Genomic DNA, 128,314 nt, shown 5'->3' on the forward strand with positions numbered 1-128,314 from the left:
TTAGTTGACATTAATTTATGTTTATAATTTTGGCCATTGTTCCCCACTACTAACTTCTCACGCTTTTTGATTTGAGAGGTCATGCGAGGTGGTGGGACAGATACTGACTTAAGAACTTGGACACAGAGTTTGAATCTTGTTTTTACAACAATCCAACCATAATGATGGATTTACTTGTCTGTCTTTTCTCACCACTTGGACAGGGATCATGTTTTCTTTGCCTTCTTATTCTTTCCACCTGGCATATAACTCGTTCTCAACTAATGTTTACTTAATGAAGCTTGAATGAATTTCTAATCTTGGGCAGCTCACAGTCTTCCTGGATTTCAGATTTCTCATTTGTAAAATAGATCAGTTGCTCTCTAGCATTATTTCCAGGTCTGACATTCTGCGATTATATGATCTGTGTATACTGAAGCCAACAACCCTAAGTAAACTCTCTTGTTTGGGGCATTGAGAAATGGCATTGCATTATTTGCTTTATTATGAGTGGCTTCTTCATCTCTGAGCCATTCTTACTGAAAACAGTTTCAAAGAGCCTGCACAATTGCTGTATATTTAGTGTGGAATAACTTGGAGAACTGCCCATTCGATATTTACTTTTATAGTTTGAGGCAGATCTCTCTGCTCCATGGGGACTGCTGAGATATTTCACGTAGCTTCTTAAAGACATCTTCCATCTTGAGGAGTTTGATACTTAACTGATTAGACTGACTTGGCTGCATTTCAGCCTGTTTGTCAGTCCACTAATAAGAGTTCAGATTCCAGGGCATCCATCTGCCCATAACATACTACAGTTTTTCTTTACCCCTTTAGAGAAATTTGCATGGAGAATCATAGAAACATAAGGGCTGCAATCATGATATCAACAGTGTAGATGTAGTGTGGGAAGGACCTAAGGTTTGTTGGAAGGGCTTCAATAAATGCCTGAGTGGGGTGTAGTGGGGGAAACATCTAACTAGACAGGATTCTGAATTCTCCTCATTCCAGCTTCAACCATGTCAACTATGAGCAAACCTACTTTTGTCCTTTTTACATGCTGATCTTCTAAATACATTTATTTCAAAACAATTTCTGTAGCTAAATAGAAGTTTGACCTCTCAATGTAGTCTACTTGGTCATTTATGATCAAGAGGCTGAAGAGGATAAGGGATTTTCTCTTGAGAGAGGTAACTGAAAGATTCACACTCACTACGAATTTTCAAAACAAGGATGTTCAGGAAAAGAAATGTCAGAGATCTGGAGGTACAGGCAGAAAAGCCTGCAGTAAGAGAATGCGTAACTTTTCTAAGTTACAAAGCACTGATGCATACACATCATTAGATCTCCACAACAGATTTCAGAGCAAACACTGCAGGTGTTTGTTTATTTTTTTCTTTGTTTGGACTGCACTGGGTCTTCATTGTGTGTGTGGGCTTTCTCTAGTTGTAGCAAGGTGGGTTTACCCTCTAGCTGGATTCGTGGGCTTCTTGTTGGATGGGTCTCTTGCTGTGGACCATGAGCTCTAGGTGCCTGAGTCTCAGTTGTTGTGGTACACGGACTTAGTTGCCCCAGGCATGTGGAAACTTCCTGGATCAGGGATGGAAGCCATGTCCCCTGCATTGGCAGGTGGATTCTCAACCACTGGACCACCAGGAAAGTCCAGGGCGGGTGTTAGTAACCCCAATTTATGGATGAGGAACCTGACACTGGGCAAGCTCAAGTGGCAGGCACAAGGCCGTCAAGTGTGTGTGGGAGCCTGGCCTGGGCCTCACGTCTTCTGACCTTGAACCCAGAGCTCTTTGTATTACACCACACTGCTGACTAAAGACAGACAGATGACAAACAAGGGTGTCAACATATCTGGGAGACATGAGTTGGTCGTGGGTAGAGGATTCACACACATTCTGGTGCCTCAGGATATGATTTGGCAACCATGTACTTTTCCCCAGTCAAGCTGACGTTGCTCACAGTCTGAATCATGCGCATTGCTACGGTTGGGGGAACATCTGAGCATACTTCTCCATGTGCTATTTTACAACATCCATTTGCTAATAAGAAGACAAAATCATCCTAGTATATCATGAGGAAACCTGCCTTTTGGTTTTGTCAGGCTTCTGTTCCTGCTGCTTAAAAATCTTTTTGGTATTTATCAGAATTTTCTTGGCCAAAATGTTTATGTGCACTTAATTAGGTTTTATATTAAAGTCTAATTTTTTTAATGTCATTTTCTTTTCTCCTCCCATCTCCTACTCTTATCTACCTCCCTAAAAATTATTCACTATTCAAAATGTAAAATATCTTTTCAAGGATAAAAAAGAAAATGTAAAAAAATGAATTTATAACCTTACAACATAGGATTCAATATATAGTAATAAATTGAAAGAGTTTAGAGATTAGATTATAAAAATGAGAGAACATTTGAAAAGAAAAACTAGGCTTTTAGGAGGAACAACTGTGTGGTTCTTTTCAATGCTATGTACAAACCAGGTTGAAGTTTGAGATTAAAAGTCACATTTATCTGTAGGGAAAGATTTTAAGCCCTTTAAAGGTGTAAATAAACTGTGTAAAGAGCTGGGAAACCATTTAAACTAATTTTATAGAACAAAACAGAATATTTAATTAGGTCATCTTAGGATAATATAAGCATATTATTTGAGAAATTGCTACTGTGTTCATAAGCTAGGGTTAATTGATAAATTGCATCTTAAAGTTGTTTAGGTGTCTTTGACTTCTGTGAGCCAGATGGAAATAGGATAATTATTTTGAGTGGGGAGTAGAAAAAGAAAATGATCATGGAGATGAGGTCAAATCTTTCCCTTTTCTTTGTCTAAGAGAGAAAAATACATGAGGTCTTCTACAACAGACCCTTCAGTATAGCAGATCCTCCTGTCTCTTAAGATTAAGTACAGATGAGGAAGACAGAAGTAACAACTTCTTAAATGAGATATAAATTCATTTCTCTCCTACATGAATGAAGTCTGGAAATAAATAGTCCAGGTTTGGTAAAGTAGATCTACAATTGTCAAAGCCACAGATTCTTTTCACCCTCTTGCTCTGCCACCCACAGCACAGGGCTTCTACCTGATGATACAGAATCGTTGCTGGAGCTCCAGCCATCCCAGTTTGTTTTCAGCCCAAATGAAGGAGCTAGAGATGAAGAAGAAGCCTGCATGATTTCCCATTATTAAGGAGTCTTCTGGGAAATTCCAAAGAACAATTCTACTAACATTTCATTGATTAGAATTTAGTTTTATAGACATACCTACAACCAGAGATGGTTTTTTGCTTTTTTTTTTTGGAGTGGCTATAAACCCAACCTAAACCAAGTTCCCATCACCAAGTAAAGAAGGAGTGGATATCTGGGATTATGTCTGACACAAGTCTTTTTTTTTTTTTCCATTACCATTTTGGTTAGTCAGTCACTTGAGCTTATGCTGCTGGAGTTTGCTTGAAATCCCTTGTTTTCCCAGTCTGGACTAAAGTATAAATAAATAGCTTATTTATTTTTTTCCTCCTACAACTTGCTAGGAAATGCATTTTAAGACATTGTTCAGTACTAGATGCAGGTTGCTCCTTGTGGAACTCCAGAAGAACTGAAACTCAGAATAAAACTGTAGAATCATCACTATACTCCTAAATATATGAACATAAATTTAAATGTTATTTAAAGTGATAGGCATACAAATAACCATATTTCAAGCTGGTATGAACCTGTGTGTACCATTAGATTTTTCTGAGAAAAATAGCCACATGCAGTTCAAATCTAAATAAGGAAAACATCTCTAAACATCCTGTAGCTTGATTTCTAGCAAGGATCCTGGGAATGTTAGTGGACACCAGAAAGAATTTGAATGTTCCTAGTCTTAACTTCAAGAAGAGTCATGGCAATCAAGGCCTGTATACCCTGGGTTAAAGATGTCAAAACAACAATTAAGGGTAGAGATGACTGAACTTAAAAAAAAAAAAATCACTATTTAATCGTGTAAAATTTTGTTACGGGGATCAGAGGTATCACTGCAGTTATCTCAGTGAATCTATTTTTGACTATCAATTCACAAAATACTGTTTGTTAATTTCCCTAACCTGTTTTTGGCTCCAAATTAATCATCACTGGTTTGCTAAACATATATATGTATGTATACATATATATGCAGATATAGATATATATATATAATTGAAGTTGATTTAAAATGTATTGGTTTCCAGTGTACAGCAAAGTTATTCAGTTACACATATGTATGTTTTTTCATATTTTTCCATTATAACTTATTATAAGATATTGAATTCATTTCCTTGTGGATCTTTTTTATTTTATATATAGTAGTTTATATCTGCTAATCCCAAACTCCTACTTTGTCCCTCCCTGCCCCCTTCTCTAAAACTGTTTGCCTTTCCCCTTTGATAACCATAGATTTGTTTCCTATGTCTGAGTCTGTTTTGTAAATATGTTTATTTGTACCATCTTTTAGATTCCACATATAAGTGATATCACATGATATTTATCTTCCTCTAGTTTGACAAACATGTACTGAGTGTCAACTGTGTTCCAGGCATTGTGCTAAGAGCTGAATAAAACAATCTCTGCGCTCAAGGAGTTCAGTTTGGTGATGACAAGTTGCTTATAATTTTCATCCTTAACGAATGAATAATAGTAACATTGTATTCTGTGAACCTGGAATCTGGGATTAAGAGATATGGTTGATTCACCAAGAACAAAGTGAAAAACGTACAGGCTTAAGATGCAGAAGACATCTATTTGAAGTTCACAGTCACTACCTGTGCCCTTGTTTTTTAGTATATGTGCTGCCAAAGCGAGCACTACCTGTGCCCTTAAGCAGATTAGTTGTTGTTTGTTGTGTCCAACTCTGCGACCCTATGGACTGCAGCATGCCAGGCCTCCCTGTCCATCATCAACTCCCAGCTTACTCAAGCTCATGTCCACTGAGTTGGTGATGCCATCCAACCATCTCATCCTCTGTCATCCCCTTCTCCTCCCACCTTCAATCTTTCCCAGCATCAGGGTCTTTTCCAATGAGTCAGTTCTTTGATGGCCAAATTACTGGAGTTTCAGCTTCAGCACCAGCCCTTCCAATGAATATTCAGGACTGATTTCCTTTAGGATGGACTGGTTTGATCTCCTTGCAGTCCAAGGGACTCTCGAGAGTCTTCTCCAAGCATCAATTCTTTGGCACTCAGCTTTCTTCACAGTCCAACTCTCAGACCCATACATGACCACTGGAAAAACCATAGCTTTGACTAGACAGACCTTTTTGGCCAAGTAATGTCTCTGCTTTTTAATATGCTGTCTAGGTTGGTCATAACTTTTCTTCCAAGGAGCAAGCGTCTTTTAATTTCATGGCTACAGTCACCATCTGCAGTGATTTTGGAGCCCCCGAAAATAAGGTCTGTCACTGTTTCCCCATCTATTTGCCATGTGTAAACAGTTGCCAGCATGGAGCAAATTCTAGTTTTTCTATTTGAAGCTCTCTGGAACTTTTTTATCTCAAGTATTCTTTTTATCAAAGTAGAGTTGATTTACAGTGTTGTGCCAATCTCGGCTGCACAGTAAAGTGACTCTGTTATACACATATGTTCTTTTTTAAAAAAATTATTTTCCATTGTGGTTTATCACAGGATAGTGAACATAGCTCCCTGTGCGATACAGCAGGACCTTGTTGTTTCTCCATCTTATATATAGTAGTTTACATCTGCTAATCCCAAACTCCCAGTCCTTACCTCTCCCATCCCCCCTCCCTTGGCAACCCCAAGTCTGTTCTCTAAGTCCGTAAATCTGTTTCTATTTTGTAGATAGGTTCATTTGTGCCATATTTTAGAATCCACATGTAAGTGATATCATATGACATTTGTGATATGACTTACTTCAGTTAGTATGGTAATCTCTAGGCCCGTCCACGTTGCTGCAAATGGCATTATTTCATTCTTTTTATGGCTGAGTAGTATTCCATTGTATTTATGAACCACATCTTCTTTTACATTGTTTCCATATCTTGGCTATTGTGAATAGTGCTACTATGAACAGAGGGATGCATATATCTTTTTGAATTATAGTTTTGTATGGGTATATGCCCAGGAGTGAGATTGCTGGATCATATGGTAATTCTATTTTTAGTTTTCTGAGGAATTTCCACATTGTTTTTCATAACGGCTGCATTTTCTTCAATAATTTTGATCTATGGTTCGTTGAATCCATGGATATATAACCCGCTGATAAAGGGGGCCGAATGTGTGTATAAACTGCAAACTGATTACCAGAATAATTTGGTTAATATCCATTAAATAACAGCTACAATTTGTTCCTCCTTGTGGTAAAAACTTTTAAGATCTATTTTCTTAGCAACTTTCAAATACACAGGATTTTTTATTTAGCATTTTTAACTATAACTGTCATGTTGTACATTATATCCCCAGAACATATTTATCTTTTAACAGGAATTTTTCTCTCTTTGTCCATCTTCATCCAAAAATAATTGCAATTTTTCATTTTTTTATATTTATATTTTTTTGATGGACAATATGTTCAAAATTTGGACAGTTTGAATAGAATCGTATTTTGGCTTTTAAATTTTAGAGCATTAGAAGAGTTCAACTTCAGGCCAAGATAGAAATAGAAAATATAAAAGTAAAATTCAGAAAAGAAAAAAGAAAATTTGTCAAGGTAGAAGTATAGGATTTTTTTTTTCCCTCTAAAAGTCTGAGAACTTAATATGTGACTTTTAAGCATGTAGATACAGGATGTGTAGGTCTCTATGTACTATCTGGTCCCACCTTCACATACATTAGGGGTGTGCCTTTCAGGCAGAGTCCATACACAGCAAGCTCCCTTTGGCCTAACTGGTATTTTCAGTTCAGTTTAGTCGCTCAGTTGTGCCTGATTCTTTGTGACCCCATGAACCGCAGCACGCCAGGCCTCCTTGTCCATCACCAACTCCCAGAGTTTATCCAAACTCATGTCCACTGAGTCAGTGATGCCATCCAACCATCTCATCCTCTGTCATCCCCTTCTCCTCCTGCCCTCAATCTTTCCCAGCATCAGGGTCTTTTCAAATGAGTCAGCTCTTTGCATCATGTGGCCAGAGTATTGGAGTTTCAGCTTCACCATCAGTCCTTCCAATGATAATTGGTATTTTAGCCTGTCTAAAATAATATAATTAAATCAGTAGCCTAACAAGTAGAGAAGAGTCACAAATTAAGAAACTGGGAAAGCAAGTTAACAGCAAAAAGTTTAGCACATTTCTGAAATATGAATAGCTTAAAGAAGATTACACAAGGGATTTAGGTGCTTTAAGTACTATACAGTTTTCATGCGGAAAATAGTCCATGTAGAAAATCTCTGTACTGTGTTCTGAAATAAAGAAGAATTTCTGAGACAAAATGCTCTCCAAGAAGAAAACCATAGTAAGGGGTTTTTTCTTGAAGAAGTGTTCCTATTGATTTGGGCAATCAGTAAAAGTGTAATAACGCTCTTGTAATGTCCCCCAACATGGCTGGCCAACATTGAGGGTTTCTTAATAATAATAATAAATATAAATTATAATAATAAAATTAATTGAAGAGGTAAATAATGTATATCTGGAAAAATTAGAGAATAGGGAAGAATTTTGAACTGTGAGGTCCAAACAAGCATTACGGAGGATCAGAGTAGGGAAAGACTGGTGTTATCTTGAGTCACCCAGCAGGGGGACTTCACAGAGGGACGCTGGGGCGAGACCAATAAGATGATCCCTGGAATGGAGTTAGGGCCTTACAGGTCCAGGGAAACCACATGAGCTGTAAAGAGTAATTTAATACAAACAAAATGCCATCCCTCTAACTCCTTCCTCTCCCATAGTAAGGCTATAAAGGCTCCTAGTGTTGTCTAGTTTTTTTTTTTTTTTTGATCAATGGGGGAACTGTGACATGTATGTGTATGTGCGTGTGTGTGTGTGTGTGTGTATGAAACTCATTAATAGTCCTCTTTCCTTCACCTGAGTGTGGAATCAGCTGACAGAACAAATAACTAGAGGTTAAAATAGCAGCTGTATTAGTGGTGGTTGTTGTTCAGTCGCTGAGTCAAGTCCAACTCTTTGTGACCCCAAGGACTACAGTATGCCAGGCTTCCCTGTCCATCAACCTTAGAGCTTGCTCAAACTCAGGTCCGTGATGCCATCCAACCATCTCATCCTCTGTAGCCCCCTTCTACTTCTGCCCTCAATCTTTCCCAGCATCAGGTTTTTTTTTGCAGTGAGTTGGCTTTTTTTATTACTGGTAAAAAGCTAAATTGGAAGACAGAGCTTTGTTATGTGGCTACACTTCATTGCCTAATTGGGTAGACTTACTCATTTAGACATGGGTTCACTGGAGACTCATGCCTCCCTAAGCAGGTCCCGGCCCCTTACCGTTTAGCAGAGACAGACCAGACAGACACAAGGTCTCTGCATGCAGGCAGCTCCAACCCGGTGAAGCCTACACATGGGGCTAGAGGTAGAGTGAGTTGACCGAGGCACCTAGGGTGCAAAACTCAAGGAGGCCCTCACTCTCAGCTCATTACCATGTCTGTCTCCTGACCCTGAAGTGCGGGCCTTCTTCACTTCTGTGCCTCAGGTGCCTCCCTGGCCTCCCACTATCCTGGCTCCACCGGCACGTCCATTTGTTTTTCCTGAACTCACCAATCAGGTGAGTACATCCTTCCTCTTGCCCTACAGAGAGTGACTGCAGAGGGAAACAGCGGCCAGAGGTGTGACCTAGCAGAGATGTTCACACATGAAAAGAGGCTAGGGGAAAGGAGTCTCCCCTAAAAATGATCACAGAGGGACTTCCTTTGCAGCCCAGTGGTTAGGACCTCATGCTTCCCCTGTAGGGGCCATGGGTTCCATCCCTGGTTGGGGACCTAAGATCCCACAGGCCACACAGCACAGTGCAGCCAAAAAAAGAAAAGAAAAAAAAAGGATCATAGAAATTAGAAGTAAGGGATTTTTGCCAAGGCTATACAACCAGTGATGACCAGAACACAGGATTCCTGATTCCTGTTTGTAAAAAAAAAAAAAAAAATTATATTATGCAGCTTTGAGTGATTAAACCCATTCACCAGAGCACTCAATTAACCAGGCCTTCTATAATGGCATGCATGCTCAGCTGCATCTCACTCTCTGTGACCCCATGGACTGTAGCCCACCAGGCTCCTCTGTCCATGGAATTCCCCAGGCAAGAATCCTGGAGTGGGTTGCCATGCCCTCCTCCAGGGGATCTTCCTGACCCAGGGATTGAACCCATGTTTCCTGCATCTCCTGTCTTGGCAGGTGGGTTCTTTACCACTGTGATCCCTGTTATTGTTATTTTGTTTTTATGACTCCTTTGGCAACTTAAGCAAATTATATATTGAATTATATGTAAACTCACACAGGGCATAGTAGGTTGGATGGTGGCCCCCCTGTAGATATGTCCACATCTCTAACATGAGAAGGTCACCTTATCTGGGGGGAAGAAAAGAAAAAAAAGGTCTTTGCACATGTAATTATATTGAGGATCCAAACACGAGATCCTCCTTGATCATCTGTGCGTGCGTGCTAAGTCGCTTCAGTCGTGTCCAATTTTGTGCGACCCTATGGACTGTAACCTGCCCTACCCCTCTGTCCATGGGGATTCACCGGGTAGGCGCTAAGCCCAAGTGTCCTTTTAAGAGCCATGCAAAGGGAAGACACGTGGAGAAGAGGAGAAGGTCATGTGAAAGTGGAGACAGAGAAGGAAGGAAACGCAGCCACAAGCCAGGGAACACGCGGAGCCACCAGACACTGGAGGAGGCAAGGAAGGATTCTCCCCGAGGCGCTCGGGAGGGAGTGGGGCCCTGCCAGCGCCTAGATATTGGACTTCTGGCCCCAAGAACTGTGAGAGAATAAATGTGTGTTGTTTTTAAGCCACCAAATTTGGGTTAATTTACTACAGCAACCCAGGGAAACAAACCTAGGGCACAGACATATTTGAAAAGCCCCGTATTAATCATTTTCCCAAAACTTCACGGCTTAAGCCAGCATCTCACACAGTTTCTGTGCATCAGGAATTTGGGAACAGCCTGGCTGGGTCGTTCTGGCTCAGGATCTGTCCTGGGGCTGCAATCAAGATGCTGGTCAGAGCATCTGAAGACTTGGCTGGGGTGCTGGATGATCAGCTTCCAAGATGGTCCCCTCGCAAGGCTGGCAAGTGAGTGCACGCTGGTGGCGAGAGGCCTGCATTTTTCGCCACGTGGAGCTCTCCGTTAGACGGAGTGTTCTCGTGACACGGTGACAGACTTCTGCCAGAGTGAGTGAGCCAACAGAGAGCAACGTGGAAGCTGCAATGCTTTTTATGCTCAAGTCTGAGAAGACACACGCCATCATTTCCTCAAGGTTCTGTTGATTACACAGGCCATTCCTGCTCACTGTGAGAGGGGGCGAGATGCCAGCCTGAACACCAGGAGATGAGGATCGCTGAAATCCCTCATGGATGCTGGCTAGCACAGGTCTCAAGTTTTTCGGGGTATTTTTGTTGCTGTTTTTTATTTGTATCCAATTCTTTTGTACTGCAGCACTCCAGGCTTTCCTGTCCTTCATTATCTCTCAGAGTTGGCTCAGACTCATGTCCATTGAATCGGTGATGCCATCCAACCATCTCATCGTCTGTCACTCCCTTTTCTTCCTGCCCCTAATCTTTCCCAGCATCAGGGTTTTTCCAATGTGTTGGCTCTTCACATCAGGTGGCCAAAGGATTGGAGGGTCAGCTTCAGCATCAGTCCTTTTAAAGGGTATTCAGAGTTGATTTCCTTTAAGATTGACTGGCTTGATCTCCTTGCTGTCCAAGGGATTCTAAAGAGTCTTATTCAGCACCACAATTTGAAAGCATCAATTTTTTGGCGCTCAGCCTGCTTTATGGTCTGGTTCTCACATCTGCAGGGACTTCTCTGCTGACTTGGATGGTAAAGAGTCTGCCTGCAATTCGGGAGAACTGGGTTCAATCCCTGGGCCAGGAAGTTCTCACTTCTATATGTGACTACTGGAAAAACCATAGCTTTGACTATATGGACATTTGTGGGCAAAGTGATGTCTTTGCTTTTAATAGGCTAGCTATTATTTAACGGCTAGCACAATGGTATTCAGGAACCAGGATATTTCCTCCATAGCCACTTAAATTATCTATATTTAATCCATAATGCTGAACTATTTAAAATATTTTTTAGAGTGACGGAGTTGAGTTATACAAGTTACTCACTTATTCAGTTTAACTTACTTTTATATTTTAGGTTGAACCATACGAAATTAGTGATTTTTGTGGGTAAATAATTACCCAACATCAGTAATTTCGTGTTTTTAACATACTGCTTATAAAGATAGGACTATGAACTGACACTTTAGATCAGTTTTTAAGCAGTTATAAAAACACTTTTCTTCCAAATCATTACTTAACCATATGTTTAAATGAACTAGAATAAACTATTCTGAAAGTACTCTGGTTATTTGAAATATTACTGTAGCTTTGATGTCCCCATTATAGTTTTCTGTCCATGAGCCAAAGGGTCTGTGAGGGCACTGTACCATTGTGACTTCATGAAGAGTAATTTAACATCCCTGGGACCAATTTTCATCCTCCAAGAAAGAAGGCATTTGACTGGATGACATCTAGGCTGACTTTCTGTGCAGAAATGTTAAATAAATGTTTATATGCCATGTTGGAGCCACTACTGGTTCCTTCTTTAAACTCAAAGTAGGACAAATTGCATATTTAATAGAGTTGTAGGAAAGTCTTTAACTATATATGTTTATTCATCAATATAGAGGATTAATAGTTAAACTCAAGGTCCTTCATTTTTAGTAGCCCAGAGACTTCCTCCCTCCTTTGTTCTCTAGAAAGCATAGACCGCCCTTCAGTAAATCAATTTTCTTAATTTGACTTGCTATATTTGACAACATTTCTTGGGTTCACATATTTTCTCTGTGCCAAGTACTGCATTTTTCATTTCCCACAGAATCAGGACAAACTGAACATCCCCTGCCGCGTCCAGGGCAGATCTGGCTAGATGTCAACTATGTTAATTGGTATAGAGAAAACAGCAGCCCTACTTTTATCTGATTAAAAATCCCCACAAACATTCTCCTCCAAAGTAAAGCTATGTCAGTACAAAGTGATTTAATTACAATATAAAGTTTGGCAGATGCATCCTCCTGTCTTCATTTTACTGGCGCATGCAGAAATGCTGCTGTTTCCTGGAATCTTTCAGTATCTCAAATTTTAATCCTACTTTTGGAGGTTTGGAACTTGGTACTCAAAGTTTTCTGTGGCCTGCCAATTGGAGTAAACTATCTTTGCTTCCCAGAGATATTTTTAAACAAAAGATTTATAGAGCAAGCTATAGATCTTCATTTAAAAGGGAGTTTAAAATATTTTATTATACTTTTTAAAAGTCTCCATGTTAAAAATTGCCCCAGGATGAGAGGATTATGTAATATAATTGCTTTAGTTAATTGGGGTGTGGGAGGTGTGGGTGTAACAGAATAAAAGGTAATGAACTTTGATAAATTTATATGAGCAATAACAAAGTACCAGAGAAAATTTAATTTTATCGGAGGGTGGCTTTATATTCAGTGCTCCTTCAAAATTGCATGCTATCTCTTTACTGCTGGAATTCCCCAGGACACCCTGTCTCACTCCTGGGAGCTTATGCTCAGGGTGACTTCAAGTACTCTGTAATTGTACCTGGGTGACTTAAAAAAAAAAAAGTTATTTAGTTATTTGACTGCTCTGGGTCCTAGTTGCAGCACTTGGGATCTTCTGGTGTGCGAACTCTAAGTTTGGGCATGCGGGACCTAATTTCCTGGTCACAGCTGGAACTGGGCCCCCTGTATTAGGAAGGTGACATCTGAGCCACTGGACCACCAGGGAAGTCCCTGATTAACTTTGTTTTTAGAGAGTAGAGCGTCGATGGTGACAGAGCCAGGCCAACAGCGGACCTTTGCTATGACTAGGAAAGTTGGAGGTCCTGGATCGTTCAGTTTCCAGTCTTGTATCTAGACAGCCTCAGGATGGGGAAGCCCAGGAAAGGGGGTATGTTTAAATAAACAGAGAGGTTTGCCTAGACAGGTTCTCTTACTTGCAACTGTTTGAATTTGTTAAAAAAAAAAACAAAAACAAACCCATATTTTGGAAGCCTCATTTTCTTAGAGGTTGAAGTGCTCCAAAGGGATTCCTAAGAAGAGAACTGCCTGGTTGGTGAGTGCAGATACTGGGCTGACAATAGAACTTTGCTTTGTACTTCAGCATTAAGATCTAGAATGATTGATTTCTTGGAAATTTTGAATTGATTTTCTTGTGCTTCCATGTGGAGGAGACAGGGATCCTGATCTCAACAAGGAAAGAGAGCTCCATTCAATTGTGCCCATGGTTTGAAGGACACAGACTTTGATTTCGCATTTCCCCTCCCCTAGCCCCTGGTGGGCACTAATCTGCTTTCTATCTCAGTGTGTTTACTGACTCCAGATAAATGGAATCATAAAAGATGAGACCTTTTGTGACTGACTTCTTTCACTTAGTGTGTTTTTAAGATTCATCATATCGTAGTGTATTTCAGAACTTAATTCCTCTTTATGGTTAATTAATATTCCATTATACAGACATACTGGGAGCTTCCCTGGGGCCTCAGGTGGTAAAGGATCTGCCTTCAGTGCAGGAGACCTGGGTTCAACCCCTGGGTCGGGCAGATCCCCTGGAGAAGGAAATGGCAACCCACTCCAGTATTTTTGCCTGAAAAACTCCATGGACAGAGGAGCCTGGCGGGCTATAGTCTGTGAAGTCACAAAGAGTCAGACATGACTGAGCGATTAACACTGTGATTGTACCAACCACAGTACTTGTCCACTCATATCATTTGGGCCTGTATCTCCAGCTTACACATTAATATCCTTGGTATACTTGGGAGTGTCTCATGAGCATATTCGAAACGCTGAATGCCGTTCAGGATGTGGAATAGCAGGAACGCTCATTCATTGCTAATAGGAATGCAAAATGGTACAGCCACTCTGGGAGATAGTTCTGCAGTTTCTTACAAAACGAAAAATACTAATGCCATGTGATCCAGCAGTTGTGCTCCTTGATATTTACCCAAATGAACTGAAAACTTGTGTCTACACAAAAACTTCTATACAGACATTTATAGAGCTTTGTTTATAATTACCCAAACTGGAATCCACCAAGATGTCTTTCAGTAGGTGAATGGAAAAATACACTTAGTTCATCTAGACCATGGGATATTACTCAGCACTAAAAACAAAGGAGCCATCAAACCACAAAAAGACATAGAGGAACCTTAAATGCCTATTATTAAGTGGAAGAAGCAAATCTGAAAAGGTGACACTGTATGATTCCAACTACATGACATTCTAGAAAAGGCAAAACTATAGATAAAAAGATAACCTCTGGTTGACAGAGTTTAAGGAAGAGGAAGGGGTCAAAAGGGAGAACACAAAAATGTTTAGGGCAGAAACTGCTTATCATGATACTACAACGGTGGACAACTGTTATCATCATTTGTCCAAACCTATAGAATGCACACCACCAGGAGTGAACCTTAATGTAAACTTCAGACTTTGGATAATACTAATGTGTCGGTATAGGTTCATTGATTGTCACAAAATTAATAGTGGATGTTAATAAGTGGGAGAACAGGAGTATACATGTGTGAGAACAGGAGTATATGTGAATTCTCTGTTTCTCCACTCCATTTTCTTTTATTTATTTGGCTGCGCTAGGTCTTAGTTGTGGCACATGGGATTTTTTTTTTTACCTGTAGCCTGTAAACTCTTAGCTGTGGCATGTGGAATCTAGTTCCCTGACCAAGAATGGAAACCAAGGCCCCTGCATTGGGAACATAGAGTCTTAGCCACTGGACGACCTGGGAAGTCCCTCCATTTCATTTTGCTGTGAAACTAAAACTGCTCTTAAAATATGTTTTATTAATTAAAAAACAGTTATATTCAAATTGAATGCATTTCTCTCCCTGCCAACTTCCTCTTCCTCCAACATCATCCTTTTCAGTAAATGGAGTCATGATGTATCCAGCTAAACCGCATCAGAAAACAAGGTCTCAACCTTTACTTTGGGTCCTCTCATGTATTTCATGCAACCTATTGATCAGATTTTATGCATTTTATTAATGCTTCCTATCTCTAGGATCTATCCTTCTTCCCCTCTCTAATGCCTCTTCTACAACGCCCTTTACCCACTGACCAGTTTTGCCTTGCTCTACCCTTGGGTTAAGAATTAGGAACAAGTACAACTATTTTCACAAGATTTTTGTTTTCTCAATCAGGCCCAATGCAGACCATAAAATGTAAAACTTAGCTGTTCAGAACTTTTTTGATGACTTCTCTCATAATGAGGCTTTCATTAAATTAAAAACCAAAGCATCACACAGGTAGAGAATGAGAAAGTAGATGGAATAATGGTTTATGGGCCTGGGACATCTTTTAATGTATCTGTTGAGTTTAAAAAATGAAAGGGACACAGAGGTCAATTAGATGTTGATGCCATTCTGGACTTAGAATTTGTCAAAGCATTCTCATTGCCTTCAGGACAATATCCAGATTCCTAAGCACAGCATACAAGGTGTTTCATGACAGGGCTACTGTCTTCATTTCAGCTTCATTTTCCCCTATTCTTCATTCACCTAAGTTGCTCAGGTCAAAATTTAGAAGTCATCCTAGTATAATCTTTTCCCCTAGAGTCGCTGTCCTTAGATTCTCTCCCCACTATTTGATCCACAGCAAATTCTGTTGATCCTACATTAAAAATATACCTAAATCTATCTACAGTTCATTTCTGTGCCTTCCACTCTAATCTAAGTCACTGTCACTGATGATTCTTCTTGTCTGTAGCAATTCCTTCCTAACCACTTTCCTTCCTTCTATCTTGCTCAAAATTCCATTCTCCAAACAGCAAGATTAGACATCAATATATATTTTGAGATCATGTTATTCTTCTGTTCAAAACATCTGATGACTTTTCATCTCACTTAGAATAAAATCCAAATTCCTGCCAAAGCTCTGTATTAGCTTCCTATTGCTGCTTTAACAAAATTACCACAAACTTAGTGACTTACATAACAGAAATTTATTACGTTGTCTTATTTTAGACCTTATTCAATCCATTGTCTTATTTTATTTATTTGTTCATTTATTTATTTTTTAGGCTGCTTCAAGTAGCATGTGGGATTTTAGTTCTCAGACTGGGAACCAAACCCATGTCCCCTGCAGTGGAAGCAGAGTTCCAGCCACTGAACCACCAGGGAATTCCCTGTTGTCTTATTTTAGACCTGTAACTTCCAGAATTCACTTCAAGCTGTCAATAGGGGTGGTTCACTACAGACGTGCTAGAGAGAACCCATTCCTACTTTCTTCCAGTTTCTGGAATTCCTTGGCTTGTGATCACATCACTCCAAATTCTGTTTGTGTTGTCACATAGCCTTCATCTCCTTCTGACTTCCTGCTTCCCTCTATAAGGATGCTGTGATTACCTCAGGCCCCATCCTTAACTTATTCATATCTGCTATGTCCTTTTTTACCATGTAAGATAACAAATTCACAGGTTCTGGGAATGAGGACATAGACATCTTTGTCAGGGGAGGGGGTATGACTTAGTCTGCCACATTCTATACAGAAACCATGAGAAAAACTGTTCATCAATAAAATCTGGATTTGTTAAATTTGCTGTTAGTGGGCAGCACCACAGTAATAGAGTTCCAATAACATCTCAAAAGGGGTGATAAGGGAAAGATATTTACAGAATTGGAGAGGAGGCTGGTATTAATCATAGGGTGTCTTGGTGGTGGATATTAGTGGCCTGGGCAGGAATTGGTTAGAATTTGTAAGCTAACTGAATTACTAGAATCTATGAATCTGTGCAGAGTTACAGTCAAACTGGTTCATATGTGGTCTTATATTGTAACAACAGCCTAAACAAGCTGGTGTTAGTAAGAGCTTAAATAGCTTTTGTTGCATATCATGGAATGGTACAGTGGATCATTTCAGTTTGCACTTCATTTCACTTTGCATATAATGATCATTCTTGCCTCATTTCTCAGTCCTCCTATTTTTTGATCAGTTTTCACCCTAAACTGGGAGAAAGCCTTTTATTTGTCTGGAGATGGGATCAATGCAGATCTGCATTGCTATTTTATAAGTTGCAATTATGTACTGAATTTTTCACCAGTCATATTGACCTCTACAAGCATCAGAATTTCTTGTCTTTTTGCTGGTTGATCATTTGTAAATGATCAATGTAAATCCTAATGCAGCAATGGGAGTGCAGCAGCATTTAAGACACTGAAGATCATGTATCTGGTAACTGCAATGCAGACAGACACTAAGACAAAGATTGTTAGAGTTTGAAAGGCGTTTCAAATCCGTATTCTTAGATTTTAATGTGACATAATCTATTTGGATGTGCGCTAAGTCGCATCAGTCATGTCCGACTCTGAGACCCCATGGACTGTAACCTCACAGGCTCCTCTGTCCATGGGATTCTCCAGGCAATAATACTGAAGCGGGTTGCCATGCCCTCCTCCCAACCCAGGGATCGAATCTTCATCTCTTATGTCTCCTGCATTGGCAGACGGGCTCTTTACCACTAACGCCACCTGGGAAGCCAATCTATTTGGCTTCCTTACATAAGGAAGGAAGATCTATTTGGATCTTCCTTACATAATCAAGTTTCTTTTTTCTTTTAATATGCGTAGGGTTTATTCAACCTTACCAGTATATTAGGAATGTAAGTCTTAGGAATATCAGGAGTCAAGGCCACAGATGTCCATTAACTGTCTAGGACCTTAATCTAGACGTTGGGGGAGAAAATAGCTGACAGGATAAACATTCAAAGCCAAGGGGATACACGCACAAATAATAATATGGTGACCAATGGGGTCTTGTTCCAGTTGTCTTGGTTGGAAAGAGCCAACTTCATGCAATTATCAGGTTGTTCCAAGGATCTAGCCTTGTCTACTGTCATGGGATAGCTACCTCCAGATGTTACCTAGACTCCTCAACATACCTAATGAAGCCCTTCATAGTCTAGTCATATCTCTGAGATCATTTCCTAAGTCTTTTTTCTCTTCTTCACTCTTACCTCGGGGGCCACACGGGCCTTACTGTTCCACAAACAAGTTAATCTGGTTCCTGTCTGAGGGCCATTGTCGTCACTGCTCCCTGCACACAAAGTGATCTGCCCAATATTTGCAGTGCTGATCCCATAGTTCACTCAAGTCACGTGTCACCATCTTAGAAAGACTTCCCCTTGTCATCTAGCTTAAGCTCCTCTTCACCCGTCCTTCTTGATTCATTTATCTTGCTTAATTTTTCCTCATAGCATTCTTCTCTCCCTGTATCTGTCTCATATTTATGTTTGTTATATGTCCCACTTGAATACACACACAGTCAAGAAGGCAGAAAGAACACTTTTCCATTTGTTCACTGATGTGTTTTCAGGGCCTAGAACACTATTCAGCATATATATGTGCTCAGTAACTACTTGCCGATTGAATGAATAAAAACCTCACATACATTTAATGTTTAGGCCATATATAACAATTCGTAATCCCCAAATGGCCCCTTCTTTTGCATTTGTGGTTTTCCTCTGCCTGGAATAACATTTCCTTTATTCCCTCACAGTTTCTAATCACCTTCAAGACTCTCTTTACATGTCACTGCCTCTGATAAACCTTTATTGATCCCACCAGGAAGAACTAGGTGTCATCTTTCTTTGTTCTTATAGTACTGTTGGCATACTTCTATCATACTACTTAATACAGTTAGTTGACCCTTGAAGAAGGCAAGAGTTACCCTCTGCCCGCCACCCCACTGCCAAGCTGAAAATCCAAGTATAACTTTATAGTCAAACCTCTGCACTGTAGATTCAACCCACCAAAGATCACATAGCACTGTAGGTGTATTTATCAAAAAACATCTAGGTATAAGTGGCCTTGTGAAGTTGAAATCCATGTTGTTCAAGGGCCAGTTGTATGTTACATTAACATTGTGTCTAATCTATGTCTGTATCCTGAGACTCTAGTAGAGGGCTTTGCCCATAGTAAATTCTAAGTAAATGTTTATTGAATGAGTTTATTCTCTGAGTGACAATTGTGTGTCAAGCACTGTACGAGTTTTTTATGTACATTATTTCACTTATTTTTAAAAATCTTTATTGGTGTATAGTTTATTTACAATGTTGTGTTAGTTTCAGGTGTATAGCAAAGTGCATCTGTTATACATATATCCACTTTATAAAGATTCTTTTTCTGTTTGGCTATTACACAGTATTGAGTAGAGTTCCCTGTGCTATACAGTATGTCCTTATTAGTTATGTTTTTTACATAGAAGTGTGTACATGTCAATCCCAATCTTCCAATTCATCCCTCCCTATCCCTTACCCACTGGAACCACAAATTTATTTTCTACATGTGTAACTCTATTTCTGTTTCGTAGATAAGTTCATTTATACCTACATGCAGTGGAATATTACTCCACCATAAAAAGGATGAAATAATGCTATTTAGTGCAACATGAATGGACCGAGAGATTGTCATACTGAGTGAAGTCAGTCAGACACAGACAAATATGATATCGCTTATGTGTGGAATCTAAAAAAGACTACAAATGTACATTATTTTAATCCTGACAAGAAATCTGTAAGCTATCTGCTATGATTCCTGTTTTATATATGAGGAAACTGAATAACTTGCCCAAGTTTTGAACTTAAGTGTGTCTGACTCCAAATCTGATATTTCTACCATTGCCTCAAATGAATGAATAAATCTCCTTAATTTTATTGATACTGGTCAAAATTCAATATCCTAATTTTATCATTAACACTGAAACACTGATCTTTTAGTTCAGTGTTGCATGCTCTAATACAATTTTACTTTATTCAGCCTCTTTAGATTACAGAGAAGAATGGGCCCCAGGTACCTTAACAGCTCAAGTATCCTGTTTTTATTCTGCTTCATGATTGCAGAGTTTTTGATGATGATTCAGGATAAAGGTTTGGTTAGTCTTCCCTTTTAACAGAAGGATTATATTTAATAGCTAGTCCACATGTCATTTTGAAGATGTATAAAAGGCCCCAATACACTATAATTCATATTGAGATTATAGAATTAACATACCTGGAAGAAAGGAGAATGTGGCAGGGGTGAGTTAAAGATATAGTAAAAGACTCTCAGATATATGGAGGAACCCTGGTGGTCACCCTTATTACTGTCTTTTCTGCATGCTATGTGAAGCAGTGTGTACTAAAATTTTAATAAAAACTTTAGAAGCACATAAAATACTATCATGAGAAGCTCAAGCAGTGAGATGCCAGGCTCTAAAGTAAGACAGACCTGATATTTAACCCTTGCTCTCCCACCTAATAAACGTGAGAAAGTGAAAGTTGCTCAGTTGTGTCCAACTCTTTGCCAACTTTTGGACTATACAGTCCACGGAATTCTCCAGTCCAGAATACTGGAGTGGGTAGTCTTTCTCTTCTCCAGGGATCTTCCCAATCCAGGGATTGAACCCAGGTCTCCCACATTGCATGTGGATTCTTCACCAGCTGAACCACAAGGGTGCTTAACTTTTCCTAAGCCTCAATTTGTTTATCAGTAAAATGGAGAGAAAAGAAGAGTATTTGGTAGGTTGGTTAATTACTACCATAATTTTGTTGTTGTTGTTGTTCAGTTGCCCAACTGTGTCCGACTCTTTGCAACCCCATGAACTGCAGCACGCCAGGTTTCCCTGTCCCTCAACTTTCCCAGATTTTGCCCAAGTTCATGTTCACTGCATCAGTGACGCCATTCAACCATCTCATCCTCTGATGCCCTTTCTCCTTCTGCCCTCAATCTTTCCCAGCATCAGGGGCTTTTCCAATGAGTCATCTGTTAGCATCAGATGACCAGAACAGTGGAGCTTCAGCTTCAGCATCAGTCCTTCCAGTGAATATTCAGGGATGATCTCCCTTAAGACTGACTGGTTTGATCTCCTTGCTATCTAAGGGACTACTATAAAACACAGCATCAAAATTTTAGAGGCTTGATTTAATAAAGCAAGTAAAATCCAACACAGGTGTTCCTGCTCATGCAGTTCTCTGGGGCAGGTTCCTCCAAAGATTAACTCAGGGCCCTAGGCTTCTATTTTTCCATTTTGACTTCCTCTAGATTCTTTGACATCTTCATTCCGCTGGTAGGTAAATAAAGAGAATATGATGCACTTGCAGGAAGTTTTGGAGGTTTTGTGGGCTGAACCATAAATGGCTTTCATTGTTTCTGTCCACACTCCATCGTGTATCAGGTCAGTCACATGACAAAGTCACATGACAAAGGAGGCTGGGAATCATAGTACGTGTGCTCAGGAGAAAAGGAAATAGACTTTGGGGAATTCAAAGGTGTCTCTGCTACTTTCAGTCATGAGATTGTTTCAGGGTTTCACTGAGAAAATAAATGTAATGTGCTTAGCACAGGCTAAGGAATCAACGAAGTAGCATGTAACTATTATTATCACAAGGATGTCGGCTGAGAGCCTGAGTAAGGAAGTCAGGTTGGAAGTGAAGTCCTTGCTTGGAGGTTCTAGCCAGAGAACTCAGCCACATTCAAAGAAAAGTCCTTACTTTTTTGCAAGGTTATATAAGATTATAATCTTTAACTGATTCAGCAGCATTAGGAAGAATAAACATAAAAAGGTGAGGGGTAAAGAGGTTGCCAAGGTGTTCCTGTCAGTTTAGCTAACAGAATGTCAAAAGATTATAATTTAGTTTACCGTTAATGTCTAAGAAGAGCGGGAACAAAGAACTGGTATATTCTTTGGATTTGTGCATGGGCTTAACTGAAATAATAAAGGGTAAAAATTATGGTTAATTCTCTCTTCCATATTCTTTTTCTCCTTCACTTTCTTACTTTCAAAGTTACAGACCTCATAAAGATTCTTTAGGTACAGTGTATTTTCTTCTCCCCACTTATTTTTCTCCTCTGTTGTTATCTAAAATAGTGTAAGAATCCTGAGAACAGAGACCACGTTTGCCTCGCACATTATTATATCTTAGCATCTAGCAATGCCTAGCACAGAGTAGGCCAGCAAGTATTTGTTGAATGAACTTTATATGGTAGTAACTTCAGTCTTGGTGAAAGGATCTAGATAAAGTAATGGAAACACGATGAGGTTTTTTGTTGTTGTTGTTGGAATATAGCTGCTTTACAAGGTTGTGTGAGTTTCTACTACTACAGCAAAGTGAATCAGCTATACAGATACATATATCCAATCTTTTTTAGATTTCCTTCCCATTTAGGCCATCACAGAGCACTGAGCAGAATTCCCTGTGCTATACATTAGGCTTTCAATAGGAATCTTTTTTTTTTTTTTTTTAGGAATCTATTTTATACATAGTAGTGTGTATATAAGACAATGAGTTTTTAAATCTTGCTTCTAACACATTGAGTATTTGTGGAATTCTGAGACTTCTAAGACTCTTTTTAAGCAATAGAGTAAAATTGCATAAACATTTACACTCTAAGACTTTTTCTCTCCTTGTATTAAGTGGCACAAAACTTTTTTAGAGTTATAGTTATTGTTGTTGTTGATTTGCTCGGTTGTGTCCAACTCTTTGCGACCCCATGGACTGGGTGGCCTGCCAGGCTCCTCTGTCCATTGGGTTTTCCAGGCAAGAATAGTGGAGTGGGGAGCCATTTCCTTCCTTTGGGATCTTCCTGGACCAGGGATTGAACTTGAGTCTTCTGAATTGGCAGGCAGATTCTTTCCCAATGAGTCACCAGGGAAACCCAGAGTTATAGTAATGAAAGTTAAATGAAAAAATTCATGTAGTGTTCCTAGCACACAAAAAGCATTAAAAAAACTGTTGCTCCTTCCTCTGTCCCTCATACCTCTCTACAACATACTTTATAATTTAGGGAACCTTAGGAAATATCATGCTCTATTCAAATTCTTCCTTTCTACTGTTTTTGGTTCTGTTCATTTATAATGAAAGCACATAAACTTTCAAGTTGATGATCAAAGTTGAGAGTTATTAGTTCCCAAAGAATTGACAGGTTCACTGTTAGAACCATGTACAACACCCACAACAGTGCCTTACACACAGCAGCTGTTCCATACATATTTTTTGAAAGAGTCAATGAATTAATACAGTACTGAAATATGAATGATGCTCCATATGGATAATGATAGGATGGACTATATTTACCTGCAGCCCATAATACATAATTATTATCCATAACCTGACAATTATGCTCTAAGTGTGAAAAAATGGGCAGATTTTATTAAATGAGAGGTTTGGAGTGGTGTTTCCCAATGGGCGACTTCAGAATGGTTTCATTCATTCATTCAACCAGCATTTGACTATGTCTATTATGTGTCGGGCTTCCCAGTTGGCCCAGTGGTAAAGAATTGGGCTGCCAATGCAGGAGGCACAACAGATGTGGGTTCAATTCCCCTGGGTCAGGAAGATCTCCTGGAGGAGGAAATGGCAATCACCTCCAGTGTTCTTATCTAGAAAATCCCGTGGACAGAGGAGCCAGGAGAGCTACAGTCCATGGCATTGCAAAAGGAGTCATAAATGACTGAGTGAGTTAAACAAGCCTAAAAACAAACCTATTATGCATCGTCCACATTGCTATAAAGAAGCTATCTCTGCCAGCACCCCCTGCTAGTACAATCAGTGCTCAGTTGCTCAGTGGCTAGGGCAATAAAAATTAAAATAATTCAATAGCAGAAGGATGTACAGAATACTACACGAGCAACAAAAGGAAACTGCTGACTGCCTGGCATACCCAAGTATGACCAGTAGTGTGATACTGGCTGGAGTGGATGTGGAGGCCTGGGAAGACATGAGGCTCAATGAGCAGCAGAGTTAGGTAGGGGCTACTGATCATGAGGGGCTTCCCTGGCGGCTCAGAGGTTAAAGTGTCTGTCCACAATGTGGGAGGCCTGGGTTCGATCCCTGGGTTGGGAAGATCCCCTGGAGAAGGAACTGGCAACCCACTCCAGTATTCTTGCCTGGAGAGTCTCATGGACAGAGGAGCCTGGTGGGCTACAGTCCACAGGGTCACAAAGAGTCGGACACGACTGAGTGACTTCGTTTTCTTTACTGATCATGAAGGGCCTGTATGCCAGGCTGAGAGCCCTGAATTTTATCCTCTAGAGTAGTGACAAGGATTTTACAGAAGGGTTTTCATGCAAAGAAAAGACAATCAGATTTTAGGTTCAGAATGATCTGGACTGGAGAGCTGAGGTATGAGAGAGAGAAATCAGCTAAAACAGTCTACATGGGAAAGAGATCATAGTCTGGAACTAAGGCAATAGAAGTGGTGTAGGAGACAGATGAGTTAGAGGGAATGGAAGTAGAACAGGCTAGATGAGAAATAAGAGAGAAGAGAGCTGAGAATGAATCACAGTTTTCTGGCTTGGACTTTAGGGCAGGTGGTGAGGCCATTAACAGAAACAAGGAATACAGGAGATCACTATGGATTCAGGCTGTAAAATGGGCAAGGGCAAGAGAAGTTCAGTTCTGGCCATAGTGGGTTTGAGGCATCTGTGGGACTTCAGGGAGAGTTATTTCTTGACTAGACCAAGGAAAGTGGAACATACAGAAAAGCATATAAGAAAGAGTAGGTCAACAATTCCTATTCTTAGAGCACTTCTCCACCATCTACCTTGCTTCATATAGTTTACTCCACAATTATACATCTCGCCAATGATCACTAATTATTTACATATTTGGATACTTCTAAAATATATCCTTGAAAAAGAGTATGGTGATATTTCTAATAGAAGCTAGTTTATTAGTAAAGTGAACATGTCCACAGTTATTTGAATAAAGGTGCTTTGTAAGAATCTCTTTGGTAGAAGTAACAGTGAAATACTTTGCTAGAATGTTACTCATGGCATGCAAAACATACATGTCGCCTTCTTTGTGTTTAGGAATAACTTTTAGATTTTCCCTAAAGATGAAATATTTATCTACTGATTTAGCTCCTGTTGACCTCACCATGGGTGTACCAGCACAGAGGCCACCCAGTAACTTATTAAGTAGAACCCAGAGAAGAATAGCAAGGATGTCTTGAAAATTGGGTAACTCCATGGCCCAAAGGACACAGGGCAGCAAACTGGGCATCAAACCACAGGCGGATTGCAGATGCACTGAAGGAAGTCATTACAGTTTTGAGAAATTTGGTCTGGCTTGACAAAGATGAAGCCTGCTGGTTTAAGCACTTTATGTTCTTGGCAAAAGCATAGTGCTGCAGAATTTCACCAGCCATCATGAAAAAAAAAAAAAAAAGAGGGGAAAGGGAATGAGAAAAGACCACAAAATTCATGACACACAAAATATTAACTATCTATTAGCTTTGCATCTTTTGAGAGTCACCAGACTGAAGCACAGTATTTCGGACTTGGTTGGCAGATGGTGTACACAGACTTTGAGTATGTTAGCATTTTATATGAAACTGGCAAGACTACATAGGACTACCATGGTAAATTAACATTCATAGAGGTTTAAAAATTTATCTTTAGTGTTGCAAGTGGGGCCCTAATAACATTTTAAGACTTTGTTAAGAGATCTGGATCTCATGTAACAGATTCACAGGACATAATAACTCTTCTAAATGCCCACAGGATGGTTTCAGTGTCTTCTTTCCCTGAAAATCTGGTTTATGCAAGAGAAAAGAGGCCAAAGAGAACAAAGACTAAACCAGGGGGAGATGCCAGGTGGTGATGTCTGGGTTCTCTGAATGGGACGTCTCCATTCACCACCCTCTCACTTCCTTCTATGGTCTGGACCTTTAATCACCACAGCAGTCAGCCCTTGTAGGGTCAAGCTAATCTCTGGTGACATCATCCTACTACTTCCCTTTTGAAATTCCAGTGAAGCTATGTGTTTCCTGTCGTATTTGACGCCCCAAGAGAACCCTGGTCCATTAGTATTCAAATATATACTGGCGTCAACGCGTCGCCTTTTCAGAGAAGCGATAAACAAAAACAGGTGGTATTTCCAAGCTTCTCAAGAAAAAGGGTGGGGGAAAGAAAACAAACAAACAAACCCCAACCCTCCTGGGTCAGGAAGCAGGGAGAGCTTCAACACCCACTGGAGGGAGAGGCCTGAGAATGGGTCGACGGAAGCCTTGCCCTTAAAGCCAGGAGGATGGCTTAGGAGGGGCGGCGGGGGGCATCACTGAACACTCCGTTCTTGATTCTACAATGAAAAAAAGCCCCGGGAGCTCCGACACCTCAGGGAGGGGCTGAGGAAGCGGCCGCACCTCCTCTTTGTCACACCGTCGCTTCCGACCAAAGGCTGGGACACCCCGGAGGCGGCCGAGGGGCGCAGCCGCACGCCCCGCCCCCTCTCCGTGAGCCCGCCCCTCTCTGTGAGCCCGCCCCTCATGTGACCCCGCCCCCTCTCTATGACCCCCGCGAGCCCTGCCTCGGGCGACCTGTTGGCAGGGAGCATCACGTGACGCGGCGGGCCGCGCACTCCCGCCTCCCCCCCTCTCCCGCGGGCGGGCCTCCTGTTGCGCCCGCCCGGCGGGTTCCACCACGTAACGCGCGGGCGCCGCCCCGCTCTGCCCTCGCCGAGCGAGGGAGGGCGGGTGCCAAAAAGGACGGAGAAGGGAGAAAGGGGGCGGGAGGAGGAGGAGAACGAGGCGGAGGAGGAGGAGGAGGAGGGGCGGCGCCCGCGTCACGTGACCCGGGGCAGCCCGGAAAGCTCCGAGGAGGAGCCTGGCGCCGCCATTTTCCTGCAGCCGCCTGTGCCTCTCGCCCTGCCGGGCTTCAGCTGACCAGGGGAGGGCTGGGCTGAAACTGAGGCGGGGGCCGGCGGAGTAGCCGACGCCGTGCCTGACCTCGCGGCGGACCGGAGCCGGCTCTTTCCGGTCCGGGTGGCGGCGCGCGGCCCTGAGCCCCGCCCCGGGCCGGCAGGCGGAGGAGGAGGGGGGCTGGTGCGGGGTTAAGGGGGTGCGGCGGGGGCGGGGGGCGGCGGGGGGCCCTCCGGCGCTTGGGGGTCCCAGTTCCCCGCCGGTTGCCGAGCGGGAGGGCTGGCGGAGGAGCCGCAGAGATGTCCGGCCAGAGCCTGACGGATCGGATCACCGCCGCCCAGCACAGTGTCACCGGGTCCGCCGTGTCCAAGACAGTATGCAAGGCCACGACCCACGAGATCATGGGGCCCAAGAAGAAGCACCTGGACTGTGAGTGGCGGCCCCCGCGCGTCTTACGCTGCCTCTTCCTTCAGCTGTGGTCTCCTCGGGGCCCGGCGGGTCTTGGCTTCCCCCCCGCAGCCGTGTTCTCTGTCTCTTGCCTCCATCACACCTGCCCTCGCGGTTTCCGTTCCCGGTCTGGAGCGTCCCTGACGAGCCCGTCGCCTTCCGCGTCCCCGGGGGCCCCGCCGCAGCCGGCCGGCCGCCCCCCACCTCGCCTCTCGCCGCCCGGCCGCCTCCGGTCCTGGCGCAGCCCTCTGTCCTCTCTCCGCACCCAGCCGCCCGCTCCCCGGCGTCTCCCCGCCGCCGCCGCCGGCTCCCGGCCTCAGCGCCCCATTGTTTCCCGCAGCAGCCGCCTCGGGGTTTCCGTGAGCGCCCGGACCCCTCCGTTTCTCCGCAGCCCCAGAGGGCAGCCTCCCCCCGAAGGGACAGCCCCTACTCTCTGCTCCGCCAGCCTCTCCCGTCCCTTCCCTGCCCCCCGCTTTCTCATCCACCTTTCCTTCCTTTCTCGGGTTACCTTTCTTCGCCTCCGTAGCTTCAGTTAAGTTCCCTTCGTCTCATTGTAAATACTATAACTCAGTCCCCGACTCCCCCCCCCCCCCCCCCCATCCCCTGGACTATTTTTCTTAGGATCGTGAAAGTAAAGGGCTTCCCTTGGTGTGGGGACAGCTTTGTGGGAAATTCGGGATTTTTAATCACCCCTGGTGGAATTTAGTCACTGTTTTCTTGCTTCGGACTGGAATAAGTTGTGAATGTCAGGCGCACCCCCCCCCCCCCCCCCCGTTTTTTTGGTTTGTTTTTTTTTTTTGTCTGATGGGGATACGGGAAAATGTTTGCTGCTTTTGGTGTCAGTTCTAGTAGAGCTATTAAACCTGGCGGTTTCAGTTTAGAAGCTTTAGTGAAGGGTAGACTGTTGGAATTCAAAGTGAATTAGTAATCAAACCCACAAATAACACACATCTTTTAAAAAACTGGTGAAAAGGTGTTTGGTGATGCTTGAGTTTGGACTCCGTTTTATTTTATGCTGGTTGTTTTTTGGGAGATTAGCTTTTCTTACACGGCATAACATTACACCATTCACTGACATATACAGTTACTCCAGATAGCTCCTCCCAACTTTTTCCAAACCTGGAAGCCACCTGTAATATCCTTTTTTATTCCACTCCTTTACCTCAAGGTACAAAGATCAGTGGATTACTCAATCTTTGACACGGTGGAGCTTTGACCTGAAACTTTAAGGGTTGAAGGGGGGAAAGGCATAGTTAAGAAGTAAGTTCCTTTTTTTTTTTTATTTTTTAATGGCTATTGGACAAGAAGCCTGACTGACTTTTCTCCTTCATGGAAGTTACTTTGCTTTACTGTTTGAAGCAAGAGTGAGCATGTCCTGAAAGATAATTCACTGACGGGAGTCCTGTTTTGATTTCTCGCTTGGACTTTGGCCCTAAGGTTTGCGCTTTTATTAAAAAAAAAAAAAAAAGCACAAAATGTGAATTCTTTCAAGACGCTTTGCTCGTGAAGTACTGTTAGAACAAGTTATTGCTACAGACAGACCCATTATTCATTGTGACTTGTTCCTTCCTTGAGGAAAAGTTTAAAAAAACATTATTACTGCTCGGTGGTTCTTTCTGATGTGCGGTTCTTGCAGGTTGCTTGTTAAACCATCAATCCTCGACTGTTTTAAGGAATTCAGAATGTGTTTGAATGGTGACACTTTTATAAACGGAAAATTCTTTAAAATGCATTATGAAGCCTAAGTGCTTTTTTGATTATCTGATACTTGCAATAGACATTTTTACTGTTTACTTCTCTTCAAATAACTGCTTGGATTTCTCTATTCAATCTATGGTTGCCCTAACAGTTCTTTAGTGAGGTTGGTTTCTGTTGCTTGTTTTCCGTGTTGAAGAAACTACTTGTGACTTTGTGAACTGTTACCCTCTTCTCTCATTTCAAAATGATAAATTATAACAAGAATAGATACCGCTTTTAAAAGTTCTTTTAAAGGTTTTTGTCTTATTTCAAATGTTGCAGTTCTAACACATTGTGGGAAAGGTCAGAAAATAGGCTAGGTAAATTTAGGAGAGTGAGACTTGCTTGTGGTTTTATGAATGTTAAATGTTAGCCTTTTCTCTTATAATGGAAGCTACTGCAGAATCGAACTGGGATTACGTTTGGTATGGGTAATCTCAAGTTTGTAGTTCTTTTTCTCTACCAGTGCTGTGTTTATACATTCCTACTTCTTTAGAACTTGAATATTGCTGGTAATGTTTGATTTTTTTTTCTTTTAAATCTGTGTAGATAAGGTGCCACTACTCATTTCTATCAAGTGAAGTTTTAAAAATACACTAATACTGTCTTCCCTATATTGTTTAAAACACCTATATAACCAGTTCCATTAATAAAATACACTAAAGTCTGACCAATGAGTGGCTTTTCTAAATACCCTCTTGCCTTACACACTTTAGCATACTTTGAGAAAATCCAAAAGGCTTTTGACATCATGGACTCCCCCACCCCCCGACTTTGAACTTTTTAGTTTGATTGGAGTATAGCTGATTAACATACATAATTAAAAATTATGGTAGTTTCAGGTGAACAGCAAAGGGACTCAGCCATATGACACCATGGACTTTAGGGCTTTAATGCAGATATAATTTTTCCTCTTTAAGGAATTTTTCTAGTGAAGGTTTAGTTTTGTTGTTAAACCTTTTAATATCCTGAGAAACTTGCCTAATTAGTTGAGCCTAATGAAAATGGTTTCATTTTTTAAATGTTAGTAGTTAATAAAAATATGCTTAGGACTTGTTTTTTTTTTTTGCTCCAAGCCTTTAGAGTGTGGAGGTGGTTTCTGTGCACCTTGCCAAGGTCTGTCCATATTAGGAAGTGATTATTGTAATCCATGAATTATGGCTTAATTCATACTGCATTGTATATATATTTAAGAAAGAGCTTTTGCTTTGCTAATATGGGTCAATTGATAATAATGTTAACTAGTGTCCACAGTGGGAAAAGAGTTGTCAAACCTCTGAAACACATTTTTAAAAATAAACATGATTTACATTTAATTCCAGGCCTCTAATGTCCACAATCAAGGTAGGAGAATAACAGCCCTTGTACTACCTGAAGGACTTCTGTTTGCCAGGCACTTAGCATCTAATTTATCCTCTCTTTTAGCTGTGGGGTAGGCAAGTCATATGCATAGAAGGTTGTCTCTAACTCCATTTAAAGAGATGGATGCAGAATGCTGAAAACATGGATGATTGAAGTACACAGAACAGTTTTATAATTTCTTAAAAACATTCTCATCCGATTTCACAGCCCTCACTCTGCTTTTGACAAGAACATTTTTCTTTTTTCTATACTAGTTTTCTTTCCTTGGGCATTTATGTTATGACATGTTTCACTGAAATGAAATACTATGTTAACAGATCTAATGTCTTCACTTTTACATCCATGTTTTTCCCAGTTAATTTCAAGAGGCATTTCATCTTAGCCACCATCTGCCTTACATTCTGCACAACAAAATCAAAATCACGTTCTTATTAAGTATTCATTTTAAGCATATCTCTAAGGTAGATACAGTGTGGGTATTTGTGGGTTGTGTACTGGATTTAGACTCAGCCTAATTTTAATTGTGAAATTTGTGCATGTTTTTAAAGTAAGAATTTGTGAATGCTTCAGAGTTATAGAAGATGTAATTTGTACTTGGGTTAGTGGTTTTTTTAACACTGAAAAATGCATATAAAATATTGACATGCAGCTGAAATAATGATCTTTTATAGCAAATTATTGATTTTTAATGTCTTAATGATACACAGTGGGTGCTTAGTTTTTGTATTATCAAGAAGATGTCTGGCAACTAGGATCTGATCTGCAAGAAAGTTCGTGTGAAGAAGGTAGTAAGTGGAAGATCTACCCTTGATGGCTCTTGTTTAGAACTGAGGTAGCTGAGGCTTTCCAAATGGACAGTTATTTTGTAGTTATGTTTGGGCTTACTGTTCTTTCCCATAAGAATTCCCATAAGAATTATGGTTTATATTTTCATTTTCATTATTTGACTTATTCTGTCCCTTACTCCTCTAATAGTTCTGAAATACAAAAAGTGATGATCAAGTCATCAAAGTGATAATAGTAAGATTTGACTATTTCTGTCAAATCCAGGAGGTGTACAGTAGAACTCTACAGATATGTTTTTTCCTCCTTGATGTATTTAGTTATATTTCTGGATAGTATGTATTTTAAAAGAGAAACCTAGAAAAAGATCTAACCTCTAGCCATTTCAGTACCTGCCTTATTTGCAATTAGCAAATTAATTATAAAATATCTTTGTAAAATAATTAGGCATCACTGGACTTGTTATTTTAAGAAATAGTATTTAGATTTTAGTCATCTATTTTTTTATTCATGTACCAGTGCTTTTTATGTTTGTATATTTTGTATACCTGAATAATTTCTAAGATGTCTTAGAATTAATTTTGATTCATTTGATTTTCTCGCCTTTGATTTGTAGAGTATTTGTATTTAATTAGATGTGGTTTTTTTTTTTAGGTTTTTAAAGCTCTTCTACTTAATCCTTTAGTTTTTTGGCTGTGCTGAAGGCTTGTGAGATCTTAGTTTCTCAACCAGGTATTGAACCTGTACTCGCTACAGTTGAAGTGTGGGGTCCTAACCATTGGATAGCCAGAGAATTCCCTAGATGTTTTAAAAATACATTAATTGTTTAATATAATTTATTTGAAATAGAATTGCTTTCATTTAAATAAAATAGTTTATTTTGACTCTGATTATCATTTAGAATACTTAATATGAAAGTTCACTGTTGTAATACATGGAAATCTCTTTTTTCTGGTTTTTTTTTTTTTTTTTTTCCAGTTTCAAAGTGCCTAGTTCCATGATTTCTCCCTTAAAATCAAAGAAGTAAGAAAAATAAACTTAAAGATTTCTTGGCCAGAGGTTACAGCCCTACCAAGGAGAAGTAGGGTTAGATTTTCAAAGTAAAGGCTTACTTTATTTGCTCTTCCTGTTCTTTTGGTGGCTGAAGTGGCATTTCCGTTACTTTGTGTTCTGTCTCAGTATGTTCCCTGTTGAATGGCTTTATACATTTCTCTAAAGAATTGAAGTTTTGGATTTGACCTTTTAGAATTTTGTATATTCATTGTATATATATACACACGGTTCTTTTCAAGGAGAATTGTTTGTGGGCAGTTAGAATTTACTAATGATGTTCCTTGAAAAGGGTATTTTGATGAACCTAAACCTTTGTGTGGAAACATGAGGTTCAGAATTGTACTTTGCGGGACTGTAAGAATGCCAAGGATGTTTCAGGTTGCGTTAGAATGTAGTAGCAGTACTCATAGCGAGCCGTGTGCTCTGTGCTTAGGCCTGGATTGTGTTTATGTCTGTTTAACAAGTGTTTATTTGTGCTTACTTTGTGCTGGGCACTCACATTACTCAACACTTTGTATTTATTAACTTGTTTATTCCTTTCAACAACTTTGTGAGAGAGATTTTTGTTATTCTTACCATTTTGCTGAAGAGGAGCTAAGACATTGAGTTTAGTAATTTGCCCAAGTTTGCATAGCCAAGAAAAGAACTGGGATTTGAACCTAGGTAGTCTGGCATCAGGTCTGGGTTTCACCTTAGTGTGACTTTTTATGTAATGCTTTTCTATTCCAGGAAATGAATAAGCCATATTTATTTACTCAAGGCAGTGTTTCTCTTTTTCCTGGCCGCGCATGTGGGATCTTAGTTTCCCAACCAGGGATCAAACCCACGTCCCCTAATGTGGAATCACAGAGTCTTAACCACTGGACTGCCAGGGAAGTCCCTTGCAGTGTGTTTTGAAATGTGGTCCTCTGCCTCCTGGGAGTCCCCAAGACCTTTGCAGCATATTTGTGAGGTCAAAACTGTATTCATATGCTGAGACATTGTTTAGCTTTCCCATTTTCATTCTTCCACTATTGTACAGTGGAGTTTTCCAGAGGCTGTGTGATGTTGCAACAAGTTGAATGTAGTAGCAGATAGAAGAATACATCTGTTTTTTATTAAGCCAAATAGTAAAGAGTTTTGGAAAAAATATGAAACAGTGCCACTGTTCTAAATTTCGGTTTTGGAAAATAGTTATTTTTTATGAAAAATACTAACATGATGAGTTTTACTATTTTAAAATGAGTTAATCTTTAAACATTTCTTAGTTTTAATTTCTAACCTTCACAGTAAATATCAGAAAAACCACATAAAAGCTCTTTGGATTCCTTAATTTTTAAGATTGTAAATGTTCTGAGACTGAAAAAAAAAAGCAACTTGAAGGAAGAGTGTCTGTTAAGATGGGAGGAAAAGAAACTGAGAAACTAGATTTAAATGGTCCTTGCCATTCTCAGAGTAATTTTGCATTTGATTTGATGGGTAACAGTGACCCAGTCATTGTAAGCCTGAGCAAGAGATGTGACATAATCCTTTGATTATGTCATACTGTTGAGTAGAGTGGAAAGAATGTGGTATATGACTTGCAAAGGAGACTGCACTGGGGCAAAGAGAGTTTCTAACAGTAATAATGTAATTTTTCCTAAAAGGCCTTGATAAAGTCCATCCTTAGTTGACACTCTCAATCCTTTTTCTTCACTTTTTGGTTTTGTTGTATTTTGTTCTAAATATAGCTAAGCTGTGTCTTTTTCAGCTAAGCAGGTTAGGTACCAGTTGTGCCAAAGTAAGTTCTTGACTCCCAAACTGTTAGCGGTCCTTTGCAGATACCATTCCTTGGACACAGAATTATCTTTGCCCTCTGTGTCAAAACAGATCCATCCTTCCTCTTTAACCCTCTTTAAACTAACTTGCTTTTGTTAAAGTTCACGTTTAAAATCACCTCTTTCATTAGGACACTACTGAACAACTGCCCCTGGTTATTCTGATTCTCTGTATATTTTGGGTTCATGCGTGTTTTAATTGTGAATAGAAACTGTTCTTTTTTGTACTGTTGTTTTGTTCTGTTTTGTACTTGTTGTATATCTCTTCTCACACTACCTAATCTGTGGTGCTTTGGGTACCCATTAAATACTGAATGATCGCACGTAATCTCCTGTCACAGCTCAGGCTATTGAATGAACAACTTATGGACATAACGTCGAGGTCTATTCCAGTAGATATTTTAGTAATGTTTTTATGGGCATTATCTTAGTTCCAATGAATGGTAATCACTTGGTTACAAAATTATATATAAAGTCGTTCAGTAGCATTGATTAAAAAACATAACAAATTGCTGTATTTCATGGGATCCATGAGGAATTGAGGTTTAGTTTTGTTTCAGTATTTTGAGATTTTCCCAAAGTGGTGGTATAGCAAAGAAAAAAATTTCATGGTTACAGCTACTCAGTTTGAAAACTATTTTAAAATGCATGATTTTGAGGATGTGGTCTTAAAGGAAGAAATTAATTTTAAGAATTAAGCAGGAGACCAGAGTTATATTTGAAATGTATCAGAGTTGCTTCCTTGTACAGCTCCAGGAGGTGCTGATCACATTGTAATCTATGTGGAGGCTGCTCCCCGTATATAACTGTATAGTAGCTTCACTTTACATATAAGAAAGGTTGAAGTACACACTTAATGAATAATGTCAGAATGCAGAAGAGATGACTGTTTTAGAATGAGGCTTTAGGAGATAAGCAAAGGTTGGAGTGGTAATAGTGATGGCTGTGATAATAAGACCACTAGATCATCAATCAGTTGATTCCAGGAGCTGGTACGAATTCCTGAAAGTATTCTCTGAATGCTTGGAATTCCAGGAGTGATTTCTGAAATGGTGCTTGTATTTATAGTCATAAACTTGGTACTTGAAAGCTTGCTAGGGGCCCTGATTTACTCAAGGGAAATTTTTTCCAAGTAGTGGTTGAAGAAACTTAGACATGCTTTCCAAACTTCTATCCTCACTGAAAGGGAGCAGGTGTACTTTATAAGTGACTTCATAGGGTCTACTTAGTTGCTGTATTTTAATGTATGGTGGTGGTTTAGTCACTCAGTGCTGTCCAACTCTCGTAACCACATGGACTGTAGCCTGCCAGGCTCCTCTGTCCGTGGGATTTTCCAGGCAAGAATACTTAGAGTGGGCTGCCATTCCCTTCTCCAAAGCATCATCCCAGTCCAGGGATTGAACCTGAATTTCCTGCATTGGCAGGAGGATTGTTTACCACTGAGCCACCAGGGAAGCCCCATTTTAATATATTGGTTCAGCCAGCAAGATCAGCCTACCCAGTACATTTTTCTGCTAATTATAGCTCTTTATAGGTCTCCTCATGTGATTTATAAGCTCTAAGAAAAAGCATCATGGTGTGTGTGTATTAAGATTTTTATATGCTGATAATGGAGTTTGTTATCTTGTGGAAGCTTCAGAAATACAGAAATAACATTTTAAATACATCTTGTATGTAAAAATCTTACTTTAGTTCATGTGTATACCAAAAGTAATTATAGTGATATTCACACTGGAAAGGGTTTGCAGACCTTTTTGTTGCATTTGGAACAGTTGTTTACAGAAATTTGATTTCATGCATGGTATTGAACAATTTGAAAGTTTGTCATTTAACTAATACAGAGCTATTGTGAAAAGGGGGATTGTGAGGCAAAGTGATTTTTTTATGCAAAATTTTTTGGGGGTGCTGCAGCTTATGGCATGTATTTTAGTTTTCCAACCAGGGGTTGAATCTGCTCCCCCTGCAGTGGAAGTTGGGAGTCTTAACCACTAGACTGCCAGGGAAGTCTCTTGTATGCAATTTTTAAATTGAGATGTAGTTCGCATAACGTCAGATATATTGACAATGTTGTGTATGACCTTTACCACTATCTAATTCCAGAACATTTTCTACCACCCCAAAAAGAAAATAGCCATCTGTTCACAGTCACTCCCTAATCTCGCCACCCTCTTTCACTGGCAACCAGTAATCTACTTTCTATCTATGGATTTTCCTAATCTGGACATTTCATATAAAGAGAATCATACAATTCTTGGCCTTTCATGTCTGGTTTCTTTCATTTAGCATAAAACTTTCCAGGTTTGTGGATATTGTAGCATGTAACAATACTTCGTTCTTTCTATAACCCCTAGTAATATTCCCTTTATGGATAGACCACATTTTATTCTTTCGTCCATTGATGGACATTTGGGTTGTTTACCCCTTTAAATCCACCAAGAATAGTATTGCTATGAACATCTGCATAAAAATGCTTGTGTTGACATGTGTTTTCAGTTCTCTTGGGTATGTACCAAAAGAGGAATTTCTGGTAGTTAAATGTTTAACTTTTTGAGGGTTTACCAGGTTGTTTTCCACAGCGGCTCTACCATTTTATATTCCCAACAGCAATGTATAAAGGTTTCAGTTTCTCCATATGCTTTCTAACACTTATTATTTTCAGGGTATTTAAAATTTTATTAAATTTTTTTCACTGCAATCCTAGTTAAATATATACGTGTGTGTGTGTATAATGATTTTTCTTGAAGTGAAGTGAAAGTTGCTCAGTCATATCCGACTCTTTGCGACCCCATGGGCTATACAGTCTTGGAATTCTCCAGGCCAGAATACTGGAGTGGGCAGCCTTTCCTTCTCCAGGGGATCTTCCCAACCCAGGGATTGAGCCCAGGTCTCCTGCATTGGAGGCAGATTCTTTACCAGCTGAGCTATCAGGGAAGCCCCAGAGTACCAGAGTAGGTGGGCTAGCCTTTCTGCAGCAGATCTTCCCGACCCAGGAGTTGAACCGGGGTCTCCTGCATTGCAGGCGGATTCTTTACCAACTGAGCTATCAGGGAAGCTGGTAATGATTTTGCTTGACATTTTCCCAATGACTAGTGATGTTAAACATCTCTTTAATGATGTTGAGCTTATTGTCCATTTGTATATTTTTGAAAATATGTCTGTTCAGATCCTTTGCCCATTTGAAATTTGACTCTATATTTATTTGGAAGCCTAGAAGAGTTCTTTGGTATTCTGGATAGTAGGTCCTTATGTGACTTATATGACTATTTTTTCCCATCCTGCATTTTACCTTTCTACTTTTTTGATAGTAACCCTTCTACACCCTGCCCTTTTAAAAATTGAAGTATAGTTGATTTACAATATTTTATTAGTTTCAGGTATGCAACATAGTGATTCATAATATTTTTATATATGATGTGCAAACCTTTTTAATTTTGAAGTTCAGTTTTTCTGTATTTTCTGTTATTTGTGCTTTTGTTATTTTAAGAAACCATTGGCTAGTCCCAAGGTATGCAGATTTAGGCCTTAACTACTCCTGAAAGTTTTATGTTTTTTAGCTCTTTTAGGTTTGATCAGTGTTAATTTTTATATATGGTATGTGGAGGCAAGGTGATAGTAAGGAAAATGGAGGATATTTGAGTTTTTCCCATTCTTTTGAGGTTGACATGGAATACAACTCTGCTTCCTCTGTGTGACATAGAAGTAGAGACTAATGAGGGAGAAAAAATTTTCCTTAATGTCATTCTCCAGTACTGGTATAATTCATTGACTGTGGACAATTCAAATCAAACATTTTTAATTGGGTAGACCACTTAGTCTAATCCAACAAACTTTTTTTTTTTTTTTTAACGTTCTCAGGGTAGTTTAAATGTGTGAAGAGATAACACATAGTTGCACAAGGATCAGTAAGCAGTTATTTTTGTCTACACAGAATGGTGTGTATGATTCCATAGTATCTTACACTTCCCCATAATGACACTTTTCATGTGATGTAACTCTCTATAGCTTCTGCAGTTATAAATGTTTATGGTTGCATGTCTTCTTTACTGTGCTAAATAGAACATATAGAAAGTTTGTAATGAAAAGATGCTTAAAGAATGAATGAGGGATAAAATTTTCTTGAGGGATTGCTAATATGTTACCAAATAATGTTTTAGGTTTTTTTCCATGAAGGAAGTGAAAGATTGCTGTAGGGGTAATGTCTTCACTATGAGTAGTAGTTGTTTGTTTAACCTTTTTTCTGTTTCCATAGTGAGGTTACTTTTTATTCTTGATGGTTTGAAAACATGAGGAATTATGGAAGTTAAGTAGACTTCCGGAGTTAGATTATATAAAATGAGGGTAGTTTGGCACATTTACAGTGTTATTTATTCCAGGACCTACTTAATATTGGTATATTTGACTGCAGATGTTTCTTAGGCTTTTTTTCCCTATTATGAATTTTATTTGCTAATGTATGATTGTTGTAGGTGTACTCCTGGCAGTCTTTGACTTTAGACTTTGTGTTATCTGCAGTAGTTCACTTGACAGCAGAATGCTATAAATTGCCTTACTTGCTGCCTGCTTATGTGTTTTGTTATAAGGCAGTGGCAGAACATGTAAAGTGCAAAGGAAGAGAGTTAAAAATGAAATACATGACTTTAATAGGCTATATAATGAATGAACTGGATGTTGACCTTGATTGACTTCTTGAAATCCAAATTAATTTTTTGGAAAGTGTAATGTAGATAAATCTTAATTCATTTGTGTACCCACACACTCAAGAACTGAGCATTTTGTTTGACGTTATATTTCTTGGAGAAGATCTCATATGGAAAAAGAATTAAGGGCAAATTTTGTTTCAATTTCATATTATTTTAGTAAAATTATCTCGGAAACTATATAAGATCTTTTGCTTGTTCTATGAGCAAGACTATGGGGTGAAAGGTCTGAGATTGAGTTCTGTTGAGTTGCACAGTGCCAGCAAAAACCCTGGTTAGAAAGAAGGATTAAGTGGAGTGCTAAGGAAAAGTGATTAAAGTCTAGGAAATATTGGAAAAATGAATGACACTTGGTCATTACTCTAAAAGGAACATGAGAGCTAATGGTGAAAATTTGTAAACAAATAACTGTAATGCATTGAGATAAATGCATATTATTATTTACACAAATTATCAGAATATGGGGTGGAGTAATTAATTTTGAAGGGGTTAGTGACAGACAGCTTCATAGAGGAGATAACAGGAATTTTAAGGATGAACAGAGATTTGCCAGATGGACAGAGAAATTCCTTCTAAATAGATTAGCACATGCAGTGACACAAAGGCAAGAAAGAGCATTTTGGTATCTTTGGGGAAACTGTAAGTAGTGAGTGCCACATGGTGGAATGTAAACTGTTAATGAGAATGGGGGGCGATAAGGTTGGAGAGAGAGCCCTTAAGTGTCTTGCAGGGACTGGAGTTACCTTAATAAACCCTAGTCTCTTCTGCCCAGATCTTCATTTTAGAATCCCTTTCCTCCTGTTAGCTGCTCTCCTAGTTTTCGATGCCAGTATTATAGAACTGCAGAAGTACTGAATGTTGTTATATGTGGTTGTTTGGGTCACTGAATGAATAGAATCAGGTATACTGACTGCATGACTTTTGTGGGCTTGTCTGCAGGTAGAGATTTTTTTTGTTTCAACTTCATGAATGAACTTAAACACAAACTACCTTATCATCTGATGACAGTCAGTGTGAATAGGAAAAGTTTGCTAAGATTCTTGGGGGCATGTTTGATTTATGTGATTTAACAATTGATAGCAATTTGTTACATAGAATACATTAATTATTAGTTTCTTTAGGTTTTTAAAGCTCAATTTCTACTGAACAAGACTTTATTAGTCTAATGGAAATTAATATACTCATTAGCAATTACATGTTGTCTACTAGTATAAACAAGCTACTGTGTTGAGATAGTTGAGAAATCTAAAAGTGAAATTGTTGATCATGTCCTCAGTCTACTAAGGAAGATGACATATACAGATAGTTATATTACCAGGCAACAGTGTAAGATAAGTGCAGAATGGATGTCATTGAAAATAGAGGCGAGAAAGAGAACTGCTTTTGATAAAGGAGGAGAAAGTGAAAGTGAAGTCACTTAGTCGTGTCCAACTTTTTGCGGCCCCATGGACTATAACCTATCAGGCTCCTCTGACCATGGGATTTTCCAGGCAAGAATACTGGAGTGGGTTGCCATTTCCTTCTCCAGGGGATCTTCCCAAACCAGGGATCAAACTCAGGTCTCCTGCATTGCAGGCAGATGCTTTACCATCTGAGCCACCAGGGAAGTCCATGTAGTGTAAAGGAGGAGAAATGGACCTTAAATGGTAATTAGGAGGGGTAGGCATTTCAGGTGGAGGAAAGAGCATGAGCAAACATTTGTAGGTAGCAAAGCTGGAACTGTGTTTGGGAAACAAAGGAATCTAGATGGTAAACAAAGGAATCTACCTTAACTGTAGATGATAAATGGGGTGCTTTGAGACCAGAGGAAAGACAGGTCAGGCCTGAGGGGAAATATAGTTGGAACAACTGTCTGGGATGAGATTGTGGAGGGAATATGGATTTAATCCTATGACCTTTAGATATAGCTCATTTCTTGGTAGCCTTTACTGTAGGTAAAGTTGGACCCCAGTTAAAGCTGATTTTCAAAGCTGTACTATATTTTCTGCCGCCAGTGTTAAAATAGGGAAGGCAAGTTTTGCTGATCTATAAGCTGAGAATAAGATTTTACTGCCTTTAGCATTTCATGTTAACTTGATTATTAAAAACGGTATCATAGTGGCGGATTGGAGGATTCTGAGTCTATAGATAGCTCAGGAATGAATTATTGAGGAAATCTTCTAAACACTAGTAATACATTCCTAATTTTGATCTGAAGATATTTTATTGACACTTAAGGAACCTTTTCAGTCTTCATTATTACACAAAATCTGATCAGATCATTTATTTTTTAGGATATAGCCTGCATGATGGAAATAGTAGCTCAGATTTAAAGAATCCTTTCTTAAGCAGTTGACGTGCATTAACTCAGTTGACTTAGAAAAAGCCTGTTGAGTAGGTAGTCTTTATTAGCTTTATTGTACAGATATATAATGAGAAACATAACTGTGATAGAACCAAATAGAGAACAAAATTAACACTTAAATGGCAGTGAAGAACCTTGGGTGGAAGTGAAGGCAATCTGAGAAATCGAGATTCCCCAGAGCTCACAGACAGCTTTTAGGGAATGGGAAATAGTTATTAGAAAGCCTTTCCTTGAGAAATAGAATTTCTGTAAATATGTAAGATTATATTTGGAAACAGCAACTTCTTATACTTTTAAAAGGAATAAGCCCTGAACCGGAATGTGGTGTGCTGGCCCCAGATCCATATGACCTTAGAAAGATCCATTTCTTATTAAATTACTTGTTTTCCAAATTACCTCCCTGCTCTGCTACTCTGTGATGCTGTATTTGGACCCCTTTAGCTTTTTTGTTCTTGGCTTGGTGGTTTGGAAACTAAGAAGTTTCTCTATGAGCTTTGCTTCATTCTCCTTTACAGTATCTCACCTACTGATAGATATTATTCTTTATTTGAAAAACAATTTTAACTGGCGTATTTTACTGTCATTGGGAGTGGGGGCATAACTTTGTTTTCTGTGACTTTGTTTTAGGAGAAAATGGCCAAGAAAAATGTGGATTTTCTTTGATTAAAAATAGGTGAATTATGTAAAATGTTAAAATACTTGATAATAAAAGACTTCCTATAAGCCTTCCCACCTGTGTTTCAAATGCCTGCTTTTCTGAATTTTCAGTCAGGTTGACCACAAGATGTTTTTTTTTTTTTTTTTCCATTAACATGTTTCATCCTTTCTTGTTTGTTCCCTTTGGGTGCAAGTAGCAATTGTAATCAAATTGCTCTTCTGTCCATCTGCAGAGGCATTATTCTTTTTTTCTGGTTTTCGTCTTCTTTTTATTTTAAATTCTGATAGCATCTTGTGCCTGTTTATTTCTTCTGAAATCGGGGATTCTTGCTTTATTCATCTTGGTATCCCCAATACCCAGAATATAATGCCTGGTCTATGATAATAGCTTAGTAAATCTTTAGTAAATCTTTGATGAAGATAATGAACTTAACTATGCTGGGCTGGTGAATGAACTCTATCAGCAGTTTTTTTGTTTTATTTTTTAAATGTGAAGTTCTTGGACAGAATTCATCTTCATTGGAAATATTCAGATATGATCTTGGTCTTTAGTGAGTTGGTTCACTTGATAAGTTCATAGTGTTCATGCTAGGATTATGTACTTGATACCTGAAAAGGGGTAATGGTGTGGTCCCTTAACATAGACTAAATGGTCTACACTGGCTATTTATCTTGCTTTTGTTGGCTGTTGGGTATAATGGGAGATCCATAATGATGCATCTATCACCATGTGTTCGTTTGCACAGTAATTTAAAATTATTTAAGTGATGAATTTGTGAATTAATGCCTTAAACCTTATTTTTATCCCTTATTTTGATTTCATAGAACTATAGAAATCTAAGCATTATTTTTGTTTCAGAGATTCTTTGTTTGATGGAGAGACTGTTTCTTGAAGTATATGTATACTGTGAATATATATTATGGATGGAGGTTGCATCCTGAAACTTGTAATAGGCCAACACTGCATCCATTTTTGTGACTATAGCTGCTTACTCTTTTTTGGTCTGCAACCATTTGTGTACTTGGGACCACCACTAAGAGAAGATCAGGGAATTTCCTGACTGTGAGGTTAGGACTCTGCACTCTAATTGCTGAGGACCCAGGTTCAATCCCTGGTCAGGGATCAGCCAAAAAAAAAAACCCAGAGTTTGCTTTTATTTGCAGGTACATGTATGTATAGTTAGTCTTGAGCTAACTTTTCAGATACAGCATGAGCTATCTTTATTTTTGGCAATATTTTCACCTTTTGTGACTTTAAGCAACTTATTGGTATTGTTTAGAATAATCTTTAGTTGTATACAATCTAAATTATATTAGGAAACTTGTAATATTTATTGTGCTGCAGTCCATGGGGTCGCAAAGAGTTGGACACGACTGGGTGACTGAACAACAATAACGGTATTTATTGTACCTTTTTAAGTGCAGTTTGCCTATCTTCAGATAGCAGTTTTGAAAAGGGAGGGGCAAGATTTTGAAAGTGTGTACCATTTTTATCAAGAGAGTAGAAAACAAAATATCTCACTAATTGTAGTTCCTAGCTTTGGGTGAGATATTGAGAAGTTGATCTAGTTTTGATTTATAAGGCCACTGTGAAGATAAATACAAAATTGAATGGATTGCTCTACATGAATTTGTTTCTAAGAACTGAATATCCAACAGGGTTACAGGATAGCTGCATTTGATCTTTCGAAGATCTGGCTTGTTCTTTACGTGAAAAACATCATCTCCTGTTTTCAGATCTGGGAGTTACAGTCACATTATCCTTATTCCCATTTGTACGTTTGTTTTTAGAGGTAAAACCAGCTCTTTAATAATCACTGAGAAGTTAAGGCTTAGCAGGCAGTATTTCCCTTTTTATTTTTCTTTTCTCAACATTAACTTTTATAACTTTTCTTCACAGAACTATATAGTTGTATATTAGTTAGCAGGTTTGGAATTAGTGTTAGGTGTTAGTTCAGTATGAAATTTTAGACTTGGTATGGGATAAACCCTCCTTTATTTTTGTTTTTCATATTCTTGCAAAAGGTTGTTTTGAACTGGTGACCTAGAGTGGACAAAGGCATTATTTTCATGTGACTTCAGTAGCACATCCCAGAAACACTGCATAAACATAGCTGAGTGGCAGTAAACAAGAAGGATAAATACTGACTTAAAAGTTAGTTATAGAAAAAGAAATTAATTATAGAGTTGCAGCTGGCAGCTAAGTTAGAAGGGTATTTATAAAGCAGCTCAGGAGGCTTGAGACACTCCTTGACTGATTGCAGAAAGAAAACCACTTCTTCCTATCAGGAGGTGGAAACATTTTTAAGAGAAGCTTAAGCTGCTTCTTATCTTTGGGCTTATAGACTTAACCTAAAAATGCTTTTTCATTTATTTTCCTCATCAGTTAGATTTTCCTAACTTAGCCAGTGACCAACCAAGAAGGTGTTGTAGCTTTTGAGGTCCTTTATAAACATAGTTTACCTCCTCTCCTATTACTTAGAATTAGTAATGATTACATCTCTGGGGCTGAAACCTTCTTGGCTTTTTAACCTTGCTTATAAATTAAGGCTTGTAGTATTTAAGGCATTTTGAGATGGGAATACTAAAAATCTTGAAACCTGTTCCTTGTGAACTTGGGTTGAATATTATGATTCCTTCGGTATACCCTGTCAACTTCAGTTTATTGCAGTCAGAATGAAAATGAGGATGCCAATGTGCAGAATATACATACCAGATAAGAAGTGGTTACTGTCTGTACTAGAAATTAGGTTTGTGAGGGCTAAAGGGAAATGTGTGAATTTTAGAATAGAGTAGATGATGACAAGACTTGAACCATGTGGAATGAACGGAAAGAGAATTCAGAGAAAATATGTATATGTCTTCATCCATCCTCTAGTGGAAAGATTACTGTTTTAAATAATCAGCTACTGGTTTGTGTTAACTTAAGGTCAGCAAGTATTTAAATCTTTTCAGTGGAGATAACAGCATCCCTTGCCTTGTCGAAGTGTTAGTTGTTTGGTCGTGTTGAACTCTTTGCCACCCCATGGATTGTAGCCTACCAGACTCCTCTGTCCATGGAATTCTCCAGGCAAGAATACTGGAGTGGGTAGCCATTCCTTTCTCCTGGGGATCTTCCAGACCCAGGGATTGAACCCAGGTCTCCTGCATTGCAGGCAGATTCTTTACTGTCTGAGCCACTAGGGGAAGCTCTTTGCCTTGTCAAAGGCACCAGTAATACAGAATTAAAAGACTAAGAATGTGAAAGAACTTCTTGGCAAACCCGATATGAAGAAATCCCCAAGTATAAAGATTTTGCCACTCTTAAGATTGACCGCAAGTATCTGGTTAACATTTCTCAGTGGGAAGAGGTTGGGCTTTATAAATTTTCTGAAGGTTTTGTAAGACATCTTTTGTGTTTGAGGTGGTTTCATAGTACTATACTGGAAAAGTGATGGAGGAGTAGTCTATTAAAAATGAGGGGAAATTGACTAATAAAATATGATACTAAATAAAGCTAAGTGATACCTAATATTTCATGGTGCTTTAAAGTACTCTGAATATGTTGTCTTACAGTATATTCTTGTGAAAATTAATGACTGCCATCCCTGTTTTTAAATAGAGAACTTGAAACTGAGTGAGTAATTAACATGCCTTGAAGTTACAAAGGTGTAGAATAGTGAATGTAAAATTTGGCTCTGGACCCTCTGGCTACTCTGCCGTCACGTGGTCGTGTTGCAACCCTAGCACACGGAGACGCATTTGGCCAAGCAGGGAGGTGTTGGAGGGACAGCCTGGAGCAGAGTCTTGGTGACTGGTGGGATAGCGTCCTCATCGTTACTCTTCAAAGCAGAGTGGAAACAAATAGGATAGGCTATCTCAGGACAGACTGTCAAATAAGTGTGTGTCAGAGAAGAACTCTTAATAGGGAGAAGCGAACTTCAAAGGAATAGAAAGAAAAACATACACCCCTTCTCCCCACCTGCCAATCAAGCCTTCTGGAAGGTAGCCAGTATATCAGTGAAAGAGAAAGCTAATGTTCTCTGGTATTTGTCAAACTTAGGCAAGGATTTTGCTCTAAAAGTAGTAGTCTTCAAAATAGTAGCATTTTAGTTGGGTAGAAGGCTATTTGGTGAGCCCTTGTCACTATAGCAAAAGAGAAATTGGTGCAAGGTTGGTATTGTAAAATGAAGGGAGAAAGGTGGTTAAATTTTCCTGCTACTTGTCTGGACTGTTTTAGGATTTATATTATCTTAACAAATCAAGTTGAAAGATACATTCTTGCAAATTTGAGGAACTCCTCAGATATCCATTCAGAGACAGAATGTGAGTATTGAAAACTATTTGTGATATTCTCTGTACCTAAATATAGATACTTGCATGAAAGAGCAAACTGTTTTTTATTCTTACTCTTTTATTATTAGTGTTACTGAAGTTGGTACATAAAAGCAGAACTAAATAAAAACCCACTGTAATTGCTATGTACAATATATGTTGTGTTAAATTCATTGTTTCCAAATTCTGTAGTAGTAGAGGTCAGTTTATCAAAACGTATTATATTGAGAAATACTTAAAGTTTATATTTAGGGGAAATAAGTCCATGATTAACTGTTGAATGTGCAGAATAAGTTATGATTATGTTAATTTTTAATAGAAGAACTAATCTTCAAAACACTGAATTTTGCTTTAATAAACTTGGGTTAATGACTTTTAAACATAGAGTGATTCAGATAACTTTATTTTGGAACTTCCCTGTTCTCTTGCATAGTTCTGAAAAAATGTTTTCAGATCAACAAACATATTTTGATGGTCAAAGCTTGGACTTTCACCAAGCTTTTAGATTTAAACTGGTGGGGTTTTTTATTCTTTAATATTACTGAAGTGTAGTTTACATGGGATTTTTAAGTTGAAAAAATAATTATCTTCAATTTTAGCAGTTTTATAAAGTAGATTTTAATCTCAGAATATATTATGCTTTGTTCGAAAGTCATTTGTCATGAACTTTTCAGATTCTTTTTTTTTATGCTGAGAAATGGGCAAACATGAGTTTATAGTGAATTTTATAAAAACAGCTGTATGGTTATGAAATGTATGAGAATGGAGATCTTTTGGCTGAAATGCTCCTAGTAATCACTAGGAAAAATACTTTGGCCTTAGTTTAGAGTGCTGTATTAATAATGTATTATTTGCTCACATTTTTCACTTACAAAGCACTATTTCAAAATTTAAAGGCATGTAGATGGGCTGTTATTTGGTGGTTACTATTTGGGGTTGTATCTGTCACTACTGTCTATATCAGTTAGAAAAAAGATTTTTCAGAAATGGCTTTTACTCCAAGAAGAGTGCCTGCTTCATGAACTGTAGTAGATGACTGGTGCCGCTTTGACTCACTGAAGGGGGACATACTGCTCTGCTTTAATTGTAAAGTGTGTGAATAAATGAGATTCCCACTGTCTCTTACTGAACTATCTGGGTAATGCTAGAGGCTTTTGCAGGATCAGCAAGCGCTGCTGTCCATCATGACTTAGGTTTGGCAAGGGTGAAGCAGACAGGTGATGGAATGCCTCCGTACTTCTGTGTTATGTGGGTGGTGGTAAGTGATCACGGCAGTCAGTTCATAGGCTTCCAAGCCACTGGTGACACCCTCTCATTGTTCCTGTAGTTTTCAGTAGTCTTTATCCAAGGCTCCTGATTATCATGTATAAATAACAGCCTCCCCCTAACACTTGTCATGTTCTTTTTAAGGGCTGAGAAATCCTTCACACTTTTCACCATTTAACATGCATTTGTTCGTTTATTGGTTGTTTCTCTCACTAGTATATAGTGGCAGAAACTTTGTCCACTATTGTGTATTTCTTAAATATTTGGTGCGTTATGCAGTGAAGTATTGTTGCTGTTCAGTTGCCCAAGCCGTGTCCAGCTCTTTGTGACCCCATGCAATGAGTATTATAGAAGAAATGGAATTTCTGTTCACACTGAGGTTTGCAAAGTTGTGGGAAGATGAAATATAAAGATTCTGTTGTTCTAATTGCATTGGAGACATGAAGCTTGTATTTTCTGGATGAGGTAGACTCTGGCACAGAGGCTAACTACAATTTATTATTCTCTCTGTCTAGACAGATTTAAATTCTTAAGAGACGCCATTAAAATTCTTTTGGATTCCTGCTTTCTAGACGTGGGCTTGGCTGTTACTGAGTAACATTAATCTAGCTGTGGGGAGGACTTTCTGCCTCTTCATCTCTCCTCCTCTCTGGATCTTAGAGTGGAGAAATGGACTTTTGTTTCACTTATAAATCTACAAATATTTATCCCATCATATCAACACATGTACAAAATAGCATGCCACACATGTGAATAATAAAAGCAAAAAAGATTCCTGAATTTATTTTAACAAATCTAAGAATGAATCTTGATCACTTAAAAATGGTGGGACAGTCTTGTAACAGTTGAGATTATGTTTCTGTTTTTTAAGCATAAGATATTTTTGGACATAGAGGTGAAAATTGCTAGTATTTTACAGTTTCCCAGAGAAGAAATCTGAGAATCATTTACATAGAGGTTTTTGTTGGGGATGAGAGGACAAAATAGAGTGGAAGCATGTTTGTGTAGGAAGGCTAGGGAAGAACCAGAATTTAGCCCTCAAAGAAAGAAAAATGCAAATACACTGGGAGTAGATGATGATAGTGTGTTAATTCCTTAGCTGCATGTAGACTTTTATTAGGTCACTTATAACTAGGGTGACATATAATTTATATTCCAAACTGGGGCACTGTTGAGAGTGAAAGTATGTGCTGTCTGAATGGAACACTGGGACAACAGGTGTAAACCAAGACTGTTCCAGGAAAACGAGGGCACTTGCTCACCCCCTACTAATAACATACTTTTCTCCAGACTTAGTCCCAGTTCTTTGAACTTCTCTACGTAATTTTTTTTTCTCCTTTAGTGAACTCTAATGTGCATTCACAGTGTCTTTTAAGCTTTGATTCCTTTTACCTGGTCTTGGTGGAATGAAAGAATTCTTTCCATATTTTCTGCAGCCCTGGACTGTTCTGATTTACAGCATTGGTAGAGGTAAGTACAGAACTTGTAATATGTTGTTAGCTGACCTTTTATTTTGCTTAGGAAATCAGGTTTTGTGTGTTTCTGATCCAGTGTTTGATTTTGAGAGTTGTGGTATGTCTCCTTAACTGGATTGATGAACTGTTAATCAAGTTCTTAGAATGTAGTAAAAAACGAGTTTGTAATTTTGGCATTTACTCTTAAATTGCTTGGTACATACTTAATAACATTGTTTTCTTTTCTATAGGTGGGATTGTAATTCTGAAAGTTCAGATCTTCAAAGAAGGGAAGGGGGACAGCTTGTGCTTATGCCATGGACATGTGATTTTTTTTTTTTATGTTGGAACACTGTAATGCTTTTGTTTTCCTATTCAATTTAAATAAAATTTTTTATTCTTATATTAAGTGATGTGTTTTTATTCTATTAAGTGACTTCTTACTGTTATCTTACATTGTCTGGAAAATTAGACATTGTAATAGTACCTCTGAGATAGTGCTTACCAAAATGCGATTCTCCTCACCTCTGAGATCTTATTTGGAATCTGGGTTAGGACTAAAGTTATCTAGGTTCGGAAACCGCCTGAAATCCTAAGCAATCTAAAAATTAAGGCATTTGTTTATAGCTAAGCTTGGACCCATGACTGTTCTTGTGTGTGTGTGTGCACTCACTCACCCACTAGTGTTAAGCTCTTTGTGACCCAGTCCGTAGATTGTAGCCCACCAGGCTCCTTTGTCCATGGGATTTTCCAGACAAGGATACTGGATTGGGTTGCCATTTCCTCCTTCAGTGGATTTTCCCAACCCAGGGATCAAACCCACATCTCTTGCATCTCCTGCATTAGCAGGTGAATTATTGACCATTGTGCCACCTGGAAAGCCCCAAGCAAGCGTCTGTTTACAGAGTCCTGTTGTTTCTCTGTACAGCCCGCCATCTACTGGTAGGAATGCAGAGTGCACCACAACACCGTGGTTTTCAGACTTGCATGTTACAACTGCTTACATAGTAGGCTGAAACATTTTCATAGGGGTGAAAGGACTATTTCATTTGAAAAAGAAGGTAGTGGCATTGAATTCTGAGAGTGCTCCAAGACACTGTTTTTCCATATAATGCTTTCATGAGTTGAACTTCTGTTCTTGTTGTGAGATTTTTATGTATTTATGACAAATTGATTGTCATAAAGAGACAAATGCATAAATAATAATAGATAATTTAAGAGTAGTTTAAGCTGATTTGAAGAAGATGCTTTGTGTGTGATTAAAATTTTAAAGCAACTGCTTGATGATTCTGTTAACAAAAACAATTTATTTTAAATTTTACGGACAGTTCGGCAAACTTTGCTTGTGTAATCTGTGATACAAGCGATATATTTCAGCAAAATATTAATGTAGAGTATCTTAGGGTTGGCTTTGTTTATCTAGCTCCATCTGCAATTTAAATTCTTTCTTCTCTTACATATACCTTTGCTAGTTCTACTTCTTTCCTTTGCTACAGATATACAGGAGACCAGTCCTTTCTATTTTTAAGTATTCTGAAACACTTCCTAAATCTTGTTACGTTTTTTATTCCTCTTTATAAAAAAGTTGATTTCTTTTGGTGGTCTCCATAAGCACCTGACATTAGCACTCATGAAGGTGTTTTCAGGTTAATATATCTTCTTCAAAAACCTTGTTTAAAATTGAGAGCTAGGTGATGCGAGAATCTGTGAGGATTTATAGCAGCTTTTCTGTTGACTAGTTTTTAAGGGGTGCAGAACCTCTTGTGTGATTTTAAAAAAGCAGTTGAAAGAAGAACTTACTACTCAACCAGATTAAATATAACTATACTATCATTCTCTTAATATAACTGTCAGTTCTGTTCAGTCACTCAGTCGTGTCTGACTCTTTGTGACCCCATGAACCACAGCACGCCAGGCCTCCCTGTCCATCACCAAGTCCGGGAGGTACCCAAACTCATGTCCGTTGAGTCAGTGATGTACTGATATATAATTATTAAGCTGTCAAGTTATCTTTATTCACCAGTGTGAATCCTAGTTTTCACCAGTGTGAATCCTTAATCCATTCATTTTTGCAGAAAACACAACGACAGAAATAGCATACCTAGTTGTGCCAACAGGTTGATTTTTCCCTACAGCTGTAACTTTTTTTTTTAGTAAGGTGGAAGTTTGCCTTCCTTTCTTTGTTGGTTCTGGAGTTTCCTCAAGACTCACCTACAGTGGTGTAAGGCTGGACTTAGTCGCAAGTGTTGGTCCCCCTGCAGCAGTGGCCACCAGACTTCCAGCTGTCGCACCTGCAGCTCTTGTGCTTCTACCACCGCTTCCTCGTCCGTGAGGAAATAAAGGAAGATGGCAGTGCTGCCTTTTCTTCCAGTGGTCATGGTATGCTCTAAATGCTCTGAAATTAGTTACAGTACATGTTTGCTGTGTGGCTTGAGAGGTCCTTACTGAAATTTGTGAAATTATGGAAATAATAGTGATACAGTTCCTTTACATACTGGTTTTAAGTAGCTGTTCCATGTGTAACTTAGTTGCTGAGTAATTTTGAAAGTGTTCAGTTCTTTTTGCATCACCCCGTATTTGGGCAAATATGCTATACATTAGAAAATATAGTATATCTGAGCTCTTAATGTTACTCTGCGTTATTCTTTAACGCGGTTTTGTGAGCATTTTCCCCACTCAGCTTTTTTTCTTTTCTGTGTATTTGTCGGCCTCATAGTACTTTACTGCCAGACTTCTGCTGTTTAATGAGCTAATCCTCCATTATTGAACGAGTCCGCTCACATTGTGACTTAGGTACCTTAGCTTCATAGTGCTCTTATCAAAACCTTGTGGATATCATTGTCATTTCTTTTTAGTGCTTTGAATGCTTCTTTCTCTCCTCTTTCAAGTTAACTCAATCCTTATTACTTATACTGAGTATTCTGTGTGAGTCTTTCCCTAGTTTTAATTTTAAATCCAATTAAATGTTGGTTAGATTTGTTTCTTAAGATATAAATTAGTCTGTAAAGGTTGTATTTTTGAGTTAATTCTCATGGAAATTATGTGAAAGTCTAACACATTTCTCACAGAGGATCCCACAAACTTTAAAGAATATTGTAACAGCTACATCTTAATTTGGACCATATTTTGTGACCCTTTACACAAAAAATTGAATGATGTAAGATGGTTCATTCTGTTTCCTAGACATCTTTTGGTTGAGGTCTGATTTCAACTTGCATGTTAACTTTTCAGACTTTTCCTACATGAAAAAAATTGTGCTAATACTTTATAGCAAAAGTTCAGAAGCTTTTCTTTATCCTCTTGTTGCTGTTTCTTAGTGAATATTTGTTTTTATTTGTACTGCTACCCAGGAAGAGTTTCAAAGATCTGATCAGCGAAGCAACATTTGATGAACCACTTAATTTGCTTTCCAAATTGAGTGTGTCTCCAGTTTTCTAGATGATTGAAGAGAACAGTCTTATGTTACTAAAATAATTTCTGAAGGCAGTTGCCAAAGGAGTATCTTTCGAAATGACCCTTTTGAAAGAGACAGTAATATGTGGCTAAATGATTGTGATGCATTGTCCTTTTTTTTTTAAGACTAGCTTTAGGCAAGCTCTTTTATTAGAAAATCTACTTTGGGTATCAGTGTAGTTTTGATATAACCTGGTGAGTGCCTGTTTAGATGAGAACTTGAGGCTTTTACATTCTGCTAATGATGTTTGCCACTGACTGGGTTGCCTGACTTGTGGAAATCTACCCTTCGACAAGTCAATACAGGTCTGTGGCTATCTGGTAACTGGCTATTTCTTAATTTTTGTGCTTCACTGAACATTTCCTGATGAATACAAAAATATATATTTTTTTCATTTTACTGCTTTTCTTATTATTTTTAAGTTAGCTAGAAATTTAGAACTTGCGTTAAATTGGCTAGTTGGGTATTTGCTTTGTGTATATTTCCAAGCATCCTTACCTTTTACAAAAAATTTAATTCTGTTACTAAGTCTAGTGTTTAGTAGTGAGCTCCTGTGACCTTACCTTTGGGTCAGTACCTTACCTGTGTTAATACAGTAAACATTTATTTTATCTACCCCAGACCTTGTTTGTTGAAGAGGCATATTAAATAATAGAAGTGAGCATTTTGTTTTAAAAGTTTAGATTGGTTCCTTCTGCTGTCTCTGTGTGGAAGAATGCTCTTCATTTCCATAGTAGGCCTGTTTTCCTCTGCCCTTAAATCCTAGAAATTCTCATGAATTCTCACCTGTACTTAAAGCAGAGAGCTTATATGCCGTATAGTTATTTTTTTGAGTGTAGCGTTTAGGATTTGTTACTAATGTAATATTAAATAAGGTTTTACAGTTTTTATATTCTCAAGGTAAACAGCTAAATGAAAATATGAGTTTCTACTTTGGAAACCTTTTGATGGTAAAGGAAGTTTATTTTCAAGTTTGTGCTTTTTAAGAAATGAAATCTGAATTGGGAATGAGAAAAGCAGTAGCTGTCAAGGTTGCCATGATATGTTGATGTTTGTTTGAAACAGTTGGCTTTTGGTTGATTAGAGGTGTGGAAAACACTTTCCTTCCTGAGTTGTTGGGGCTCAAGCTTAGAAGCATTTTCAAGTTACTACTATAGTAGAAACATTGTTCAGAGGAAAAATTACTCCTGGAGAAAATGACTGATTCAGTTAAAGTACTACGGGCAAGTGTGTTATGCAGAGTTTGTGTAACTGTGCAGTTATATTTTCTCCCAGAAACGTTTGTATATCTTTGGTTTTTTTGTATTTGGTCTACTCTGAATTTATGCATGAACTCTTATCCTATTTTTTCTGTTATATATGAAGTGTTACATTTTAGTTTCTGGAGTTTTCCTTCCATTTTAACGTGGTCATTTCTAAATACCATGAAATAAAGTTTTCATAACATTACAATAAATCATTATTTGTTGGATCCCCTTTAACTTGAAGTTGAGAATTTTTGCATGTGATGGGCTCAAGTCTGTTTTTAACCTTTTGGGAATTGCAGGTTGTGCAAAGACTTGTAGATCGTTGGTGTAATTTGTGTAAAAAATAAATTTTGAATGGTCATGTTAGGGCTGCTCAAGTGCATACTAAAATAAATGTTATTTATTCAAAAAGTGTTAGTGACCATTGTATGCATTGCACTATTCTTAGGAAATCCAGCAGAGAGCATAATAGAGCCCTCCCTACATGGAACTTATACTTTAATTGGGAGAGAAAGACATTAAACAAGTTAAAATGAGTTAGATGATAAGTGTTTTGGAGAGAAATTAAACAGAGTAAGAGGGTATAGTGAGGGTTTGGAGGTAGAGGATTTACCTTAAGGGTTTGTTACGTATTATAAATATTTAGAGATGTTCATCTGATAGGTGACATTTGAGCAAAGGTCTATAGGAATAAACTCAGGGAGTAAGAGAAGGGTGGATATCTGGGAAAAGAGTATTCTAGGCTGAAGGAACAAAATACTGAACACCTGAGGTTAAGAGTGCTTGGCTCGTGGGAGGCATTGCAAAGGAGACATTAGTGTAACTGAAGCAAAGTGAGGAGGAGAGCTGATCAGAAAGGGAATATACATAGATAGAATATACGTAATCTAATGTGTAACATGCTCATTGAAACTGAAAACTACACTTTTGGCTTCATTTAGCATCAGGCTGTCTCTGACTAATCCAGCGGTTTACTTACCTCCCTGATTAATAAGAGTATGGAAAATTACCAACAAAAGTATTTGCAGATTCCTTTTAAAATCTCTGATTCTAGACGAGAGTGTAGAATTTTGTACCAGCTTTAGTGTTGGTGTGGTGGGTACCTTAGTCTGTGGAGAGGAGTATTTCACAAAGGAAAATACGTCATTCATTTTGAGGAATGAACAAGAGTGGAAGGATTTGGGTATGAAGCAGCAGTGTGTATGTGTGTGAGAGAGAGAGAGTCGGTCAGTCGTGTCCGACTCTTCGTGACCCCAAGGACTGTAGCCCTCCAGACTCCTCTGTCCATTGGATTCTCCAGGCAGGAATACTGGAGTGGGTAGCCGTTCCCTTCTCTAGGGGATCTGCAGGACCCAAGGATTAAACCCAGGTCACCTACATTGCAGGCAGATTCTTTACCATCTGAGCCACCAGGGAAGCCCGTCTTGGAAGTTAAGGTTCAACAAGGAGGATGTTGACAAAGATGAAATGTATGCCAATCCTGTGTGCAGTTGGGAGATCATTGAGGTTAGTCAGTGTCATGGCCAGTTTTTATTTGAGCATGTTGGGTGGGTGAGACCCCAAATGAGATCTCATTAGAAGTGAAGAGGCCAGTTGGTCCAGCATTTTCTTAGTGGGGACGGTTTTGGGTGGAGCAACTTTTTTTTTGTGATGTTTGTTTATTTTTGGCAGTGCTCAGTCTTTGTTGACGTGGGGGCTGCTCTCTGGCTGAGGTGCATGAGCTCACCGCGGTGGCGTCTCTTGCTGTGAGGCGTGGGCTCCAGGCACGCAGGCCTCAGTGGTTGCGGCTCCGGGCTCTAGAGCACAGGCCCAGTAGGTGTGCAGAGAGCCGTGTTGCCCTGTGGCGCGTGGGGTTTTTCCTGGATCGGGGTTGAACCCGTGTCTCCTGCAGGTGGATTCTTTACCACTGAGCGGGGCGGGGCAGCTTTTAATTGCGGAGTGTCAGTTGTACATTGCATGACAGTCTCCCTCCCTCATCTTTGTCGTCATATGCCAGTAAAGCCCTTCAGAGAGTGTGATAATCCCTCCCCCCAACTTCTAAATACTCCCAGGACTGGTTGACTTCTAGTTAGGGAAACATAGGATCTTCATTCCTGCTTTATCAGGGATAGTGGGGTGGAGAGAAGGTGGAATATCTACAAGTTTAAGAGACTTGGTTCTTGATGGACTCTAGGGAGTGTTCACAAACACATGTGGGTGTGCAAACACATACAGACATGTAGAAGTGCCCTTGGGCAAGTATTGTGACAAAAAATTTTGTGACAGGTTCACTTTTGGAAAGTAAGAGGAGTAAAATGATTATTGACATCATTGTGAGAAATAACTGTTAAAGAAATGAACAACTTACAAAGATAATTTCTGGAAGGATAAAGAAAAAATACAGATACATAAGAATAAATCCATGGGAAAACAGGAAGCTAGGAATATAACTTCATATAATTAAAATCAAAACTTGATCACTGTGCTTGACATTTTAAAGGATTCAAAATGAGCAGAACTCAAACTGCTCCCAGTAAATTATATTTTGAGAGAGACAAAGTTTATCTTTGGAATAAGGCAAGTACAATATATTCAGTGCCTTAGGGCAGGTATAAAGTACTATTCAAGAAGGCAGAGATCAAATTTAAAATACCAGAAAAATATCAGAAGCTGAGCCCTACAAACCAAGTTGAATGAGCTATTATTCAATTTTTGTTGCAAGTAGTCTCAATTGTGAAAGCCTGTGTTCCATGGACATTCTCTTTGACTGTTTTGTGCTTTGTTGTTCAGGCATTGTTGGCCAGGGTAACTGCTTATCTAAAATGCATTTGCTTATCAAGTGTTACTTTGTACAGAAATTGGCTCTATTAGAACAAACATTTTTGAAAGATTATAAGCAGATAAATGGTCATAGTTGCATTGTTTCTTTTTAGCAGTCACAGTCAAGTTAGATCACTTGAATTCATATTTAATCATTAGGTACTAAAGGTGAAAAGTGGACAAACTTTTAATGAGTCACAAATAACTCATTTTCCCCCTTAATGGTACTTATAACTGAGGTGCTTATTATAGTTTGTTTTATGCATACTTTTAAAATAACTCATTTCTTGATCTTCTTCATTAAATTGGATCATATTTTGTATTTTCTTCTTTGAATTTGCCAATAATATCTGTGAAGCAGATATGAGGTGAAATTCTGAGAGGTATATTAACTTTTTCTTTCAGTTTTGGTGCTACAACAATTGTAGATTATTTTATGTAATACTTTCCAGTTATTTATATTTTAAAATATAAAGTTAAAACTTACATTGTTTTACCTGTTTCCAGAGTAATAATTGAGTAGAGTTCCTGGATTAGTTCTTTGGAAATTTATTGCACTGAGAAACTTTCAGCCCATTTTCAGTTTTGTCTGTCAATATTAGCTAGTTGCTATCAAGTGAAAACTGAGTTAACTCAGAAGTGAAGGGAGAAAGAATGAGAATTGTTTTGAATAAACAAACTGAGAATCCTGTTCACTCACACACCACAAATCTGCTCTATTAGTACAAGCGCAGCATTCTAGGGAGGATTTTAATAAAGGTGTAATAAAGGTGTTTGACCTTCAGCTTGTGTCTGTTTCTATATGTATGAATTTTTATAGTATAGGGATGAATATTATTAGTACTGTAATTCTAAAGTTTTATGAAAAGTAAGAGAACTGAAAGTTACTCAAGGGCCTGAAGCAGTTCCTTTTGAGATAAATAAAATGTACTTCAAGATGAAGGAAGTTTGATTTACTTTCTGATATTATTGATTAATTATGTGATAAAGGAGATCAGTCCTGGGTGTTCATTGGAAGGACTGGTTTTGAAGCTGAAACTCCAATACTTTGGCCACCTGATGCAAAGAGCTGACTTATTGGAAAAGACCCTAATGCTGGGAAAGATTGAGGGCAGGAGGAGAAGGGGATGACAGGATGAGATGGTTGGATGGCATCACTGACTCTATGGACATGGCTTTGGGTGAATTCTGGGAGTTGGTGATGGACAGGGAGGCCTGGCGTGCTGCAGTTCATGGGGTCACAGAGTCAGACTGAGTGACTGAACTGAACTGAATCAATGCCCTGTTTACTTCTCAGATAGACGTTCTGTCTCAGTGGTTCTATTGAGAGGATTTTTACAACTTTTCCAAACTATCCATTTTTGTTCCACTCTTGTTAAATCTTTACTCTATTAGTATGCAGACCTAGCATTAAAAATAAAGCAGAGTAAATTGATCTTTTTTTTTTTTTTTTATTGCAGACTTAATTCAGTGCACAAATGAGATGAATGTGAACATCCCGCAGTTAGCAGACAGTTTATTTGAAAGAACTACTAACAGTAGTTGGGTGGTGGTCTTCAAATCTCTCATTACAACTCATCATTTGATGGTGTATGGAAATGAGGTAAGCAGTTTTTTTGGTTAACAAGTGTCCTGGGGGTGTTGACTGGTTCAGGTTGCTTCTCCCACTGACACCTCAGAAATGCCTATAGCAACTGAATAATATAGGTCAAAAGGGCAAGGTGCTTATGCAGAAATAGAATTGTAGACCCTACACTTTTTTCCCTGCCTTTTAAGTCAGAAAGCAGAAAGTGGGTCAGAGCATAGGGGACTTTCAGTAATGGGCTCAAGAAGCAGAGATTAATTCTTGGAGATGGGTTCCATAAGCTCCTCTGGTTTTCGCTGGCCTCTGTGTATAGGTTATATGTTCGTCTTTATTCATTTGGTTTTTCATTACAGCCCAGTCAGATTTCTGTCTGATCTCATATAGTTGTCTGTAGAAGCCCTTTGCCTAGTTCAAGGCTGTGATATTAACGACTAAGATGGCATTTTGCTGAGAGGGACTGATTGAAGAATACTTTCTTCAGCAGAGTTGTGTCTAAAGTCTTTGTTACCCAAAAAGGGAACGAATAAGATGCATAAACCTTTGCAATTTAATGTCTGGAGAGAATCATCTTGTTTTCCATGATAGCCCAATAGCTAATTTTTGAGTTCTTGATTTTCTCAGCCTGGTATGCTTATTTGTAAAATTGTGTCAAAAGGAATATTCAAAACTGTGTTTAAAGAAAGTTTGAATGGAATTAGATAAATCTAGGACCTTGGTATGTGCCTTAGAAAAATGCAGACCACTGATTGCTAGGAGATAGTTCCCACTGAGATGAGGAGAGGGACTTTTTAAATTATATTTGTAGTTTTTAAGTTTTAAAAATTATTTTCAGGAGTGCTACCTGAAGTATGATTACTTAGGTAACACATATAACCCATTTTTAGGACATGTTACTCAGTTGCTTTCTAATTCATTATTAGCAGTATGCAGAGTCAGTAGAAAAATTTGGATATACTAGCTTCAGCGTAACCTAAAACATTTTCATCTTAACTAGAATAATAGTTTCTACTTTTATTAGGAATGTATTTACCTAAGATCATGATCATCTATTCAGAAGAATTTCAGGCTTGTATGTATTTTTTGCCTTAAAGAATAAACTATATAGTTTATTCTTTAGGAAGAAAAAGCCACAAATATAATCAACTGCAATGCCAGTTAAAGAGGCAGACATTCAGTGGTGACTTTCAGAGGTGAATAAGGTAATAATTTGCCCAGTGCTCAGTCGTGTGCAACTTTGTGACCCCATGGACTTGTAGCCTTGCCAGTCTCCTCTATCCATGGAATTTTCCAGGAAAGTCCTGGAGTAGGTTGCCATTTCCTGCTCCAAAGGTCTTTCTGACCCAGGGATTAAACCCGCATCTCTGGGTCTCCTGCGTTGGCAGGCGGGTTCTTTATCGCTGAGCCACCTGGGAGGCCCTGAGGGTGCTGATACCAGAAGCACAGCCTCTTTAAAAGGCAAACAAGTAGAAAGTTGACTGTCATTCCTTACAACTGACTGATAGGAAGAGAAAGGTAGCGTTTCAGTAGTGGTTTTCAGATGAACTGCTTCCCTTCAGCAGCCGATAGAAATTTGGCGCCCCGCTCTTTTTTGTGTGCTAGTTTGTACAAGCCTGAAGTTTTTGCATTGGCAGGCATTACTGGTCTGTCAGAGTATGCATAGAGTTTCCCTATGCTGTGGTAATGGAGATTCTCTAGAACAGTTGTTCTAAAGTAGGGCAAGGCAGGCGAGTGATTTTCACCCTCAAGGACATTGGCATAACTGGAGGGGATGCTACTGCGTGCAGTAGGCAGAGGCTGCTGGCGTGCTGAACATCTGAAAAGTGCACAGGACAGCCCCTCACAAGAAGGAATCATCGAGACTTATGAAAATCATAGAGTGTTATATTGCCTTAGGATTTTTTTTTTTGTCTTAGGACATTTTAATGCGTTTTGAAACAAGTTGTTTTAGGATAAATGATAAAACAGGAGTCTTTGATTTACAAATTGTTTTTCAGAACGTGGTTTGTTAGTTTGTGGTGATCTCTGATGAACACTATTGAGTTAGAGAAGTGATTATGTACATAAAATTGATAGTAGTCCTCTGCATACATTTACAAAAGTAATCCTTTTAAAATTTGTCCTACAAAATTGAAAAGAGTTTCTTTAGCTGTTTTTAGAAGTTGTGTGTAAAAGGATATTAAGGTAGTGTTCTGTGGTAAGCATTTTGGAGAGGGGTTTGACAGTATTTTGAGATAATGAGTTTTTATACCCATGCTGAGCTAACAGTTCAACCCTAAGTATATATCATGAGAAACCCTTGCATGCCTGCAGGTGGAGACCAGTACAAAGACGTCAGTGAGACATCGTTAATAATAGTAAAATTGGAAAGAACTTAAATATCCATGTAGAAACGGATATATAATGGATGTAATAGTTTGTTGAAATACTCAAACATTGTTGAAAATGAGTGAACTAGATGTACATATATTAAATGGATAATTCTTGGGAAGAACATTAAAAAACACATTGGAAAAGAAGTACAGTGTAGAATTTCTGTAAATTTAAAATAGAAGACAAAATTATGTACTGTTTTTAGATCCTTATATATGTAGTAAAATTTTAAAAAACATTCATGGGAATGATAAAAACCTACTTCAGAAAAGTGATTGCCTCTGCAGAGGGAGGAAGAGAAGGGAATGGTATTGAAGACGTGTGTCTTTAGTAGTATGTAATTCAATTCTGTAAGGGAATCTAAAGTGATGATCTTTAATCTGGACTGTGGATAAGAGGATATCTGTTCTGTTATACTCCAATATGATTACTAATGTTCTGTTTTTTAAAAAAGTAATAAAAATTTGGATCACTAGGTATCTGTTTTAAAATAAAGGCACCATCTGAGTATGATTAGCTGTAGCCATAATATGCTTTAGTAAAGTGCTTCTAGTTAAAAGTGCCTGTTTGCTTTTAACTTTAATACCATAGCTGTGGTCATTAGACTTTAATAAATTCCTGCATGCTAGTGAAAAATAAGTTTTATGTTTTTAGGAGGACTGAAGATGATAAATTTTAATTTTTTAATGTGTTAACCACCACTTTCCCCCCTAATTCTCAAAGTTTCTTAGATGACAGTACTATTTGACATAATTATTTGTTGTCTTTTTCTCCCTCCAGCGTTTCATTCAGTATTTGGCTTCAAGAAACACGTTGTTTAACTTAAGCAATTTTTTGGATAAAAGTGGATTGCAAGGTAAAGACGCCTTATTCATTACAGAAAAACCAAGAGTGACCCCATTTGAGGATTACTGCAGAGTTGAACTCTGTTCTTTAGAACATATGCTATGGAGGAGCTTCATGTCTTAGTGAAGGCTGTAGAGAAGAAAAAAACTTTTCATATGAAGATTGATTGACTTCACTTCTTGCCACCCAGAGCTCTTTGAGAAGCAGTATAAAGTGGTAGTTTAAGAGCATGGGTTCTGGAAGTGGACTGCCTGGATTAGAATCCTGTCTCTAACACCAACTGCATAAACTTGAGCAAATTACTTTACCTCTCTGCATCTTTAAAATCAGGAGTAATGATAGTACCCACTTGTAGGATTAACATGAGGCACAACCTAGTTATACATGTAAAGTGCCTAGAATGATGCCTGGCACATAGGAAATACTACTTACATTCTGTTATAGTTGTTCTAAATCATATACAACTTAAGATTGATAAATATGAAAAATATTAAATTGATTAATGATTTGAGGAGTGGCATTTTGGTTCCACAGGATGTTAAATTTGAGTTTGGGGTTATCAAGTAGTATAAGAAAACAAGTTTTTCAGTTCCCAGTAAATAAAAGGAATGTTGGTAGAATAAAACAGGATTATTATTTTAGTGAAATTCTAAGGGGAAAATTTTTCTAAGCTACATATGACATACCTAACTTTAAAAATGTAAAATTAGAATATAACTTTACATATCTGTAAATGTAGAATGTAACTCTTACATATCTGCTTTCATTGTTGTTTTTTTTATTATTTTATACTTTATTCTAAGAAATGTTGAGAATATCATACATTTTAGTAGCAAAGGTAAGTATAATATGTTTTTCAGATAAATTACTTATTAATACTTAACCAGGTATTTTATTTATTTTACTTTAATTCAGTAACTTGAAATTGCTGTAATCTAGTATTGTAGCCCTCCATGTACATACTGTCTTAACGGGATCTGTTACACTTAGCCAGAGCTAGACTGTTAGCATTATAGAATAACTCTAGGAAGAGCCTCATAAAGGACATACTGAGACCATACTAAAGGAGTACTCAATAGTAAGTTTCAGCTGGGAAATATCTTTAGAAAAGGTAAGATTTGTGCTGTGCTTTGAAAGATGGATGAGGACGTGAGCTGACTTAAGCAAAGGTACACAGATGTATGTGGATGATGAAGAGCATGGGTGTTTGTTTATAGGGCAAATGAATATGAATGGAATGTAAGATGAGGTGTTGGAGAATATGCAATGGAAGATAACCCTTGGGAAGCTGTTTGGGGCCAAAATCATGCACAAAGGATTTTGATATAGTTGGGATTTCATAATGCAGTGAGAAACCATCCAAGTTTTTTGAGTTGAGGGAGGAGGAGAGAGGGAATGTGTCTTATTTAAAAAACCACTCTAGCCTGTTGTATTTGAGTGAGTAACATCTTGAGGACTTCAGACTACTCTGGTCATTATTTTGATCATCTAGTAGAGAGTTAATGAGGGCCTGAATTGTGGCTTCTATGGAGATGAAAAGCAGTAAAATTTAATGAGTAGCTGTGTATGTGTTTATGAACTGTTTAATACTTATCTACTTTTGGCAGTAGAAAGTACTAATTAGAATTGAAGACACAATCTTTCAGAGATTCTGGAAATCAATAATCTGTACATAGAACCAGCTGTTACAAGATTGATTTTACTTTAATGAGAGATATCATGTCTTAAACACTTAAGGGGGAAAAAATGAAGCCATGGAATCCCTTTTTCAAGTAAAATCAATAGAAGCTATCTGTATATATAATAGATGAAACTGGAGCTGTTACGTTTTCTGGAACATGGATAAAACTATCTCATCTTCTTACTTCTGCTTTCCACCTTATTTAGTTCATTTGAACTGTAAGAGTCTGGAAAACAATATGCAAACCACTACTCTGGAGCAGAATATATGCATATGTTCCAAGTGGGTTTTTTGTGTCTCATTAACTACTGATTTTCTACTTTCTTGAGATGGAAATTAAGCACTTCTAGTGAGAAGGTTTTAAGGCTTTCATTCCTTTTAAGTAAAGTACAGTATATAGGCCTTTTATTAAAGCTTGTATTCAAAGATATTATAAAGGTTAGACTGAAATGATAAAAGTTATAATTCAGTGATCTTTTTGTAATTTTGATTGCTGATGTATTTTGTTGGGTGGAATCTGGTATATTTTATTCAGTATATACTGGCTATATATATTGTTATACTGGTTGTACATATTATAATTAAACTTACAGTGAATGAGATAACTGTGTACATCTGATAGCTGTACTTGAAGTAAGAATAATATAGGTATACAGAGAGTTCAGGGAACGTTTTAGAGATTGAGCCTTGAAGGATGAGAGATGTTTCTCCCCTTAGTGAGGATCTAGTAGACTGTGTTAGAGGGAACAGTATTAACTACAGAGCTGAAAAATGTTAGTATATAACACCTTATACAATATGAGAATATCTGAGGGGAGTGATTTCTTTCTGTTCACTGATTTTTCTCCAGTAGCAAGTTAGTAGCTACTAAGAAATATTTGCTGAATAAATGAATTGGTGATTATGTTAAATCCAGTCACTGTACTTTGTGTGTGTGTGTGCACTTGTTTTGGTGTTATTTCTTTTTAAAGTAGCAGAGACCATCAACTAAAATTAAATTTGTTAGGTGACGATGAACCAAAGTAGGATGGATCTGCTTTTACAGTGGAAGTTGCTCAGTCGTGTCCGACTCTTTGCGATCCCATGAACTATACAGTCCATGGGATTCTCTAGGCCAGAATATTGGAGTGAGTAGCCTTTCCCTTCTCCAGGGGATCTTCCCAACCCAGGGATTGAACCAAGGTCTCTGGCATTGCAGGCAGGTTCTTTACGAACTGAGCCACAAGGGAAAGAGCAAAAATTTGTAGACTTCCTTGAGCCAGGCAACAGCTAAAACACAAGATTGTTTGTTTTTAATAATATTGATTAGATTTTATGGTGCTGAAGTCTTCAAATCTCATGATTGTGTTGAAGCAAAATCTTAGAATGATGTAGCTATTCACTTAGAAAGTTTCATTGAAAGCTGTCATAGAATTATTTTTTGTTAGGCCTTAAATTTGCATATTGCCACTTATTTCATTGTACAGTGTAGTAATTTTCTCTGCTACTTACAAGGTTGGCACCCATAAGTTGTTCTAAATCATATGTAACTAAAGATGGAAAAGTATGAAAAATATTAAATTGATTAATGATTTTGAGGAGTGGAATTTTGGTTCTGCAGGATATTAAATTTGAGTTATGGGGTTATGAAGTAGTATAAGAAAACAAGTTTTTCAATTCCCGATAAGTAAAAGGAATGTTTGTCAGAATAAAGCAGAATTATTATTTTAGTGAAATTCTAAGGCGGAAGATTTTTCTAAGCCACATATGACATACCTAACTTTAAAAATGTAAAGTATTATAGATGTTACTGTCACTTAATTCATATCACTAAATGGAAGGTGGAATATCAAGACATTGTGGTCATTGGATATATGAGTTGGTTTTCTAAGCTAATTGGGTTTTTTTAAATATTTTATGAAATCCTTTTATGTTTCTTTTCTTACAGGATATGACATGTCTACATTTATTAGGAGGTATAGTAGGTATCTAAATGAAAAAGCAGTTTCATACAGACAAGTTGCATTTGATTTCACAAAAGTGAAACGAGGGTGAGTTAAGCTTTCTTTCTTTCATTCTTTTTGGGTTTTTTTTTGACATCTAATGGATTTGAATATTTTAAAATGTTAACTGCAGGCATTATTTGAGCAAGTTCCAGGAGATGGTGAAGGACAGGGAAGCCTGGTGTGCCACAGTCCATGGGGTCGCAAAGAGTCAGACACAGTTGAGCGACTGAACAACAACAATAGGCATTATTGATTATGAATTACAGAATTTCAAGCCAGTCTTAAAAGATGAACTTCATGTTTTTTTTAAGAAGTATATCAGATACTTTTGCACCAGGATTTTTGAAATTCTTACTAAATTTCCCAACAGCTTTGAGACAATTCACACAACATAAAATTCACCCTTTTAAAGTGTACAATAAGTGGTTTTTAGTATATTTACAAAGTTGTGCAGCATCACTGCTGTCTAATTCCAAAACATGTATTTCCTTTTCCTCTGGACCCTGACAGTCACAAGTCTACTTTATATCTCTATGGATTTGTCTGTTCTGAATGTTTATAAAAGTAATAAACTTTTTTTTAATTCTGGCAACATAGAATTCTGACTTAAACTGTTAATATTTTGTTGTATCTGATCTGTTTTCTGTGAAATCTGTGAAAATAGAAATAAAAATAGGTGTATGAAGACACATAGTAAATCCCATATTTGGATCACACTATTTGAAGACTGCTTCCCTCCCCTAATAGATATTTTAGATATTCTCAATATCTGTGCACATAGATCCAGCTCGTTCTTTTGAATGGCTTTAGAATTGTGTTCTAGATGTACCTTTGAGTATTTCCTTTTTTTAAATCTTGTAAAAGAAATGCATTGACTGTTCTTTTACATATGCTTGCATTCTTTTTTTTCTTTTAATTTATTTTTGATCACACTACTTGGCATGTGGGATCTTAGTTCCCCAACCAGGGGTTGAACCCGTGCACCCTACAGTTGAAGCACGGAGTCTTAACCACTGAATCACTGTGGAGGTCCCTATGGTTGCATTTGTAAGTGAAATTCCCTATAGAATAAATTCTTAGAATTGACAAGTCAAACAATATATATATATACATGTACCATTTTAATAGAAAACACCAAATGCCCTGTATAAAAGTGTTACCAAATTATTGAGTTGAATACAATTATAAATACCTCTTTCAATGTATTCTTCCATCATCATGAAAATGTATCTCATTAGGTATTTGTTAGTTGATTGACTAACTTTTAAATGTGATATTGAGCCTCGTTCTCTCTTTGTAAAAATACCACTCTTGCTTTGTTAATTGCTTTTCAGGATCCTTTGCCCATTTCTCTGTTGGACTTTTAAAATTCTTGTCTTAAAAGCTCACTGGCAGTTTAGTCAGATAAATTTAGGTTTGATTTCTAGCTTCATTCCAATTAGATGAGGGATTTTAGTAAGATACTTCAGCCAGCTTGCTAACTTTTAAAAAGTAATTTTATTTTGAAATAATCCGCTTCCTGAAATGCTGCAGAAACAATACAGATAACTCCTATACACTTCACTGAGATTCATCAGTTTTTAACATTTAATTATTCTTTGTGTATGTGTGTTTACTTTTTTGTTTGATCCATTTGAGAGTGGATTATATATACATCATGCCTTTTTACAGTTTATAGCTCTTAACATTTCAGTGCCTATTTCCTAAGAAAAAATATCTTTTATTACATATCCATCAATTGGCTAACTTTTTGCATCATGCCTTTTTACAGTTTATAGCTCTTAACATTTCAGTGCCTGTTTCCTAAGAAAAAATATCTTTTATTACATATCCATCAATTGGCTAACTTTTTGCATCATGCCTTTTTACAGTTTATAGCTCTTAACATTTCAGTGCCTGTTTCCTAAGAAAAAATATCGTTTATTACATATCCATCAATTGGCTAACTTTTTGCACATCGTGCCGCAGAAACTGATGCTGGTTTTACAGGACAGTGCGTTACATGGAAAGGACTCCGTGAGACTGAACGGTTTGGGGTTAATGTGTTGGCACACGTATGGCCCATTTGTACCACAGTAGTGTGGTGTGGCACAGTTGGAGAGCGTTGACTTAAGCTTCAAGTTATTTCATCTGTGAATTTTTTAAAAATTTGTTTTTATTTTTGGTTTAACTGGGTCTTCGTTGCTGTGCATGGCCTTCTCTGCTTGCAGTGAGTAGGGCTACTCTTGGTTGTGGTGCGGCTTCTCATTGCAGCGGTGTCTCTTGCGGAGCACAAGCTCTGGGCGTGCGGGCTTCAGTAGTTGCAGCACGTGTGCTCAGGGGTTGTGGCTCTTGGGCTCTGGGGTGCATGGGCTGCATTAGCTGTAGCACGCAGGCTTGGTAGTTGTGGTACCCGGGCTTCATTGCTCCATAGCCTGTGGGATCTTCCCAGACCAGCGATTGAACCCATGTCCCCTGCACCACTGCGAAGTTCTGTAAAATCTTTTCATCTGTAGAATGGTGATGTTAATAGCATTTATCTATTAGGATTTTTGTGAGAATTAAGTGATTTATTGTATATAATGCTTACTAGCACATGGCAAACTAACAAGCTTTTAGATTTATTGGGAAAATAAATTGTCACAGGTTATAAATACTGCCCCCCCTTTTTTTTAGCATTTATTAAAACTTTAAAAAAATCTATGTGATAAAAATTGTTATCTTTATTTTTATGGCTACTATCTTTTAAGCAAACTTGGAGTGGGGTTTTCTACCTCAGAGTGATCAATTAACTATGTTTTCATGGATATTTTTATGAATTCAGTATTTTTATTTAAATCTTAGGTTCGTTTAGAATATATCTTGATATTTAAAAAGTGAGATGGAGATTAACTATATTTTTTTTAATAGAAATATGAGATATTCAAAAATCAAAATGAATCATTACCCTGTATGGTTAAATGGGCTTCCCAAGTGGCGCTAGTGATAAAGAACCCACCTGCCAGTGCAAGAGACATAAGAGATGTGGCTTCAATCACTGGCTCAGGAACACCCCCTGGAGAAGGACATGGCAGTCCACCCCATATTCTTGACTGGTGTATCCCGCGAACAGAGGAGCCTGGTGTGCCGTAACCCATAGGGTCACACAGAGTGGATGCTACTGAAGCGACTTAGCATGCACGCACTTGGTTAAATGACTTTTCACTTAAATACACTTACTTTATCTAGCCCCTTTTTTGTTATTCTGGCAAATTCTTAGTCATTCTTCAAGAACTCACTCAAACATTTTTTTGAGGAAGCCTTTTTTTCTGTTAGATTTTTAATGATATTGTCTTATCCATGAAGACAGTACAGACTCAGATTTTCAGGACTTTCCATAGTGTTTAAACATAGTAGATGCTTAATAGTTTTTGAAAAGATGATTAGATGAGTTTCTAAACAGTAGATTAAATGGTTCCATGAAAAATGGATCCAATAAATTGCCTGTTGATACATCTTTTTTAGTTGGTTGTGTTAAACATTGGTCCCTTCATTTTCTTTTTGTTTAGCATTCCATTTTTTTTGATAGTGTTAACTTGCCATGTAGAATTACCTTGAATTCTAAATTGGTACAGTTTGAAGTGGTAAGACATCATCATGTAACTAGCAAAAGAAAGAATAATCCAGGTATTGTCTGTGAGTAAGAGTATGGATGATCAGCCTTTAATTCATTGCTCTTATATTTGGAAAGCAAGTATCTGAATTTAGTTACACTTGATTATAGAAGTAATAATAAATACTTGTGTTCTGCATGGAGTATGAATTGTCATGCATTTGGTTTGAATCATTTAAGGCATTTGGGTTTGTGAACTGAGTTTTTTGAAGTCAGTTGCTGATGTAAGCATGTGATAACTTCGGATTTTTCTTAATTGAGAAATTTAAAGTTCTCTGGGAAGAAATGATGTGGAGGCTAGTGAGAGAGAGAAGAATAAAAAATGTTCCCATTGTTTCTGGCCTAAACCTTTGGGGAGATGGCACCTTTTACTGGGGAGGTTTTTGGAAGCAACATAGGGTAGTGGTTAAAAATTAAGAATTTAATTTTGGAAATACTAGTTTTTAGATGTTATTTTTTTATAAGTTAAGATATCAACTAGGCAATTTGACAGTACTAACCAGGACCTTTGAGAGTTCTGGTCTGGGTGTATAAGTGGCAGTTTGATAATTTCTGCCAGGGGAATGACAGTATCCTAGGGAATAAGTGTAGAATGAGAGGGGAGGGCCCAGAAACATCTTGAGATACTCAGCATTTATTTTAGAGAATGAGTAGAGGGTGAGGAGATGAGGAAAGAGACTGAAAAAGTAATGGTGCTGTAGGAAGAAAACAAGGAGTGATGGCTATCGGGGATGCTGAGAGAGTAGAGAATTACAAGAAGGAGGAAAAAGTTTGAATGCTGCTGAGAAGTCTAGTCAAGTAATGTTGGACTGGTATTCACTGGAGAGGCAACATAAAGGTAAAAGTGGAGTTTACACTGGAGTGAGTTGAATAATGAATCAGAATTGTGAATTTGCCAGGTGACTGCGAGGGAATGAGAGGTGCAAGAGAGTTAAGGGTATTTGCAAAGGCATGATTATAATACTTATCTTTGGAATTATGAGCTACATGAAAGAAGGAAAAACTAGAAGGGATCAATGTGTGGGTAGTGGTAGGGTTAATACATTGAAGTTTATGATGAAGTCAAATAGTTTTTGTCGTGGGACACTTGACCAAGGTAGCTAGAAAGTTAAAAGGTGACTGTCAGGATGAGGTGTCTGAATCTTGGCTTTTTCGTACATTGAGGGTGAGGGAGTGGTAGTGGGGGCTAGGGATAATGTGGTTTCTTGGCAGATGGTAAGGTGAGGATATGACTGTGAGAATAGAGGATGTGGTTAAGGGGCTTTGAGATCAAGAAGTTGGTTTGATTCTGCATGTAAGATGTTGAAATTAACTGAGGAAAACTGAACCATTGTTGAAGTCTTTTGTGATACAGGGGAAGTGAGGGGAGTGACCAGAAGGTCAAAAAATTACTTAGCAAGGGAGAGGGAGGGAGAACTAAAGGGACCAACAGTGACTGATGAAACAGGAGGGTGATGTGTGTGGGGATAAAGAAAGGGCTGCAAAGAGGGGGTGATGTCCTCATCCCGAACTCCTGAAACTGGAACCAGTCAGGGAGGATATGGGTATGTGTGAGTTAACACATCTTATTTGGGAGGGTTATTGGACTAAAACTGATTAACAGCTGCCTACATAAGGCAGGCCAGTGTTTGTTCTTTAAACTCTTGTCCTGCAAAGCATTGTTTTTGCTTTTCATAGCTTAATGGTTTTTCTGGTATCTGGAGTTGTGTTTTAAGGGATAGCTTAGGGTAGAACAGCTGTTTCTAAGTATGGATCATTTGTAAGTTAGGGAACATCTATACATTTTTTTGAAAAGGGCCTTGTTCCTCTACCAGAAGTTTATGAAAAGCTCTGCTTTAGTGTCTTGTACACTTGGGTTTACACACGGACCCTAAAATCAATTGCTTTCTGACCTTAGATACTCTCATAACCTCAATGAACCTGAAATTTCATTGTCTATAAAATGGGACAAGACCACCTGCAGGATTTTTCTGAGAACTTGAAAAACATACATACACCAAGCCCTTAATACAGAAGCTTGGCCTATAATAAACATATTGGTGTTAGTTGTGTGTGTTAACTCTGTTACCTCTTATCTAGTGTTTTTGGTGTCAGTTTTGTAAAATTCTAATTTATTTGGTACTGCTGGTATTTATCTTTCTTTAGAAGTATCTAAAGAAATACGTAAAGAAGTCTTTTTGGAAATATTTAACAATATTTTATTAAAAACCGTTTCTCTAAGTATCACTTATTTTAATGTCCCGATTAGAATGACTTGGTAAAACTGTCCTTTATATTGTAAAAAAAATAATTTTTTTTTAATTGTATGCATTTGAGTATATAACTTCATGTTTTATTTATTTATGGCTATGCTGGGCCTTTGTTGCTGTGCACAGGTTTCTCTAGCTGTGAAAGCAGAGGCTGCTCTCACTGTGGGGCACAGGCCTCTCCTTGCGGTGACCTCTCCTGTTGAGGAGGCCCGAGGCTTTAGTAGTTGTTGCACGTGGGCTCAGTAGTTGCAGCTTGCAGGCTTCAGAGTCCAAGCTCAGCAGTTGTGGCACGGGGCTTAGTGCCCAGCCGCGTGTGAGATCCTCCCAGACCAGGGAACCAGTCAGTGTTCCCTGCATTACAAGGAGGATTCTTAACTATTGGACCACCAAGGAATCCCTAAAATAATTTTGATTTGCATCACAAATAAACTACTTTAAATAAAGTGGTACTCACCCAGACTTCTGACTCCATTGTGCCCTATTTAGTGATTTGAGGGAAATGCCCTTTAGATGCATGAGCGCTGTGAGCATCAGATGGTTTTCTCATGTGAAAAGTATAGTATAAACCTGGTTATATATTGTAAGCTTTTATTTTTATGCTCATGTTTTACATCTTTTTAGTTTGAAATGAGCACCTTGATATTGGACATATGGTATTTCCTGTTTTTGTTTTTCTATACGATTTCTACTTGAGGTTTCAGGTTCAATAATGACATAAAAACATGTGATGTTTCATAACAACTTGTCCTCTGTTTAAAGAACCAGATGGGAGTTTGAAACAGATTTAATAACAAACTCAATTGTTTTTTTCTTTAAACAGGGCTGATGGAGTTATGAGAACCATGAACACAGAAAAACTCCTAAAAACTGTACCAATTATTCAGAATCAAATGGATGCCCTTCTTGATTTTAATGTAAGTTGATTACATAAATACTATTATAATTTGATATTTTAAAAATTGCATCATTTTAATTAGATTTTTTTATCTCAAGTTGTCATAGACTAAGTTTTTCACACTATTATCCTATATGGCTAAGGATTTTCTCTAAATGTGGTCCCAAATCAGATTACTTTCTATTTTAATAATTGCTTAAGATTTACTCTGATTTATTTGGTGGTGCTTCCATAATCCCCGCTATATCATAGGGTATAAAAGCTGAAGAAAGTGGTGGAGAGGTGAAGAGATTGATGTGAAAATATGCTTTTTTTTGATAATGATTTTTAGATGTTAAAAATGTACAAATATTTTCCTTATGACTAGCTGTCTTAAGATTTCACTTTTTGTCTGCTTTGCAGAACTCAAAGCATGACAGTTACTAAGAAATAAAGGGAAGTTCAAATATACTTGTAACAGTGTGTTGTATAGCTGTTGCCCAAGGACTCTGTGTTCCCTGGGACTTTTGTTTTAATGACTGCTACTTGAACTGAGTTTCCAGCTTTGTTACTTGTCTGTAGTATGTTGGGTGTTAGCATTTTCAAGTCTTCCTTTTTGGTGCATCTAGCTTAAGATATTTTATTTTAGACCTTGTAAGTGTAAGTTAGTGATCGAAACTGACAGTTTAATGCTGAAATTGATTTTCCTCTATTGCTGTGCTGTTACTTGGTAATCTTTACCTTCTGGAGGCCAGGGACCAGCTAGCTCTGCTTTTCCCTGCTATGTCCCTGTTGTCAGTACTGTGTGGCACATAGATAGTGTTCAATAAACATTGAGTAAATGCATCCCATAGGTACTTTATAGACTAGAACAGGTGCTCAAGCTGCTGTTCTATGTGGCTTGTGACCTGAGAACATTTTTAAATGGTTGCAAATAATAAAAGGGAATTTTTTACATTTTTGAATGGTTGCTAGTAATAAAAGAATTTTTTAAGTATATGAAATTTGTATTTCAGTGTCCACAGTAGTGTTTTTAGAACAGGCTCATTGGTTACATGTAGTCTGTGGCTGCTTTTTTGGTGTAATAATGGGGCCAAGTCGTTGTGACAGATCATATGGCCTGCACAGTCTGAAATACTGAGTCACACCCCTAGTTTGCTGGCTCCTAGTCTAGAAGACGGGATTAGTGTAACTGCTGAACTGTATTTTGATTTTCATAGAGAAGATGTCCAACCATGGATTTCCCACGTAATTTACTGTGGGCGTCCTGATAAAACCGCGCGCTCTTCAGCGTCTCCTGTGCTTCCCAGGTGGCTCAGACAGTGAGGAGCCGGCCTGCAGTGCGGGAGACCTGGCTCAATCCCTGGGCCGGGGGATCCGCTGGAGAAGGAGCTGGCCGTCCACTGCAGGGTTCTTGCCTGGAAAATCCCACGGGCAGAGGGGTGTGGTGGGCTACAGTCCATGGGGTTGCAAAGGGTCGGACGTGACTGAGCAACTGACACTTTTACTTGTTGATAAATGTTGAGGGCATTTGGTTTTTTAATTCAGAAAATAAATGGGGACAAAAAACAGAAGGGAGGAATACTAGATACTCCATGCGTGTGTTAGATAATAGTGTATCTATACATTTATAGGCCTATTTTATAGAATTAATGCCCTAGACAAAGAATTAGATGGTCAAAGGCCATAAACATTTAAGTTTTTAATAAATATTGCCAAATTGTATTCCAAAAGGGTTGAGCCAGTCACTAGTCAATAGGCACCTGTTTTCTTCGTTCTTATTGGTGTAGAATAATACCTTGGTTTTGACTACTTTGATACCTACTAGTCTGGTACTCAAGAGAGGATAGTTCGGTAATTTAATTCGATTCTTTTAATTTGCGTATCAGTGAAGTTGAACTTCTTTTCACATTATTAGCTATATGTATTTTTTATTTTGTGAATTGTCCTATAGAATTCTTTCTATAATGCAGATCAGTCTTGTCAGATATTCTGAAAATATTTACCAAATTGTTGCTTACCATTCAGCTTATATTTTTCTGTACCTAACACATTAATTATCATGTACTTAGATATCTAGATGGCAACCCAGTCTAGTATTCTTGCCTGGGAAATCCTATGGACTGAGGAGCCTGGCAGGCTAGAGTCTGTGGGGTCATAAGAGTCTAACACAACTTAGCAACTGAACCACCACCACCACCACAGTTATCTAAACAGGAACATAACCTTTTGATTATTTTCTTGAGATAAAGCTAAAGGTAATTTCTCATATATCTTGGTGGACAACTGCTTTTTTTTTTTTTTTAATTAAAACATGAGTCACTAATAATAATAATATTGATCATTGGATACATGTATATGTATAGGTGAGTCCCTTCTCTTTTCACTTGAAACAAGCACAACATTGTTAATCAGCTATACCCCAATACAAAATAAAAAGTTTAAGAAAAAATAAATATTGATCATTTATGTGTAGAATACTGCAGGAGACTCTTTACACCAGTATGTCAGTTAATTCTCCTGTAACTATATGAGGTAGAAATATTATACCCATTTTGAAGGTGAATTTGTTTGTAATATTGGGAAAATTATTTCTTTAAAAAAAAATATTTTCTACCTAGCTTAACTCAGTTCTTTGGTTATTATAGTAGCCATTTAATAAATATTTTTTTATTTAGAAACATTCAATAAACTCTTCATGACTGAAAGTGAACTTTACTAAGAAAGGGGCTTTATTTTGTAATTGGATGTAATTAATGTTGAAATGAATTTAAAATACTTTGGAGATGTAGCCTAAGAATTTCAAAGTACTTTTGTTTTCACTGACTCATTTCTGAACTAAATTCAGTGTTGTCAGGTTTGTGTTTGTGGCTTTTAAATAAATCTGGACTCTTCAATCAATATTTTTGCACTGTGCCTGTGACTGATGACTAGAGATAAATGTCTTTTTCTGTCCTACACCTAAGTGTTTGAATTCATTGTATCTTACTTTGAAGGAAGTCATTGTCATTTTAGAACAGAACATTAGCTAATCTTTCTATTTTTTTTTCCCCAGGTTAATAGCAATGAACTTACAAATGGGGTAATAAATGCTGCCTTCATGCTCCTGTTCAAAGATGCCATTAGACTGTTTGCAGCATACAATGAAGGAATTATTAACCTGTTGGGTAAATATTTCTATTGTTTAATAACATTTTATTTCTTATCTTGTATCATTGATCAATAATATTGTCTTAGTTATAACTTAAAGCTGCCTTAAAATTCATTGAGATACAGTTATTCATTGAACAATTTGGAGAAAAGAATTTTATAGCTGACTACACATGCTAAGTGATTAAATAAGTATACATTTAGAATGTTCAGCCAGATGAACTATGCACTTTTTAAATATATCTATTTTTTCTATCAGTTTTATTTTTAGAAATAGAAAAATTTCTTAAAAATTAAGTTGAAATTTTTGTCTCAGGAAAATAATTTCCTCACAGTTTATTCCAAAATGAACTTTTAATTGTAAAATTGATACTTTTTTCTAAACTTAATTTTTAGATTGATAATTATTTAAAAATAATTAAATACTTCTTTAAAGGATGTGTTTTACATTTGAGGCATTTTAGGAGTGTGTGGTGCTTTGTTGTGTATTAGGTATATATGGTATTCAGTTAGTTTTGCCTAGAGATGCTAATTTTTTTCAGTGGAGTTTGAATGGAGTAGAGAAGTAACAGTCTACAAAGAGTGTCAAAGTGTCAAGATGTCAGATGTGTTTACTCCAATATACTTGTTCTCCCTTTTCAGTAATTTTTTAAATTTGCTTTTCATAGGCAGGGGTAATATAAACTCATTTAGGGATGCTTTAATCCACTGAGAGGGAAACTGGATTTTTTTTTTCCACAAGTGAAAAATGGAAAGTTTTTTATAAAGTTTTGGAAAGTATAGTCTCACACCTTGTGACTGGTATAAATTAAGCTCTTTACTGCTATTTATGTAAGTTAAATTAGTTTTCCAAGTGACATCTGAACTTAGAAAAGTTGCCATCTTTCTTAATATTACTTAGAATATTTGGAAATAGACATTTAGCACTGGTTTATAAATGGAGTCAAATGTGATCTATATTAACATGCAGATTATACTTAGGGAATTGTTAGGGAAGAAATATTGTAGGAAAAACTGGTAATAGGAGTAAAATCATAATTTCCTCATTTTTAATATAGCAGCATCTCTATTTTAACTTGCTTTGAATACCTAAGCTAATTTAACACTTTTTTCTGTAGGGTGAATGTGTTTTCTGAGACATCAGTATAACTCGGGCTGTTTTAAATCTTTTTCTCTTTTTAGTATTATATTTTGATGTGAATAAAAGTATGTTTATATCTGTTTTTGGCAGAAAAATATTTTGATATGAAAAAGAACCAGTGCAAAGAAGGTCTTGACATCTATAAGAAGTTCCTGACTAGGATGACTAGAATCTCAGAGTTTCTCAAAGTTGCAGAGGTAAACTGTGTTTAAATGACTGTATCTCTTAATTTGGTTTCTTTGTCGTTAAGTGTACATTTCAAAGAAATCAGTCTTTACCCAATGAAAGAAATGTCTTAAATATAGTAAGGTATCTATTCAATTATAACACTATACTGTATTGCATTCTGTGCTGTAGTATGAATATGATATAACATTGAATATTATCCTGTTATTTAATCTAGTATTGAATACTAAAAAGTAATCTAATTTTTAAATTCCTTCTCTATAGTCAGGTATATGGCGGTGATTTTTATGTTTGGAATTGGCTGTATATTTTAGATTTATTCTACTAAATATGGTAAAGAATACTCTATGTTAGTGCAGATCGCCTTCCTTCAGTAAGGCTTGCAACCAGAGCCATGTGGTTCAGAATGTTTTCTTCCCTTCAGAAGTGAACTTAATGTGTTTATTGTTTGTCATTGTTTATGAAAGCTATGAATGTAGGTTACAAGATAATTAATTTTGTAAATCTTTTTGAAAAATGAGTTTCTGAGAGAGTCACAGAAGGTAGTTGTGGTAATGCTTATAAGACATTATCTTGCTTCCACAAAGGCAGCACTTAAAAGAGTTTTTGTTTTCCCTTTCTCTGCCATCTACCTATTATTACCAGAGGTGTCTTGTTAGGGTAATTCTAAAAGATGAATGTATTATATTATTGATCAATAATATCAAAGTAGTTCATCTGAAACTAGCAAGTTGGTGATTCTGCCTCTGTTACCTTAGTGATGTTTTATTCTGTAGTAGGTGGAGAAAGATACAAAAAGATGATGAGACCTTTGAAGAAAATAGCTTTGTGGTGTTAAACTATTTTATGAAGTGTATTAGAATTTATTTGGATTTAAAGTATCTCTCAAGGATAAATCAGTTTTTCCCCCCATTTCTTTAGGGTCAGTCACATGCTAAAACCAGAAAGAAGTAGTATTTATAATGATTCTAGTAAATTCTTTAAATACATTTACTTTTGTTGACCTTTCCCTTTGGCTTCTTTTGTTCTTTGCATTTGATAAGTTGTATCTACTGACTTAAGTTTTAAGCCCTAACTCACCTCCAGATCTGCTGGTCTCACCCTGTGATGGAATGGACCATCCACTCCATAGGACTACTCCCCTACCTTAAGAATATTCTTTGATCAAGTGGTCTCTGGGCTCGCAATTTCATTATGAGACCTTAGTTCTTGGAGTGAAGATTCAAGTAACCTATTCAAATGTGTTTGAAGCTGACAAATATTCAGTGATTAGCTTTGAAGATCTTGGTATGAATTATTTTATCAAATTTTCTACTGATACCATTCTGGAATTGGCCCTTAAAAGGTTGAGAAAAAGAAGAGAGAGTGATTAGAAAATGAAATAGTCATATAGTATGAATAATCATGTCACAGGAGGGAAAAGAATTTTTAAATTAGGGTGTTGAAGTAAATAAGATGGTTTTTATCTTCTTTCCTAGAAATTGCCTAGTACCTGAGCATCGTGACAGTGTGTTGGGATTGCTTTGTGGGGACAGTTATATCCTGGTTAAATATCACTTGGTATTTGTATAAAACCTGGCCTGCTTAAGTGAATGTAGGTTTGAAATCTATGGTGACTGCCAGGGAAAGTGTACTTTATGGTGAAAGAGTGAGTCATTGTTGTTAGGTTTGTTCCTTAACTTCTTATTATGCTCCAACAGACTTGTTCATGGTCAGCTTTTCTAAGTCTTGGTGTAGTGTTTTTGTCATAGATAGTGATAGATTTTTCAGATTGTGACAAGGTAACTTCTTTAGGTGTTTCAAAGATGTAGAGATGGTAACTTAGTAGCTTGGTTGAATTTCCAACTCTCCTTCCCCTCCTGTTAGAACTTTTAGAGCCATCAGATAATATCTAAGTCTTTGGAAGTATTGAATGATATCTGTGGAGATTAAATATTCTTCTAATTTTAAAGAATTCTTCCTAAAATATTACTCATAGTACTAGTCATATATGTTATTTTCTAAATTTTACTTATAAAACCCCTTATTTTTATCTGTTAAATACGATGCTGCTTCTTCTTACAGCAAGTTGGAATTGACAGAGGTGATATACCAGATCTTTCACAGGTAAGTATTGTTGTAATATCCATCTCTGTCTGCTGGGTTCTACTAGGTCTGAAGGGTACAAAGATGAATAATATGCAGCTCTTGCTGTCAAGATCAGTGTAATTTTTCTTGATTTTTCATGTTTTGATATATTGCTGATGACTGTTCCAACATTATAACTGTATGAAAACCTACTCATTTCTCCTTGGTAGAGCTGGCAAGTGCTCTGCTGTTCTTTTAGTTTATTCCCTGTTAGTCTCTGTTTCTCATCATTATCATTACCACCCCACAACCCCCCCCCCCCACCCCCCGCAAAAAGAAAGAACTGAACTTAGAGAATGGTGTTTTAAAAGCAAAATCTTCACTATAGTATTGGTAGAGAATTATCTTACACAGGATTTGTTTTTCCTGTTTTAAACCTTCCACTTTGGCTTTTTGACTCAGGTAGATATATTAAATAGTATAAACCTCAAAACATTGCTCTTGAGTCCTGGCTGTGCCACCAGCTGACCCTGTGATCTGGGGAAGTTACTCTCTGCTTCAGTTTCATTATTTCTAAAATGTAGATATTACAATACCCATCTCAGTTGGGAGGATTAAGAGTTAATACCTAAAAAACATTTAGAGCATTAAACATTCAGTGTTAGCTATTATAATATTATTTTTTATTATCATTATCTTAAAAAAATTTTAGGAAAGAAACTTTAGAACTGCAGTTTTTCTGGCCTTTTCTGGTGTTTGTTTACTGAGTATTAAGAATGAAAGGACCTGGCATAAACTGTCCTTATGTGTCAGCTCTCTCCTCACTAGTTGTTATCTCTTTTACCTTATTTTCAGTCATTCTGGGATTCTTTTAAATACTTTGCTTGTTAATGGTTCTTCTGATTTTCTCTGTACTCACTTGTTCTGGTTCATCTCTTTGATCTCCAGGCTAAGGGTATACACTAGATCTAGTTATTAATTATATGCAAATAAAAATGTTAGTATATGCCCACATGAAATAATTGACCTCATTAAGATTGAGCACGTTATTGCTATAGACTTAAGTGTGGTAAGATGAGTTTGAGTAAGCTCCGGGAGTTGGTGATGGATGGGGAGGCCTGGCGTGCTGCGATTCATGGGGTCGCAAAGAGTCAGACACGACTGAGCAACTGAACTGAACTGACGTGTGGTAAGAGTCATTGTTTGAACAGTAGAAACTGATTTGACAGTTTCAGATGGGAGGGCCGTTTGGGGGAGGATGGATACACGCATATAATATGGCTGAGTCCCTCTGCCGTCCACCTGAAACTGTCACAACATTGTTCATGGGCTATATGCCAATATAAATAAAAAGTTTAAAATAAATAAATTTAAAAGAAAAAGATCAGCCTCAGGCCATACTATCATTATGTGCCTGTACTTTAATATTCATGGGATTGTACTTTAGGAAAGATAGTAGATATACACAAGTGGAAATTTTTAAAAATGGATATTTGAGACTATTTACTCCTTTTATGTTGTAAGTTGTTCTTTTTAGGATGTGAAGCATCACATTTCCTTCACTTTTTGTAATGTGGATTTGACTTTGAACAAATAGATATATTTAAAAGGGATTTAAGAAATAGTTATTAATTATCATACCTAGGTATTTTAAGTATTTGTAAGCACAACTTAAATGTTTCAGAAAAAAATACATAGTTTAAAGGACCTCAGTTTTAATTTAAGATTCTGCAGCAGAGTAGTTAGTAGCTAAGCTTTGAGACGGGACGTACCTCACACACTGGCTCCTGCTGTGTATCGGATACATGATCTGGGGCAAGTTCATTTTCTGTGTCTCAGGTTGTGTCCTTGTAAAATGGATATGGCAGTCGTGTCTTTCTCAGGGATTCAGTGATGGCATACAGGGTAGCTCGCACAGTGCTCCATGTGTCACAGGAGCTTTTAAAATGGTAATTGCTGTTAGTAACGCTCTCCTCATCATCTTTGACGTAGCGCAGACAGTAGTAGGCCTGCTGATGTGCTGGGGTTGAGGGATTGCAGGTGTGTCCTCAGATCAACATAGAAGCCCATGTTTTCTACCATGTCTGTCTTTGCTAAGGTCTTGATATATATAGAGAGAAAATACCGGATGAGGGAAGTTGTTCAGGTTGTAGTTGACAGAAATTAGCTAGTTCTGTCTCTTCCAACTGCTTTTGGATACTTGTAATTCAGAAACTATATATAAATCCAAAAGAATATTTGGTGTAAGTGAATGCCACTGATGTATTTGCTTCACTTAAAAGTAGTGAACAGTTCCTTTTCAGCTCACTGACAAGATTTCCTTTTGAAAATAAGTAATTAACTGTTCATATTCAGTTGAAATTTGATACATAGACTGAGGGTTTCAAGCTATTCTTTAAAAAAAAATTGAGGTAAATACCTGTTTGAATGAGGATTGATAACTGTAAGCACTCGTATAATCAATACACCATTTAAGACGTAAATCGTTTCCATCAGCCTCTGTCCCCCTCCAGTCACCCCTAGTCTGCTCCACACAAATCACTATTTTGAATTTTAATAGAGTAATTTTTATCAGTTTTTGAATTTAATGTAAATGGAATCATGTGACTATTTTCATGCCTGGCTTTTGCTCATCATCATGTTTTGAGAGCTGTCTATATGTTAGATATACCATTAATTAATTCTTTTTAATTGCTGAATAGTATTCCATCATGTGAACTTACCACAGTTTTGTCTCTTTTCTAAATTGGAAAATTTGGAAATTTTTGGATTATTCACAATTTTTTAACTGTTGTAAATAAAGCTGGGGCTTCCCTGGTGTCTCAGCAGTAAAGAATCCGCTTGCAGTGCAGGAGATTCAAGAGACTTGGGTTTGTTTCCTGGATTGGGAAGATCCTCTGGGAAGGAAAATGGCAACCCACTCCAGTATTCTTGCCTGGGAAGTCCCATGGACAGAGGAGCCTGGCAGGCTATAGTCCATGGGGTCCCAAAAGTCAGACCCGATTTAACTACTAAACCACCAAATAAAGCTGCTTACAAGTCTTTTCTTGTGGAGATATGCTTATCTTTCTCTTAAATAAACAGTTAGAAATGAAATTGGGTAATTAAGGTAGGTGTATATTTAGCTTTCTTTTTTTAAAAATCTGTATCGTTTTTCAAGGTGGACATATTCCCACCAGCATTGTATGACAGTTACATTTGCTCTGTATCTTCAACATTTGATGTTGCTAGTCTGTGCAACCATCTAGTGAGTAAGAAGTTGTATCTCATATTATGAGTTTTTGTTTCCTTGATGTTAATTTTCAGTTTCATTTGTCAGTAAGTATTCAAAACAGTGTTTGGACACTTTCAGTTACTCAGTATTTATTCCGTACCAGGAGCTCACTCAACAATATATCTAGCTTTTAGGATTGTTTTTATTTAAAATTTAAATAAGTTAAATATTTAAAAATTGCAGGATCCTCTTAATATTTTGTGTTCACATAGTCTTACTTTTTATACCTTTGTTAATAGTCTTACCAGATGATGCTTATGTAATAAAAACAATAGTGTCATTCTTAGATAGTTAAAATGCCCCTGTTAATTCGTTCGTGGGAAATATACCTATCTATTTTTCTTTCTTGTACTAGATGATTCTTGATTTATTTTGAGTAATGGTGTGATTATCATGAAAGTCTTAATATTTGTACAATTTTAGGCCCCCAGTAGTCTTCTTGATGCTTTGGAACAACATTTAGCTTCCTTGGAAGGAAAGAAAATCAAAGATTCCACAGCTGCAAGCAGGTACATTATTCTTTGTGGGACAAAGAGAGGTGGTGATGTTTCTGAGAAAGTAGTAGATGAATCTAGCTGAAGTTGCAAGTTATTTAATTTCTCTTTATCTTGATTTCACCATTTATAAGTCAAGTTTAATAATAGTATCAACCTCAGAGTTGCTCGTAAAGATTAATACATGTAAGTTTTTGTGGCAGTTCCTAATTTTCAGTAAATGTCAGCATCTGTTAAGATGATGATAGTAACTGTGTGGTTTAGAATGGTGTTCATAATGTTAGTATTTCTCTTAAAATGCATGAGTTCATATGGTATATTCTAATTATAAGACTTCCTTTTTACAAATTTGATTCACCCTCACAAATAGCCCTGTGAAGTGTGTGTAGTAATTCAGGGACTCAGAACTAGGATGTGCAACGTTAAGATTTCATCATCTTTCTCTAATGCCAGTTCTTGGTGGTGATTGCTGACATATTTTCATCTTTCTGATAGACTTTTAGCTGATTTCCAAGACTAAGTCCAATGAATCTAGCAAATCGACAATAATATAGATCATCTCTTATTGACCTTGTAATGTTGTTATTGTGTTGGTTAGTAGAAGAAAAATTTTTGTATAATATATGATTAGAACTTTCCTTCTTTTTGATGTGATTTTCTGATAGATTTTTAGAAATATAAGGCCCAGTTATTTGAGAAAATAATGAAAAACTTAGCCAAGAAGCTTCAGGTATACCAATTTACCTTATATGCTTTTTTAATCTCTAATAATTTTCAAATTTCTTTAGAACAGTATTACTCTTCCTTTGTCTTCAGAGTTTTATCTTTATATTGGTCATTTATAAAATTGATTTTTATATAAAACTTAGTTTTTCTACTTGTTTACTTAGAGTAGAAATTAATGGTGTTTGGTGTGTGATAAAAGGAAAATCAGTAGCAGTCACTGAGGTGTAGTTCCAGGTTAGAATTCTTTACCACGCATGTTTATTTTGCCTAGAATTAACATTTGGAAATTAAATGTCGGGGTTTATGATCTGGGTTAAAAGTTTTTGATATAAGGGAAAGGAGATGGCTTGCTGTGAATCTACCAGTGAGGAATGAGGAATTACATATGCATGTGCAAATATAGTATGTTTGAAAAGGAAATTCTAGCTTGGTGAAAGGGTAGCAGATAGAAAGGAGGTGCCAAATGGATTGGTGACTGGGATGACATTAGTCTTCTTTTGGGAGAACCTGTGGGTCCTCTGGTAATGACATCTTTAAGGGGTGTTATCAGGGAAGCATATCTACATATGCATTATTTATTGCTGGTTCTTGTATTTTCATGTCCTGTAGTAGTACTGCCCAAATCCAGGTTGTGAATTAGCAGAAGAAGGTCACTTCTTAATGAGAAATTCAATGTGTTTTACCCGTCAGGGTTTTCCCTGAAGTATGTGAACTCTTTTCCAGTTGCACTGGATCCCTCCCTTGGGCTTGGAAGAGGCAGTGTCCTTCACCTTTATTGTGAATCCTTTCCAAATCCTTTCCAAAGTCTAACATTTAATTTAAAATATTTTTTTAGTTAAAAGTATTAATAATGAATGTATGTGTAAACCAGCTAATTTTTTAACAATCCTCTCATGTTAACAGATGAGTGGGTAGAATATTTCTTCTGAAGTACTGATCTTGACTCCATAGGTTTAGTTCATAATTATAGTATCTATCCATGGCTAGCCCGCTAGATCATTTTGTAACCAGGATGTAATGTGAAATCTTTGGCCAAAAACCGAATTACTTTTGCCTGATTATCCTAGGGCAACAACACTTTCCAACGCAGTCTCTTCCCTGGCAAGCACTGGCCTGTCTCTTACCAAAGTGGATGAGAGGGAAAAGCAGGCAGCATTAGAGGAAGAACAGGCTCGTTTAAAAGCTTTAAAGGTAGGTGTATGCATTCTCTTAAATTATTTGGAAAAGCAAGTATAGGTGCTCATAAAGTAATTGGGACTTCCATACAGACTAACGGTATTTAATAAATATTTGTACAAATGAGATGAAATTTAGTACTCTTAATTTTTCATCCTGACATTGAACGATTGACGATACAGAGAATACCTTTCTGCTATCAAAACAAAATTAGAAAACACTTTCATTCAAAGGCTTTACAAATCATTCTGGTTTCTAGATTCCTTATAGTAGTGCCCTTTCTCAACAGGAGCAGCGCCTAAAAGAACTTGCAAAGAAACCTCATACCTCTTTAACAACTGCAGCCTCTCCTGTGTCCACCTCAGCGGGGAGTGTAATGACTGCACCAGCCATTGACATATTTTCTACCCCTAGTTCTTCTAACAGGTAGGTGGCGTGGTTAACGCTTACCTTTGAATGTCTAGGTTTAAAGATTTATATCAATTGGGCAGAGCTTTTCAGGTTTAATTTGATACCAGGTTTTCATAATCATGAATTCACACAAAGAAGGCAGTAGTAAACGGTGGTAGTGAATAATATCTAAATACAGAGTGATGAGTTTATATTGAATATTTAAAAAGTGGAAGATGGCTAAATGATAAATTTATACCAGTTAGAGGGTGGTGGTTTTTTTCTGGGCAAGTGTTTCCTTGTAAAAAAATAAAAATTAAGCAACTATTAGTTATACACATTTGTGAAGTTTCTAATAGTTCAAGACCTTGTGTATAACTCTTGGATATGTATGTATGATGTGTAATTTCAGAATATTCTTTCATTAGATATTTAAAGTTTTTCATTTCTAGTCCCATAGGTAACTTGAAACACAGTAAGAGTTAGTTGCCAGATTTCTGTGGTATTGAACCCTACCAACCCAACCTCAGTAATCCGGTTGCCTAGTTTAAGCTACTTAACAATAGAAATATTATATTTTCAGGCAATTAGAATAACTGACTTTTTGAAAATCCCTCCTGTGTTTTACCTTAAAGTGATTTAGAGTATAAGAATCCTGGTTTATTTCTTATCTCTCTCTTTTTTTAAAATCTCAGTTTCCAGACAAGATAATGTGCAGATTATGGTTCTCAGTCTTAGCTAACATCAGAATCACAGATTTCTGAGCCCCACCTCTAGAGTTTCTGGTTCAGTAGCTGTAGTGTAAGAATCAAGAATTTTCATATCTGTCAGGGTCGTAGGATCACTAATATAGAGTTTAGCTTGGTGCTTGTTGTTCATTTGCTAAGTCGTGTCTGACTCTTTGCAACCACATGAACTACAGTATACCAGGCTTCCCTGTCCTTTGCTGTCACCTGGAATTTGTTCAGACTCATGTCCATGGAGTCAGTGATGTCACCCAACCGTCACATCCTCTGTTGTCTTCTCTTCCTGCCCTCAGTCTTTCCCAACATCAGGGTCTTTTCCATTGATTGGGCTCTTCACCTCATGTGGACAAAGTATTGGGAGTTTCAGCATCAGTCCTTTCAATGAATATTAAGGGTTGGTTTTCTTTAGTTAGGCTTGACTGGTTTAATACCGTGGATATGGTGCTTAGAGCATGGTAAATGCCACATGGAGAGTGATGCTTGCTTGTTTTCTTTAATTTTGTTGTTGCTGTTTATTAGCGTATCCTTAAACGGTCTTCCCTTCCACTTACCTGTTCCTGTTACAGTTAAGCGTAACTTTCACTAACTCAACTGCTGCCTGCTCCCAAAAGTCTTAGTAGATGTTGTATTTAGTTACGTGTTTTTCTTTCTTTCAGTTTTGTCTTTTTGTTTGTTTTGATTTTTGTATAATACTCTGCTTAATCCTCAATTACATCAAACCCATTGAGTGTTAAGTTTTTATCTTAGGGATCTTAAAAAGAAGACTGTCTAAAAAGGGTAGGAGGATGTGGATATTCAAGGAAAAGAATGTTAAATATTTGAGGATAAAACGAATCGTTTGATAAAGATCTAATATTTTTATTTCACTTAATACATTCAACATTTTCACCTTTTTTAATAATAATCAAGGACAAATCTTACAGCCTATTACGTAACACTTACTGCATACTCTTTTTTTTTCCCCAAAGCACTAAATACATTTGTATTTTTATCTACTTAAAACACTATGTTTTATATCTAAAAGATACATCTTCAAAACTTTTTATTTTTGAATAAGTGTAAGTTAAAAATAAACTATGCTGAGGTACAAATAATGCCTCAATTCTTTGAAACTGGAATCTTATTTGAGTTGTTTCTTAATCATGTAAAAGTCTCGTGGTAAGATATATGTAAGTTGCATTGTGTAATGGGGTGGCTCTGTTACAAGTTTATATCATATATGCATGTATAATTTTTTCTCTGTATTACTGATATGCTTAATATTTGAAGCAATAGAAGTAAGGTTAATAGGTATTTTATTTTGTGGGAGTTTTGGTACTGAAAATGTAATTGGAGTCCTTTAAATATTAAGAAACACATTTCTTTAGAAAAATTAATTGTCATGTATTTCATAATTTAGAATTATGTTGTTTAGGTTCTAGGTTCTTTTCAATAAAGAGAATAGTTTTTTCCTGGGCAAGACCTTGATTCTTTCCAAAATGGCTATTATTACTTGAATCTTCTCTAAACTTAAGATAGGGTACTTAAATCATTTTCCAGGTCTCCTTTGAAATATGCTGTTATATGAGGGACGTGCAACTCTTATCTTGGCTGAAACTGTTCTTCCTTTTCAGATTTATATTACTGGGGCTTTTTTCTCTCTTTAAAAAAATGTTTTTATTTACTGAAATGGGTGAGAGGAGTGACTAATGCAACAAAGTCTAATAAATAAATCATATTTTCAAAATATCTTTCTAGCACATCAAAGCTACCAAATGATCTGCTTGATTTGCAGCAGCCAAGCTTTCACCCGTCTGTACTTCCAATGTCAGCTCCTTCTCAGGTAGCAAGTACGTGGGGAGGTAAGCATTAATGAACCCACTTTGTATGCTGTATAGGCCTCTCCCTTCCCCATGTGGTGGGATTTACTTACTTTCACTTGACCCATGAGAACTTGAAAAATATTAATATGACAGTGAAGTTGTTTTGCCCCTTGAAGACATTTTCGTTTATTAATAAATACAACTTTAGAATATATGTTCAGTTAAATTATGAAATGAGATTTAATGCAGATGAAGGACCATATGTTTTAAGTGTGAAATAATTCTTTCAATGTTGAATTTCTATTTTATTACCCAGAAATATGTAATGGGTATTTTACTTTTGGTATAGAAAAAAAAAATTCACTTGCAGAGGGGAAAACTCATCTAATGAAGTTCCAGTTAAATTCAGGTAGTATTATCAGGCAGTGCACTATCTTCTGTGGAGGAATGTCATGACAGACTTTTGCTACTTATATTTAAAATGTTCATTTAATTCAGATTTTGGTATTCAAAGAATTTTCCCTTAGTACCAACAGGAAAGTTTGCTGCCCTTGAGTAGTTCTTCTACCTTAAGGTGAACATATTAATGTTCATGACCCGGCATCTTTGAAGAGTGAGGCATGTCAGTTTTTAAGTTAGACATTTAGTATGTTTTCAAATCATTTCCTATGTTTGGTTTTGGTACTTCTGTTTGTATTTATGTAAATATTATTTACAAACACTCAAAAAAATTTTATGACGGGAAGATATTCTGAGAAAGGACATTGTCTAGAAAACTGTAGAATGGTAAGCTACCTTAAACTTTGTGCTGGCTTACATGTAAAATCTAACTTGAGTGGCTTACCTCTCAGAGCAGGGATTCATTGTTCTAGTGGGGTTTTATGATATATTAGACTTTTTTTCTTTAATAATTTGAGTTAATAACGTTTTTGGATTTTTTTACAGTTATTTCTTAAGACTCAATTGTATATAATAGAACATAAACTATGTGTAAAGGGAGGAGCTCTAAGATATTTTGTTGAGTGATTATCCCCGATATCTAGGACATTTCTTGGTATATAGCAGGTACTTTGTAAATGTTTGTTGAGTCAGTAGACATTTTCCTTTTTAGGGGGCAGATTATTTCTGGTTCAAGACAGAACAGGGAGAAGGAATAGTAAAACCCTAAAATACTAGGTTTTTAGACTTAATTTTGTGAGCTGTCACTTTATTTTAAAAACTAATTGAGCTAAATCTTAAGGTCTGGGAGTAATTTCTAAAAGTAGTAAGCTAGTTCAAAGTCAGTGAATTTTTTAGAATTATTTAAATGATCTGTAGACCTCATATTAGGGTTAAGAGAAAGGGATTTTTTAATAGCCTAATGATAATTAGAATTTTAGGATTTTTAATCTGGCAAAATTTACATGCTTATTTCCTGCTTATTGTGAATTGCTTTAGAAAAATGTTATTAATAGGATTAACATGACCATTCAAGCAGTTTTAGTTTGCTTACCTTTAAAAAAACAAGCTATAGTTTTTCTAAAATTAAGGCTGAAAAGTTGGATTACTGGAGAGATGAAAAATTTTACAGAGGACTTAGTGAGAACTAATACAACATTTTAGTGAAACTGAATTGGGTGATAGCTTTATCTGGATACAGTTGTAACTGACAAATCAAAGTTTCTGTTTGGAATCATTGAGCTCACATATGAAAGCAGATAGCCTATTACTGTGAGAGAATAATTTTAAGTAATTGCAGTATGTAAAAATTGTTTTATAGTCTGTTAGAAGAATTATCCAATAGCAGTTTGTGATGGAATGTTGGAGTACATTTAATTATGTTTTATTTTTCTATTTTAGGTTATTTAGGTTTATGTACTGTTTTCGTCAAAATTTCCCCCGTATTTTAACATTAGGCTTGCTATCTAAATGTTGCACTGTAAGAATTGTTTTAAAAGAAGTATTATCAGGTATAAGGTATAGTTGGGAGCAGAGGCAGTAGCAGTTGACTACTGTTTTTCCAAAAGCTCACAGTTAAATATGAGGAAAGCATGGTGATCTTACTATAAACCCCTCAATTTAAGAAAAATGAAACTTTGTCTTGTATTTGGCTTCTGAGTTGGTAATAACTTTGAAGTTTTGACTTATGCATGAAGAGATAGCCGAAGAGTATTTTAAGCTAAGAACTCTTTATACTTAATCATTGTGGTGTTCATATCCATGAGATTAAGATTAAGATATTTTCCTTTATTTTTAAAATTAAAGTTACTAAGATAAATATGTCTTTTATATAAAGCTTTGATCATAACAGTAAATTCCAAAAGGTACTTTTTGAAGTTAACCAATTTACCTGAACATTTGAAATATGTAGCATTTTGTATCATGCTTTTATTGCATGTGACAAAACAAAAGATTCGATTTTTTTGATAATTCTAAAATGTTATATAATGCTTTTGTTGCTCTCATTTGCTGAAAATGAATGTCAGCAACAGATTTGGTATTTAATTTAGTTCCTATCATAAGCAACACAGAAATGATGTGTATTTCCAATCACAGCTAGGTTAGTGATACACAGAGTTAAGAGGAAGTAAGATTTGCCTGTTTATATGAGAGGTATGTAAGTAAGATTGTACCTAAAAATGAACGTTGAAGAGAACACAAGCCCGCTTGTTTCTTTCATTGCATTATTAATGAGCCTTTGATTTTTCAAGAAATGGTCTGGAGTCGAAACACGCAATCGCTATTGAATACTAATAGCTGAGATTTCAGTTTTTACCACCTTAAAAACTGAGTTACAGCAAATCTAGAGATACACATTATTTTCAGCTTATTACACTGTTGTATATTTTAAGCAAGATTTCAAAATTTATTTCAGGCAAAAAAGAATAACCCATTCTTAAGTTTAATTCATTTCTGTCTCAGCTGGCATAAAACACACATTATGAAAACACTCATTAAAAACACATTATGAAAACACTCAATTTTCTGTGTTCAAATGTAGATATCAGATATTTATCTCAACACTAAAAAAATGACTGGTACTATTTTAATCTTTATTTTAACTTTCTGGATTATTTTTCTACATAAAATTAAACTTTCAAGTGAATAATGATAAAAATTATAGGAAAAAGTATTAATAAAAATATACAGAATTTTAGAGTTGCCAGGCTGATGAAGTTGGAATAGCTGGAACGTTATTACTATTTTTTTTTATCTTTAATGAATTTGAATTAATTTTTATGGTATAATTAAATCTAAATGATATACTATATAGTTATATAGTATATATAGTTAATATACTATACCATAGTAGTTTTGTCAAGGTAGATTAAAAGCTTGTTTTTCTTATTGTCTGATTGATCTAAATATACAGATGCACTTACATTTTTCTGCATACTCTTCTTTAGGATGTTTCATATAATAGGAAATGATTGATATTAAGTGCGTAAGTAAAAAGTATCAGTCAACAGAGTAGCAGTTAACTAGTAACTTTTTCCAAACATGTCTTTTCTCATAAACCTAATGAATCTGTTGTAAACATCTGTATACTCATTTTGAATGACTTCTCTCATGGCTGCTTCTGCATGGATAACTAGAGAGAGGTTTTGTGTTACTTGTCCAACAAAGTATGATGTACTTTAAAAACTCCATGCCACTATCAGATATTTCAGAGTAGTATTAATACTTTCAACTGAACTGATCAACTCTAAACTTAATGCAGCTCCTTTCTTATACAAGAAAGAGTTAGAGTGGTCATCATTGCATTTGTATTTTAGTACAAAAAGTGCATCTTCTGACTCTTTTCTACTTTTTGTTTCTGGATTATTTTTTCTGATTCTTTCCCCCCATTTTTCCGTTTATTGAGGAGTTGGAGGGATGGGAAAGATGTTTTATAATCATTTGAGTTAGGATAGTATATCAGTGAGTTTTGGTATGTTTGTAAGACGTCATACAGTGACCTCAATTTTATTTTGATATTTTTCTTTTTGAAGCTACAGTTGCAGGATTTGCAGAGCACTAGCTTTCGGTTTATTGACTTGAAGGATAAAGTGTGCCTGTATTGTGACACAGAAGCTGTTCCTTTGGCCATATTCTCCTTACTGTTCTGCCTTACAGTCTTAGAGTAGATTCATAGTGCTGAATACTGTATTCTTAAGTTAGGACCACAAACCATAATACACAAAAATAGGCTACTGGTTGGAGTACAGGAGTACCTTTCATTTTTAGTTGTGCTAGATAAAACTATGACAGTTTATTTTTGCTGCTCTTTATTTTTTTGCTTCTCCCCATACTTAAGGAATGATAAATGGCTTTCAGTCATTACAATGTTGGTTACCTTGAATGAGGAATAGATACAGTAAATATGTGGTTCTAAAATAACTTCAATTGTAGGACTTGATATGTAGTATGTATTTGATACATTCTAGTAGGGAACAGTACATTTTTTATTCCTGCCAAATCATTTAGGCTTTAAAACTTAACAGCCAGGCCTTCAAAGCTAATCCCAGTCTACAACATGGCCAGTCTTTTGTCTCTGTTCTTAATTTTTCCAAAATTTCTTTTTCCATCATTAGACATTTGCTTCATCTTTATTATTTTGTTTCCTACATCTGAACCTGTACAAGAGTTATGTGGGCATGTTAGGAACTCCTAATCCCTTTCGGCTTTTTGAAGCACAACTTACTCCATACACGTATCAGTTATTTATATCAGTTATTTAAGTGCATCGCTGTGCCACCAGAGCCAACACACTCCCCTCTTGGGCGGGAACACAGTTCAGGTTAGATGGCTCATTTATAGAAGCATTTTGCTGTTATTCTCTTTTTAAATTACCTGACTGTTGTCTTTCTGATGTTGTAGAGCAGATCCATCCTTAGCATGCTGCTGCTGTTATGGACACAAAAAGTATTTTTTTCTGAGGGTTCATTTCAAAATATGTTAAATGCATTTCTTCCATCTTGGTGATTAGATTTGATCATTTGCATTTGGATTAATAATGATAATAGCTACTACTTTTCACTTTGCCTCTTTTGACTAATTACAATACTAATTAATTTACTTCCTTTCTTCATTTTGCTGTAATGCACTTGGACTGCACAGATCCTTTCTCTGCTACTGTAGATGCTGTTGATGATGCCATTCCAAGCTTAAATCCTTTCCTCACAAAAAGTAGTGGTGATGTTCACCTTCCTATTTCTTCAGATGTATCCACTTTTACTACTAGGACACCTACTCATGAAATGTTTGTTGGTAAAGTACCATTTAACCTTTCTTTCCAATTAATGTTTATACTGCCTAAGTATTTTTTAATGTATCCATTATTTTTAAAGCACTGCAATAATTACTTTGGATTTTAATACCAAACTTTAAAATAAACGCAATAGTGTAGTGAGGTTTTTTTAACACTAGTATCCCTGATTTTATTTGATGCAAGTTTTTAGGAAAGAAAATTTCCTTTGAAATTGAATTTTGTTTTGTTTTCTGTCATATTGTAGCATCACATGCTACATCCTGTTTATTAGTTCAGAGAGTTGGTTATTAGAGTTGGTTGAAGAGTGACATCTCTTGAACTTACTTACATGTTTATATGTGCTTAATTTTTCCCTTTCTGTTTGAGAGAGAGGGTGGTTATCACCCTTAGTAGCTTTCTTAATCTTTTTTCCCCTTTTTAATTTCAAATAATGGTAGAATAATTTTATATTGTCTAAAACCTATACATACCCTCTGTCTAATCTTAAGGGTCTCACTTTATTGTTAGCCTGGAGGTAAATGAAGATAGGAAATGAAAAGCAACTTGACTGAATAACTTTAACTGTGATATAAAATCTATTTAAAAAAAGCAAAATTTCATACCAAAGTTATACCAGGAAGAGTAAGTTTTTAAATATATCCTAAACTGAAATAAATGTTTTTGAATCCTGCTAAAATGATGCTAAATCCACTTAAAAGATAGTGAAAGTGCTTTTATTCAGTTCACAGATACAGCATAAAGTGACACAAATTTAAATCTTTGATTGAAGCAGCATGCATAAAGTCATCTATGTACCCTAGATAGAGCATGAGGCCACATTCTGAATATTGTGTTAGCTATATCTGAGAGAGAAGAAGGGAACGTGACTTGAAAGCAGTAGTTGGAGATTGGAGAAAGTTTCAAGGCAGGTGCTCTAATTACATAATTAGTCTAATAGTTCTAAAGCGTACTATTTGGTGGATGTAATTCCTTTATTATATTATCATACATTTAAAAATTAGATTAAAAGCAACTGAAACTACATTATACATTTTGTTACTCTTAGAAATACGTCAGATGGTGTACCTTTTTGCTTGGTAATAAGGGGTAACAAGAGTTATCTTTGGAGTGGTTCTATTGATAGTCTTTTACAGGTTGTATCTTTTCTTCATATTTGCTGAATATGCATGGTATGTATTTAGTAAATATGACTGTATCTTTTTAAGTCTGATCCCTTAGTTTGAAAATATGAAGGAGATAATGATTTTGATTTGGGCTATATATTTCCATTTTTTAAGTCAGAGCAGTGCATGGTCTTCAGGATGTCACATCTGTGTCCCCTGAAGACAAGGGGACTTAACTTACTGTTAAATACTTTATCTTTGTATTGTTACAGAGTATTGTTAAATACTCTTTCTTTCTAAAACTTACTGTTACTTTTTTTTTTTAATGAAAGTGAGTGCAGAAGGGGAAATTAAAAACCACTGATATCAACCAATTAAGCATTAATCTAGAGTAGGGGTCAGCAAACTGTCTCTTAAAAGGTTGTTAGATTGTAAATATTTTTGGCTTGTGAACCACACAGTCTTTTTCACAGCTGCTGAACCTTGACATAGCATGGAAACAGTTATAGACAAGACACAAACACATGAGCTTAGCTGTGTTCCAATAAAACTTTATTTACAAAGACAAGCAGCTATAGTTTGTTGATGCCTGTCGTAGAAGAGGCCTTTTAGTAAGTCTTTCAGTGCCAGTTGAAAGTTCCTAAGAAGTACAGTTGTGTAATAAAAATTCCAGTAGTTTCTTACTCAGTAGTAAGAGCATGAAAGGACCACCCAAGGTGTGTCATTCCTTATGCTGCATCATCTAATTAGCCACAGGTCATCCTTTAAAGCTTGATTTATTAAAATTAAACGGTAAATACAATTAAAATTTTTCTTCCTCACTTGTACTGTCCCCAGTCCCACTCTTCAGTGGCGCGGCGGCTGCCATAACGCACTGTACGCACATCCCTGCATATTGTGCGGGTTTAGAAAGCAGTTCTGTTACTAGAAAGCTCTGTCGGATCGTGCTGCTCTAGAATAGTGATCAGGAAACCTAGTGTAAAGAGCCAGGTAATAAATACTGTAGGTTTTTATATGATGCATAAAACCTCTGAGTCATCATCTTTTCTTTTCTTTTTTTAAACCCTTTCAACATGTAAAAACCATTTTTAGCTCTCATGCCATATAAAAATAGGCCACAGGCTGTAGTTTGCCAACTCCTGCTCTGCAGAGTTAAGCATGACCAGGAAAAATCAGACAGTTAGATACGTAGATACCTTCCAGATCTTTCAGAGGAGGACCTCGATTTGATAAGGTTCTCAGTGTAGTTTGTAGCTTGCCCTCATTAAAGCCCTAAGGATACTGGGATGTGTAAGTCAGGTGAGTGGGTCATGGTCCCAGCCATGCCATGTTTGTGACTTTGTTGAGGCTCCTTCCTCATCTGCAGAAGACATTAGAAGACTTGTTACTATTGGCTAATAAGCCAACTGGTTCATGTTCTTTCTTCTAAAGATATGCAGTGTTGGTTATTTTTAAAAATTTGTTGTGAATATTATTTATATATATGTTTTAAATATAGTACTCATAATGGAGCCTTAAGTGCTTTTTTTTTTTAAGTAAGTTGTAAATTAAAGAACACCAAGGGCTTGGACTCCTCTGTTTTCTCTTTTGTTTTTGTTTGTTCCTGTTTTTGCTTTTAATTACTCCATTCCGCTCTTAGCTGTCCCTCCTCACTTTCTCACTTTTCTCTCTTTTTCCTATCCTTTCTTTTCCTCCCTTATATGCCTTGTCAGATACTTTTTGTGGCACTCAAGCTTATCGTAATACTACCCTTATGTGCCATGAGCCTTCTACTGTAGCTGGTTTATTTGGAGGTAGGTAACAATAATCTCTAAAATGTATTAGTTTGTTTATGCAAGAGGGATTTTGTTTTGTTGTTTTCCTTAAAATGAGTTGGTAAGTTACAGAAAAAAAACTTGGTTTAATGAATAGTAGAGTTATTTTCTCAAAAAAGTATGAGGCCTATTTATTACTGAACTACCACCAAAATCTATTAACAACCCAGCCAGTTTTTCTCAGAGGTGTTTGGAATGCCTTTCTGTCCCCAACACTTGTTCATTTTGTACCTTTCAGTCAGCTTATTATTTTCCTCTTGAGGTTGTTCCTACAGTGCAGTATTAAAAAGTGTTAATCTGTGAAGTGGCCAGTGACAGACTTTTCACTGGGTTTTGCGAAGTGAAAGAGTTAGGCAATTCAGTTTTCATTAAGTTAACCTTAACTTGGTGAGCCTGTTCATCTTTTGCAGGGGATCCCTAAATCCTCTCTTTTGAAATGGTGATATTTTATAACATTGCTTTAAGTCACTTTTAAAAATTAAAGGTTGACAATCTAATCACTTATTATAATTTATTAAGAATTTCCCTTTTACTTTTTTCCTCTGCTAGTCAAAGCTGTTAAAATTTGAGGTACTAGCTCTGGATTACTTCGTATGTTTTCAACTCTTTTATACTTTTAGGCAGTAACATCATAATTTCACAGATTGGTGCCCCTAGGGACCTCAGGAGATGGCTCCTCTCTTTACAGAAAGTAATGAAGTTGTTTTTGTGTTATTATGAAGGATAGGCTCATCTCTGATATCAGCAAAATTCTAGAAAGAATTGGGGACAGGATATCAGAGGAAAATAGAAATTTGATATACTCTCCTAGTTACAAATTATTGTTCCCTTTGTTTTCTTATTAAATGATACTATAGCTCAGATATTGTTTCCAGGATTTAAAGAACACTGTAAGCTTCTTACACTAATGGTGTAGCATGGGGATATAATTATAAAGCATGATAGATTTTTGTCTTTCTTGAGTAGATGCATCTGTTGCTTTTGTGAGGAGCTTTGAGATGAACTGGCAAGCCTGTGGTGTATTTCTTAAACAGTTTGTATACTTCAGAGAGCTGTTAAATCAGTATGTGTAATTATATTTTGATAGTATTGTATTCTCATTGTATGGTTAGTGTCTTTGAGTTAAGAGTATTTTAAGGGCTAAATGATTATGGGATAAGATCAAAGTTGTACATTTAAAAATCTTTGCCTCTACAGAATATTCATACTCTGATATAAAATACTACTTTTACAGTAGTATCCTTGATGTATACCAGCTTGTGTGAGTCACTGTTAATAAAAAATTAGTCCTTTCTGGTTTCTCTGACTTTGAGGACCTTCTTGAACTTCTTACCAAATCTTGTCCTAATTTTTACTTTTTTCTTTAAGATCAGTCTTTTTAGTACAACATTGTTATACTTCCTTATATCCTGGTCATGTACATTAAGAGTTCAATGTGAGATTCTTACAGACTGAAATTGCCCTTAGCAGAAAGAAGGGACAGGAAGAAAGGGTCTATGTTTAGGGCTCAAAAATTTAATTTCTCTCTACTATAGTTATTAATCTTCTAATACCAGACATTTAAAACTTTTTAACATTATGAGTTTATAAAATTTAGAGATGGAAGAGAATTCCTTCCTCAAGGAAGGAATTTATTATAGCCATTTATTCCAGCCTTCCGCAAGTAAAAGAATTCCTTCTTTGTGATCTTTGCTAGGTTGTTCTCTACTTGAATATATACTCAGTGATTGAAAGCTCCTCAAGTCATGTGACAGCCATAATAGGTCTAGATGATTTTAATTCTTCTAGTTAGCCTGTAGAAATTCAGAGCCTCACTTCACAAAAATAAAACTTCACACAACTGAAAATCTTACATTTACCTCAGCATTACCTGGTTTCAGCATAAACTTGATGTCTTGGCTGAATGCCACTAGCATCAGTGTAACATTGACAGGAGAGAATAAATTTTCCCTTTATGTTCTTGTGTTTCAGCATAGTTAGTTAAATCAGTATATTTGATTACATATGTGGCAGCCCCACTTTTGGAAGTAGTTAAGTTGAACTTAGAAGGTAGTTGAAAATAGTCTTTTTTTTTTTTTTTTAATATTCAAAAAACATCTGAACACAGGGGGTTCATAAGAATTAGTGGGTTATAACTTTTAAGAATCCTGTTACTTTGCAAATGAACTTAAACCGTATAGCTTTTGATTAACCATTGAAGGAAGGAAGGCGAGAAATATGGAAGGTGAGTAGGCAGAGGGAGAAAGACTTTTTGGGATACTAAGTTTTGTTTTTTTTTTTAACACCACAGAACTCTTATTTTATTCCCAGAAGATCCTTTAAATTTTGGGTTCATACAAGATCCTAGAATTTTCAATGTGTTTGGTTTTTTATAAGATCATTAGCATAAAAGTTTAAGATAAAAAATAAGCAAAAATGTTATTTTGTAATGAAACAAACTAGTAATTCAACTTTACTTACTCTTTTATTTTCTTAGTCAGTGGGGTGATGTTGTTTTGGAAAATGTAATCACCACAAAGAAATGTGATAGTCTAGGAAACATTTTGCTTGAAGGGTTGGCTTTGTTTTTTGCTGTGGGAATTTAGGGCTTTTTCCATTCTATTGTCATCATTATTAGATATCTATAAATGTAGAATTATTAAAGATTGAGCTTCTTCCATTTTGGTTTCTTTTAGGGTTTACTCCTTCTCCAGTTGCACAGCCACATCCTTCAGCTGGCCTTAATGTTGACTTTGAATCTGTGTTTGGAAATAAATCTACCAACGTTACTGTAGATTCTGGGGGTAAGAAAAAATTACTTTATTACCTTTACCCTAGTGTTCTAGTTTAGAGTCTATGTAGGGGCAGGTAATGGTACTTTTAACATGTGTAAATAGATGGAATTAGGATAGCCAAAGAAGTTGTTCCTCCTCCCCCAAAAACTGGAAGAAAATTTCAAGTGACTATTAGCCTTTATTCTTTTCTTAGTGGCAGTTTTGAATCTGGGAAGATTCTGTTTCTCCCAGAGCTGTTAAGAGAAAAAAGAGATTTTCCTTAGAGTTCTCAATTACTAGTGACCATGTGTAGAATGCTCTGCCTTTTACTCACTATAAGTTTTACTGAAATGAAATTGGCTTTTTTGAAAACTAGGAAAGTATTACCTGTGGTACCTTGACTTATTGAAATAGTCTGTATAGTGAACAGCTGGAATAATTAAATATCAGAGCTATGGGTGCAGGGGCTTTTTTTTTTCTTTTAATCATTTTGTAGTATGCTTGTTCATTTGTCTTAAGACAGCTTTATAGACCTATAGAACTAGGTTTCCATTTAGTATCTGGTTAATTTGAAGTTTGTAAAGATTGGATTCGTGTAAAGTTGACACTAAATGATGTTCTTAATCATAGGGTGGTAAGTGTAGTAATGAAATCAAACCATTTAAACATACTGAGATGCTCTTAATTTCATAATATGCAGTTACTAATAGTTATCATAAGTATTTATACAAAAGTAAGAAGCGAGCTTATAAAGAATATGTACAGACTAGCAATTCAGGTTTTTTTGTGCACTGGTAGGCTTACAATGATTTTTGATGTATTCAACTTTTTCCTCTTGAGTTTGTCTTACTGGGAGGACAGATGAAGGATATAGAAACCAGTTCATATTTTATAAGCCCCCATTTTTGGTGACTTTCTTTTTCAAATTCTCTAGTATTCCTAGGCTATGCTATTGAGTTGATTGGTGGCTTGGTTGATTGGATTTGTTTTACCTTTCACCCTTCAGGAGAGAACCTTAAGGGATTTTGTTTTATTTTTAAGCAATGTCCTGGTTTACTGCATGATTCTGTGCAATTAGAGCGCAGTTTAGCTATTTCTTAGGTTTAATTTAGGCTGTTTTTAGACAGAAGAAAAGAGATAAGCTAGTGGTTCATTTTCACTTGATTCTAATGTACTGTTTTACATATACTTTACATTCTTCACTTTGAAGAGTATAAAAAGGTCTATAAAGTATAATTTCTTAAACATTTTTTCAGAGATGTATTTTTTTACTTATATTTCTTCAAGTGTGACTGAGTCTTCAGAAGACTTTATCAGCTGAGGGAGAGGATTAATTCCATCTCCTTATCCCAGTTTTGGATGCTTCTTTCTTCATTCCCTTTAACTTTAATATAATTTTGTTATGACGTAAGACAAATGAGCTGTGCCAAAGTACACACAGCCTCCTCAATCGATTTACTTTGAAATGGTGGATTTCTCTTTTTTCCACTTAAAAGCGTTTATTTTCTTAGAGGAGTCTTCCATTAAACAAACAAGGAGAAAAGACAGAGACCTCCTTTAGAAAGCTGTAGCTCTATAAAGTTCCTTACAAAATCCTATTTCATCTGTTTGTAACTTTAAGGCTTTGATGAACTAGGTGGACTTCTCAAACCAACAGTGGCCTCTCAGAACCAGAGTCTTCCCGTTGCCAAACTCCCACCTAACAAGTTAGTATCTGATGACTTGGATTCATCCTTAGCCAACCTTGTGGGCAGTAAGTATTTTTTGAATTCTTCCATCTTCTTTACAATAAGTTGTTTTATAAAAATGAGTCTAGTTTTTAAATGCTTTCTTTTTCTCCTGTCCTAGATCTTGGCATTGGAAATGGAACCACTAAGAAGTGAGTGTTAAATTTGTATTTTTTTTTCCCATGTGCCGTCTAGAGGTTGGCTTGGCTTTTATCTCAAGAAAGTATGTGTATAAGCGTCATCTGCATCTTAAATGCTCTGTTCAATCTAAATTTATAGTAAAGAAACTTCATAATTACAGACATTTATATCTCACTTGTATTTATTTAAAGTGATGTAAATTGGAGTCAGCCAGGTGAAAAGAAGCTAACTGGAGGATCTAACTGGCAACCAAAGGTTGCACCAACAACCGCGTGGAATGCTGCAACAATGGTGAGTTGGAAAATCTCATGATATACTAACAGGAATAATTTAGGTTAATACGTACCGTGACAATGTGTTTAAAGCAGTGATAAAGCATAAGTGCAAATGTTATAAAATTTAAGAAACAAAAGTAATTTTTATTTCTTTTATTCAGCTTCTAAAGGAAGCTGGGTTGACAGTATTTGCCAGGTACATTTTTGTAGCTAACGTTTACTTAAGGGTTATTTTGTGCCAGGCATCATTCTAACAAATAATATGTGGTTTTGTTTTATATAATCCTCAAATTAACCTTACATGATAGTAACTATTATTACCCCATTTTACAGATGAGGAAATGGAAACATAGGATTATTAAGTAATAAGCCCAAATAAAAAAGATGGGTTAGGTTTTTAGAACTCAGGCAGCGTTACCTTAGAGGCTATGTTTTTAATCATTATTCTCTACTGCTATTCAAATCTGTTGTTTATTTAAACAAATAACACTGAATCAGTTGCTGATTTCACACACATACTTGTGTTTCCCCTAACAATGGCTCAGTGTTTACTAATTTAGTGTTCTGGTGACTTTAAGAACCTTCAGTTCAGTTGCTCAGTCGTGTCTGACTCTTTGTGACCCCACGGACTGTAGTACATCAGGCCTCCCTGTCCATCACCAACTCCCGGAGTTTACTCAAACTCATGTCCATTGAGTCGGTGATACCATCCAACCATCTCATCCTCTGTCGTCCCCTTCTTCTCCCGCCTTCAGTCTTTCCCAGCATCAGGGTCTTTTGAACCTTAAGTGCAGGAAATAAGGAGAATCAGCTATAAAAATGAGGTGACAGTATTAACAAAAACCAAGCAAGTATATTTCAGCTGTTTATGTATACACACACACACATCTCACGTAGATTATAATCTTAAATCCTAGATAAATTTATTCTAGTAGATGATATATTCTTTTATTTTATAAAAGAGAAAAGGAGATTCAGAGGTGTTAAGTTGACCACCCCGCTAATTGGTACCCGAGTTGAAACTCTAGACCTACCCAGCTGGCCCCTGAGTCAGAGCTTCTTCAAGTATACCACACTGTTCCCTAGTTCTCCATCCTCTGGTTATCTTCCTGTCAGAACCAGATGTATCCAGTGACAAATTTTTCACCACTTTGCACATGTATATGAAAGACTTCAAAAGTTTCACAAGTACTGATTTGGGGATTACAAATAAATTTTATTTTGCAGCAAATGTGCAAATACAGAATCTATGAATAATGAAAATTAATTGTATGATAATTACCATCCATGGTATTCTCCAGGCAAGAATACTAGAGAGGGTTGCCATTTCCTTCTCCAGGGGATCTTCCCAACCCAAAGATGGAACCCAGGTGTCCTGCATTGCAGGCAGATGCTTCACTGTCTGAGCCTCCAGGGAGGACCATCGGGCTAGCATCTCATACTGCAGAAGTCCTGATGGTCTTAGTCACCGTAAGGCATGGTCGTCCCAGGGAGGACCATCGAGCTAGCATCCCATACTGCAGGAGTCCTGATGGTCTTAATCACCGTAAGGCATGGTCGTCCCAGGGAGGACCATCGAGCTAGCATCCCATACTGCAGGAGTCCTGATGGTCTTAATCACCGTAAGGTCTGGTCGTCCCGGAGTAGTCTGTGGCTGCACCACTACCCCTGGTCAGCTACTGTTTCACCAGCCCAGTATGTCTTCCTGGGTCAGAGAAAACCAGTTTTTTCTTGAGAAAAGTTGAAACGTGCTTTCTTGCAAACTTGGGCTAATAAGCAGCATTTTGATTATGCAAGCTACACACTGTGTCCTTTCTGTTGTTAGAGACCCTCATATCTTTGTCATAGCCACTTTTGTTATTAAATCTCTTCCAGAGCATTGTGCTGTTTTGCTGTTTTCCTTGGGTTAATTGTAAAAATTACATATAGGGCTGAGCTAAAAATAGTGTGCTATTAAAGTTTTCCATGACATTATCTAGAGAGTTTTGTTAATCTCAGTCTTCATTAGTGGAAAATAATATTAAAATTTAGCCACCTTTTAAAATCAGTACTTTTTCTCTGGGCTTCCCTGATGGCTCAGCAGTAAGAATCTACCTGCCAATGCAGGAGGTAACGGGTTTGATCCCTGGGTCAGGAAGATTCTCCTGGAGAAGGAAATGGCAACCCACTCTAGTATTCTTGCCTGGGAAGTCCCATGGACAGAGGAACCTGATGGGCTCTAAAGAGTTCGACGTGACTTAACGACTAAACAACTTTTTTCCTGGTAGTGGTCACTACCATCACCAATAATAAAACCTTACATTTTAAATAGTTTACACTTTACACACTCACACACACACACACACACACACACACACTATCCTGACAACTTTTTTCCTGGTAGTGGTCACTACCATCACCAATAATAAAACCTTACATTTTAAATAGTTTACATTTTACACACACACACACACACACACACACACACACACTATCCTGACTATAATTAGTGCACTCTTGGGAGCAACTATTGTCCCAACTGTAAGTGTAAAGTAATTTTTTTTTCCCCTCAAGTGGAAAGCAGCTCAGAAGCAGATTTAAATTGAAATCCATCCCTTCTGACTCTGAATCCAGTGTTTTTCCCACTGTAACACCTCTAGGTGTGAATCATACATTGATATAATATATGAACCATGATATAAATCCGAATGCTGATATGAAATACAATGACTATTTTCTTATTTTGTATTAAATTAGTATTAATCTATATGAAATAGTAAAGTTTGCAAATAGCACTTGACCTTAGACTGTCAAAATGTAACAGGCATCTAACCGTCTAGAATGTGTTGATAAGAAACCGTATCTGGTGCTGTGTTGTATATGGTAAGGTGTATCATCTCTTGAGGACTTTGTTAAAACATTTGTATTTTATAGAGGTTCTTTTTAATGACTAACATTTAGGGCTGGTGATGTGATTCACTACTTAGATACACTGCTGCTTATGACATTTCTTTACATTTCTAACCTTTTTATTAATCCTTAAACACTGTCAAGGTTTTTAAACTTCTTAAAACTTAAAACAAATTTATTGATATTAAAATATATAATGATGTTACACTACCAACTCTTAACTGCTTGCTTTTTTTTCTGTGGTATTCATTATACAATGCATTCCTGTTTATGGTATGCACTGAACTTTGCACTATTTGTACTACTGATAGGTTTCATAGTTTAATGACACTTGTAATCAGTAAACTCTTACATAAGTAAGGTGATGATGCCAAAGACTAAATTTCCCTTGTCAACCTTGATAGTGTTTTAGTATAGATGTTTTTCCATTAGATACTGGAAATACAAGGAATTCTAGGTAGTTAATGAATGTACTTGTGAACTAAAATGCTCTCTATGTATTTTATGTTGTGTAAGTACTTGTTCTAATCCAGTGTTATTGCATTATGTAATTGTTCTCCCTGGGAAAAACAGAATGGCATGCATTTTCCACAATACGTAAGTGACCAAAAACTAGCCTTTTTTGCAATAAATTGGCATGCTATTAACCACTGCTGTAGCAGAATCTCATAACCTTCCAGCTATTACTTGTTTTCACATTCAAATTTTCAATGTGCCAAAAATTCTTCCTAGCATCTACTGATTTCATCGGTTTGTGTAGAATTGATTCTGATGATGGTAGCATGGGAAGTATAAATTTTTTTTCTTGCTTAATATTCTGCCATTTGCTGCCAGATGGCTGGGCATCTGTGTTTGTATCTGTGCTTCCACTATGCACTTGATGACTTCTGAATGAAGGGAAATGGTGATTGTGGTAATGTTGAAAATAACAATTGCATGAAATCTGACAGGCTTCTGCTGTACTTGGCAGTTTGTCTACTGCTCTCGCAGCTCTTGGTTTTAAGTAGGGAGAGACCAATAAGTTATACATGCTCACTCAAATACTAAACTTTTAACTATTCACTTCAGTTATGCTTTATTTAACTTCTCCATGTGTATGTTCAAATTGCCATATAATGTTATTTTTTTATGTTTTAGCAGTGCTATTGGTCTTTCACCTGTACTCATCTTAAGTTTTTATTAAAAGATAACACATAGGGAATGTTGTTAAGACAGCAAATATATCTAAAATGATTCTTGCTGAGGTCGTATATTTCAGAGTATGAATTGAAGTGGGAAGAGGAAGGACCTTAAACATCTTAGTTCTAGATCATTCTTTTAGACATTTAAGCATAAACAGACTTGAAAATGTATTACTCCTCTGAATTGGTGCTTTGCAGAAGATATTTTAAATAATTTACAGAATAAATTGAAATATTAATATGTATACTCTACATACAAACTTGAGTCATACTGCGTAGTGGTTTGAAATCTTCGGGCTTATTTGAAAGAAGTGATTGAGGTCCTTAGAAAGTAGTCTTTTGGAAGATCAGATTGTTCATTGATTTGAGATCTTTAAGTTTTGTCTTTGCTGCAGAAGTGAAGCACCTAGGAACATTCACTGTGCTGCTTTTTCTGGGCAGACATCTTTATGGGAGAGACAGAAGTTACGTTGCAGGATTTGAATATTTCTAAAAATCTGAATATTTTTAATGCTGTAAAAGCACATTGAAATCTTAGATCACTGTTGCATCTAAGTTTAAATGGTATTTTTTCTTTCTAATAATTCTGCTTTTCTGCTAATTTCAAGACACCTTTTGTCATTGAGCTTGACACAGTTATTAACGAACACAAATGTCACCTTTAATCACAGCTGTCTTAGCAATTCTTTTTAGCTATTAATTACCTGGACTCCATTGACATATATGAGTTACACTTGCTTGTTTGTTTTTTCTCTCATCATGTCAGGCCCCGCCTGTAATGGCCTATCCTGCTACTACACCAACAGGCATGATAGGATATGGAATCGTAAGTATTTTCCCCAACACAGCTTTTTGAAAATTGATTGACCTACATTTAACATGTGTTTATTTCCAGACTTAACTGAAAAAAGAGTTAGTGCCACACCTACCCTTAGTAACTAGCACAGAACCTTGCATCATAGCATAGGTTTTATAAGTATTTCTGGAACAGTTATTATACAACAATTATTATTTATTAATGTTCACTGTATTACTTGGCTTATTTTTCCTCTCATAAGTTTTGTTAGGCATCTATACTTCATTGTGAACTCATTTAAACATTAATATTAACTCCAAGTCTCTGTTGCTTTGACCTTATACTAATACCAGTGAGGTCTTGTAACCTTAATACTACTATAGTGGATTCGGGGAGTTGATATTTCTTGAATTGTGTAGGGGGTAAATTTAGTTTAGTGAAGGCCAGAGAAATTTTCCTATGACATGATTGGTATAGTACAGAAACAGTGTTTAAACTTTTAAGCTGCCCACAACCCACATTATAAACTGCCCCTACTCTGCCAGCTCTCTTAATATACAGACTCAAACAAGAAATGAAGGTGTAGTAGCTTCAGCCCACTACACATTCTGGGAAACTGTTGCTGGTGGGAGGCAGTGTTCATCCATTGGTATTGCTGTGCGGCTACTTCTGCTACTTCTTTATTTACGTCTTAGTGAAAGTAGCTCTTTCCCTGCATATGAAAAAGTTTCATAAAAGCTTTTGGATCAGTAGTCATTACTTAAAAAGGGTGTCTTCACAGGAAACTCATAAAGTGAATCACTGAAAATAGAAGTCATCTTAAAAAGTTAAATAGAGCTTGCAGAAAGATAAGATTTTAGAATACTGCATTTTAACCAAAATAATGTGATGGTCTGTGTGTACTCTGTTCTGTCACTTATGTTAATTTTATATCGTGGAGTGGTAATTTTTAAAGAGATGGTTGGTTGAGATTTATTTTCAGTTATTCAAGAATGAACTAACCTCTGTGTGTGTCATTTAAGCCTTTTTTTTGTTTTCTCTAAAAATGTGTAAAATAAAATGAACTATTGAAGGTAAACTTCTTCAAAGAATCATTATGGCATAAGAACTGGATTTGATAAACAAAGGCAATTTACTTTGACATGTCTTAGCCATTTTATAGTTTTAAGTTTCCCTATGTCTAAAGATGGCAAATTTGGATTTTTTTTTTTTTGGTCTAAATTATTTTGTCTGTTTATTGTAGTTTGAATTTTGCAATTCATATAGAAAAAGTTGAGTTTTTTGGTAAACTTTAAAAAATGAGCACATGAAAGATTTTCCATATTAAAAAAAATTTTCTTAAAATTTTCAGCTGTCAGTCTTATTTGCATTTATAGACATTTTCCCTTTGAGTTAATTCAAATGTACTAGTACTGTCCATCGTTATCATCCTTCTTGTTTACTTACTTATAATAAGGAAAATGTGAATCAGCATCCTTTAACTTGAGGAATTTTTGTTTATTGTTTTTTTAGCCTCCTCAAATGGGAAGTGTACCTGTAATGACACAACCAAGCTTAATATACAGCCAGCCTGTCATGAGACCACCAAACCCTTTTGGCCCTGTATCAGGAGCACAGGTACCAATTGACATGCTGCATGTAACTTGTACTCTGCTTGATGTGGAAGAAATATAATACCAAAAAATCCTTTTATGCAGCTCAGAAAAACAAGTTGTTAGCTTCTTTTCCCTTCATAGAGAATGATACTTCCTTCGTGTATCTTGATTATTTGGAAAGAAAGGATAAGTAGATTACAAATAGCTAAAGATGGAAAAGTCTTGATAACTTATAGTTGGTGCAGACAGAAGTTAAGAAACCTTCTTTCTGATAACAATTCTGATATACGCTCTCCTGTGTTGGCCTTAAGAAACCTTGTACTCAGAACTCTGTGCCTTGGCTTGAATGCCACAATGAAGGTTTTGCTTTTGAGATGTCTGTGAAACTTGGCAAGTCTTCAGAAGTTGTGAATGCTATTTTTTCATTAGATAACTTTCTCCTGCTGAAGATCATATTTAAAAACAGATACCCCTCTCCTTGCAAAAGAGCAAAGAAGCTTGAAATGCCATGCTGACCTAGTTTCTTCACAGGAAGGACTTTTCTCTTCAAATGCTTTTAAGGCCTTCTTCAGTTCCTGAAAATTCACCTAAATATTCACTTTGTTTCTTTTTCATCTCACTATTGTTAGCATCAGGGAAATCTGGATTTTTTTTTTTTTTTTTTTTTGATAAATGCTTCTCCCATCATGGTTAGGAAAGGAGATAAGAAGTTTCTCTGTTGTTTACCTCTGATGACATCCTGTGGGATGAGACCTTTGTAAAGAGATAGGTTGGCTTATCCCTCTCTGTGACCCTGCTCATATCGTTTAACAGTTGGAAATACATGTGATTGTAAAGTCACCTCCTTTTGTGGCTTCCAGTGCCAACTGATTGGTCATTTTATGTGTTTAATGCTATTTGAAAGCATTTGTGAGCATGTTTGTTGACGGACTTGTTATGCCTTTTCCACTTGAATGCAGGTAGTTCTACATCTGGTAGTGTATACAGTGTTACATTGCAAAAATTAGTTTGTATTGATCCAGTTAAGTTAGTCTATATGTATCTCATAGACTAGTGAAGCAGAAGAGACCATTTCATTTTTCAGCCTTTTTGAGTATTGAACTCATTTAAAAAATTGATGCCTTGGGCAGTGCCAGTGACTGGGAGTGGATAGTGAATTTACTTCTGATTGAGAGGTAAAATCTTTGTTCTTTGAATTTCATGTATTTCCCCAGATGCCTCTTATTCCCATTTGTCCATGTTAAAGTGACCTTTTCTTCCTGCTCTTCAGTTAAGTATTTATAATGAAGTTAGTTGGCAGTGAGGTAATTCTTGGGATTATCTTTTTTATGCATTTGTGTTTATAAACTAGATTATGGGTATTTATAGTTTTCTTTCTTTCCCGTCTTCTACCAGCAGCGGTTCTGAATATTGGCTGAATCTGTTAAAGAGATATATAGATTTTGATAACATTAAGCTGTTGATGATTTCCTTAACTTTTGATGCAGATCCTTTCTTTAGTTTATATGTCTTCCTGTTGTTTTTTAGTTTTTTGTTTGTTACCCACATTTTTAACTTCAGGTACATATAATTTATTTTTAAAAATACCTTGGGTTTTTACTGTTGCAAGACCAAGTGATAAAGAGCTTAAATTATTTAGAGGAAAAAGAAAACACTATATTTGGGGGCTGTAAATTTATTGGTAACCACTAACTACCTCATTTTCCCTGATGCATAGCTAAACCCTGCACCTAATGTGGGTCTTGTCTTGCAAGCTCCTATCTCAGAAACAGTATATATTGTTACATTAAGCTTGAGTGCTACCTGTTATTTTGCAAACACTTTCACATACATTACCTCATTCTCAAAGTAATGTTTAAGGTAGATGGGCCTACTGTCACTATTCTTTTAAGGTAGATGGGCCTACTGTCACCATTCTTTATTTAAAAAAAGTTGAGATATGGAAAGGTTCTTAACTAAACTAAACAAGTGATGAAATGCAACTTAGCTCCTTCCTGGTCTGGAGCTCATTTGTGCCGCATCGTGGCCACTACAGTAGTACTGTCTCCCTGTGTCCGTAGTGAACCACTCTGGGTTTCCTGTTGGATTTTAAACTGTATTTATATATTTAAGATATAACTGCTGTAGTTGTCAAGAGCATCCTATGCAGTTTTGGATAATACTTTTAACCTTGAAACATTTTACATGAGGGTTTTTTGTGTGTTTGTTTTTAATATAGTTTAAAAAAGAATCTACCTTAAAAAAAAAAATTGCTAGCTCTCTGGCATCAGTTCTTAACACAGATTTTGTATCTTGTTTCCTTTTGAAATCCATGTTAACTGTCACTAAAACACCAGAACAGTTTAAGAATTTCCAAGTATATAAATGAAATAGTGATAGAACTGCCTTTTTCTAGTTACTTTCTGCCCCAAGAAAATGAGAACATTAGGGAACAAGCTTCTAGTTGAGAAATCAAATTTGAAGTCAGTAGTTAATTTTAAATATTACTGGTTGAGACAAGCAAATGAAGAAGGCAAATTGGTGACGAGGAAAAGAAGATTGGGTGGCAGTGAAGTGGTTCAGAGAGGCTTTGGACTTCTCCTTTACAGAGTTTTTTGAACCAGTTGAAAGTCAGAATCTTAAATTTTATAATGTTGCTTTTAATTCCTTTCCCGTCTTTTCCGTATATCTTGTGACAGTGTCCTGCTAGTCATTCCTCTGCTTTTCTTAGCCACTCCCTTTTTGCAGTCTATAATCCTTGACCCAGATTGGAACCTTTCTTGCCTTTCTAATTTAATCCTTGTGTAGATACCGGAGTAAACTTCTGTAGGCAGTATTTGTAGCACCTTATCTCCAGACTCAAAAATCTAAGGAGATGAATCTAATATAACTGAACATGTAAGATATACCCTCAGCTTTTCTTTTGTCTTAAAAACTACCTCACAGAATTTCCCTCTTTGAAATAATAATGAATAAACAGAACATTCATGTTCTTCCAGCTCCATGCCTTCACAATTCTCAGCAATTATCCGGTGTTCTACTGCTGTTTTGTCTTTTCAAGAAGAACTTTGTCTGTCATAAAGTGGGTTTACTCTTTACTCGTTCTAAGTTCTCTCTCATCCCTTTTCAGTTCTCCTGAGATTTGAAGTTCTTTTCCCTATTCTGCATTAGTTTTCTTTATAGAACTTGTCACTACTTAGCATCTGTCCATTTGTCCATCCATCCCTCCCTCCATCCATTTGATCTAGTGAGAGTTGCCTATACTAGACTGTAACCCTCACAGAGGTAAGCTTGTATAACTTTTATGTTCATGGTTCCTAAAATGGTGCCTGACTTATAACAGGTTTTGAACATTATTTGTCAAACAAGGGAATTTGGTTGAAAACTTAGCTTTTCCGTTGTGTCACTTACTCTGTTTCTCATTGATTTATCTTTTTACTTACTTATAACCATTGTAGTAATTTAAAGCAGTGTGCAGAATTGGTTTAATTTCTTTGCTGATAGACTGTAAGCTAAAATGTTAGATGACTAACCTGAGGAATGAAGATGCCTTTAATTTTATGATTGAATATTTTTAGTCATTTAAGAATTAAACTATTTATCTTTGGAATAGGAAAGATTTTCTCATGCTTTAGTTTTTAATAATTCTTAGCTAGTTTCTTCTGGTCCCATCACTTCAGGGCAAATAGAGGGGGAGACAATGGAAACAGTGACAGATTTTATTTTCTTGGGCTCTAAAATCACTGTGGATGGTGACTGCAGCCATGAAATTAAAAGACGCTTGCTCCTTGGAAGAAGAGCTATGACCAACCTAGACAGCGTATTAAAAAGCAGAGACATTGCTTTGCCAACAAAGGTTCATCTAGTCAAAGCTATGGTTTTTCCAGTAGTCATGTTATGGATGTGAGAGCTGAACCATAAAGAAGGCTGAACGCTGAAGAATTGACAGTTTTGAACTGTGGTGTTGGAGAAGACTTTTGAGAGTCCCCTGAACTGCACGGAGATTCAACCAGTCCATCCTAAAGGAGGTCAGTCCTGAATATTCATTGGAAGGACTGATGCTGAATCTGAAGCTCCAATACTTTTACTACCTCATGTCAAGGACTGACTCATTGGAGAAGACCTTGATGCTGGGAGAGAGAGAAGACAGGAGGAAAAGGGGACGACAGAGGATGAGATGGTTGGATGGCATCACTGACCCGATGGACATGAGTTTGAGCAAGCTCCAGGAGATAGTGAAGGACAGGGAAGCCTGGCGTGCTGCAGTCCATGGGATCTCAAAGAGTTGGACGTGACTGAGCGACTGAACAACAACAAAGCTAGTTTCTTTTCTTAACTTTAGCTGTTCAGTGGGAACAGTAAACAAAACAATTTTTCTTAATGTTTAATTTAAACCTTTTAGTTGTTCTCTCATTGCTATGCTTTCTTTGTTTCAATAAAAATTCTTTGAGGTAAAGATGTCTCTTTATACAGTATAAAATAAATGATAGTTTATAAATATAAGAAAAATCCCATCAAAATAGGATCTTTTCATCAAATCCCAGTTCTCCTACTATTGTCAGAAGTCTTCCTATTTCTTGAAGTATTTCTTTTGGGAGCCATTACTTACTAAAGATGTAACTTATAGCTGCTGGTCTCTTACCTACTTACTATGAAACCAAGTTAATATCTTTTTTTTTTCCCAAGTTAATACTCTTGAGGGTACCACATACATTTATCATATTACCATTAGTGAAGTATTCCAAACAATGTGTTGTGTGTTGTAAATTACATTTAGGTGCTCTTAGTGCTCGCCAGCAAGAAGGTAGGTAATACCTTCCACATGGCTGTTAGCGCAGACTGTTCTGTTCTTCAGTGTAGCCTTAATTTATTTAATAGACCATACTCTAATGTTCCTATAGACCTATACACTTACTCTGTTCTGTTCACATTTTGTGCTAATTCTATATTTCTTAAAATATTTTCACACAGCTTAAAGATATTCTGTTTCATGGCTAATGTTGTAGCTTTTTTTTTTTAATGCTCTACACGAGTGCATCTTTGTATATGTTTGACTATATGGAGAATACTAGAACCGTATGGCTAATGCTTTTTTTCTTCTCTTCCATGCTTCCTCACGCCATTTGATTTCCTGTTACCAGTTACTAGTGTGTTTATTAACTTGGGGAGAAGGGGGACTCTTACTGCCCTCTCTTGCTTGTGCTTTATATAAACACTGGTACATACTGGTATATAAATTGAAATGTGCATTGCCGGTTAATAGTTTGTAACTCGTTCTACGTTGCAGTGATGCAGCAATTATGTTACTAAGCATGAAGACAGTTAACCTGGTTTCACTTTTTTTTTTTTAAGTTACTGTGATGTGAAGTAACAGTCTCTTAATGAATGTTCATCAAACAGTTGAGATGTTGAAGATTTGGTGAGGGGATGCATTGTGTTTATGTTCTTACAACTTTTTTATATGAGAATCTCATACTGATCCCCTTATCAATCTGTTTTCCAAAAAGCAGTATGGAAACCATAGAGTGTTATATTTGGGGATCTAATTTTTAAAATAAGCATATTAAAAGTTTTATTGTTTTCCTGATTGGTATTGGGAGGCTTTGAGGGTTTTTTAGTAGAGGATATGGATAAGATGTAAAATGGCCGCTGTGTTTTTGTTTGTTTGTATCTGCCAGATTTAAGAAAGGATGACATCAGTTGAGTGTCTGAAAGGACACAATGGCTAGTTGTGAGTGCTTTTTACCAACCTAAATGGGGGTACTGTTGGCTTTAGCTATTGGAATAATTTAAGTCTTACCCCCCAAAAAATGGCCTTTTTAATGACTTTCTTGTGTGTGAGAACTAATAGCTCTCTTTGCTTTTAGGCTTTACATGTTTTGTTTGTTTGTTTTAACTTTCTTGGTGTGTTAATTTGGGTGTTGGCAGTGCCTCTCTGTCAGCTGATCTGCCCAGCTGCATTTCTGTAGAGCCTTTTGCCTTGTCAGCAGTGTGTTGTGGTCATTCATCCTTGCTTAGTAGAAAATCCCATGGAAGGGGGGTTTACTTTGGGAATTAGGATTTAGTACCATTGGTGAGGATGTTTCTGCAGTCCCCTGGGCCTACCTGAGTCAGTCAAAACAAAAATTGGAGGAGTCCCATCTGCTGACCATTATCGTTAATAAGACAACATGTAGAACCAGGCCTTTTCGCTGGATTTTTGCTGAGGACATTTTTTTTTTCCTAAAAGGTGGAAATCTAATTCTTGTTTTCAACAAAACTGGAACATATTCATAAAATCTCGGGTGTCTGTGAGGTTCTACAAAGTCTTCAGGATGAACATCTGTGACTGTGTATAGCACTGTGAATATAGAAGGCACACAGTGTGTATTGACTGACAGACTAGAGAAATCCTTTTAAAAAAAAATCTTTCTAATCTTAAACTTTTTTCTGTATACTAAATATAGCCATAAATTCTAGCTGAGTGAGATTAATAGAGATGGCAGGTTTTAGAGAGGAAGCAGTCAGACTGCTTTGGGAACTGGGGCTGCTTCGAGTCTGTTGTTGGTGTCTTAGGGCTGCCATAACAGAGGGAACCGCAAAGTCGATGGCTTCAAACAACAGGAATTTCATCTCTCGCAGCCCTGGAGGCTTACAGTCCAGTAATAGGGTGTCAGCAGGCCATGCTTCTCCCGAATTCTCCAGAGGAGGACCCTTCCTTGCCTCTTCCAGCTTTGGCAGCCCAGGTCATCCTCTGCCGCTCGCACATGGCGCTCTCTGCACGTCTCGATGTCTTCATGTGGCATTTCCCTCTTAGAAAGAATCAGTCACTGGATTAGGGCCTACCCTGATGACCCCATCGTTACTTGATTACATCTGCAGAGACCCTATTTCCAAATAGGTCACTTTCATATATATATTCATAGGGGTCAGGACTTCAACATATTGATAGCTTTGGGGAGGATAGTTCAACAGATTCGTCAACTCAACTCCCCACTAACCAGGTGGTTCAGAGAAAGTTGCCCTTGGAAATTTGATGAGCCTCAGTTTCTTAATCTATAAAATGATGATTTTACCTTATGTATTTTAGCATTTGTGGAGGTAGTGTTACCATAAAGTACCAAACGTGATTTTATATTAAAATTTTTATTTTGTCCAATTTAGTATAATTTATAAGCACCCCCCCCACCTTTTTGGTGGGGTTAACAAATCTTTTGTGAAAATGTCCAAGTCTAAGGAGCTCTTTCCTTAGATATTTTAAGTTGAAGCCTAGTAGATAAATCAGGTAAAAGCATAAATCAGGTAGTAGATAAATCAGGTAATAGCCTCAAGCTCATATATGGAACATAGTTTGAAAGTTTTTTTGACTGAAGAAAAGTGCCATATTTTCAATAAATAGCAAATAAGTGGTGCATTTTAGGTACAATTGCTATTCTTCTCCTTATGTACAAGTTAACATAAACCTAAGCTTTTCATTTTCTTTGGTTTTCAAGGGATAAGAAGTTAAAGTCTTATATGAATGAGCCGTGAACATTTTATTCACATAAGCTGAGCCAGTTTTCAGGATTTCCATCCATCAAATTGAACTTTAAACAGAATTCTCTTACCCTGGAAACACTTCATATATATGGAAATGTTTATTTTTAGCTTTAGCAGTTAATATTTCCTTCCGTGAGTTTAAGAAGTCTTGCGATCCATTTCCCTCTTCTGTTTGGTTTTCTTTAATTCTTTGTCAGTTTACATTGCCATGATCCTAAGGAGATGTCTCAGATGCCCTTTGGAATAACATTACTCCTATGTAAAGAGTTTAGAAACAACATACATTTAAAGAGAGATCCTCTTAGGTTACTGTTTTGTGCCCCTAAAACAAGATGAGTAGTGCTTTGAAGGTGACAGGAGTAATGTTGGTATTACTTTTTGGTGTTACTGATGGGCAGAAGCCCATGATGGGGTTGTGTTGAACATAAACCCAGGAAACAGTTTTCAAAGGTATTTGACTCAACCTCCAGGACTGGCCCTTTACCTTATGCAATAGAGAGTCTTCTCTTTGTAGCCATACTTCTCAAAGGCAACTGAGAATAGCATTGTCTTTAGTATAAAATATTGCAGTACAATACTGTATGTTTATGTCTTATTCATCTGGATTCAGTAACATTCAAAATCAGCATATCTTTCTGTGGCTTAGTTTTGTAGGTAATGTCTTGGTGAAATCATATTAAGTAAGGTTGAGGTTTCTAAAATGTTTTGATTACACAGCAGTATCAGGAAAGTAGTCTCTAAGCATGTACCCTCAGTGTATTTATACTTCTGTATTCTTACAGCAATGTTATGTACATTAAAAACATGGAGAAATAGACCTTTTAAGAGGGTAAAAATAGGGAAGTTCTAATATTTTCTTCTCATACCCCATTTCAGTGATCATTTTTATACAGAGCTTGTTTTATCACCAAAAATCATTTTAACTTAGCATGTTATAGAATGTGTAAATTTTACTTAGTTATTACTTTAACATGTAAGTTTTACAGTTTTAACTTAGCACGTTATAGAATGTGTTTACTGTGCCTAAGTCACTGCTAGTTGCTGAACAAGAGACAAAATATATTTCTTACTCTTAATGTTTCTATACATTTGAGGAGCCTGAAGGTGAGTGTAATATGGAAGCACAAGTGACTGGTTGATGGTAAAATAGAAACTCAAGAGCAATGCAGATTCAGTGAGATTCAAGCTGATCCTATTATATAAAATTAGATGAGCATTTGATTGTAAGGGAGTAAGGAAAGTTGAACTAATGTTTGAGTGACTAATATATGCCACTCGATGAGCTGGGTGCTTTTTGTATATTTCAGTCCTCAAGGCAGCCATTAAGGGAGTTTGGGTATTGGGTCTTTCTTTACCCCATTTTATGAAAGAGCCAAGATTAGATTCATCTCCATCTTTACATAAAACTGTGCTCTCATCCTTGGCAAAAGAAGTACACCCATTTTTCTCCTAAGATGTTGACTTTGCCTCTTGAGCAAAGACAAAATCAGTCTTTACAGCGTTGCTATTTGCTATCCAGGCTTTTGGATTCAAATTCAAATGTAAAAATGTGGCAGAATTGCTCCTTCTCTAAGAATTTTAAACACAGCCAGTATGTATGTGAAGAAGTTTGTCCTAAAATGCCCAGTCCTTTATTTCTCCTATAAGCTTTCAGTTGCACTAGGGTCACTTTCTGAGACTGATGCTATTTTCTTGTTATAACATGAAATTTTCTTCCTTTGGTGTTGAATGTTGTAGAATGAAGGAATAATAACCATTTTTATTTTATTGGTCTTTAGTACATTGATAGAACTCTATTTTTAAAAAATTCTTACGTTGGAATGTTTGCTTTTTTTTAAAGTTAACTTACGATTTCTGTACTGTTGTCTTTACTATGCTAAACACACGCTACAGCCAAAAAGGAAAAAAATAAAAATCTGCTTTATTGCAACAGTTTTATAAAGGTTGATTCAGATGGAGAAAGAGGGTGGAGGAGTGTCAACTGAGTGTTGCCATCATCAATTACCTGTACATTTTAGTATTTTTATTTATATTCAGCTCTTCTTTCATTGCTCAGTATTTCATTTTCGTATAAAAAGGAGAAAAAACTTAAGTATGTCTGTTTTAGACTAGTGAGACTGACCATTTGTTTAAATGACATTTAGTTGTAAGATAGGTAATTTAATTTGAACAAACTGATGGCTGTACTAATTTTTTTTAACTGTGGAAATTGTGGTATGGAGAATGTTACTGAAATAAGTGAAAGCCTTTCTTTTGTTTGGATGTGTGTGTGTGTGTGTGTGTGTGTTGGCATATTTGTGGTAGAATATGACCACAGTAGTCAGTTACAATTTGTCTTATTGCTACCTTGTAAAACACAGTGATTTTGCAGTTAAAAAAGATCATTGGATTTTTCTTTTAGTTGCTTACCCTCCAGTACTTAGCAGCCCTGTGTATTCTTTAACATACTCTCCAGAATGATAAGTGAAGTAGAGCTAACCCTTGTCGTTCCGGGTGACCTTCTCCGGCTCCTTAAATCCTGCTGGTTCTCACCCACCACGGTCCTGTTGCCCTTTGGCGCACTCTGTTCTTCCCTCTTTTCCTCGAGCAGTGACTGGGCTCTTGCAGTGCATTTCCTTTCCTTCAGTTTCCCCACATGCTCTCTGAACTGGCGCCTTTCTCAGCAGTGCATGATGTGCGTGTCCTTGGCGTGGGTGCTGGAAGGGTGGGACGGGCGGTGAAGGACTGCTGCGTGGCTCAGCCCTCGGCACGCTACGCAGTCAGCCTCTCCAGTCTGGGCCGAGGCTCCATCTGCTTGAGACGGGTGTTGCTGATACAGAACTTAACTGCAGGGTTATTGAGTCTTATTTTCCCACGTTTTAATGTATCTTCATATTTTTTAAATAGGTGTTGAAGACTTATGTATGCGTTTAATAAATAGTGGAAGTATTAGAAACTAGCAGCTTTTAACCCAAGGAAAATTGATGCTCTTCAACATTATTATTAAGCCTCTAGTGTGCTCACGTATGAAAAAGAAAAGAATTCTGGTGTTCCTTTTTCCCATATTCTTCAGAGGGCATTTTCCTCTCAGACTGCTGCCCTTATGAAAATGTGGTACAAGAATATGTGTTAGTGAGAGGCTCTCATACGGGATTGTAGATATTGAATGGTTGGCATTCTGCAGTGAGCAGGGACTTTTGTTTTAATGTCAAATGAAAAAGAAATCGTGTTTTGGAGAAAAACCCAGTTAATCTTTAACTCCCTCCAGCTCGGTGATTACTTTACTTAAAATCATTTTGCTTCTAAATGGTCATCCTGGTTGGTATGAAAGGTGGAGGAAAAGCATCTTTCCAATTAAGCTGCATCTTACTCTGTCTCTGCCTGAATGATACTTGAATCTCCAAACCCAGACCTACTGTCCTGTCCTCCTGTCCATAGCTGCTTGTGTAAATTCCACCAACTTTTCCATTGTCTCTTCTCATTGTCTTTGAACATTTATTTCTGAGAACAAAATCTGGATTAAGAAAATGACTCAACAACTAATATAACTGAGAATGATTTCTAAATCTGTAAATTAATCTTGGCACCCAAAACAACAAATTGCATATGCTTGAGGTGTAATATTAATATTTGTTGAAAACTCACTGGCTATTCATGCTCTGTAGTGCTAAAAGGGGGGGGGGGGTGCAGAAATGGGATCACTTTGAGCCAGCAAAGACAGATTTTGAGCCTTGAAATCCTTTACATGAATTCGAATGTTGAGGTAGGAATTGAAACTATTTCTACTTAGCTTTGATTTAATGCTCAGTTGAACATTTCTGTGCTTGTGTGCCTCTGCAGTCTAATTCAGGCAGAGGAAAAAAATTTAAGTTTGTTCCAAAATATTCTTGCCTGGAGAATCCCATTGACAGAGGAGCCTGGCAGACTGCAGTCCATGGGGTCGCAAGAGTTGGACATGACTTAGTGACTAAAAAGAGAGAGAAAAAATGGCTTCATATTTGGTTTAAAGTACTCTTCAAGTAGACTTGGTGAAGGAGATACAGATATGAAAAGGAATATCTTGGTACTTCAGGAATTGTCTTTACTTGAGGAAATACTAAAAATATTTTACTGATTTCAGCAGTTTATTTGCCTTACTGTATATTTAAACAATAGGAGCAGATTCCAAGAATCAAGTAAATATATTCTAACAGGAAGCTGAATCAAGGATCTTAAGTATTCCCTGTATTCAGGGCAGTATGTGGGTAGTTCAACTATGGTAGATAACCTCTGAGCCCATGTCTCCCTCTGGAGTATGAAAGCATCAGCTGCAGCTTCTCCATATAGACATGCAGGAGACAACTCCTTGTCCAAAGTGTGAACACCGAGGACAGGACTTTCCACCTCTGATGAGGAAGGAAGGAAAGAGTATTGCAGCTTGATGTGTTGGGTCTGGACGGAGGTCAGATTTTGCACACCATTTGACAGACAGCCTCCACCCCGGAAGCCGCCATCTGCAGCTCACGATTGGTGCTGTGGCTCCCTTCTTCCCCACTCCCACTCACACATATAAAAGTCTTAACCATGGGTCAGCTCATTTCGACCTTTTTGGGTAAAAGACTTTATTCCTTTGGAATTCAAAAACAAGAATTTGTTTTCTGAAAAGCACATGCCATTGGATACCCTTTAACTTGACATGTGACTGAAACTTTTGTTTTAATGATTTCTGCTTTCTGCAAAGGCTGCCATTATATTTATTAAAGATGACAAACAAAAACCACCTCCTCTTTCATTACATTTTCTGCCTTCATGTTCTGTCGTTCTGAGATCTTTTTTCTTTCCCTCTCTCTGTCTCTTTCCCCCAGCTGTCGGCAGCCTCCAGCCCCTCCAGTCACAGTCCTCACAGAGCTTCAGGAAAGGACCCTTTTGCAGAGCTCTCTTTGGAGGATTTCTTATAAATCACTTTAGGTATTGCTGCTTGTTGGGGGAGACGGGGACTGAAATAATTTTTAAAGATTACCAAACATTAAGCACAAACGGCTCTTCTCTTGTTTCTAAAGGACTCTAGGCTCCCCCTCTTCCTCCTCCTCTGTTCTTACTGTGAATAGTAATAGATCAAATAGGGCATGAGGACAAACTGTTTTTGGAAAATGTCTGTAATGTTGTTAGAAGGTGTGAAACCAAAGGACCATCTCACATGTGTACATATAAGCATCCACTACTCACAGAAGATGGATGAGATCAAACACCACCCATTAAAAACTGGGTGTTTGTATTCAGTCTTAAAAGATTTATAGAGAACAACAGCAGTTTTATACATTGGAGTCAAGCTTAATAAGGAGCATCTTTAGTTTTAATATAATGGCCAGGATTCATTGTGAAGAATTCATTTTTTAACAATTTCTTTAAAAGGTTATATTTTTTATGTATGCCTTTTCACTTTAAAATGGTAATATTTCCCCCCCAAACCAACTTATTATTATTTTTCTAAGGTAAGGGCAAGTGAATACATAATGCCCTTTTTGATAGAAAGATTCTGCTTTTAATCCACACCACCTCTTTTCCTGGAAAGCAGTGTCATTTGTTCTTCTTGATGCTGGAGCCCCCAATGTAGATATACCTTGTGGATCTTTGAGAGTTTGTACTCTTCTGATTTGACAGTAGTTCACTAGCATATCTGTTCCAGTAAATTCTTTGGATGAGCAGTGTAAAGGATATTATGAGTGAAGAATCTGAGTGACTAGAAAGTAAATCTTTCATATTTTGATTTATATTAGTAAAGAAATTTTTAGCAAACATCATACTGTTCCCTTAATTATCTTTAATTTTGGTATAATATTTAGAAGTAAAATTTCGCTTATTGCCTAAATGAGATTTTTATGTGGAATATTTGTGTTTGTGGAGAAATTTGTCACAAATTTGAACTTGTCATGGAAAAACTGTTCATTCATCTTCTTTCTTTCCATACCCCTTGGTTTTTAGTAGTTAGAAAGAAACTTGGAAGGCCCTGTAATTTTGCTTCAAATACTGAGTTCTAGCTCATGATAAGCTGATAATACTGACTTTGTTTTGTAATCAGGGTTTGTGATAAGCGTGCTATGAACACTTCCAGGCAAGTTGAATGGTAAAAGGCCCAAAGCATTTTTACTTATGAGAAGGTATCTCTTAAGTGCAGTGAATTAACTCACACTCTTTTTTTGTTTTTTTTCCAGATACAGTTTATGTAACTAGATGGAAGAGAACGGAATTATTCCAGAAAGACAAGTGCTCAAGCGGCAAATACTTACTTCCAGCAAAATCCAAACTGCTGTCTCTTAAACTCTCTTCTTCCATTAGAATGCTACAGTAACCCAGTAAAGGCCCATGAAGGAGACTGGGACTAGTCTATAGGAGAACGTATCAATACAGTTTATAAAGCCAAGAATTGCCATGATTTCAGACTTAAGAGCTGTCTTTTTGGTGACTAACCCTTCAGTTCTTTCAACTCCTATTAATACCCATAATCAGTAACCTACCAAGAAAAGCCCTTATTTGGAAAGTGAAATTTGTATTTGGAAAAGCTGCCTGGAGAGAAGAGCTGTGTCCTTTACGCTAATGCACCAGGACTCTTGTGGGGGGATCAAATCATAATTCTTCATTATGCAGTATCTTTCTTTTCTCCAGTCCTCACAGATACAGAAACAGTAACTAAAATTAACTTTTCTTTTTTTAAAAAAAATTATATATTCAGTTTGCAGTAGACATTCCTTAAGTATTTGTATTTATTTATGATTATCAATTTACGTAACATTAATATTGTATCAAACCTCCTTATGAAAATGAGTATGGATGTACACGGTATGTGTGATTGTTATCCATAAGAATGAATCTGATTCAGAATGCTTCTCAGCTGACATACAGAGCACTAAATATTTTACGGCAAATCCATAGGTCTGAATCGCTTAAGAATTCTCAGTCTCTATGGGATTTAGGGAAGCATTATAAATGCATTAATCCTTATAGTCAATTCTGTGCCTAGGATTTTTCAAGGGAACAGTTCACTGAACTAGGAAAAGCACTACATTTTAAATTCAGCATTAGTGCATTGGGAAGGAACTTTACTGCTTTGTGCTTGGCATGTCATTATTTTCCATTTGACATTAGGGCCTTTCCAAAATGAATGTGAGGAATTGCTTTCACTTCAAGACTTTCCTTCTTTTCAGTAAAACTCAAGGAGGTGTTATGGGGGGAGGGGAGGGGACAAAATCCTTGAACCTTTTATTTGGCTCATGCCATGTTATGATCATGTACCTTTTAAATAAGGGGAAATAGTATCTTTAAAATTAATGTCTAGCCAAGAGTTTAGTTAACGAAGAATTAAACTGCACTGTTGATCGGTGCTTTGTGTAAATACATCTTAACATTTGGGTTGAGAGGGGCCTTAAGAAGGACAGTTTGTTGTAGGAAAGCAATTCTGTACATGAGTTTAAGCATACTTGTTGCATTGTCTCTGCAGATTCTATTTTTGTTTACAATATTAAAATGTATGTTAGCAAAAATGGGTGGATTTTCAAATAAAATGCAGCTTCCACAAAACTTTTGTTATGGTATTCTGGTCTGAGGCGCATTTTCTCTTTTCCGTTTTTCTTTATCATTGATATTATTTTTTGCTAATAAAAGTATACCCCAGTGATTATATTTGATGATTTAATAAAATGTAAAATTTATTTCTGTTTTAACTTAATTTCCAAAAAGCTTTATCTTTGTACTTTTGTTACCTTCTAGACATTGATACGCTGAACTATTTATTAAAATTGTTCATTTTTGCATTTTAATCAGATGCCTTCAGTCAGGTAAGTTTAAGGAAGAAAATGCTGTGAATTTGACGTATTGATGCATGTGATATGTCTGCCAAAAAAAACTCTGTATCGTGTTTCATAGTGAATAGTAAGTAGGATTCAGAGTACATGGTAGAGGGAGTAAAAGCTTTGCATTGATAAATGTCTGCATACTATTTGCCATGGTTGGAAAAAAATAGTCTTTAACCAATGCACTTTGTGAATATTACCACTTTTTTAAGTTTCACTGTTATTAAACCGTTTTCATACAAACTGGAAAATGTACTTTTGTAAGTTAACTTCCTTACCATTATGACGGATTTTGATTTGTCTCTCCTGGTGTTCGAGTGGGTGTTATAGTTGAGGTCTATGGCTTGTTCTTTTATACTGTGTTTTTTTTTACCCCCAGTATACGCAAGCTTGCGAAATGCTTCATAAACATTTCCATCTTATGGGTCAAACTTTGGGGCTTGTTGGGTTGGTATTCTCTCCATTTCACCCAGCTCACAGGTTGGAATGAGGGTCTTGCTCAGGTCGATTAGCTAACAGACGTTGGAGTCAGGCTTTGTTTCCTGGTTCTGTCTGTGCACGAACTGAAAACGGAATCATTTCCTTCTGTGGTCTAGCCTGATGACCGCTGTTTATTCTCAGGTGGAGCACATTTCCCACCTCCTTCTCTGATGTCTAGATGTGATTGACAAGGAAAAACACAAACCACACAACCATGTTTGCTTTATAATCAGAATGTAACAAGTGAGGTGAATCAGCTGTTGAATACATAAAACACAAAACTGAATCAGGTTATAAACCTGTATATGCCCACACCATCTTACTGTCTACACGCAGCAAGTTGGAAGTGGCTGCAGAGATTGTTAGCAGAGGGAAGCTAGCCCATCCCAAAGCATTTTCAAACTTTTATGCTTTTAACATCTCGTTATGACTATTCATTTTATTTTCTTAAGACATATTTTTGTTAATCAGTGACTGTGAGAGTCCATATTTAGGAAGAGGCATTATGTTGGAGCAGGAATTGTTTACTTCTCCACAAGCCGACAAAACATTGCTCCTAGAATATAAGACTTTATGGGATAAGTTTCTCCTTGGACTAAAGTAGTTGCAGGGCTCTTCTATTGTTTAGATGGTAAAGAATCCTCCTGCAATGCAGGAGACCTGGGTTTGATTGCTGGGTTGGGAAGATCCCACCCACTGCAGTATTCTGGCCTGGAGAATTGCGTGGACAGAGGAGCCTGGTGGACTACAGTTCATGGGGTTGCAAAGAGTCAGACAGGGCTAAGCAACTTTCACTTTTTTTCCCACTTTCTCTTGCTTACTGTCACTAATAAGCATGTTTCCAAATTCTTGAGAATTCAGATGACTGATGTCATGCCTGCTCTCCAGCACTGCATGGAGGAAAACAGAATCTTTTCCAGGTGAGGGTGGCTCCTGTGTGTGCAGCAGTGGTTGGCTCACAATCTGTTTAGGGGCCCCAGCAGTCATCCAGGTGAATAATCTTTTCCTTGAGAAAAGATGACTTCACAACTTCCATGAGGCCTTTGCACCTATCTTCAATCTTTGGTTCTGTCACATTTGCTACCTTGCATGGGTCTGACTAAACCTAGAATTCTGCAGTCTGAACAGATTCTTTGAGTGGAAAGGCTGCTGTGTTACCTTCCATGCAATATCGCTGAGAAAACCTCAGGCTTATTCCTTGCTTTTATTTTTTTTAATTTATTTTATTTTATTTATTTATGTATTTTATTAGTTGGAGGCTAATTACTTTACAATATTGTAGTGGGTTTTGTCATACATTGACATGAATCAGCCATGGATTTACATTTGTTCCCCATCCCAATCCCCCCTCCCACCTCCCTCTCCGCCCAATCCCTCTGGGTCTTCCCAGTGCACCAGGTCCGAGCACTTGTCTCATGCATCCAACCTGGGCTGGTGATCTATTTCACCCTAGAAAAAATACATGTTTCGATGCTGTTCTCTTGAAACATCCCTATTCCTTGCTTTTAAAGCAGTGGCATTCTGTTCACTGTGTCACCAATCAGAGATGTTTTCTAAGTCTCTAGCTAGTATTTTGGTCTAGTTTTGCTAAAAGCACTTAGAAAACATCCCATCTGTTATTGACGTAGCAGGCAGGTGTAGTTTTTATGCTGTATGGAACTCCCCACATTGTCAAAAGTTAAGGTCTTTCTGTGATTATTTGGGGGGCAGGTGTGATGATTTTGTGGCAGAGTAGGGTAGGCTGGTTGCAGAATTCAACTAGAAGGAGCAAAAAGCAAAGAGAATGTTTTATGGAAACTTCGCTTCCTAATAAGTTCTCATTCAAAAGAACTTTTCCTTTACTGTAAAAGCTGATTTCAAAGTTGGTTTTGAAATAAGAATCTCGGCCTGAACATCACCTGGGGAGCTGAAGGTCACCCTGTGTAAGCCTCCTTCAGTTGGGTGCCTGTCTGTCTGCCTTGATCACGGGCACTTGGCAGCTGTCTTGTACTGTCCGTGAATAAGCACCAGGCTAGCGTGCCATAGCTTGGAGTGCAGGCAAAGAAATATCCAAAGAGAAGTAAGCAGCCCCCCTGTCTCCTTCACACAGATGGACTCCGGGGTCTGCACTGAGGCGCAGAACTTGCAGTTGGTGTTCTTGACATTTCAGGAACACTTTAAACACTGCACTGGCACTGTCATCTAAAGACAGTAAAATCTGCATTTCTCATCATTTAAAAAAATTTTTTAATTATTTTAATTGGAGGCTAATTACAATATTATAGTAGTTTTTGCCATACATTGACATGAATCAGCCATGGGTGTACATGTGTCTTGTCTTGAAGTAGGGTAGGAACTGAAAAGCTTTTTATTCCCGTGTAATTACTCATCTGTGGCAGACTAGAAGTACCCAGGGGAGGCAGAAGCACCACAATAGGAGGGATAAGACTCAGAGATTTCCCAGGAGCCCAGCCGCCGGGTTGCCAGAGGCAGGTGAGGAATGGTCGCACCACTGGTGCTCATAACAGCTCTTGGGGGGAGCCCGTCCTCTGAGCTGTACTGATATAACTTGGGATTCATGATGGACAGGATTTACAGCACTGTGGTTCCAAAGTCAAAGCAAGGAATGACAGCCTATCTGAAAGCGGTAACAGATCAGTGTCATACTGACTTAAAAGTAAGCCACACAAGATAATGTGAAATGACAGGACATGCAGCAATATAGTCTGTCCCTGGTTCCTGGCACAGAGCTTCTAAAACCTCTGTTAACTTCCCAAGTGGTAGGACAGCACTAAGAGCATCTTTTGTTCTAATAGTTGCTCTTTGGCCTAGTTCTCGACTCAAAGTTTTATCAGTCCCTTGGCATTTCTTGGGTGATGGGAATGCCTTATGTTCTAACGGGGCAACTCTTGGTAGGTTCCCAGATAGCTTCAGGATGGAGCCAGTCATCTGAAAGAGCAAGCCATGACGAGAAATTTGGAAATTTCAGCCCCAACCTCATCTTCAAGGAAAGGGGAGGGCGCTAGAGGCTGAATGAAGGATCAGTCTTGTCCATGTCATGAAGCTTCCATAGAAATGCCAATATGAAGAAGTTCAGAGCTTCCAGGTTGTGAACACATACATCATGTGCCAGGAGGCTGGTGTACCCCAACAGCATGGAGACACAAGCTCCTGCATGTGGGACTCTTCCAGAAGACTACCCTATGTGTGTCTTCATCTGTCTTTTCTGTACCCTTTATCATGTCCTTTTAATATAATAAATTGGTAAAACTTAAGTGTTTCCTTGCATTTTGTGAGCCGTTCTAATTGTCAGGACCGCAGAGAGGGCCACAAGCCCTGTTGTATAGCTCATCAGTCAGAAGTACAGGTGACTACCTGGACTTAATTGGCCCCCGAGCTAGGGTAGGGAGAGGCAGTCTTCGGGGACTGAGTCTGTAACCCGTGGTGTCCATGCTAACTGTAGTTAGTGTGAGAATCGTAGGAGCCCCGGCCAGTGCCTTGTAACTCGTGTGGAAAACCCGAACATCCGGTGTCATATTGTGTGAGAGTAAAGCAGATACACAAAAGTTTTTCTTTTACAAATAATATGCCTAATAACCAAGGTGTTTATGTGATTGAGAGCATTTCAAAAGAGTATATAAGTCAGTTTTACTAGTATGTATCTATTTGGGTAAGAAGGGTAGAACTGCCTCCAACCTAGTACAAACATAAATTCCAAATGAGTTAAAAAGTAGAAATGTAAGGAGGTAAGGAGACTTACCTCAGTCAGATAGAAAAAGAGAAGGATATGATAAACGGTTCACCAAAGGTAAAATGCTAATAGATGAAAACCGTTTAGTAATAACAAATTCAAGTGAAAAAAACAGCAGCGTTTGCCAACTATAAGGCTGTTCTGAATGTGTTTGTATATATTGTTCATCTAATCAAGTCTATGAAGGGGGTAATCTTTGTTACACCTGTTTTATAGAGGGAGTGTACAGGCCTGGGGGTGTAAGTCTGTGATCCTTAACACCTTGGGTTGGGCACAGTGCTTGGCCTGGAGGGTCTGGCTCCAGGGCTGCCGTAACCACTGTGCCGCACGCTGTCAGTGGACCCATTCATAGCGGAGGCCGTTCTGCCGATCAGAATGCGTCTATGTCACACCATGGGCAAGAGTAGAGTTTGATGGCTCATCTAAAGCTGAAGTGAGTATATATAAACCAGTACAGCCTTTTTGTTTTAATTGGTGATAAGTTGTCAGAATGCTTGAGTTCTTACCCTCCACCCAGTAATTAGACTTTCAGAAAATTTATCTGGGTAAATCATTTGGGGGTGGGGTTTTAGCTGGGTGACTTCAACTGTGGGTGTGTGCTAAGTCGCTTCAGTCGTGTCCAACTGTTTGCGACCCCGTGGACTGTAGCCCGCCAGACTCAGTCCATGGTGTTCACCAGGCACGAATACTGGAGTGGGTCGCCATTCCCTTCTCCAAGGGATCTTCCCAATCCAGGGATTGAACCCGTGTCTCTTAAGTCTCCTGCATTGGCAGGTGGGTTCTTTACCACTAGCGCCACCTGGGAAGTGCTCTACTGTTGTGTAGCACACAAGTTTAAAAATAGGAATTGTCCATATCACAGACTAAGAGGTCAGATTAATGAGTTGCGTTCCTCCCTGAAGCTGCCCCACCACCCCAGACCGTCCCTGCAACACAAAGCAATCTGAGTCTCATGGTTCACATCAGCAGACAGTGGACAGTTAAGAGACTCAGACCTTTACTGTTATCATTCCAGATACAGTGTACACTGCCAAGCTCTGCCAATTCCCAGGCCCGCCAACCAAAGGTAAGAGGTGGTTTCAACCCTCAGGGGAGGGTTAGACTGCTGATAACAAGGGAAGGCATCTCCACTGAAGACAGGAGGAATACTGGTCTGATGAGCTTAGGAGAACAAGATTCCTTACCCATCACCCAGTAGAGAAGAGGGGCTTCCGATCATCAGCAGGGGTTCTAGTTTCATGAGAAATTTAGAAGGTAAGTGGAACCCCCCTCCCAGGAAATTTGTCCTTTGTTAGGGGAAACTAGATGGGCCCACAAGGCATTTTTAGTTTCACCCTTTAACAAGTAGCTTCTCAGGCACAGTCTCTCGATGCAAGCCTTAGTGTACATGTTTCATAAAGTTTCCACGCTTGACAATTTTCTCCGCAATGTGTAGCTTCCAGAGATGGGTGGAGTTGACCCAGTACATGCTGGATTCATCTGTCAGGTTGGCTCCAGCCCCTCCCCATCAATGCTGCCTGTTAACCGCTGGAATCCTCCAGTCTGCCTGTGTGTGGCTCACTGCTCACCAAGCTTTCAAAGTCTACGTCAGCTTCCACCTTTCTCATGCTTCCATTCTTGATGTTTCTGCTCAGGAGTTTCCACTGCATAGAACTTGAGTTTTCTGCCCCTTTGCGTCTTTATGGTTAACCTATTTTGACTGTTCAAATTCTGTCACTCCTGGGAGGGAAAAGGAGCAACTCTGATCATTTTTAGGGGCACTATAAATTAGGCAGCCCTTTCAGAAAGCCGTGGAAATATTTGTATCCTTTGCCCTGTTATCTGTCTTCTGAAAGTCTAAAGAAATTAACCCAACATGTGGGAAATACTTTATGCAAATGAGTACATGACAGTGATCGAGATTACCAAAGGAACAACTGTGTGAAGTAAGAACAAAGTCAGTGACCCGTGCTGAAGAATATTTCCATTAGAGGTTCGTAGAGAGTTCGTGGAGACCAGGAAAAACCGGTCAACTAGAGAGTAACTAGGGAAGAGATGTCAAGGATATAGATGAAGTCAAGAATGGTCCACTCAAGTGAAACAAAGCTCAACCCTAACCGCTGGACTGAGCAGGTAGGAATATAAACCTTACCCTAGCCACACCCAGGCATCGGCAGGGACAGAAGCCAGAATACGTGGGATGGAGGAGATGGGGAAAGTGTAGAGGCATCAAGAAGCTTGGTTACAAACTAAAAGAGGTCAAGGACAATAAACAGAGGGCATACAGGCCAAGGAAGAGTTTTCTTTTAAGATGAAAGTAAATTTACTTTGTTCATGCACTTGACACTTGGAGTGCCTTCTCTGAGCATGTAGATTGAAGTGTGAGAAGCTACAGAAGTGGGGTTTGTGGGCTGTGATGGGGCACCCAGCTCCGCACACAAGTCTCCCGGGTCTCGTGGGGAGAAGAATGCTCTTTCTTTAATTTGGGAGAGGAGAGAAAGGATTTCTGACCCGGATGCCAACAGCATGGGTGGCTATCAAAGCACGATCGTGGCGGGAGCAGTGTTGACCTGCCCAGCCCCGACTTGCCACCACTTCCTACCTGTCATTCAAATAAACAGTGAGTTTGCAGCAGGGGGAAGAAAGAGTTTTGCTTTTATGGAATGTATTTTCCTGTGAGAATGGACAATGGACAAATTTTATGACGTGATGAGTACTATAGGAAAAAAGGTGATGCGATAAGAGTGATGTGAT

The 128,314-nt window shown here is 37.3% G+C and overlaps 1 protein-coding gene and 1 long non-coding RNA gene across 16 annotated transcripts; both read left to right on the top strand.

Moving 5' to 3' along the window:
- Positions 1–26,993: 26,993 nt before the first annotated feature.
- PICALM (phosphatidylinositol binding clathrin assembly protein) lies at positions 26,994–121,201 on the top strand. Of its 15 annotated transcripts, none has more exons than XM_070457162.1 (23): positions 26,994–27,211; positions 57,653–57,795; positions 60,928–61,003; positions 64,602–64,704; positions 71,360–71,453; positions 74,469–74,580; positions 75,795–75,901; positions 77,955–77,996; positions 81,655–81,740; positions 83,519–83,642; positions 83,917–84,053; positions 86,501–86,604; positions 91,645–91,794; positions 94,611–94,691; positions 97,388–97,495; positions 99,087–99,218; positions 99,314–99,344; positions 99,525–99,624; positions 103,071–103,094; positions 104,445–104,504; positions 105,987–106,091; positions 118,390–118,492; positions 119,737–121,201. In XM_070457162.1, exons 1-22 carry the CDS (start codon positions 27,082–27,084, stop codon positions 118,480–118,482), a joined length of 2,142 nt encoding a protein of 713 aa, XP_070313263.1. In that variant the 5' UTR covers positions 26,994–27,081; the 3' UTR covers positions 118,483–118,492; positions 119,737–121,201. The 15 variants fall into 15 exon arrangements, with proteins under 15 accessions (XP_070313263.1, XP_070313264.1, XP_070313265.1 ...); XM_070457163.1 differs by having other exon boundaries at positions 99,102–99,218; XM_070457164.1 differs by having other exon boundaries at positions 91,666–91,794.
- Positions 32,103–49,095, top strand: LOC139031783 (uncharacterized). Its single transcript, XR_011484291.1, has 2 exons — positions 32,103–48,708; positions 48,944–49,095. It is a non-coding gene; the product is annotated as an uncharacterized lncRNA (long non-coding RNA).
- Positions 121,202–128,314: the final 7,113 nt, after the last annotated feature.

This window comes from Odocoileus virginianus, chromosome 28 (genome assembly GCF_023699985.2).
Source record: "Odocoileus virginianus isolate 20LAN1187 ecotype Illinois chromosome 28, Ovbor_1.2, whole genome shotgun sequence".
Taxonomy (NCBI): domain Eukaryota; kingdom Metazoa; phylum Chordata; class Mammalia; order Artiodactyla; family Cervidae; genus Odocoileus; species Odocoileus virginianus.

Bases quoted from the DNA above. Each gene is read 5' to 3' on its own strand.
- PICALM (XM_070457162.1), top strand. From the start codon at position 27,082: ATGTCCGGCCAGAGCCTGACGGATCGGATCACCGCCGCCCAGCACAGT. The intron at 27,212-57,652 runs GTGAGTGGCGGC...TTTTTATTGCAG, and splicing joins CAAGAAGAAGCACCTGGACT to ACTTAATTCAGTGCACAAAT. The intron at 75,902-77,954 runs GTAAACTGTGTT...TTCTTCTTACAG, and splicing joins AGTTTCTCAAAGTTGCAGAG to CAAGTTGGAATTGACAGAGG.